General features: G+C 35.5%; 16 protein-coding genes and 1 pseudogene across 36 annotated transcripts in view; 5 read left to right on the forward strand and 12 right to left on the reverse strand.

Annotated features, from left to right (window-relative positions):
* LOC132186592 (uncharacterized) overlaps positions 1-2,041 on the reverse strand; it is a 3,129-nt gene extending 1,088 nt beyond the window's left edge. The window contains exons 1-3 of the mRNA XM_059600572.2: positions 2,037-2,041; positions 1,118-1,949; positions 1-412 (exon numbers count right to left, since the gene is read on the reverse strand). The exon at positions 1-412 is cut by the window's left edge and continues 131 nt beyond it. Coding sequence (XP_059456555.2) covers positions 1-412; positions 1,118-1,949; positions 2,037-2,041 — 1,249 coding nt within the window. The remainder of the gene's footprint in view (positions 413-1,117; positions 1,950-2,036) is intronic.
* Positions 2,042-4,373: 2,332 nt separating this feature from the next.
* Positions 4,374-10,347, forward strand: LOC132186850 (Mechanosensitive ion channel protein). 3 transcript variants are annotated; one of them, XM_059600946.2, is made up of 7 exons: positions 4,374-4,459; positions 5,114-6,043; positions 6,152-6,429; positions 7,264-7,364; positions 8,029-8,136; positions 9,490-9,711; positions 9,930-10,347. In XM_059600946.2, exons 2-7 carry the CDS (start codon positions 5,205-5,207, stop codon positions 10,044-10,046), a joined length of 1,665 nt encoding a protein of 554 aa, XP_059456929.2. In that variant the 5' UTR covers positions 4,374-4,459; positions 5,114-5,204; the 3' UTR covers positions 10,047-10,347. The 3 variants fall into 3 exon arrangements, with proteins under 3 accessions (XP_059456929.2, XP_059456932.2, XP_059456930.2); XM_059600949.2 differs by having other exon boundaries at positions 9,490-9,636; XM_059600947.2 differs by having other exon boundaries at positions 5,182-6,043.
* Positions 10,348-15,288: 4,941 nt separating this feature from the next.
* On the forward strand, positions 15,289-18,260 carry LOC132188599 (putative polygalacturonase). The gene is made up of 6 exons (XM_059603107.2): positions 15,289-15,391; positions 15,546-15,884; positions 16,367-16,487; positions 16,584-16,758; positions 17,258-17,328; positions 17,452-18,260. The coding sequence occupies exons 1-6, from the start codon at positions 15,356-15,358 to the stop codon at positions 18,177-18,179; spliced, it is 1,470 nt and encodes a 489-aa protein (XP_059459090.2). The 5' UTR covers positions 15,289-15,355; the 3' UTR covers positions 18,180-18,260.
* Positions 18,261-18,437: 177 nt separating this feature from the next.
* LOC132188600 (mitogen-activated protein kinase homolog MMK2) lies at positions 18,438-25,034 on the reverse strand. Its single transcript, XM_059603108.2, has 6 exons — positions 24,645-25,034; positions 23,126-23,255; positions 21,899-22,036; positions 20,534-20,866; positions 19,787-19,970; positions 18,438-19,199 (listed from the first exon to the last, which is right to left on the reverse strand). The coding sequence occupies exons 1-6, from the start codon at positions 24,803-24,805 to the stop codon at positions 19,027-19,029; spliced, it is 1,119 nt and encodes a 372-aa protein (XP_059459091.1). The 5' UTR covers positions 24,806-25,034; the 3' UTR covers positions 18,438-19,026.
* A 2,831-nt stretch (positions 25,035-27,865) lies between these two features.
* LOC132186137 (protein BPS1, chloroplastic) lies at positions 27,866-30,151 on the reverse strand. Its single transcript, XM_059599962.2, has 2 exons — positions 30,042-30,151; positions 27,866-29,140 (listed from the first exon to the last, which is right to left on the reverse strand). The coding sequence occupies exon 2, from the start codon at positions 29,125-29,127 to the stop codon at positions 28,081-28,083; it is 1,047 nt and encodes a 348-aa protein (XP_059455945.2). The 5' UTR covers positions 29,128-29,140; positions 30,042-30,151; the 3' UTR covers positions 27,866-28,080.
* A 4,160-nt stretch (positions 30,152-34,311) lies between these two features.
* LOC132186136 (putative serine/threonine-protein kinase At1g01540) lies at positions 34,312-37,469 on the reverse strand. Its single transcript, XM_059599961.2, has 7 exons — positions 36,701-37,469; positions 35,887-35,991; positions 35,674-35,796; positions 35,412-35,582; positions 35,153-35,282; positions 34,844-35,053; positions 34,312-34,756 (listed from the first exon to the last, which is right to left on the reverse strand). The coding sequence occupies exons 1-7, from the start codon at positions 37,240-37,242 to the stop codon at positions 34,616-34,618; spliced, it is 1,422 nt and encodes a 473-aa protein (XP_059455944.2). The 5' UTR covers positions 37,243-37,469; the 3' UTR covers positions 34,312-34,615.
* Positions 37,470-40,190: 2,721 nt separating this feature from the next.
* On the reverse strand, positions 40,191-49,093 carry ATSTE24 (Peptidase family M48 family protein). Its single transcript, XM_059600810.2, has 14 exons — positions 48,986-49,093; positions 47,468-47,615; positions 47,204-47,288; positions 47,032-47,127; positions 46,226-46,291; positions 45,934-46,032; positions 45,666-45,779; positions 45,454-45,564; positions 44,197-44,259; positions 43,217-43,309; positions 42,227-42,340; positions 41,342-41,413; positions 41,095-41,160; positions 40,191-40,590 (listed from the first exon to the last, which is right to left on the reverse strand). Exons 1-14 carry the CDS (start codon positions 49,014-49,016, stop codon positions 40,474-40,476), a joined length of 1,275 nt encoding a protein of 424 aa, XP_059456793.2. The 5' UTR covers positions 49,017-49,093; the 3' UTR covers positions 40,191-40,473.
* A 2,621-nt stretch (positions 49,094-51,714) lies between these two features.
* On the reverse strand, positions 51,715-53,833 carry LOC132187608 (Nuclear transport factor 2 (NTF2) family protein). 4 transcript variants are annotated; one of them, XM_059601972.2, is made up of 6 exons: positions 53,326-53,833; positions 52,864-53,018; positions 52,413-52,479; positions 52,206-52,249; positions 52,025-52,119; positions 51,715-51,939 (listed from the first exon to the last, which is right to left on the reverse strand). In XM_059601972.2, the coding sequence occupies exons 1-5, from the start codon at positions 53,678-53,680 to the stop codon at positions 52,060-52,062; spliced, it is 681 nt and encodes a 226-aa protein (XP_059457955.2). In that variant the 5' UTR covers positions 53,681-53,833; the 3' UTR covers positions 51,715-51,939; positions 52,025-52,059. The 4 variants fall into 4 exon arrangements, with proteins under 4 accessions (XP_059457955.2, XP_059457953.2, XP_059457954.2 ...); XM_059601970.2 differs by having other exon boundaries at positions 52,198-52,249; positions 53,326-53,831; XM_059601971.2 differs by having other exon boundaries at positions 51,715-52,119; positions 53,326-53,832.
* A 593-nt stretch (positions 53,834-54,426) lies between these two features.
* Positions 54,427-59,200, reverse strand: LCBK2 (Diacylglycerol kinase family protein). The gene is made up of 12 exons (XM_059600308.2): positions 58,573-59,200; positions 58,341-58,417; positions 57,384-57,437; positions 57,222-57,281; positions 56,829-56,906; positions 56,620-56,666; positions 56,462-56,502; positions 56,239-56,323; positions 56,043-56,157; positions 55,806-55,928; positions 55,593-55,693; positions 54,427-54,942 (listed from the first exon to the last, which is right to left on the reverse strand). The coding sequence occupies exons 1-12, from the start codon at positions 58,751-58,753 to the stop codon at positions 54,813-54,815; spliced, it is 1,092 nt and encodes a 363-aa protein (XP_059456291.2). The 5' UTR covers positions 58,754-59,200; the 3' UTR covers positions 54,427-54,812.
* A 1,427-nt stretch (positions 59,201-60,627) lies between these two features.
* Positions 60,628-63,093, reverse strand: LOC132186374 (Ribosomal L5P family protein). Its single transcript, XM_059600309.2, has 3 exons — positions 62,798-63,093; positions 62,034-62,234; positions 60,628-61,238 (listed from the first exon to the last, which is right to left on the reverse strand). Exons 1-3 carry the CDS (start codon positions 63,047-63,049, stop codon positions 60,897-60,899), a joined length of 795 nt encoding a protein of 264 aa, XP_059456292.1. The 5' UTR covers positions 63,050-63,093; the 3' UTR covers positions 60,628-60,896.
* Positions 63,094-66,608: 3,515 nt separating this feature from the next.
* LOC132186220 (chorismate synthase) lies at positions 66,609-78,814 on the forward strand. Of its 2 annotated transcripts, XM_059600081.2 has the most exons (11): positions 66,609-67,540; positions 67,669-67,767; positions 67,959-68,158; positions 70,587-70,780; positions 71,009-71,117; positions 71,225-71,538; positions 72,693-72,798; positions 72,934-73,103; positions 73,838-73,919; positions 74,038-75,657; positions 78,419-78,814. In XM_059600081.2, exons 1-11 carry the CDS (start codon positions 67,473-67,475, stop codon positions 78,577-78,579), a joined length of 3,123 nt encoding a protein of 1,040 aa, XP_059456064.2. In that variant the 5' UTR covers positions 66,609-67,472; the 3' UTR covers positions 78,580-78,814. The 2 variants fall into 2 exon arrangements, with proteins under 2 accessions (XP_059456064.2, XP_059456063.2); XM_059600080.2 differs by having other exon boundaries at positions 72,693-73,103.
* A 920-nt stretch (positions 78,815-79,734) lies between these two features.
* LOC132188830 (uncharacterized) lies at positions 79,735-87,072 on the reverse strand. Of its 7 annotated transcripts, XM_059603390.2 has the most exons (8): positions 86,670-87,070; positions 86,419-86,565; positions 86,101-86,305; positions 85,934-85,993; positions 84,729-84,826; positions 83,999-84,058; positions 80,149-80,550; positions 79,735-80,058 (listed from the first exon to the last, which is right to left on the reverse strand). In XM_059603390.2, exons 1-5 carry the CDS (start codon positions 86,997-86,999, stop codon positions 84,786-84,788), a joined length of 783 nt encoding a protein of 260 aa, XP_059459373.1. In that variant the 5' UTR covers positions 87,000-87,070; the 3' UTR covers positions 79,735-80,058; positions 80,149-80,550; positions 83,999-84,058; positions 84,729-84,785. The 7 variants fall into 7 exon arrangements, with proteins under 7 accessions (XP_059459373.1, XP_059459372.1, XP_088373268.1 ...); XM_059603389.2 differs by having other exon boundaries at positions 79,735-80,550; XM_088517142.1 differs by having other exon boundaries at positions 79,735-80,550; positions 84,699-84,826.
* Positions 87,073-92,272: 5,200 nt separating this feature from the next.
* On the reverse strand, positions 92,273-97,848 carry LOC132188829 (Homeodomain-like superfamily protein). The gene is made up of 9 exons (XM_059603388.2): positions 97,456-97,848; positions 97,041-97,098; positions 96,567-96,690; positions 96,303-96,473; positions 96,069-96,197; positions 94,748-94,857; positions 94,449-94,508; positions 92,691-92,809; positions 92,273-92,600 (listed from the first exon to the last, which is right to left on the reverse strand). Exons 1-8 carry the CDS (start codon positions 97,716-97,718, stop codon positions 92,702-92,704), a joined length of 1,023 nt encoding a protein of 340 aa, XP_059459371.2. The 5' UTR covers positions 97,719-97,848; the 3' UTR covers positions 92,273-92,600; positions 92,691-92,701.
* Positions 97,849-100,339: 2,491 nt separating this feature from the next.
* Positions 100,340-109,053, reverse strand: LOC132186312 (C-terminal binding protein AN). The gene is made up of 9 exons (XM_059600218.2): positions 108,120-109,053; positions 106,653-106,873; positions 104,416-105,004; positions 103,519-103,687; positions 103,270-103,400; positions 101,547-102,347; positions 101,371-101,418; positions 101,016-101,129; positions 100,340-100,627 (listed from the first exon to the last, which is right to left on the reverse strand). The coding sequence occupies exons 1-9, from the start codon at positions 108,807-108,809 to the stop codon at positions 100,553-100,555; spliced, it is 2,838 nt and encodes a 945-aa protein (XP_059456201.2). The 5' UTR covers positions 108,810-109,053; the 3' UTR covers positions 100,340-100,552.
* Positions 109,054-116,813: 7,760 nt separating this feature from the next.
* LOC132186968 (Heavy metal transport/detoxification superfamily protein) lies at positions 116,814-118,847 on the forward strand. Its single transcript, XM_059601097.2, has 3 exons — positions 116,814-117,103; positions 117,425-117,500; positions 118,237-118,847. The coding sequence occupies exons 1-3, from the start codon at positions 117,098-117,100 to the stop codon at positions 118,659-118,661; spliced, it is 507 nt and encodes a 168-aa protein (XP_059457080.2). The 5' UTR covers positions 116,814-117,097; the 3' UTR covers positions 118,662-118,847.
* Positions 118,848-124,535: 5,688 nt separating this feature from the next.
* LOC132186593 (uncharacterized) lies at positions 124,536-126,047 on the forward strand (annotated as a pseudogene).
* Positions 126,048-126,080: 33 nt separating this feature from the next.
* Positions 126,081-131,028, reverse strand: LOC132187000 (KIN17-like protein). Of its 9 annotated transcripts, none has more exons than XM_088517801.1 (3): positions 130,747-131,027; positions 128,767-129,985; positions 126,081-126,128 (listed from the first exon to the last, which is right to left on the reverse strand). In XM_088517801.1, the coding sequence occupies exon 2, from the start codon at positions 129,932-129,934 to the stop codon at positions 128,768-128,770; it is 1,167 nt and encodes a 388-aa protein (XP_088373927.1). In that variant the 5' UTR covers positions 129,935-129,985; positions 130,747-131,027; the 3' UTR covers positions 126,081-126,128; position 128,767. The 9 variants fall into 9 exon arrangements, with proteins under 9 accessions (XP_088373927.1, XP_059457124.2, XP_059457125.2 ...); XM_059601141.2 differs by having other exon boundaries at positions 126,101-126,116; XM_059601142.2 differs by lacking the exon at positions 126,081-126,128 and adding an exon at positions 126,235-126,309.
* Between the last annotated feature and the right edge of the window lie 9,481 nt (positions 131,029-140,509).

Here is a 140,509-nt window from a genome sequence, read left to right on the forward strand (position 1 = left end):
TTTGTGAATTATATGTAGCATTGGAAATGAAATACACAAAAGGTTTTTGACAGCGTTTCTGGTTGACGGAACGAGTGTTGAACGGATAGCCAGTATAGCCAGCCTTAGGGTACCAGTTGTAAAAGGTCCTCGACGGCTTTTCCATCTCTCGAGCGTAGATAGTGCCTCGAAATATTTGAACTGTGTAGCCCCATGAAACCGATATAGTCCATCTTCGATCCTGGTCGTAGCATATGGATTGTTGCATAAGCCCAGCCGAGTCATGCTCCGATGGGAGCTTGAGCTGCTCTAGAGCCTGGACTCGGTTCATATTTGGGAAAATGGGCTCAACCAAGTCTAGGTGGTGGAGAGACACCAAGGGGGCGATTGGGTGTGCCGCAAGGAGGCCGAATACGTTGCCATACACATCATACTAATCATTCAAATACACCGGTGATAGTTGAAGTCAATGGGGTGAAAAAGAAAAAGAAATAGAAGTCAATGAGGAGAGTCTTACCTACAATTTGACAATAGCAATAGAAGAGTCTTACCTACAATTGACAAAAAATTTGCAAGTAACATGTAATCTCTACATAATGATTGAAGTAACATGCATTATTGTTATATTAAGCAACTAACAAAGTTGTCCTCTTTTGAAGGATTTCTGTCTGTTCCAATAGTGTCAAAAATAGTCATTTTGAATACATGTGGCTTTAACATGAAAGAGAATTTTTTATTCAATTTATTTCATAAACTTCATCTTCCATCAAAAGCTTTGACCCATTATGCATATTTTGTTCACGTCGAAACATGAGTATAATTACATAGGTCAATCCTAATTTGACAAGTTTAATTGAACAGGTCACACCTTCAACCCAAACATGATAATTTCGTATTAAATTATTGTCACATTTGACAGCCCTAAATGTCGTGTGTATTGAATTTGGATAGTGTTGAACCATATATGTTATTATATAGGTTAATGAAAACTAATACAAATAATACAATTTGAGTATCTGACATCGAAACAACCTTAGTCGAATGAAAACTAATACAATTTGAGTAAACCTAGATTACAATAATACCAGACACCCAAAAAAAAAAAAAAAAAACAACAACAACAACAACAAATACTAACCTGGTGAAATCCTTTTTCTATGGTGAGAGGAACACCAAGCTCGGCCATGCAAGCCTGAATCCGATCATCCGACCCGTACAAATGCGGGTACCTCTGTATACACATATCCTGCATTTTCTCAAGCGCCTTTGCCAATGGATAGCTTATAGCAATCCCACCACCACCATACGCCATATTATATGAAAAATGTATGTTCTGCAAATGGCTCTCAGACAAGCTCCCTATATAATAGTAATAATTATGGTCGTATTTCTGCAAAACCCTGACTAAATTATCAGGAAAAAAAACTGTGTCATCGTCCCCCATCACAAACCACCTCACATCCTCCATGCCCAGCCTCAATGTCTCCGATATTATGCGCGATATTCGTATTGCGGACCTATCGCCTTCTGAATTGTTGTACTTGAACTGGGAAGTGTCGCCGGAGATCTTCAAAGGCGGCAGATTTTTTTCATCGGCTCCGGCTTCGACTTTCTCGTCTAACCAAACGACTCCTCGCGTTTCATTGGGTCTCCACCATTGCTGGATGTAGCTTTTCCGTGTGCTCCATTGCTTGCCTGAGGCCGCGACGCCAAAAACTATGTGGGAGAGGTTTGTTTTGTCTGGGGATTTAGGCTTTGGCCGACTGGGTATTTCGAATTGGACAAACTCAGATTGGTGAGGATTAGCGGTATAGGAATACGGATGATACACAAAAGCTACCGCGTAAAAGATGCAGACAAGAAAAACCAAGAAAACAAAGTAGGGCATTGGCTTTGAAAGAGACCCTGCGGTGGATAACTTTTCTGAATCTTTTGCATTGCTTTTCATGGTGTTGCAGGTTAAAGGGTTTCTGGGATGGGAGGGAGAAAACAAAGAAGAAGCCTAATTTTATTGAGTTCTGTGAAGCCAAAGAAACAGAGTCCCTCTAAAACAGAACTCCATTGAGTCTTTTGAGTTACTCTTTCTAGTTTGTCCAGTATAGAAGTACTGGAGTTTTTAGAATTAAGAGTATGTGAATTACAATTTAATCCCTAATTAATTAATCTCAAAAGTCAGATTTTATCTTAATTATCATACTATTAATCAAAAGTCAGATTTTATCTTAATTATCATACTATTAATGAACTGCTAGTGTCTTATAAATGATTTTATACAAAAGATGGAGCATCAATAGTAGCACTGAGCACTCACTCCACAATTGACATGGGACAAGTGTACCTACAACCTTAAAAGACACTTGTTGCGAGTTTATAAATGAAGAGAATGAAAAAAAATAAAAATAAAAAGGAAAAAAAATTATTTAGCTGTTAATTCATTCTATTTAGACAAGTGTCACGGTTCTTCTGAGTGTTTTTTTGTGGTCTCCTAATTCTACTTGCATATTGTTTTCTAAAAGAAAATACAGAGACCAGTGGGGTAAGTTTTGGGAAATACTAGATGTTCTTATGGTTTTAGGTAGATATTATTTATTTATTTTTTAAATCAAAAAAGATACTATCCCTTATTTATCTTACCTAATTTTAAAAAAATAATATCCATTTAAGATCAGGTGAACATCCGGAAAACATTAAGAAAACAACTAACATTTTCAATAAGTTTGTTTTGTTTTGTTTTGTTTTTAAATATCTACTTAGGATCAGGAGAATAACACGAGAAACCGTATTATTCCTCTTTTTATGTATGTATCTTTTGTTGTTAGTTTTGTCTTTTGTGGGACAAGAAAAAAAAAAAATTACTCTATTAATTAAGGAAATTATTGATTTTTTTTCAATTGAGAAAGTCCGTAAAATAATAGATGGAGCATGTCAACTCAGTACTATGTGTACGAAATGAATGTCATAAGGTAAAAAAGCGTTTATCTATAATCAATTGATAATTTTTCCAATCTTGGATCCTACTAATTTACCCACGGCATCCGACGGTCATTAAAGAATGTGATACTAAGAAAAACGGATTGAAATCTCATTGAATTCTCTTTAAATTTGAAATTCTCAAATTCAGAAAATTTCAGTCGTTCATCTCATCTAATCATATAAAATAAATAATGTTTTAGCATTTAATGAGAAAACATGACTTATTAAATTCATTGAAGATAGCTTGTTCATTAAAAACATGGCTTATTTTAAATGCTTAGATGAGATAAACGACTGAAATTTATGAATTTGAGAATCTCAAATTTAAAGAGAATTTTAGGGGATCTCAATCCAAAGAGAACGTGTTCCTCACTTAGACTTTGTCTCAAACTTTATTACAGACAAAGTTTTTGGGTTACATTTATATAATTATATTTTAACGTATGAATAGATCAACATATCTATTTTTAATTTTTTGATAAGATTAACAGAATTTAAATTATATGACACGTTTTTAAAAAATAGATATTATTTAATAGAGTTGTTAGACTTTTATTTTTTTTATGCATTCCTTATTAAATTTTATTGGTTTAATAGAATTGTTTGATACAATTTTATCGCTTTATTTCTTTATTATTTATGATTAGGATCTCTTATAATTTTTTAAAAAATTATAGATTCTCAAATTATACAATTTAGGAAGTTTATAGGCACTAAAACACTTGAAAAGTGCCAAGTATTAAAAATGTAACATATCATAATTGATAATTAAATATATTTTCATTAAGTTTTTGCTCTTTATATTATATATATATATATATAAAAAAAATTAAAGAGCAAAAAATATATCTTTAAATTTGAAGAAGAAGCATATACAAGTAACAAAAGTAAAGACAAAACTTTTTAGAGAATAAAATTCTTTCAAACTATCTCCATACTATGCCACCTTTTAAATAGGTTCGATACTTAGAAACAGCTTAAATTGTGTAATTTAAAAATTTATGATTTAAAAAAATTATAAAAAAATCTGATACATGTTAAATACTCGACTCTCATTATACTCTTATTTAATTGGGCTGTTGTTTTTTTTACTATTTAATTAAGCTTAATTTAATAGTTTATGGACACAGGCACATCAGAATTGAGTAAGGCCTTGTTTGGTAAAAGGATTGAAGTTGGCCTAGATACTATTTATCACCATTTCTCAAAAAAATGAACATCAAAACATTCTAATTTTTTCACTTTTTATATCAAATTATTCACTTTTTATTATTATTCAAATAAAAAAATCACTACAAAATAAAATTTTTTCACTTTTTATACCACTTTTTCATTTTTTTATACCAAACATTCTTTTTTTTTTTCAATTCAATTTAAGTACGGTGTCTAATCCAATCCATTTACCAAATACCACCTAAATATCTTCCTAATATGATCCTCGCGCTATTCTCCATGGGGCTCTAAGAAATCTCATTCGCGTAGTAATCCCAAAAGTAAAGCGTAGCAGGTCAGTAACTCTAAATTCCATCTTGCTCAGGAACAAAAAAGAAGTCTAAATTCCGTTTTGTTTAAGCTCTGTTTGGATGCCGAGAAAACGCGTGAATTCCAAAATAATCGAAAGTACATTGAACTAGAAATCTCGGTATATATATATATATATATATATATATATATATATATATAATTTTCTTTTTTGGTGTGTTCTTTCTTTTTTAGCTGATCTAGAACTAGCGACTGTATTAGTTTGATTGAGCTGTTCACGTTCTGGAATCAAATGCGAAGGCAAACATTGGCTCCAAAGTTCTGTTTTCTTTTCCCTTTCTTCATTTTCTCAGCATCCGAACAGGGTTTTAACCGTTTAGGGTTTATGTCTATAGGTGTTTAGTCTTCGTTGTTATGGTTTGAATGTCTGAATTATAGTCTGAATCTTGTTGTATATAGAGTTAAGTTTTTTGGTATATTCTTTCCTTCATTTCCTTCATGTTTCTTCATCATTGTTGGGGCTTGGATACTGGTATTTATAACACCTAAATCTGGCTATAGATAGCGGAAAATAGTTTGCTGAATTAACTTTTGCTGATACTGGTATTTCTTCTTCATTGGATTTCTGATAGCGGAAAATAGTTTGCTGGATTAATTTTTGCACATTGTAAATGTGCAGATTCAGATTCCATTATAAGTTCTTGATTTCAGTTTGGTCCTTGACAGTTCGTGTATATATAATTTCAGAACTGTCTCTGTAAACTTCTCCGATGTACCAAGTGGCTATGATGGCTGGAGTAAGGTTTTCCACTTTAAGATCGCTGCATAACCCAGTCAATCCTTTTTCGAAAAGGCACTCATTTCAGTCATACAACTCTGATATGAAACTGGTGAACTATGATAATCAGATTTATATCAGACCATTGCATGCTTTTGTGAATCGCAATTACCACTCAAAAGAATCAGAGTCTCCTGAAACTTTTACAGTTATCCGTTCTAGAGCACTAGGTTCCCAGTCTCTTCCTTATACTCGATGTTACAACAACAAACCCATAGCTGCATTTTCACCTACCCTGTCGAATTTGCACTACCGAAGTAATAGTCCTCTTATTTTGATCAGCCCCTTCTCAAATCAACGGTCATATTCATCATCTTTTGGTGGCAAAGCTGATAAAGCTGGGGATCCAGGAGTTCCAGCTGCTACTGGTGCAAGCGGAGTAGACACTAGTGACAGTGGTGTTCCTGGAAGTGAATATGTTAATACAGTTAAGGATGTTTGGCAGAGTATAGTGGATATGACAACTTATACTGGGCAAAAGGCTAAAGAAGTTTCTGATGAACTGACCCCCTATGTTCATCAGTTGCTTGATTCTCATCCCCAAGTGAAAAATGTTGTTATTCCAGTTGGTAGTACTTTGGCTGGTACTATATTGGCTTGGGTGGTTATGCCTAGGCTTTTGAGGAGATTTCACAAGTATGCCACACAAGGTCCTGCTGCTTTACTATCTGGAAGGCTGCCTGGGGAGCAAATTTCATATGAGAAAAGTATTTGGGGTGCTTTGGAAGATCCAGTGCGATATCTAATTACCTTCATGGCTTTTTCACAGATGTTAGTGGTTCCAAGTTCAACATATGCCTCTTTATAATATATTTTTTATTTTCATTTTGTATCATGTTTTCTGTTGTCTTGCACAATCATGATGACTTTGATTTGCAGTGCTGTGATGGTTGCACCAACCACTATAGCATCGCAGTACCTTGCACAGGCATGGAGGGGTGCAGTTATTCTTTCGTTTGTATGGTTTTTACAACGGTGGAAAACGAATATGTTTGCTCGTGCACTGATGGGTCATTGGTTAGTGGGGCTTGATAGGGATGTGCTACTCACTTTAGACAAACTTTCATCTGTTGGTCTATTCACGATTGGTTTAATGGCTTTAGCTGAGGCATGTGGGGTTGCTGTGCAATCTGTTCTGACTGTTGGTGGAATCGGAGGTGAGTGTTAGCTGCCAATCTCTTTTTGGATTACCTTACATTCCAAGAGAACAAGCTGTATAAGAGCACATGTTAGCTGCCAATCTGGTATGCTCTTTGCCTCCATTTCATAAATGATGATCTGGAGGATCTTATTGCGGAAAAAGAAAAGTTCAGAATAAAGTAAACTTCAATTTTTTAATGCTGTTTCTTTTATGTCTCTTATACTTGATTGTTCAGTTCTTTGGAAATGCTAGAGCTAGCTCCCAATGTGTATATTGTAATCTTCTGGTTTTGTGGCACCCCTTTTTTTGGTTCTGATTAGTAAGTTACACAGGTACTTAGTAGGTTGTGAACCCATGACCTTAACCCTTCACCCAATTATTAAGGCGAGAGGACGTGCCATTTAAGCTAGTACTCATTGGTCTTTTGTGATACTATTTCTTTCTCCACCTCTGATGTATTGCAGCCATTACTGCAATCTAATTGGCTAGTTTTTGATGCTTGACTTCGCATGGAAAACTTAACCTTGTGATTGCTGTCTGTGATAGGCCTCGGTGTTCCAGCTTACTATAAAATAGAATAGAGGAGAAAAAGAAGGATTTTTTCACGTGTGATGCATTAATATTTCTTCGCTCTCTAATCAGTTAGTTAAATCACATATAGTATTTAGTCCTTACAAATTGTTGGATGTGCCTCTTCTCTTACCTGCCTCTTTGTATTGAAAAAAAAAAAAATCTTGGTATGGTAATAGTTGTGCCATCTTGTTTAGGGGTTGCATATTATAAAAGTACTTTCAGGCCTTTTCCAGTATTTCTTAAAATCTAACTTCTATGTCCTTGTATCTTTATGCAGGTGTTGCTACTGCTTTTGCTGCCAAAGACATCCTTGGGAATGTACTCAGCGGGTTATCTCTGCAGTTTTCAAGGCCATTTTCACTAGGAGATACAATAAAAGTATGTTGAACATCTTCTGTTCTTAGGATTGATCTCATTTAATTTATTTTAGATGGGCAAAATGTTTGCTGTGATTTTAGTAAGAAACATGCCTTGGCTCTAATCAATCTTTCTTAATTAGCATAACCATAATGCAACGAGGAAATTATTCTAGTTGTCCACTTAAATACTGTGTCTGCTTAAAACAAAAGTTCCCAGGTTGTCAGGATCTTATATTTTTGAACAAGTGATAGCTAAAATGATTTATTTAGACAATTTTTTTTTGGTGACTGCCTTCCAACTGTCTGTTTTTGATGCATCGGAGTAATAGCATGGTTCAGCTCTTGGTTGGCTACATATTGACCATGGAATTTGTGTTATAGAGAATAGTTCTGAAATTATCGCTTAATGGCTAATCCATCATATGAGAAATAAGGATCTACTATTGGCCTGGTTTTTATTGTTCATTTGGTCATCACATTCTTTGCAGATGGAAAATATGTAAAGGCAATCCATAGAAGTAATGTTTTTCTCTCATTTAGTCTGAAAAGTGGAAGAGAATCAATACTTTTGACACATTTATTATGAACTCAACAAGCTTGGGAAAGTCTGGAAACTTGAATGATATATCCATTATTATCTTTTCTCTATTTTGAAATATACATTTTCCTTCAATTTATTACAGGCTGGTAATGTAGAAGGTCAAGTGGTGGATATGGGACTTACTAGCACATCGCTATTGAATGCTGAGAAGTTTCCAGTCATTGTTCCAAATTCACTGTTTTCCAGTCAGGTAGGTGCTCTTTCTCTCTCTCTCTCTCTCCCCCTCTTCTTTCTTTTTTCTCTGCAACTTATCAATTGCATCAGCAGCAGACCGTACATGCACGGGCAGATATCATACTGAAATCCATTAATCGCACTAATCTTTAGCTTTGCTGAATCATCTAAGTGGACCATTTCACAATACGCTGTTCAATGCCATATAGTGCTAGTGCATCCATGATTTGGATCCAACACTGAAATTGAGGTGCTTCCTCAAGTTATTCCATACTAATTTTGGTTAATCTATTTTAGTTGTAATTTCCGTGCAGAGTCTGCTAATCTTTTGAGCATTTTTACTTGCCACATTGGGGGTATTTTTCTGGAGGAAGAATGACTTTGAATGCCTACTAGTATTTAACACGTAATCTGGCTTGAGATCAAATAAGTGGTTTACAAATTACTTGGCCATTACTGTTGGAAGTGATTCGGTGACTGCTTTTAGTTTAAAAGTAACTATCAAAAATTTTATTTATTGTTTTCTGGAAATCACATTTGTAGTTGCTAAATCTTTATAATGACTGATGTTCTTAATGAAGATTCCTTATATACGGGGAAAATATCCCCTATTGTTCTATTTCTATGTATAGCAATTCTTTTGATTTCCTGAACAATGCATTTGGTCAAGATTATTAAAGCAAACCCTGCAAAGTTCATACATTTGTGATTGCAAGAGTTGGAAAAAAAGGAGAAGATCAAGTGATATAGTAGTATTTTGTACAGTATCATGTGGAAATGTTACGTACTTGTTCGAATTTTTGCCGTTATAGGTACTATCAGAGATATGCTAATATGTTGTATTAAAATGTTTATTAATTATATTGATTGTGCTCATATGTATACATTCACATCACAATACTTCACTGAGGCAAAAATCTCTGACAGTCATTATGATATGCATACAATTATTTGGGTAACTTGCCTGTAAATATTTGATGGGTCCATTGTCTACCTAAGTTGCATTTAGTGCTTGATCAATCACTTGCATGCATTCATTTTTAGATGTCTTGCACATAATAGTGGTTATCTTCAGGCCTGAAAAGAATTAGTGATGTACTCTCTCTCCCTGTCTCCCTGTCTCCCTCTCTCACACAAACACTCACACAGGTCCTTGTGTGTACTGTGATACATGCAAAGTAAGACCGCAAAGTAGTAGTTCCTAGGAAGTAGCATTCATTGTTATCATTTAGAAAGTGCTTCTTATTTGTCTGCACTATTCATTATTTTCATTTAGAAAGTGGTTCTTATTGATCTTCTCTAGTGAATAACCTTGTACACAGTTTATTGGCTGGGAGAAATCTTAGCATCCGTCTTGTAAAATTTGTAGGTGATTGTGAACAAGTCACGTGCCCAATGGCGTGCCATGGTGACCAAAATCCCCGTGCAAGTTGATGATTTGAACAAGATTCCCCTTATCTCAAACGATATAAAGAGTATGCTAAGATCAAACCCAAGAGTCTTCCTGGGAAAGGAGGTCCCTTACTGTTTCCTCTCTCGAATAGAAAGTTCTTATGCTGAATTAACTCTTGGATGTAATCTCACACATATGGTAAATTTTGTTCCCCTCTCCCTCTTTTTGGGACGAATTCTTTTTTCAGTAATATGTTCTTTCATCTTCTTTTCCTTGAAGCTTTGATTACAATGCCTAATACTTGGATACATCTCCCTTCCTAATAATTTTACCATGTTTCAATATTCATTTATTGTTTTATGTATGTATGTATGTTTGACTAATAATACCTGGTTAAAACTTTTGTTTGTATACAGAGCAAAGATGAGTTATACTCCACAGAAGAAGATATTCTGCTGCGATCAGCCCAGATAATTAAGAAGCATGGTGCTACATTGGGCAGCTCCTCGCAAGATATGATGACCCGTGGGTGATATGGCAAATGAAAATAATTATGTGGTGGTTGGACGGTTAACTTGTCTGCATCTGCTACATTTACCTGACAAACATGAATTCAAAAGATCTGAAAATATGAGTCGTGAATCGTGATGTATAGTTTTTTTTTTCTTCGCTTTTTTTGGATCAAGATATAATGTTGAGTGTCATGATTATATGCCTTTTGTGTTAAGTATAGCGCTGTTCGTTTAAAATGAATTTTGAAAAGTGGATGACATTCTATAGATGTGATGCATTGCTCGCTCAAAGCCCACAAAATTGGATACTTGGACTTTGTCACATGATTTTTTTGACTGGAGGAATTTTTGTTTAAATTTCCATTTTTTTATTAATATTTGAGTCTTATGCATCCCCTCCCTCCCTAAAGCAAAATTCGATTTTTAAGTTACAAATTGGATCAAAAGCAGCGATCACCATATTGCATGGTTACCATTAGGTTCATTGCACTGGAAAGCTTGAGCAGTGAAAATGGTCGCAGTTGGTGATGTCAAGTTACCCGCAACAGAGACCCCCAAGAAGATGGCTAACAGAAATATATTTGTAAGGATTCTTACAATTGCTTTCACAGTATGGTATCTTCATCGTTGATTTTAAAAATCAAGTTTAGATTTAACATCTATGATTGTGAATGCATTATTTAACAGGCTCTTTAGCATTATTATATGCCACAGGTCCTATATTCTTGAATAATCTTGAGCACAGTGTGAAATGAATTGCCAATTATCCATTTGGCATTCAGCGTTAGCTTGGATAGGAGCAAGTTGCAGCTGGATCAAGAGCACTTCCTTCTTCCTAGACAGTAGAGTTAGAATCGGGAATTGAAGGCCCACCCTAATGGAATATCCTCGAAAAGCAAGCCTCATCTGCACCATTATCTAGTATCTACAAAAGCCCCTTCGTCTTTCATGGATCGGAGCCCTCAGTGCGTTAGTCTTCGAGTTGTTAAATTCGTGACAGCGCTCTGCCAAAAGCTCGTCTCCCATTCGTGCGCGCCATGCGCCGCCCTCCCAACCGTGGTGGCCATGCCGTGGACCACTCTGCCCCCTTAAGCACCAATTTTGGCCATGCGAACCAAGGCAACGAAAATGATCAGGATCCCCTCGAATTAGAGGGGATCTTCAATTATCTCTGATCACCAATTTGGACCGTTCATTTTCATCCAACTGTTCAGATTGGTCCACTAAAATAAAATAATAAACTATTATTTTAATTAAAAAAATAAATCAAAATTAAAATTATTTTTTAAAAAAAAGGAGAAAAATGGGGTGGATCGGCCATCTCAAAGGCCAAACTCATTTTATTAAAAAAAATTAAATTTTTTTTAGCCCTAGGGCTGGACCAGCCCAAGGGCAAAGGCCACCCCTCTCAACAATAGGGGTGGCCCATTTCTTTTTATTATTATTATTATTTTAATTTTGATTTATTTTTTTTTAAATTTAAATAATAATTTGTTTTTTTATTTTAGTTGACAAATCTAGACTGTTAGATAAAAATGAACAGTCCAAATTAATGATTAGAGATAATTGGAGATCCCCTCTAATTCGAAGGGATCTTGATCCAGCAACGAAATAGAAGAAAGGTGAAAAAGCGAGATACAATTAACGAACTCTATAATCACTAGGTGGGAACCACGCAGGCTTCAACGTTTGGCTATTTGTTTTTTTGGGACATCTATTCATGCCGCCCAAATAAACGAGACTCATATATCATTTCACATCAATTGCTTATGTTATATGCATATATAATATAATATATACCAAGAAAACTCTAACAGCTGGGTTGCCTCCACATGCAAGCAATTGTCTGTGGCTGTCAGTATCCTAAGCGTGCCATGATGATATATGGATACGGATTAATATTCCGTCTCCACCAACAAGTATGTTCATCCACCAAGAAATTACCGACCAAAGAGGAAAAACACCAAGAAATTGTTCATTGAATGAGACAATCTGATCAATATTTAAAAACGAGTGGACTCATCACTCATGCATGTGAGTTGCACTTTCACACACACAGAGAGAAGGCCCTACCAGATGGAATTTTGTTTGGACGTTTTTGGTTCAAAAAATGGTCTCGTGAGTGAATAAATTACTCGTGAAGGGTCTCGAGCCTGCAGCACAGCACAGCACAGAAGTTTTCTAGAGTGGAGCCCATGGAAACCGCAACTCAGTGGGTTGTTTTGCCGAATCCCGTTGGTGCATAAAGTGGGTGGGTCGACAATGGGATTTGAAACCAACATATTCTAATTCTATTTGATATAAAAGAGTGATATATCTGCTGCACTCATTTCTCTTTTTTCCGTGATATTCTCTTGCTTGAAAATAAATATTTGACTTCTCATTCCATTACCGAAAGATAACATAACATCGTTATCTTTCATTATCTCGCATTATCGGTTATACTACAAAAACCACCATTCATGGTTTCCCATTTCTTAGTTGAGGAGAGCCAATAACAATCTTGTCCACAAGTAATGTAAGTGAAATTATTTTTCAACACTCCCTTCACGTGTAGGCCAGTATTTTTTCTAATTCTTGTCACGGGATAAATAGTGTGAGTCTCATTCATCCTGTGGTAAGCTTTGATACAATGAAAAAATTTGTGGACATAACTTATCTCACAAAACTAGTTTAATAAGAGAGAGTTGTTCACTCTTTATAAATATGCCTAAAATCTTGTCCACAAACAATGAATGATTATTCCTCAACACTCTTATCGTTGTGGCTCTAGAATTTCTCTCATTTTTTTTACAAGAATTACCTTTATGAACAAACCTTGTCTGCTACGAGCCTACAACCTATAACTTTGGTGGTTGAAGATTTTTTTTGTGGTTTGAATGATGATAAATAAGGAAAGGAATAAAATATATTTAGGTTCATAGTTTATAGAAAACTCTCAAAAAACAATGAAATGCCACCTCAGCTTTTTTTGATAGCCGTAGGCCATTAGGGTTTATTTAGGCAAGGAGGAATTAATAGAGGTTGTTAAGTCAAGTCGGTTTAGAATTAAAAAACTCAGCTGTTTCCTCGTTCACAAGCTTTAGGGTTCCAAGGGATCGTATCGCATCATACGATCTTATCCGAATGAGCTTTTTATGAAACTACGAATGAGGCTCTCGAGTTTTAGTACTAGAACCTGATGCATCATCTCGTTCAAACAAATTTCGAACAAAATTCTCAGATTTTTGTATGGAAACTTGATGTACAACTTCGTTCGAAATGGCTTCAAACGAGATTGCAAACGAAGTCGAACTTCAAATCTTGCATTTCAACCTTGCTTAAACACATGACCCAACCCAAGTTATGTGTTTTCGCAAACACTAAAAACTTCACGGACTCTTATTTTATTTTTCTTTTGTCTTGTAATGGTTGGGTAGGACTGCATGTGTTAGGCCAGGCCCCCTCGATCTTGTTTTTGTTGTTGTGCTTATGCACATAATCCTTTGTTATTATTAGATCTTGATTAAAACAAAGATAATTAGAAAATCATAAGGTTTGTATAGCTGGGCCCCAAACAATCAAGGGGAGTTAATGATTGTTTGGAGTATATTATAATCATAGGAAAAATTAAAAATGAGATGGGGACAATTTCACAGCATGACAGCCTTGGGGGCCCACCAATTTTTCACCCGTGAAGTGGGTCGGCTAAAGTGGACCTGGTGGTGCTAAGATTGCTCACGAGAGATGCGAACCCCAATAAAGTGGAGGGGGCCCTACTAACTACTTTTCAACCGAATGGTCCAACGGGCAGCAACAGCAACATCAACGACCCTCTCCTTCCTACAACATCATCATCCAAAAAATAAAATAAATTTAAAAGAAAAACCTGTTTGATTATCTTATCTTCTTCTTTTTCTTTTTCTTTTTTTTTAACCAAAAAGTAAAATAAATGCATCTTGGTAATTAATTAAAGTAAAATGAATTTAAATTGTTAGCCATTTGTATGATATTAATATTAATGAGACATGGGATATTCGTACATATCCAATAAGTTATGGTAATCATGATTGTAGAGGTAATAGTTTGGTCATAACTCATAGGAGAAGGGACGGCAATAATGGTGGAATATGGTGACCCTGGTGAGTTCAATTAAAAGTTTTGTTGTAAACTTGTAGCTTAGTAAAGCAATTTATTTAGACAGATGAGTCTCGTATACATCTGCTCTATCATAATGTGATGTCCAATCTAAACAAATTGTTGAAAATCTTAATTAGTGTAGGGGTGTTACTATCGAACTAAAACCAAGATGAGATCTTTCTTTGGGAGCTAATGGGTAATGAAATTGGGTTGAATTTCAATGGTGTGTATATATATGTTGCCACATAATATGTTGAATATGTTACTGTGCCATTTAAAATATTTAAATGAAAATAAAATTTAGATTATGAAAATGGATCCTCTTTATTTAAATGGAAAATTATAAGTCTTATTCCTCAAAGGTGGAAGATTTTTATTAGTCTTACTCTTATTCCTAAAGAAAGGTATCAAATCTTCAGAAGTCTTAAGGGTTTTTTTTTTTTTTTGATATGTCCGCACAATGAGAGGAAAAGGCGGAATGAGGATTCGAACTAGTGACCTCCGCTTTATGAGGCATAGCTCCCAATTGATTGAGCTACTCCTTATAGACAAGATTCATTTGAACACATCATTAATAAAACCTTCCAATTATTATAAAAAATAAAAAATAAAAACTAACAACTAATATATCTTATTCCAAACCTTAATATATAGAAAGACTCATAACCCCAACTCTTAAATCCTAAAACTTAAGAAACTTTCTTTCTTTGTTCTTTCAAATGACAAAAGTTAATTAAGGATACTTTTGGTTGTATGATAATTGATTATTGTAATCTCTAATGTTAAATAGAAAATCACCTTCAAAATTAATTAGAAATAAAAAGAGGGAGAAAATTAAGGAGCATCATCCATCCTTGAAACGTGTTTTCAAGAAGAGCAGTCAAAAAAGAATTAATGAGAGTAATTAATAAGAGTTATTGAAGAATGGATAATGTCATGCAAGAGCAAGAGACTCACTTAACATTAACTACATTTTTCACCAACTTTAATTGTGGGTAATTGTAAACACTCTTTCTAACCGTCACTCTTTATGCAGTTTGCTCATGTGAGTCTTTGCTTTAATTTATATATGAAAAAATAGAAATAATGACTAAAACCATAATTATAATTTCTTATTTCTTATTTTCAAAATAACACCTGAACTTTCCATTATAAATACTTCATTTGCCTTGGCATACCACCAAACATATTCCCATTTTCCTTCTCCCTCAATGGAGTTCTACAGGAGAGGTCCCATAAGAGCTCAAGTAAACCTCCAAACCCCTTAACTTTCTGCTCTTCATTTACAAAGATTTTAAGGAAACTGATTTTCTGGGTTTGGCTGTCTGAAAGTTGTTTTAAAGGGTTTCACTTCATAACCAAAATCGAGCGCTAAATATCAATCCCATTATGTTTTTACAGGTGAGCAAGGAAGTTGCAGTGCTTGTTGTGGTGGCGTTGCTGAGTATAGGAGGAGGTGAGAGCAGAAAAGGCAGGATTCTGGTGGATGAGTCCATTGAGTACACAGCTATAAGCTGCAGAGGCCACAGTGCATCCCTGACGGATTTTGGTGGTGTTGGTGATGGGAAGACGTCAAACACAAAGGCGATTCAGGCTGCAATCGATCATCTAAGCCAGTATGCATCAGACGGCGGAGCTCAGCTATATGTTCCTGCCGGAAAATGGTTGACTGGGAGCTTCAGCCTCACCAGCCACTTCACTCTCTATCTCCACAAGGATGCTGTTCTCTTAGCTTCCCAGGTCTTTTTTTTTTTTTTCTTTTTCTTTTTAAAGGGGGGAAATTTCACTTATAGCGTCTCCGTATAAGCGGTTTTGCCATCAGTATCTTTTAATTTTACCAATTTTTCTGTTAAAATGCTCAAAATGCTTCTTTTTTAATATATATATATATATATAAGAAGTGAAAATTCCAAAAAAAAAAAGAAGCAAAAATGCCTTTGACTCACCCACCACTTGGTTGTGGGTCACCAAAATTTTCACTTAAAAAAAAAAAAAAAAAGCCTTGATAGTAAGGTAAAGTGCTAGATCTTGGATTAAATTGGTTCTTGGGTTCGGCCTGTGACAAATAAACTCCTTTGATTTCAACAAATTCTTGTGGTAAATAAAAAGAGGATCGTTTGGTAAAACTTTTTAAATGGTATTTTTTACTTTTTTGCATTTTAGTTATGTAAACTTTTTAAATTGCTTTTTTTTTTCTTAATTGCATCAATCAAATGATTTAGGACATGACCGAATGGCCTGTGCTCAAACCTCTGCCATCATACGGCCGAGGAAGGGACGCGGCAGGCGGAAGGTACACCAGCCTCGTATTTGGAACAAACCTGACCGATGTTGTTATCACAGGTAATTTACTCTTTAGATAAAGAAAATTAAAATTATTCACATAACGGTTGTGTTAATCAATTGGACAATTGATATTACATGATGGGACAACACCAGGTGATAACGGGACAATTGACGGTCAGGGAGCGTTCTGGTGGCAAAAATTCCACGGGGGGAAGCTAAAATACACCCGCCCTTACCTGATCGAAGTCATGTTCTCAGACATTGTCCAGATTTCAAATCTAACGCTCCTAAACTCCCCATCATGGAACGTTCATCCTGTTTACAGCAGGTAAATTCCACTAATCCCATGCTTTTTAATTTGTATTCAGTTTTATAAATAAATAGAGCCACTGATCTTTTATTGCCTGCAGTCAATCAAATCACAAATGCACTGGCTTTTTTTTATTTATTTATGGGTAAAATCCACTTTACTCCTTGGAGTTTCAAGAATTTTTTAATTTGAACCCTAAAGTTTAAAAATTGGCAATGTACCCTCATAATGTTTCAAAATTTTTCAATTTAAACCTTCCATTACTAATTTCCGTTAAATTGGACGAATATTTTTTTTTTTTTTTTGGTTAAAAAAAAATGTCTGAGGATAATTACGTAATTTCATAGATTTTCGTCCAATTTGACTGGTTTAAATTGAAAATTTATGAAATATTAGGAGAATACATTGTCAATTTTTAAACTTTAGAGTTCAAATTGAAAAACCCTGAAACTTAGGAGTAAAGTGAATTTTTTCTTTTATTTATTTATTTACTTAACGGTGTTGTCAAAATATGCAGCAATATTCTTGTTCAAGGCATTACGATCATCGCGCCGGTTAAATCTCCGAACACTGACGGCATCAACCCAGGTGCGTTTGTTGAGACATCACAATATATAACTCTTAAATTAACAAGTTTAAACTTTCACGAATCAAACTATATGTTAACTTCTTACTCTTTTTTTCTTTTCTTTTTTTTGGTGGCGAACTCAGATTCTTGCACAAACATAAGAATAGAAGACTGTTACATAGTTTCTGGGGATGACTGTGTGGCCGTTAAGAGCGGTTGGGATGAGTATGGCATCGCATTTGGATGGCCCACAAAACAACTAATCATCAGACGGCTCACATGTATTTCCCCATACAGCGCCGTGATCGCTTTGGGAAGCGAGATGTCAGGTGGGATCCAAGATGTCAGGGCTGAAGACATCGTGGCCATCAACACAGAATCAGGGGTGCGGATCAAGACGGCCGTAGGAAGAGGAGGGTACGTGAAAGACATTTACGTACAAAGAATGACCATGCACACCATGAAATGGGTCTTTCTGATGAATGGCAATTATAAGGCACATGCCGATAATAACTACGACCCCAATGCCCTACCAGTGATCCAAGGCATCAACTATAGGGATATGGTGGCGGAGAATGTGTCAATGGCAGCTAGATTGGAAGGGATTTCCGGTGACCCGTTTACAAATATTTGTGTTTCAAATGTGACCATTGGGATGGCAGCAAAGTCGAAGAAAGTGAAATGGATGTGCACTGATGTTGCAGGGATTACAAGTGGTGTAACTCCTCAGCCGTGTGACTCGTTACCCGATCAAGGGTCGGAGAAGATTACAACATGTGAATTTCCGACAGACAGTTTACCGGTTGATAATGTAGAGTTTAAGAAGTGTACTTATAGAATGACTTATGCCCGAACTTTGCTTCATGTGTAACAGAAATCACTTCAAGATTAAACAAAATTATATCAAGAACCCTGGCATAAGACTATAAGAGTATGCCTTTCCTTACTTGGACATGAAACAAGTCATGAAAAAGTGCTGTTATTAGCAAAAAAAAATTGAAACAATGTGTCAAGCCAGGGGCTTGGAATTCTCCCCCGCTACCAAAATGTCCAAGACAGAAATGTCAATGCGTTTAACAATGGATTCGTGCGTAAAATAGCATCTAAAAAGGGTTCACAAAATGGTACATTGAGATAACTAGGCAACAAAGGTTTCCCATAGAAATTCCCACAGCAAGAAACAAGCTTAAGAGAGGTAATACATACAGATTCATTGGGGGTATTATCACAAACATATGAGAAAAGATGATAAGGTCACCCAGCAAATTAAAGCAAGTCTTTATATCCATGCTAACTATTTCATACACTCAGAAAATCATGAGTGAGAGATTTTGCAACCATCATAATCTCGGGTTCATGAATGTAGAGATTTCACTTTACCGCTGCATGCTCGAAATGTAATGAAACAATTTCCCAGCAGCATCAGTTTCATGTACCAGCTTCATCTCCCAAGTCCTACAGCAGAAGGACGAACCAGCACCAAAGAGGGATTTGAACTTCAGAGAACTTCCACTTCTGATTCATTTACACAGTCGAATTACAAACATCCAAAAGATGGGAGAGTTAGAATGAATATCATCTAATGACTATTTTTCAGTAAATCCAATATGTCCAGGCAAGCTTTTTATCCTTTTCATGGGATGACCCAATTGGTTCAGATTGTTGTACAAATCATCAGGTTTCTAAGCGAGTGTATACAACAGATTATCCCATAATCCTCAATAAGTTGGATCTGGGTTGAACTTTACAGACTCTCTCCAGATGAGCTCCTTAATATTTTCTTCAGTAAATGATGGTTGCTCAAAATCAAAACTGAAAGGCCTCAGGCAAACAGGCTCCTCATTGATATCATGAAGCGGTGCCAAGTATGGGTGACACAATGCCTCTCCAACTGCAAACAACCGGGTATAAAGGTGATTTTCAGTGCAAATAATAAGAAAAGATCCATAAAAAAGAAAAAAATGCATTGCTATTTTGATATGGTCAATGGTCCTTAGATCAAATGGCATTTCGTCTCTCCTTAAGTGTGAAATGTGAGATCACAGGTTCAAAACCCGTGTAGGTGCATGAATTATGCATATACCAACCAACTAAATCGATTAAAAGCACAATCCTACATGCTAGAATAATACACTTTTTTTTTTTTTTTTAATTATTATGAGCACATTCATAAATTCATTTTTTAGAGTATAATCTGAGTCCTGAAAACTACTCAGCTACATCTAACATACTCCAACTTTATTGCAAGAAATCTAAGACAATTCCAAAAAGATTTGGCGCAACGCATGCAAAAACTCAATTTCAAATAATATTTTGATTTGTTCCCCAAAGACTTAGCCAAATCTTCTTGAAAAGATGTGTAACAACTTCAATCATTTTTCTCTTATGGTTCCCCAAATTCCCACGCAATTCCAGAACTATGACTCCAGAACTATGTTAAGAACCAACTGATAATTGTATTATGGTAATTCATCATACCAGTAATGCGCCTGTTTGGATCAAATACAAGCATCTTTTCCAGCAAATCAACAGCACCAGCGGACATATTTGGAAATCTAGATGAGAATTGTTGCCTTGGGAACTGAGGTAGCTGTCTAACATATCTTCGAGCATTATCACTTCGTAAAAACCCAAGGCTGGAGTCATCCGGTGAACCTATGAGCTTCTCACAACAACAGGAAAAAAATACCGTTGTCAAATGTCAATCTTACTTCCAAAAAGACAAAGAGCAGCATCTTATTTCAACAGAGCCTATATATGCAGAAGAAAACTATAAAGATTGAATAGAGCCCAAACAAAAACAAAAATTTCGAGAAATGAAACAGACTTAATAGAAGAGGATTTGACTCCTCAACTGATTCTCTCCTACTACTTAGTATCTATAGCTCAAGATGGTGCCTGTTCATCTTTGAAAAGAAGCATTCTTTCTATGTGTCTTACAAGTACAAAGACTAATGTATTGAATATCTCCTACTCAAACGTTCACATTCCCGAATTCAGTTATCTGTATGCAATTTCAGCCCTTTGGTGATAACAAGCATATCCATTGATAAAGGAAAAAAAGACATCAACAACTCTCGAAATTGGAAACTTGGAGAGAAGTGACTTAGCACAAGATCAAGTGTAATGATGAAAAGGTTGCATCCCTATTGGGCATCTATGTAACGTAGGAAGCAACAACAAGTGCAACCCTATATATTGGCTAGCATGTTCTAAAATACATACTTCAGTAATAAGTCTCAGCTGATGAACATAATCTTTGCCAGGGAACAGAGGTTGTCTTGTCATGATTTCACCAAGTATGCAACCCACCGACCAAATATCAATTGCTGCAGTGTATTCTGAACAATTAAGGAGCAGTTCTGGTGCTCGGTACCAACGAGTAACAACATACTCGGTCATGAAATCAGTTTCAGATGTTGTCCTCGCAAGCCCAAAGTCTCCAATCTTGAGGTCACAATTTGCATTCAGAAGCAGATTGCTGGGCTTTAAATCACGATGCAAAACATTTGCCGAATGTACATATTTGAGCCCTCGTAACAGTTGATACAGAAAATACTGCAAAGGTAGCATTTAAGTATCTTGACAGCTCAAGCTTGAAAGATGGCAACAAGAACCATAACAATATGTGATACAGAAATTAAATATACAAAAAAAAAAAACAAAAAAAAAACAAAAAAGAAGAGGAATTTATCTTTATTTTATTTCTCTTCCTTGTCCATTTGTTGGCACAAGCTATAAATTAATAAGTTTTATCTTCCTTCTATTCACATTTTTAATGCAAATAAAGTGGAAAAAGAAAAATTCACAATATTTAGTATAAATCTACTCTAGCCATTCAAATGGGATGGATCCAGAAAACTTGAAACTAAACATATAGTAACAACTCACCTATCTATGTTCAATTAAGTGTAAGTTTAGAACCTCATTCTTAACAGAACATGAGAGTTGAAGCAAGGCGATTCCTAAAATAGTTAACTGCAATGACATGGTTTCACAAAAAACTTGATCCTAGATAATAAAGCTGAGCGGAGAAAAGGAACATCCAGCATCCCCAAGTGCATAATGACATGTTTACATTCAATTGAAGGCAACACTATTAGACCTACTCATGTCATGTTTTGTCAGTACTCTAAAGTTATTGTTCCATTTATACTCATGCAATTTATGTGAAGACCATGAACACTGCTGATACCTGTACCCTTTCCACAACACATATCAATAGGAACACGAGGATTTACAACAACCCACTGGTGCAAGGATGGATAACAACAGTATCTTAGAACATACTAGAGAATCTTTAATTATATGAATCATAATCCAGGAATTTAAATGTCACTAGGATTTTGCTCAGTAGCAATCTGTATACCATAGAGCTTGCAGCAGTACCCATAAAAATGTAAATTATACAATATACTGTCCCTATCAAGGGGCTGAAATATTCCAAACTTCCACTTCAAGTAAACTAAGCAATGCAGGAAAAAAAAATGGAATGATTCTAAGGAAAAAAAAAAAAAAAAAAAATCGGACTATTTTAAATTGCATGTTAAACATAATAGTTTATATCTGAGAAATAGATGTAATGCTAACCCGACAATGATCATCTGTCAATTGTTGATTGGAACGTATGATCTGATGAAGATCAGTGTCCATTAATTCATAAACAATGTAGACATCATTGAAGTTCTCCTTTTGTGGAGGTCGTATGATGTCTTTGATCACAATGACCTGCATAGGAGGAAAGAGTGAGCAGCAAACCTATAACTCAGCCAAAACAGAAAGCATACTCAGTAGAATCTTGTTTATCAAAATGAATAATAGTAATAAAGCGAGCAGTAAGCCTTTAATTCCCGAAATAGAAAGCAATACTCAGTAGAATCTCACTAGTCAAAACTATTAATAGATTATGAGAATAACCCCAAGGGGTTGGACCAAGTGATGAAGGCCTTGGTCTCGAGGGTTTGCTCCCTTTAAGGTCCAAGGTTTAACACCTCATGGGTGCAAATAATTCCTTAAGGCCACACCCCCTGGTCAAAAGCCTGAGATTTAACCAGTTCCGTGTAGGGAAACTTCCGAGGATGCGGTGCACGGAACCAGGGTTTACTCTGCAGGGGTGGGTCCGAAGGGCCCTGCCTTGGAGAGGTTCCCCGACATCAAAAAAAAAAAAAAAAGATTATGTGAAAAAAGAAAATCTAAGCAAATGAGCAGAATTAAATTCCATCTTACCCAAAATATGATATTAAACCATAAGATATTTTTCATCATAGAATTGCAGCATATGCTTGAAATTGTGTATTCAAGAATAATGTACGCATAAATAACAGTGCCCCTGTGTCTAGGTTTTTCATGCTAGCTGTGTTCGACACTCCACTATGTCTATTTCTATGAAACCTAGTTTTCCAAACAACGGGTATTATTGACAGAATATTCATAATACATAGGATTCAAACACCATTGTAATAAACAGGACTTAATCCATCTTTATATAACATATAAATGAAAACTTCGATTAGTGTACTAGTAGTTGTGGCACATTTTAGCTATTGATATGTATGGGCAGTATGGCATAAGCAAGTTATCCTAAATTAGTGACCCACCTGTTCAAAATTTTCTACCTACACATTAGCGACATCCTTCAGAATAATTGGCTCATGAATTCAAAGATATAAAAATAAAGAAAAAATCATATTGCACATGTAAGCACTTTAAACTTTCCAAACAACTAAAATTCTGACGAAAGGGGAAAAAAAGCACAAAGATATATACGACTGATTCAAGTAAAAGAACATGAAAAATGAAGAAGGTAACTAGAATTACATTTTCATGATCCATGTGCTGAAGAAGTTTAATTTCTCGTAAAGTCCTCTTGGCATCTATTCTGTTGTCAAAAGCATTGCCAATCTTCTTAATGGCAACCTCCTCATGTGTCTCCGCATTCTTAGCAGCACTGAAGGAAACGTAAAAATTATATCTTCCCTCACATTATTGTTAACAAAGAAAAACCTAATCAAAAAGAGCCCATCATTCGAATTGTAAATACAAACTTCGAGTGCAATTGTCTAATGAGTCACGAGAACCCAATGAATTTTATAATATAAGAATCTTCCATTAAGAATGAAAAGGTTTTCCAACATGTTTGACACAAAAACGCTGTCATAGTCAACACTGACAAATTCATCCTCACATGAAATTGGGAGCGCATAGCAAGGACACACAAAAACTTCTTACTCATAATTCCATATGCAACCATTTTGGAGGAGTCACGTTCCATACAGATATATGTCCATGAGCAAAACTCAGATAACTGCTGAAAAATTGTAAGTGCATTGCCAAATTTAGGGTTTAAGATGGAATTGGTTAAATCTGGAAACCAAGTAAATGAAAATTTGCTTCACCCATTAAATTTTCACGCTGTTTCAGTGAAAATTATAAACAGACCAAGAACTTATAATAAAGATTAGATAAATACAAAAAATAAAAAATAAAATAAAATAAAGCACAGGACAGAGTTGCCCACATATTAGAACTAGGCCCAGGTGTCACTCTCAAACAAATAAACTCAAGATTTATCAACAATTAGTCAAGACAGAAAAACTAATAATGCACAAAAATATGCCCCAATTATCTTTATGTCTGCAGGACTAAAACAAAGAGCAAAATTTCAATTCTACTACTTATTATTTATCCTCCAACAAACTGAAAGTTCGTTGCTCGACAACAGGTTTATTAACCCAATTGGTTTACATTGACCTTAGAGTTCCACTGAAATAGATGATAACTACAATTATCATTACTTTCAGCTTAAAAGCGCTCATCGATAGCTTCAGATTCTCATCAAGACAAGATATTTAAAAAAACATACACAATTTTTTATTTTTTTTTAACAAGAACGAAGTTACCAAGATCTTCATTTCAGCTACCCTGATGAACTATAGAGTCAATGAAACCCCCAACTTAATTTTGACCATGATTAACTATAGTATATTAAATACACACCCCAGTGACAGTAAACACAGAATCACGATTTCAGCTACTCCCCGTAGCAAAATCTACAACCACAAAAAATCAATCGTGAAGTATAACTATTGTGACCCACAACACAAATGCTTCTTACCAAACAAATTCTAGTATAACTAACAAAACCCAGCTATAAACTTCAAATTAAATCCCAGAAATAATTAGCCACTTTGAAAATATTTCTTTGAAAATTACTTTTCTTTTCTTTTTCCTCGAGAAATGAACAAAAACAAGAAAGATTTTGCTTCAAGAAGCAACTGAAGTCGAACCCAAACAATACCAAGAAAGAAAAACAAGTCGAACCCAGAGAAGCTCTTACCAAACAATCCCATAAGCGCCTCTCCCAACGGGCCGTATAGGAGGGACGTACTTGCGGGAAACCTCGAAGAGGTTGCCGTACACATTATACTGAAGGTAGCTTCCACCATGGGTAGGTACCCCTCTGATGTTAGGCTCGCCAGAACCAGAGCCCGAATCCATTGACAAGGCAAAGAGCTTGAGCACCGAGCAGACACAAAGATTTGTGAGCAGAATTATTCGGAGGAAAAGAGTGGTGGGTGCCGGGAACGCCGATATTGGAGAAGGGTCTTAACTTTGGGGAGGGCGTGTCGCGGTGTCGGTAGGTGTAAAGGCCTTTGACATTTCCAACTTCTTTCTTGCGTCTTCGTAGAGAGAGAGTGTGCGCGTGTCTGGGAGCGAGAAGTTTCACAGAGGGGGGAGGCTTTTGAACTGGAAAAACCTTGGGTCACCCGTGAATTAAATGTGACTTTTCCATTTTTTTTTTTTTTTTACTTTCTCTTTTTTCCGTGGATTCCTGTGATTTTTGGCCTTCATGAGTTTTTTTAATTGGAATTATTACTTCATCAAAATTTAAAAGTCATTATAAATTAATACTAATTTTAAAAGATTAGTCACAAAAGCATATGAGCAGTGTGTAGCATTACTTTTGCTTAATGATGGATATTACACTCTGATTGCACCCTTATTTTAATATATTGATAAAACTGTCTATTAACGTGACAGTTTACTAGGTACTTATCATATTAGTTACTAAAGATATATAGTAAGCATAGGTTAGAAACCAGGTCGAACCTTTCACCCCTCAAATTGTAGTAAACAATAAATTATAGTAAAACTTTTAGCACCCTAATCATTTTCCTTCCATTAGATACATATTAGGAAATAAAAAATAAATTAATAATATTATTTAATAAATTGTTATAAGACTCATATATATATATATAACTTGGTAAGGGTTAATTTTCACTCTCATGTCATCTTAATTGCATAAAAATCATACAAAATCCTATTAATAAATAGCATCACACCGCCGGGGTCTCAATCAAAGCGTGACAGTAGTAGAAAATGTGCAAAGAAAGTTAGAATTTTTTGTTTTGGGAAAAATCTTTACCAACTAAATTGAATCTTGGACTTGTTGGTTTATACTTTATATTTGAAGGGAAGCTTCTCTCTTCTTTGAGAATTGAAATGGACCGACTGATGTCACTGCATTTCGTCATTTCGTGGGTAAGGTTAGATGGGTTTGCATAAATGAGTAGGGTCAACCCATTTACTCCGATTGCCCAATGGGTAGGCTGGTAGGTAAGGCTTAATAATTCTAACAAAGTGACGTCGTCGTTTTGATAAATGTGAATCCAACTTGAACCACGTTTCAACATTCAACTGTGGTCCTTTTCTTCCAAGAATATGCAATAAAATTCCAACTATGAAAATCTGCTTTTTCCGACTTTGGAGATTCAATTCCAACGCGATTTCGACCATTCACATGAGAAAAAGTCACCAATTCCCTCTCTTTCTCTTTTTCTTTTTCTTCTTCTTCTTCTTCTTTTGCTTTGACAAAAGAAACCATTACATCTCTATCTTGCTTCCCTCCTGGCTCCATCTTGACTCTTTCCCACTCACCATTTTCCCTTTATTCTTTTTCTTTTTTTAATTTCAGAATGATCCTAGAAAGAGAGAGAGAGAGAGAAGAGGGGGTTTTCTAGCTGGGCACCATTTGAGACTAGTTTCAAGTTTCAACCACTGGGATTTATGAAAATTTTAATAATGCTATTTAAAATAATGTTATAAGGACCACGTTATTAAATTGTATGTCAGTTGCTTGGTAGTTCTGTTGTGACTTAAAAAGGCAGTGGAAGTTGGACTTGATTGAGGGGCTGGGATTATTAATGCTTGAAGATTATTAGGGTAAGGCAGTTGGATATGGTGGATTTGGGTTTGTTACAATATTATGGCTAAAATCTTTATGACAATTAACTACTCAATTTAATTTCATTTATGCCTCCATATAGGGGCATGGGCATAAGCCATCAGATACAAGTGATGATGATGGTTGATGGGTGACCACGTTTGTTTTTTTTGGTACTTGATGCAGAAAATTCAACAAAATTAGGTTGAAAGTTTATGGAAGTAAATTCAGCTCAAAATTGCGTTTTCATCAAGTTTTTTTTTCTCATCAATCATCAATGAATTGAATTCGAGATTGACTTCAAATAAAATAACAATTAAGGTCAAAATTAAGACCAATTTTACACGCAAAATACTTTGGCCTAACTACATCATTATTTTCTTTCCTTTTTTTAGTTATTTTACAAAAGCGATTACAACCAAGCATCTCTAAAAGAATAGTCAAATCCCTAATAATAGTCAAATTATGAGAATTTTTTTCGTCTCCAGCAAAATATACAACTTCACTTTTTTCTTTTATTTATTATTATTATTTTTTAATTTAGTGTGAACAGTAAATATGCTGATTATTTCAATATCCACATTGTAAACTTTGTTTATTATTTTTTCACTTCTTTCTTTTACTCGGGCTCTCATCCTCTCTTTTACGCGATTTTCCAAACAAAATAATATTTAAAAAAAATAAAGAGTATGATAAAGAATATGTTAAGAGTATGTATGAAAAAATGAATAACTAAAGTAAAAATTTGTATTTTTTTAGTAGCTATTTTGTCTACTTTCTGCTAGAGATGCTCTAACATACTTGCTGCTTGCTAATTCTCTCCAGCATTCACATGTTCATGGCATCGTCCCCCATCCTCACATAGACCCCAGAATTCCCCCCAAATTAGGATCTCCAGCAATTACGAGAGTTCATATAGGACTCACATACTTAAATAATAAATTGTGTACCACTACTTAAATAATGAATTGAGTCCCATGAACATGCCCAGATCAATTTCAAAGGTTCTGCTCAATATGGTTGAAGCCACCATCTTCTTTGGTCTTTCTTTCACAATTCGATCACTTGTACAAGTATCAAAATGCAGCTGGTTTAGGTAGGAAGATTACAAGAGAGAGCAACAATGGATAAATGCTCATACACATCAGTATGCGAGGAAGGAACTCCTCATCTATGATCCTCCATGTAACAAGTTCGGGATCAATAAACATTATAAGTCTCAGCAAATGCAAAGAATCTGCAACTGTCAAAAACACAAATCAAACGATGGTCAATTGAGAGTGAAACACTTGGAAAAATTTAAACCTACGCTGCATTATCAAGTTCGAATATAACAAACTTTTCAACCTTTTATTTGATATTGACATTACATGGTACAACACCCATATACAAACCGGTAGAACAATAACACAACATACCTTACAACTCACACCATACTTAGTACAATAAGCAAAACAAGATGGTATACTTTCACCTAAAACCCAATACCTACGCCCATCTATATATAGGAGAAAGTTTAGCCAGAACATTATCAATTTGCTACTCATCATGCTACAATACCCTCAAGCATTGTGTCGGAGAGAGCACCATTCGATCTTAGATTACCAAGGAGAGTATCACGCCCAGTTAAAACTATTTGGAAAAAGCCATCCACTTCCTTTGAGAGAAGATCTAGTCCTTGCATAAGTTTCTGTGTTCCCCTTCCCAAATCAGAAACAGAGTTCTGGAATGCTTCTTCCACTTCAACCAGGTCCACACCCTCTTGGATCATGGGATACAATTTCTTGACACTTGTATCAACTACCTCAAGCTCTTTCAAAACTTTAACTCCTCCACTGGAAAATATATTTCTAATTTCCCCATTAATGTTACCCTGCAGATCAGTAAAATCTTGTGCCCACTTATATTTCTCAGAAACATGCAAATGAAACAACTTTCTTTCAGAACCAGAGAAGGCTGCAGCAAAAACGCTACAGATAAATACTGTCTGCACCTTAACCCCATACATAGCACGCATCAAAACCTTACCTTTGGCTGAGTTCTTAACCTTGGGAAGATCCAGTGATGCCTCAAGCTTGTCCAAAATGGTGAAACAGTTCTCGAGTCTAGGGTTCTTTGCATTAATATGCTGTCTCCAGCTATCGAGTGAAGAACTGGCCCGGATAAACACATTTGAAGAGGCAGACTCCAAATTGTGGAGTACACACTGAAGCAAGAGATTTCCCTGGTTTAATCTTGAGAGCTCAGAGCTAAAAGCAATGCATATATCAAGCAAATTTACACTGATGTCCAAGTACACATCAATCCATTTCTCATCCCAATCACTCACAGGGAGCTCAAGCTCAAATATGAGATCTTTTATGTCGTTATGAGTGTTGCAAAGTGACTCCATTGCTGACTTCATCCACGACAAGCTAAGGATGTCATTTTTGTCTTTTGGGTTAAGATTTCTCAGCCTTTCTGCCAAGTTTTCCTCAAAAGTGTTCAGTTGTAAAAGAAGCTTTTTAGACAAATGAGAACCCTTGGGTGATAACATACGGAAAGGATTTCCAAAAGGAAAGAAAGGCTGGTGTGGTTCCTGTGGACGACTCATTTCGACAAATTTACTGCACCAAACAGATAACACAAGCAGATGTGAGGTTAAAAAAACGAAAGAACGATCATTTCAGCAAAATTGATTTTATGCAAACCCCCTACCCGGTTACAAAAAATAGAAAACCGTAATCAAAAAACATACTTAACACTAATAGAAACAGCATGCTTAGGTTAGTCGAGGTTTTCATCTCCTAAAATCCCAATATCAAAGATCAAAATTTTGTCCTTGCTCTTTTTCTTTCATGCCCTTCGCAACAAAAATCGGGCCAGACAAAACCAAAAGAAACAATCCCTTCTTTTTCTTGCAAACCATATGCGCACAATGAATTAGATAGGGTATTCTCAACAACCCTGCCTTTGGGCGCAAAACCAATATAAACACAAAATCTAGAAAGAGTAAGGATTTCCCTTCTCTTTTAATCCTATTTTTCTTAAAATTTTATAGCAAATAAATAGGTAGTCAAAGAAAGAAAATAACAAGCAAAACCCAGATCCCCTTTGCAAAACAAAATTATCCACAGCCAAAAATTCCATGTACCCTTTTTCATTATCAACACAGACCACCTTAACAAACATATCCTGCAATAATTAAAAAAATATATATACAAAATATCCAAAATAAAAGGCAGAAAATCAATCATACACGCAAAAAAGTACATACATGCATAGACATAAATATATACTCTAAATAACTCACCTAACCGTTAGATCTGTTAGATCTTTGAATCAGAATACTAACTAAACCCGTCAGAACCCAAAATTCTCGACTCGTCTTGCGAATCTGAACAAAATATAGATCAAAACCCTAATCCTAGCCCTAACCCTAAGGTGTTTTCAACAAACAAAATTCTTCATTTTTTTTTTCTTTTTGGGGATCAGAAATAGAGAAAAGAAAGTATATGTAGTTCGTACCTGATATGCCAAACGAAGAGATCGAATATGCGAGGAAATTTTCAGAGTCGGCGACAACGTTTATTTTGTTTCGTTGAAAGTTCTGGATTTGTGAGGGTTAGGTTGGATTAGAAGGTGGGGAGAGCGGGGTACTGATAGGCTGACCGGGTAAATTAGTGAAGGCGAGTGAGGTAGTGACACGTGTGTGGAGATGGTGCAGAGATATTACTGGATTGATTTTTTAAAATTAACGTACAGTATGTTATTCAGTTTACGATAAAGTCTCCGTGTGCGTTTTTTGACCCTTGCTCTATATATTTTCCTTTTTCTTTTTCTTTTTTTTTTTTTTTTTTTTAAAAGCAATGGGGAGAAAAGTCTTTGCTTAAATCAGGGGCATGATTTGTGCGTGTGACCTGAAAATATCAGCGCGAATCCCGATGTGACAAATCCAGCTGCGTTTCGTGGAAAAAACGCTCTTTGTATGTAGATGAAAAATGTAGAGTCTTCTTGAACTCACTATTTACCAAACCTACCCCTCTGTTTTAATGTCCCTGCTTGCCAAAAAGAAAAAGCATTAAAGTGTGGCAAAATGTAAAATGTTTTTAATTTTCTAGTATTTCACTGTTATCCCGAAAATATTTTTAATTGTTCTGTACGCATGCATTGAAAACATTTTCCGGAATGATTGAGATTTCTTAAAAAAAAATTTTAAGTTTTAAAATTTTAAATTCATAAATATAATTCGTTCATCTCATTTAAACGTCTAAAATAAGTTATGTTTTAACATGAGGAAGTTATTAAGTCTATGCTTCATTGATGGTAGATTCCTTATTAAATGCTGAAATATGACATATTTTAAACACTTGCATAAGATAGACGACTGAGATTTATAAATTTGAGAATCTCAAATTTAAAGAGAATTCTTGAAGGATTAGGATCCCCTCAAATTTCTTTCAAATTTGAGATTCTATTATTATTAAATCATAACAATGTTTTATGTCTAACAATTCACAACGTGCGAATTATCACACAAAATAAATGTTAAAGTTAATGAAACTTTAATGCCTTACTGAACTGAATTAAGATCCTCTCCAGTTTTTCTAAATTAGGAACTGAATTAGGATCCTCTCCACTTTCTCTAAACTTTAATACCTCAATGTTAAAATCATGTGTAGGGACTTGGTTCCCTACACATTATTTTAATATAAACATTTATCTTTATTCTCTCATCTTTTATCATTTTGTCTTTCATTGAGGATTGCATAGAAATTTTGTAAAAAATGTGAAAGTAAATAGAAAACTTATATTTTGTAAATAAATACTATTTTAATAGCATAAGAAAATGTACGGAAAGCTATTGTGAAATTGTTACATAAATTTAGGAAAAATCAAAGGGAAGCTGCTGTTATTGCTCGTAAGATATAAAGCATGGCTATGATGTAATAATAAGAGACTCTCAAATTTGGATGAAATTTGAAGGGATTCTGGTCCGAAAAGGAAATGGAGACAATTGTTTTTAAAAAGAGCAAAATTATTATTTTAATTTTTTGAACAATTTTGTCCCTCTTGAAAACGGAACAGGAGTTCAAATGAACTGAAAAATATATAATTAGCTATATTTGAAGAATATTTTTCACTTTTCAATTTTTGATTAGACAAAAATACCTATTTAATACAACTATTTATTTTTTTATTTATTTTGTAAGTATCTAATTGAATATATTTAAACGGGAGACAATCCTAATTAATTGACAACACTAACTGCCAATGGAAATGGATCCTCTAAGGACTGGAGAATGGGTTGACGTTGGGGTGGCCCACCCCAAGCCGGCCGATCTAGGGGTGGTCGAGCCACCCCAGACCAAAAAGAAAAGAAAAGGAAAAAAAAAAAAAACCTTCCGTTAGACTAACGAAAAAGTTAACCCTAAAATAAAAAATATTTTTTTATTTATTAGTGGAGGCTGACGTAGAGAAATCTCAACCGTAAACTGGATATTTTCCAGTCGGATCTGTTTCCACTAAGTAATTTCATAAGTCTCTTTTATGTCCCTCTTGAGTCCCTCCAAAAATAATATGGCTATTAAAGTTATAATTTGATCAAAATCTAATAATGATCAATTACAACTTTAATGATAATTTTAATAGCCACATCATTTTAAAAAAAATTAAAAAATAAGACAATAAAAACTTATAGCATTACTCATTTCCACTGCTAATAGAAATAAAATGTAGATAATCATTATGCGATGGCGGTGGCTTTACTTGGAGATTGGTGTGCTAACATGATAGAATGGTGTGTAATGTCTAGTCTAGGCAACGATGGCACCAAGGGGATGCCCTCCTTTCCTCTACTTCTATACTTTTTTTCTTATTATTATTATTATTATTTTGCCAAAAATATATATATATATATAATTAAGTGGATTTTACATATCTAATGATGAATTTTAAATAAATAAATAAATATATATTAAAAATTCTGGTTTACTCCTATGTTTAGGGTTAACCATGGTGTGGTGGGGAGTTTGAAAAGACGAGTTGTGGGCCGAAAATGTTAAAAACTGTGAGAAATTTTAATTGGAGAGTTTTCGCATTATTATGGAAATTAAATGACGTGTGACGTGTATATTATGCAATCTAATCTTGTATACCTGCCTTTGCCCTCCTCTAGACGGAACGTTAAAGGTGAAAAGACATCCATTCCTTTCATTCCCTTTCACATTTTTTTTTTTTCTTTCTCCCAAACAAAGCAAGCCGTGTATTCTTATCCTTCGTATTCCCACAATCCCACTCCCTCCCAACACAGAAAAAAAGTAGCCGTTGTCAATTCTTGGCTTGGTTAGCCAAACACGTTAACGCTGGCTTTTTCCAGAAGCCGACAGTGACCGTTGTGATAAACGGTCACCATCGTCATCTGTGATCCACGGAATCCGACCGTTCTGATTTCCAGCTCCACACGAATTCTGTGGTTCAATACCACGGTGAAGAGTTTATAGATGAAAACGTACGCTATATATATATATATGCAGGGGTGCAAAATTAAAATGTCATTTCAAAATGGTTTGATGGCCCTTGCAGTACCAAATGGTTTGATGGCCCATATCATCCAATACCAAATGGTTTGATGGCCCTTGCAAAAGGCCATAATTCCCTCACTCCGGAACAAGAAGGGGATCCCTATAATTATAATTCTCTTATCTCTGGATAGCAAGGAATTCCTTGCAATTATGAAATCGATGGTTATTTGCTTAAATAAGTGTTCAAACTGCCCGAACACCTGTTTTAACAGGTAAACCAAGGCAAGAACCTCTTATAATTGCCTCCCAATTGCAAGGGCCCATCCTGCCAAACCCTTTTTATTTTTATTTTTTTGGGTTAGTGAAAATCTGTTAGTTGTGGTAATATGAGGCTTAAAGGCAAAGCCAAGGGACCAAAGAGAAGCATATATATATATATATATATATATAAAGAAGACATTGCTGGTACGGCTAGAACACAAAAGATTCTTCCAACCCAGCATTTCCGGTAAGTAGGCATGCAAATATTAAAAGCATCACATGGATATTAAGTACTTCTCTTCAGCTAGGGAACATCTGCAAGCTGGCTCAAATAAAGAACACTGTAATTACACAAGCATGACAAATAATCAACTGTCCGCCCGGAATTAATTAATACAATATCATATAGAATATTTGATTGGAAAGTCCAAAATTAAAAGAAATTCTTCCCGAAATTCAACTTGCAGAAATTGCTCCGACCCTAAAAGGGTCATGTTTCACATCTCACACGTTCTTTCAACAACAACAACAATAATAATAATAAATTTATGAACCATGCTCAAAAAACGTCACTGTTCTACAGCTTGACAAAACTTGTTGGCACATAAAACAATGGGGACAGAGAATTTGAGTTTAAGTGGTCAGGAATAATGAAGAACTCATCCTCAGATTAATGGAGAGTAGCAAGAGACCAAAAAGGTTCATTTCGTTTAAATGTCCTTATTCTCAGCTGCTAAGGCCAGAACGTGTTCTGTCATGAATGGCTGCCCACCTTGGTGGCCGAACCAGGACAAAGTGCACACTATAGCTGCTTCAGCTGAATTAGCTGGTCGATGGGTCCAATCCACAGAACCATCTGGTTATGGAGTTGGCAGCGATGTGATGTTATGTAAATGTATCAATCCAAGTAGCTGGTAAGTGGCTCCACCAACCGTAACTGTCTGATTCTCGCGCTGGCAGCAAGCATGTTATGTAATTGACACTTTTACAGAGAAAATGTAATATGTGAACACTGAGGGAGAATACACATTTGATGTATTGCGAACTGGATCTTGTATTACAGAGAAAAAATAACAATGAATTTTGGTTCCTATAATAATGGCGAAAGAATGCTCTGAATTATACAAATGCATTCCGATTTGAGGCAGGCCAGAAAAACATGTAAACTAAGCATAAACTATATATGCATATTATTGTTTTTTTGGAATTAAGGTACAGCCGAAAAATTGGAGAACAAATGAGCAGGAAAAAGAAAAAAAAAGGAGGCTTCAAAAGGTATGGAGAAACTTAATTGTTAGCCACCACCATCAAATGGTGTTATCTCCATCTAGTTGGCTGATGATGGTTCCTACCACTATTACCTTCGCTTGTCTCAGAAGTCTCTCCACCCAATTGTCTATCGGCTAATTTTGAAACAGAGTGATTCTCAGGTTCATTATCTTTTCCAATCCGGCGTTCCTGCAAATTAATGATAGAAATGAATGGACTTGGAAATTTGATCAACTGTGGGGAAAACAGAAAAAGAGAAGATACAATAATGCATACATCACGAAATAGCAAGTCATCTGCCTCAAGCATGTGTATCACATGTCCCATTTTTGGCCTCTTTGTCGCATCGGGATCAACACATCGAAGAGCAACCAACAGAACACGTTTAAGTGCCTTTGAAGCTGGCATCTCAGGCAGCTTGGGGTCAACTACTTCTTCAGATTTTCGGTTCCCAACCATGTTTTTTAACCAATCCACCAAATTCACCTGCAATTACTTAGTCATTTCCAACTTAATATAGTTAGCAAAAGAAGGAAAGTTGAAGTGGGGTATACAGAAATAAGAAAATTAGAATTCAAGTTTAACCTCTCCTTGTGGTCGACTATAATCAACAGGGCTTCTCCCAGAAATTATCTCCATGATAAGTATCCCAAAGCTGTACACATCACTCTTCTCATTCAGCATTCCAGTGCAGGCATACTCGGGTGCAACATAACTGGAGAAACAAGCATATGAGAGTAAGCTTTTCAACTTTGAGAAGAATATAAATGACTGTCTCAAAGCATAACTTTAGTTTAAGGTAGAATCATCGCCATCTTTGATTGAAACAAGGAAATGAACTAACCCAAATGTTCCCATCACACGAGTTGTCACATAACTCATCTCAGAACACAGGAGCTTAGCAAGCCCAAAATCAGATACCTTAGCATTCCATTGACGATCAAGTAGTATGTTGCTAGATTTTACATCTCGATGAACGACCTTTGGTTCGAGACCCTCGTGAAGATAGGCCAATCTGCAAGAGCAAAAAATCACCACTTGAGTTCAATTGCATGCATCAGATGAAACCGAAGTAATGTGAAACAAATTTTAAAACATCACCGTACCCTTTTGCTGTTCCCAATATAATGTTCATACGAATATCCCATGTTAAAGGGCTGACATTACCAACATCACCCTGAAGCCATTGGTCCAGATTGCCATTGTCAACATACTCATACACAAGCATCCTAAGGAACAAACCAGATGACACATTACATCTCTAGACACCCAACAGAAACCACAATCACAAGCTCAAGTAGGAAGATAATCAGTGGTACCTGTATGCACCCTCAACACAATATCCAAGCAACCTGACGAGATTCTTGTGCCGCACACGCCCAATTGTTTCGACCTCCACTTTAAATTCCTTCTCAGCTTGACCCCTGGTCATCAATCAGTTTAATGATCGAATGTATGGTACATGTAAAAGGAAAAGGGAAGAGGGGGGGGGGGGGGGGGGGGGGTGTTGTGGGGGGAATCGGTAAAGATAATTGAGTTAGTTCATTCCTAAGAGAAAAGTTCCAACTTTACTAAATTACTCACTAAAGAGAGAGGATTCTCATGCCAAATCATCTATCAGGCTTGAACAGGAGCAAAAGGAAGGCAGCACTTTTTCTAGAAAGCATGTCACTTTACAACAGAATTTCTGATTTCTCACTCACTCAAGACAAGAATATTGAACAAAGAAAAAAAAATAGACGAGAAAAAACAATGGACTAGCACATAACCCCAACCAACGGAAAAGAATTGTTGCGTTGGTTGCTGAGAGAAACCAAGAACGAAAATTAAATTAAACTAAATACACAAAATCTCACTACTTCATCAGGCATGGCTCAGTGAATTCATCTCTCTTTCCTTAACAATTAAACGTTTTCAAAGTAAAACTATGAGACCCAGATCAACATGTTAATCACCCACTGAACTGCACCTAACACAACTATCTCCCACACCGTAAAGTTTCCTCATTTCAAATCAACAATCCCCAAAACAAAGTGTAAGGATATGATTTTCACAAATTTTTCACTGCAACGACTTCCCACACTTGCTCAGCAACTAAACACAGATTACAAAAACACAAAATCGATGAAGTACCTGTTGTTCAAGAGGTTTTTGACGGCGACTCTGGTGCCATCAGGCAAGAGCCCACTATACACAATCCCATACCCACCTTCGCCGATCACATTCTCTTCGCACAGCCCATTGGTGGCGGCCTCCAGCTCCCTGAGAGTGTACCACCGGCCCCAACCCAGGTGCGACACCTCCGGCCCCACCGCCACGTTCCCGCTCCCCACCGGGCCCGTCTCGAGCGCCGCCGTCCCCTTGCTCTCCCCGCTCGAGTACCGATCCGACACCGTCACCACGCGGTGCTCCAGCTTCCCGATCTCGATTTGGATCTCCGCATGCGGCGCAGGCACGATTTCCTGGATTTCTTTGGAGATGGGTGGGGTGGCGGTGCGTTTGGCGTGCTTGGGGTGGCGGTTGCGGCGAGAGGTGAAGCAGAGTGAGAGGAGGAACAGTGCCAGCACGATAAGCGAGCCCACGAATATACCAATCACCACCCAGAGTCGGAGCCCGAAGATTGACGTTGGCTTCGACAGCTCTGTGTTCACAAACGCCGCGTCGTACACCGACATTTTATATATATATATATATATATAGAGAGAGAGAGAGAGAGAGAGAGAGAGATTAAAGGTATGGTGGCATTGGTTTAGCCGGAGAAACCAGTGGAGAGAGAGAGAGAGGGGGGGGGTTGTGAGTGTGCGTGTTAAAGAGGGAAAATGAATGGAAGATTTTGTTTGGAATTGATATTAAAAGTGTGGTGGTGGTAGGGGGGCTGGGGAGAGTGTATGAAATTATGAATCATATGTCTGTATTCTGCTGCTGCAGTAGCTGTAAAGACTCATTACATCACTTATTATTTGTTTATTTACTCTTTTGTTTTTATATAATTTATTTAATATGAAAATATCGCTTCAAACTTCAGTCAACTGGATTATACACTTCTTATTAGAATTGATGCAATACCATCCGCTTGTTGAATTGGGATTCTCTCCGTTTAAATTAATTAGAGAATATTCAGTTAATTATATTAAAAGGGTTCTTAAATATAACTGATTGGATACTCTCTCGTTCAAATAATCGGGAGAGAATCTTGTTTCATATCCTATTTGCTTTATTAACAAAGATAAATAATTATTCCAAAAAAAAAAACAAAGATAAATAATTGATTTACTTAATGAAAAATGCTACACATTTTAAATTTGTTTTTCAAAATTTGGTTTCAAAATGATGTGTCATCATCTCAGGAGTTGGTAATACACTTCCCAAAATAATAAATCTCATGAGATGGTGATACATTATTTAGGAACCAACTTTTGAGAAACAAATTTAAAATGTGTAATACTCCTCCTATTGAATTGGTAGGAGAATATAAAAGCAAAATACTGATACCAATCATTTCTCATTAAGAGTAATGCTACTTTTCACTGTACACTCATTTCTCGTACTCATGTAATACACGGCTAATATAACTTATTTTAACTTATTTCTCATGTCAATCACTTAACAAATAAAAATGTAAAACACTTAAAATATTCATGTCAATCGGTGTGATATGAGTGTGAATATTCACATAATAACACCCATTTACACGGACTAACGTTTTTAAATAAGTTATTTAAAAATATTCAAAATGTGGGTCTTACATATCCAATGGTTGATTTTTTTTTTAAAAAAAAAAAAAAAAAAACAAGAGGATAAGAGTACAATGAGAAAATACTAATTTTTTTTTTTTTTTTTTTTTTAAGTAATTGATATGATATGCCACTTAAAACACTACGTCAACCGATGCAAAATTGGTGTGACAAATGGGTTTGAAGTATTTTATTATTCTGAATCATTTCTCTAAAAAAAAAAATATGACACTCACTTTATTTAATAACACTTTTTCTTTCTTTATTTTTTCAAAAACAAAAGCATTTACAAACATCTCAAAACATAATACACTCACAAAATAGTTAACAATTACCTTCTCTCTTTTTTTTTTTTTTCAAAAACAAACAACAAAAAAAAACCTTCTAAATCACATTAACAAACAGAGTTAATCTATCTCACAGTCTTGCATTGCCACTCTTATGACTTTCATGCTAATTGAAATTTCTAATAGAATTGAGTTTATCACTTTATCTTATAGTGGTGCTATTATGAGGACATTCCATTTCTATGGGTCAACTTTCTCCCACTTGTATTAATTTAGTTTTTCGGAAATACAAAAGTATGCTTGCACCATGTTACTTTTCTTTTTTCATAATAAAATATAAATGATTTACATACATCAATAACTCACATGCTTTCATTGGTTACCATTTTTATAGATTTTCTTGTCAAAAAAAAAAAAAAAAGAAAGTAAATTTGAAAAGTTTATGAAATGTGAAAAGATTTTGATGAGTCGTGTCCACGTGGCTCGTAAGTTTCTTTCTTTCTTGTCAATTATAGTGGTAATGATATCTCTTTTCGATGGTATTTGTTGGATTATTAATGGTATTGGGAGTTTAAGCACTCAATTCACCGTCAATCACATCGCGAGCAGCTTAACGATTAAGATTATTAGGTCGAATCAGCAAATAAATAACTCTTTACAACTTTCTCTTTGGACTCTTGCAATAATTCATTTCGTTTGGTGGTAAAAGGTTAGCTTTAAGTACCCTAGGCCTTAAATTTAAGCTCTACTGTACAACACGAGAGAAATCAGAAAAGGAATAATTTCCATTAATTATAGTGCAAGTAGAACAATGACGCTGAAACATCATAACAACCCTACTTTACCCCCAACCCACCCAAGGGAAAAATCATATCAGAGGAATCAAAGATATTACAGTTGAAAATTAAAGGATTTTATTTTAGGAGTAATTACATTTTGCCCCCACAAACTACGGCGCCTAGACACTTTCCTCCATAAATTACCAACTATGACATTTGACCCCATCAAGTTATTATCTTATGACAAAAAGCCCAATTCCGTCAGTCAAAGAGGTTAAAATTGACGATCAACAATCATGTACAAGTCATGTGCCATTTTAATTTTTTTTCCTTCCACTTTTGCTCTCATTTTAAATTATTTTCATGTGTTAAATTAGGGTTTATGCAGGTATATGCGTCATTTTTTCAGTCTAAAGTGAAGGCAAAAGTGAAAAAATAAAATTTAAAATGGCACATGATTGTTGATTGTCAATTTTAACCAATTTGACTGACAGAATAAGACTTTTTGTCATAAAATAATAATTTGATGAGGTCAGGTATCATAATTAGTAATTCATAGGAGAAAAGTGACAAGGTGCTATAGTTCATGAGGGCAAATAGTAATTACCCCTTTATTTTATTTTATGAATAATAATTTTATTGGCACCAGCTCAAGACATCAAAAGATCACTCCATTAGACAATTACCAATTCGACATGCAATAATATAGTAAGAGCTGGTTGTGATTAGTTTTTTTGTAAAAGAATTAAAGAGCCCATTGGTGAGAAACTTAAAATAGAACCATTAAAGCTAGCATTTTGCCCAAAAAAAAAAAAAAAAAACGAAAAAGAAAACAATTTCTATATATAAATACTCCCTACTCCAAAAAGTTGTTGCTTCTCAAGATTTTGGCGTCGCATCAAAAAAGAAATACTAGCATTAGTCGACGTGACATATGGCATCCTGCTTTTTTGTTGTTCTCCTGAACCTATAGGTTTTATCTAGCGTAGGGTGCAACCGGTGAAACTTGACTCATAAAACACCGGTGTCCCGAAGTGCAAGTATGCAAGACTGAAGGAATTCATACATGTAAAAGTAGTTTTGGTTCTGATTCACAGGTTGCCAACTCAGTCCTCTTTCTTATCTGGTTCATCAAGTGCAGCCAATCTTTCCACAAGGGGGGGATGTGAATAGTGATAAGCCGAATACCAAGGATCAGTGTTCATAGCTGACAAATTTTCTTCCTGAAACACCATAATATTTCTCGATCAGTAATCAGTAATTCAAATGGGTGTTCTAACAAGGTATTTTAGTATAAAACAAAGTTACATTGATTTACAGACAATTCTTGGCAAAAATTCTATACATTTGTTCATTGGGCTGTGCAATTCACACAATCCAACCACAAATCATCCAGGCAAACCAAATCAATTATTGGGCTATCAATCTGTCTAAATTATCTGACCCACCCATTAATGAATAGGAGCTCAAGAAATGTAAAATAAATGACGTGACGAGAAGTAAAATAGAAGCAATCAACAATAATAGAAGAATTTGACAACAAAAAGATTATGATTTAGAAACTGTAGTTCAAATTAACTTTTCAAAGTGTAAACTCAGGGAATTTTTTTGCAAATTAACTTTTCAAAGAGTACAATTATGGCATTGTCAAATCCCCACTGTTTCAGAGCAACAGGATAATATAGGACAGACAAGGCAATGAGAGAAGGAAACAACTGGCAAATCACCTGCAGTTTCACAAGACCAGCTCGAAGTGGAGCGGCATAACCAAGCTTCTTACCAAAGGCATCAGCCTAGACATAACAAAATACGATAAATAGGATGAGGTTAAAGTACTCAATCATACAATATTTTTTAGTTTTATAGGAAACGTGGAAATTCATGAATAAAGAAATTGATGAATCAAACTTGTTTTAAAAAATAGTGATTTGAGAGAGAGGGAGAGCCAAGCTTTCTAGAGGAAAGAAAGATTACCTGAAACTCAAAAGATCGGCTCACAAGATTTAGAGCAAAGCTTACTAGGTGCTGGAGAGGTATTACCGTGTGCTGCAAACGACAAAGCAAGGTAAGAATATGCTAATATTGCCACTTTTCTTCCACTAAAACAGAAAAGATTAGAATCCCAATCTCATTAACAAGAGAAATTATTAATGACTTAAAGGCTACCCAAACAGCATGGGCTTCCTGTGCAACAAGAACTCATTAGTCCAAACCTAGGGGTTGAAAAATGGTACGACAAGGGCAACACTTGGCATATATGTGACAAAATTCTATATTCAGAAGCTAGAAACTTCTAATACATAAGTTCATTGGATCGGTAATTGCTTCAAGCTTGCATATAGTTAATCTATGACAGACAATCCAAATGCTACTTCCAGTGGTAATGGAATGAGAGACTGGAAGACCAAAATTATGACAACATACATGGTAAACCTTTTTTTTATTTCATTAAAATGCTAAATAGTAGAGCACGCTCAGTACGAACTTGAGTCGAATTAACAACATCCTGCAATTAAATAAATACAAGAATGCAACTCTAAAGGTAAAAGAGTCCACTGCCAAAGTTCTAGCCTTCCTCAGAGTGACAGAAAATGATATTAACAAGAAATAGCATTAGAGTGCAAGCATAAAGCAGCATTTATGCCTGTTAAAACATCAATTTATTTAGTAATTACTTTTCATAACAATTCTGAAAGTAGAATGTAAGTAAGGTATACATAAAGGTGCAGCAACAACAAACATGTATCCAACATTTCATATATAAATATTATAGTAGTAGATCTGAAGCTAGAAATTAACATGCTAGCAGAAGACAAGTGGCAAGACAACATGATAGGTATTAGTTTCATATATCAATACCTGAAATATGATGAGACCAATGAGTACGGGTTGTGTATCAAAGCCAAAACTTTGAAACAAGTCATTTGAGTTTCTCACAAGAGTATACCCTCCAAATTGCAAAAATGTAAGAATCTGTATTAGAGTAGAAAAACAACAAAGAAAGCAGATGACATGAGATAAAGGACCACAAAAGTTAAAAATCAGAATGTAATTAATTATCTAGAAAGCTAAGTGTTCATCTTCTGGATGCATAACAATGCAAGCAATGTCAAGTGCTTCTACCTTTGTGTAAAAAACTAAAATAAAAAGGGAAAAGAAATGAAAAAAGGACACCTATTTTAATATCACATACAAGATTGAAAACACAATATCCACTGTAATATTGTAAAATGAAGACTTCAAGGGGTCAAATTCAGAACTGAGTATGGGACTCCTAGAAATTAGCTCAAAAAAAGAGGTCTAAATATCATATATAAGGGCAATACTTAATGTTAAGGAAAAAAAACGCTTCAAAGCGGAAATTGGAAATTGATTGCTTTTAACTACATCTACTATTCATATGCAAATGATAACATTATAATACATTGAAAATAAAATAAACAAATTATCAAAGAGAGAGCATAAGAATTATTCAAGCCCCATTAACTCTCATAAAAACAACACATTATTTGCTTTAAATACAGTTAATTACAACAATCACAGAAAAGGGAAAAATAGAAAGTCAACAACTATAACAATACCAGCCAAAAAAAGAGGATTGAGGGCAAGAACTAAGCCACAAATATCTTGGAGCATCTCAAGAAAACTTTGTGGCGAAGCATAGCATGTATGCTTAATGATTGATAACAGCAGTTTCTTTTCCCTTTTTCTTATCAAGTGATGTTTAGCTTACCGATTCACCACCCTATGCCACAGTTAAATATGTGTATTGCAATTACAAAGTCCAATGAACTAGCAATAAAACAGAATTCTGAGAATTTATTTTGCAGAACTAAAACAAGAAAATACCTGCACAGCAATGAATGAGTACATTGTATGATTAAGTTTCCAATGCCCCAATTCATGAGCAATAACAGCTACAATTTCTTCATCATTTTTGCACTGAAAAAGATACCCAAAAAAAAGCACTGTAACCTTTCCACAAAAAAAAAGAAAAAAGAAAAAGAAAAAGAAAAGAAAAAAGAAGCACAACTACATAAACATCAACAATAGTCACTAGAACGGAAACACACTACAAGAAGCACGAAACACGGCTATGAATTTTGTAGCTGAGTGACGGCTGAGGTGTAATTTCCCATTTTCCCCTATTATAAGAAGTTTCAAACAAACGAGGTTTTGTTGACGATAGTTTAGTGTGTTAGATCAATATAGGTGCTTGCTAAATATGTTAAAGTGTGCATGTGTGTGAATCAAGTAGACATAGGTATTTATTTGGTGCTTTTGTGAAAAGCACAATCTAGCAACATGACAATGTAAATTAAATATTTTATTAATTTAAAAGAGCTGAAGAATTTCCTGATGGCTAACCACCCCCTGCAAAAGTGGGTTCAGACATTTGTGTGCACAAGTGAATAGCACTTCATTTGAACACGACCAAAGGATACGGTTATCAAAGGGATCATAACATTTTTTAAAAAAAAAAAAAACAGCCAAACAAAATTCAAAAAGTAAATTTATCACAAAAGCATAATAACAGAGCATACAAATACAAATCTATGGGTAAATAAGTTTAAAATCTAAATAGTAGATACAGAAGCAAGGTTCCGTCCACTAGAAATGAAGAAACTTACGAAAGACAAAATAAGAAAGAATGAAGAGAGAGAGAGAAGTAACTCAATGACAATATTCAAGCAGTTCTGTTGCCATCTTTATAAATTCAAAGAGCAGATTTTCCGTGAATTTTTCCTCATTTCTAATGAGAAGAACTCCAGCAATTCAAGACACAAAAAGGATTATAAAATTTATTGAACATGGAATAGTTTAAACACCTGCTGAATCAATGTGTCATAAAGGACAATCCGCTTGTTCTTGAAGAATCCATACATATAAGCCTGTATCATATTTGATGCGATGAATCAGCCCAAGGAAAATATCAAACCTCAACAGGGAAAAGAAATGAAAAAAATCACAATTTAAAGCATGAGAAGTAATTGGAAAAGTAAGCAAAAAAATTATATTCCCCATCCCTATAAAAGTGGTAATGACTAACAAACCATGCAATTTGTTAGGGTAAAAGCCCCTATGACTTTCACTTTGCCAATCAAATTAATGACCCTCCCTACAGGTGTACATTTTATTCATAAAAAAGAAGGCCATTGCTAGTGTTCATCCAGAAAAACTAAGATCTTTTTTTTTATATAAATAAATAGAAAAACTAAGATCTTAGATGCAATCCTAACTTTCAACATTTTTGCACAAAGTGGCAGCTCTCAAAGAGCTGAACAGCATACTTGCTATTGGCAACTCAAGACATCCAATATTTGTGGCCCCTACATAACATTCCAGATGATAAAAGTATCCTTTAAACAAACCTAGAACCGCTAAGCCAACATGGATAATTTCCTAGAGAAAACAGGAAGAACAAATCCAGGCACATGCATATTCTTTTCTGTTGCCCTGTCTCCATATCTTAATTGTGGTCAGCACAAATGCCTCTAGATATTCTAAATCCTCAATTCCTTCCGCCCTCAGTGCATAGAAGTTTTAAAAAGATACGAACTAGGATCAGACCTTCATTCCTGTGGAAGTCACTATGTTAATTCAAGTATTGGAACTATATGAATGCTTACAAGAAAGCACCCAAACAAAATAAGAGCTCCCTTCAGCCATTTACACAACTATTTTCACTGCATCGGCCAACACACATGAAGAGGAAGTACATTGGATTTTATGTACGATGGCCTTGAAAAGCAATTCTGGTGCATATTACTATAAAAGTGCGTTTGTAAGCAAAACTATCTTGTCTGATAGGACAACATACAGACAGGAAAACAGAACAAACAAAATCATAATAAAAGAGGGCTTCATCTGTTTGATTGTCTCCTTCCATAGCTTAACAACAATCTTGTTTTATTACATTAAATAATCACTTCAATGTCACCATTAGCAATTAAATAGGAGCCATGCAATCAATTATTAAAAAAATAAAAATACCATACAAAAATAGCAGTGCTATTTCAGATCAAATAAAATGAAACAAAGCTTGAAGAAACAGGCCGAAAAGAGATAAAAGAATTAAATCTCACATTGCTATGGCTCGACCTTGTGGATCCATCAACAACGAACAACTTCTTCAAAGGAAAATTGAGAAAGGAAGCAAGTTTTTCAATTTTCACCCTGAGCTCACCGTCTGGGAGCTATTTGTTGCAGCATAACCAAGGAAAAGATCATCAAACCAAAGATAATATGGGAACAATTGGAGTTTACTCACTTAAGGACAAAAATCTCAAGTACTCACAGGGGTGAACTTGTTAAATAGTGGGGCTATTAGAATAGGGTAAAGTGTCATCATCACAAGAGAAAGAGCAAACATAAACCCCCAGAGATAGATTGCCAGATAAGGACCTCCTTTCTGCATCCATCATATGAAATTAGCACTGTGAGGCAGGAGAAACGAAAGCAGATAAATAAGGTTTGTAAAGATCTCCTAAATTCTAGACTACTGGTACTCAAATCATGTTAACCAACAGAAAATAAAAGCATTAGGCACAGAGCCATGATCTTACCTGTACTATTACAATAATTGCAGAAACAATAAGTGGGCCAAGTATAACAGCAAGGCAAATTCCTTTAAATAAGTCCCTAAAGAATAACCATACTGTTTGCTGTAGAAAAGATGATAATAATGTTAAGAAGTATCAAGAAACAGGATAGAAGGCAAAAGGAAAAACAGACAAAGATAATTTTTATACCAGTACCAGCAATATGAGAAATGAAATCAGAAATGTTCCAAAATAGCAAATCAGGAAACCAGGAAATAACAAGAGATGAATTATAAGACATGGAAAGAATACAAACTTTGTTGAAACCGTGGCGGGACTCAATCACAAAAGTCGAGTACAGAGAAAATGGCAAGTCAGTGACCTGCATAAACATTCCAAAACAAACTTTCAGTACCAAGAGATTGAAATATAATTTTTTTATGAATAATAATTTATCAAAAAGAAAGCCAAAGCCCTCATACACGAAAATTATACAAGAGAAAACAACCGCCCTAATGATGTTCGAAATCTATAAAGTGAACAAGATCTACAAGATTAGAGAAGGAAAAATAAGGAACGTAAGCTTGCCTAATCTAAGAGAGAATTCAAGGAGGAGGATTTTAAACAAACACATTAGACTCACAGTCTTCAAATAGACGCCGATTTCTTTCTCTCAAAATGCAAAAAACAAAAAGAAAAGAAAAAAGAAACAAGATATTGAAATATAGTAAAAGCACACAATTTTATAGCCCCCACAAGTCATAAACCATTCTAGACATAATAAAAAAGCATGACATCTAGAGGAAATATCTGGAAATCTTCACAACCAGCAGGACCCCATATACGCCCCTTCTCACATCTGACTTTGCATAGAAAACAAAAAGTCATGGACCCTCCCAAATCAAGGTACTTGAACAAAAGGTCAAGATTTTCAGCAACATAATTACAAGTAAGAATATAAACGGTATATTTATCAATTCAGCATCAGATGGTGCTTGATAGACCAAAACATATTATTACATATGAAGAAGCACAACATACACTCAAGTGGAATTTTGTCATCCACAATGCTATCTATACTAATTTATTTTCTAGAGTAAGGAGGAGACATCACATGCTCACCTGTGACCAAACCATAACACCAGCCAAAAACGCAAGGGTATGTATTATTTCATTCTCTGCATTGAGGCCAGCAAGAACCACAAATTCTCCCGATTTCTGCATTAATAAAGAAAATTCAAACAAGGATAAACTGCAAGGGAGGTGTGAAATAATACAACATCCAATAACTCACCTTCCAAAACCAAGGCAATACTCCGAAGAACAAAATTGCAGAGTCCATCAATATAGTCACTAACTCATGAACAAAATGGAAGTGGCTGAAAGCAAAAATGTCGCATCAGGGAACAGCAGTAGAAGAAAGTACTAGTAATAGTAGTAGCGGCAGTATCACTAAAAAAACATATAATGTACTGCTAAAAACATGTCAAGTGGAAACTTGATTGAAGAATTCCACTGTACACCTATATAAGAATGAATTGAAACCAACAACACAAACCTTTTATCAAGACTATAGGCTCGAGACTTTTCAAATTTCTCTTGGCTGATCACTCCTTCCAAAGTTTTTGGAAGAGTCGGCAGTTTGAGGGCCGCATGTTGCCGCATATCCAAATAAGTTTCAAAGATATACATTAATATCATGAAACCTGAAAAAGTATTATGAGAGTAAGGGCAGGAGTTATAAATTCTGCAGAACAGAAAAATTAACCACTTAATGCAGTGGGACGGTGACGTCAATTCCAAAGAAAAAATCCAAAAAATAAAAATAAAAATCAAATTACAATGCAGGTGGGAAAAAAGGGTAACAATAATAATAAACAAATGAAAGGGAAAAACTATAATTGATCTCACAAAGTCACAATCCAGTCCAGATCTCAACAGCCTCTAACTATTACAACTTGCATCTTGACAAACCTTACACCATTGCAAGTGTCTTTAACCAACTCTCTTTATCCTATTTCATCAAGTTACAATTATAAAGTCCAATCATCGTGTTTAAATCCTTTACTCTTCAGAAAGTCCACGATTGCCATTGTCTATGTAAAAAGCCATCAATAACACTACAACCTACAAAAATCTTTAGCACGTTTTAAATTCTTTAAAACTTCCTTTTCTTACACTCTTCACTAATTGCCATAAATCTGAGGGACTAAAGGGGAATTAAACTTAGAATCACACTTGTTCAAGTTTACAGATCAACAAATAATGAAAAGCTCACTCCTAGTACGCCCAGTGGATGTGTTGGGTACAATAAGCTAAAATTATCCATTTGCCAAGTCTAAAATAATAACAACTCTACTGGTTTTTTTTTTTTTAGATGAATGAGCAACTTTATTAACGAAAACAACTCCAACAAACTGGAACCCAGCTACCCACAGTAGCTAACAAACAAACACCTATATAACAATAATACTAACAAAGGACTCCATCAGGGAGACCCCAATTCCTACACAAATGAATATTCTCACTACTTCTCACATATTTACACTTAGAAGTAATCCGAGTTCTAATCTCCCAACGAATTTTTAAAAGGATCTTCTCTTCCGTAAGTAATTGCGCTCCATGACGAACGCTATTTCTTTCCTTCCAAATGGCATAGACCGTTCGATGAACTCAAGCAAATATGTTTCCAACCTTAATTTCTTATCTTTCCTCGCACCCAAAGCTCAAGCAGATATTCTGTCCGTAACTCAATATTTAAAACGAAATGAGAATGAAGGTCATTAAGTGATGCCAAAATTTAACTCCACAATTTTATCTTAAAAATGAAAAATAAATAAACAAATTAACACTTTGTCCTCATAAAATGATGACTGTGGAACATTTAAACGACATAAACACCCTAAACTATTAACCAACGGCCAGAAGGGAGAGACACAAAAATCAACAAAATATGATGGAAACCTAACATCAATCCCTAATTGAACAAATTAATTTAAAAACGTAAAAATACAATAAGATTATATAATATAGTACAAGACTAAGCGACAAAACGCATTAGAGAGAGAGGTAGTACCGACGACAGCTTCCATGTACGGAAACGCCATTTTCGACTTAGCAGGTGCAGCCTTTGCGAGAGACAGATGGAGAAAGAGATACAGAGAGATTTTCCTTTTAAGGTCCCTGTTTGGTAACCTATAAATAGGGAGGAAAAAAAAAAAGAAAAAGACCCGACTAATTGATCCGCGTGTGACGTGTCATAGCAAGAGGGATTTAGCAGATGTGGGCTCAGCGCGTTGGGCCTCCATTTAGCAAAGATTTCTTCCTATTTTTTCTATAAAAAAATCAATTTCATTTCTTCATGTTAACCCATATTCACTTTTCTCTCAAAAAAAAATTTAAAAATTTATTTTTACTTTATATTACATTAATCACTTCGTATTAATATTTAAACAAAAAATTCACAACAAAACTCATTACCACTTTTCTTTCACAAAAAATTCAAAATCTCTTTCTATTTTATATCACATCTATCAATTTATTCATCATTTATCTTCTCAAAACTCTTTACTAAACATACCCTAAGCGCATTTACAAAAGAGTAACCAAATTGCTTTTGTAACCAAATTGTTCAAAATAATTAGATTTGACTATTTAGAGTCAATTTTAGTCTCCAAGAGAATCGCTAAGTTGTAGATTTTTTATCTAGTGTAAACAGTTTTTAATGTTTACTGTTCACACACTAGAGAATGAATAATGGACGAAAAATCAATGGTTCCTTTGCTTATTTGGCCAACGTGCCACAAAAGAGCAACCCACAACAACCCAGGCGGCGATTTCTTCTCATGCCCATTTTTGTAAAAGTATTTTGGTGCTATCCCGTTAGACCTAACAAGTTGAGGATTAGTATCACGAGAAGTGCTAGGAGCCAAACAAATGAACTCAGAAAAATTTTCAAACTGATGTGGCAAGAGTTTTTAAATTAAAAAAATGAAATTCTCTCTTCCTTGTCTTCCACTCACAGTCTGCCACGTTAATTTGAAAAAAAAATTTGGTTCATTTATTTTGCTCCCTAGCACTTCTCTAATATCACTCACATAGAGTTGTTGCAGGCTTGCAGCTCTGTCTTTCTTCTTGTGGTTGGGGATTCAATTTGTAGTTGTGATATTTTGTGGGTTTCAATTTGTTGTTGAGTTTGTGGGTTGGATTTATATTTGGTGATGTATATTATTTATAGAAAAACTTAAAAGAGAATAATCTATAAAGATAAATAAAATTTCAATTTTGAATGAATCTAGTCTATCTACATTTGAAAATCACAATTGATTCAACATTTAAATACAATGATATAATGTCAATTTAATGATTTTAATTAAGTGTTGGCAATGATATAATAAAAAAAACAATAAAAAATAATATTTAAATACAAGTAGTAAAATAAATAAATAATCTGTTGGAGATAATAGAGAAAAAGTAATAGCTAAAATAAATAGTTGTACTTTTTCGATAGAAATACATATTCATATTCCTTAGTTTAGTCACAAGAGATATGTCCTAATTGGAACCAAACCAATTAGAGATGAAAGCCACGTGTAAAAAATAGATCTAAAGGTCAAATGTTTGCCATGTCACTTTTCATGATATGAACCACAAATACCGTTAACAAGGGCTTCATATTTGTTTTGTTTTGTTTTTTTTTTTTTTTCATTTTCTATCTTTTTGCAACTTTCATGAATATTCTTTTGAGTTTGTGCTGTCGATAGACTACTATCTATTAATCAATAGAAGCTGTGGAGGATTTGAAATGGTTCTTGAATAAAGGTTTGGAACCCTCTTCCAACTCGTGGGTTAAACATGCAATGAACAAATAAAAAAATATTCGGCCAAAATCTTGGGGGAACAATGAAAAAATATTCAGCCCAAGGCTTGGGGGAAGGTTCCAAACCTTCATTCAAGAACAATTAAATCCTCTAAAACTTCCATTGGTTATAGATAGTAATCCCTAGAAGGCACAAGCTTAAAAGAACATTCAAGAAGAAAGGAAGTGATTCAAAATTTCAAATGGAGAAGAAGCAACATGGACCTGAATGGAAGAACTTCAATGCAAAATGAAGAGTTTGTCTTGTCAATGGTATTACCTTTAGGATTAACTGACTAAGGTCTCCTGCGATTCTTAAGATTTAGACAGTTCATTCAAAATGAATTATTTCAATCTTGCCACATAAGCCATTGAAGAAAAAAAAAGTGAAGGGGTGGTCTGCTTGAGGTGGTCGGTCACTCCTCAAGATGGTGATTGGCCATTCCCCCAGGGGGTGTTTGACCACTATTTTACTCTTTGAGCGAATGGTCGATCACCTCAAAAGAGTGGGGGAGGGATAGGTTAGTGCGACCACCTTCGAGGGTTTGGGGCAATCAACTACCCCTCATCCCCAATGAGATGGTCGATATCTTTCTTGGAAGTGGTCAAACCATTCTATCCACCTTTTGGAGTAGTCGAACCAGTCATTTGGGGCGGCTAACCACCCTTCAAAAGGCGAGGAGATAGTTGGCCATTCCATTGAAGGTAAAATGGTAAGCCACCTCTTTACTTGCTTTACTTTTTTTATACTCGTCTTTAAAGACTTATGTGGCAAGATCCATACCATTTATTTATTTTCTGCACCGAATGCTTTTTTTTTTTGAATCAATGGCAATAATATTCATTCTTGGTAGGTATTTAAACTTTGGCAACTTCTGAAATTTTGGATAAATCAAGCGTTTGGGTTATCAATTTATTTTTGACTATCTAAATCATATTCACCAGTGACAAGTGACAAACCAGTAGCAAGATCAAATGTTTGGGAAAAATGCCAAAAGCAGAAATTTCTTTCTAAACACGATATTAATTCACAAATAAGTAAAATCTCTTTCTTTCCTATAAACTCTAGTTGAACTAATGCTTCCAAGAGAAAATCTCCAATGCTGATCATAAGCAGATCACAGCAACTGAATCATCAGTCTTGAGAGAAGTGTCACCATCTCGACCTTTTTCTATCAACATATAATTATTTGAGTATTATTTGGGAGTGTATATCTTTTCAAAACCTACTCAGCTACAAGCTTCATCAATGTATACCTTAAGCACCTACTCTCTTGCTCCATAACCCCCTGCTAGGCCTCAGAATTTGCTTCAGTAAAGCCATTTTGGGAACATTCCAGTGCTCCACATGTCTGAAGATTTTCATGGAGAGCTCAAGAATGATAATGTTGGAAAGATAGAAAGAATGTATAAGATTGTGAAACTTTTACCTGCTTACTTTTCCTGATTGTGTGTCAAAATAATACTCTGTATACCCAGTTGCTGCAGCATAGAAGAGGTAGGTAGATACACAGGTTTAGTCAATATAACAGGTTTGTTTTTTGTGAATATGTTATGATGCCTTTAATAGAAGAAACTGTTTACAAAAGAGCGCCAATGAGTTCATTGGCTAGAACAATTTGATGCATAAGAACATAATACATACCAGAAAGAATGGGCTTCCAAGGAAATGACATGATACAGCTAAATCGCCAATGCCCAACTCCCTTATCCTGCAATCACAGGAGGATTTGATGTCTGAGATGGCAAACCAGGAAACTTCAAATGATAAAAGAGACGTGGAATGAGGGCCGATTGGGTGTGTGTTTGAGGTGCCTATAAGTATTTTTAAAATTTAAAAAGCTCGTTTAAAATAAAAAAATATATGTTTGATAAAAAAAATTGAAAGCGTTTTTAAAGGTCTAAAAAGTTTAAAAATTATCAAAAATAAAAAATTGAAAGCGTTTTTAAAGGTCTAAAAAGTTTAAAAATTATCAAAAATGCCCGTAACGTATTTTTGACGTAAGCTTAAAAATAAAATTTTTGTCAAAAAACATTTTTTATTTAAAAACTTTATTTCTCAACCGCAACCCTAAACATGAGATTCCAAAGCTCACCTCAAAGTCTTCCCACTTCATCAGCTGCATACTTGACTTTTCTATAAGGTACCCAAAATTTGTACAATTCCTTTTGAAACGGCGAAGCCCTTTAAAGGAACCAGCTGGATCGGCAAATTCACAATCCTCTTCATAAGCATCAAGTGTAAGGTTCCCTAGTCATTGGAAAAGGGAGAATGTTCAGTTAGGCCAAATCGTCTCATAATAGATAAGAGGGAAAAGGGAAGAAATTTCTAAGGCACGACAGAAAAAAAGTCAAATTGGACTAAGAAAACCTGCAATTGAATTTCAAAACAAGCATATGAAGCAACAAAGAACATAGCCCGACAGCCCTCTTCTGAAACAACAGAAAGGGTTTATCTGTGTATTATGCTTGTGGCCACAGGCTAGAGAAAATGAAAATCAGAATCTCATATAAAAGCTAAAGTTTCAGTAAAATTTGTTTACGGGGGTTTGTCTAACCTGTGACGAAATATGATCTTTCAAAGTCATCTTTGATGGTCTCCACAACTATGGCACGCTCAATCACTGCTGACCCATCTCCAGCAAGCTCAAGAACTCTTTCAGGAGCTTCAACATTTGACGGGGAACGGAAGAACGAAGCAGCAATTCCCAGGAGCTCAGAGCCATACCAAGCTATCTTGAGCAGCGCATTCTCGGGTTCGGATTCTCGACTACTCGAAGAATTGCTTCCTGGGTTCTCTCCATTGCATCGCAATCTGTACTTTTTGGGACAGTAATTTGGTTTGAAAATGAGTGTGTGGTGGTGGGAATTGAGATGGGGAGTGATGGAAGCAAAGGAGAGAATAGCTGCCATGTTTCTACACAGAGAGAGAGAGAGAGAGAGAGAGAGAGAGAGAGTGTTTGGTGGTTGGAAGTTGGAGCCGTCTCCCGCGGGTTCTTTCAAGTATCTTAGGCCTAAATAACGGCAGCCATAGAAAACCGAAGCAGATTTTCTATGGCCAGGAGCACACAAGTGCTTCATCAAGTCGGGTCGAACGAATGGGCTCACTGACACGGACCCGAAAGCTAATTGGTTTATTTAGGGGATTCGGATTTTTTTTTTTTTTTTTTTTCCGAATTGCCATTAATTTGATCAAAAAATGTGAAAAAAATATCCTATAGAGAGCCTACATGTCTCATCATGTGAGCACCCGGCTGTCCGAAGCCTGGTCGGACACGTAAACCCTATAAGAATTCTCTCATATTTGATATTCGAACTCCATACAACAAAATTGTTAAGAATTTTTATTCCTAACCGGAATAGGATTTCCTGTTATTAGACCGTTCAAATTTTTAGAGAAAGGTTGCAGAATAAGACGACAAGTAGGTCCTGCAGCCCTTCTTTTAAGTTGCAGAAACTTCTTTTGTCATCTGCCCCACCCAGCCCAACCCCATGTTTATAGGAAGAATTCACGTCGTTGTCTACCATACAAATTACTAGAAAATACAAAAAAAAGTTCCTCAAACAAAAAAATACAATGAAAGCTTCGTCATTTGTTGTCCCTTTATTTCTCTCAAGCCACATTCGGAGTGCTAGTGAAAGGTCAACATTACACTACATTTGTCAACGAATACCAAACCTTTTGAAAACTAAAATGGGCCACTACTTGGAACTGCCAAGTCCAAACACAAAAAAAAAAAAAAAAAAAAAAAAATTGGTTCGTATCATTGGTTACAGACAAAATCTAAGACATACTTTTCTAAAGGGGTTCTTGGATTCTTCAAATCAATGCCATACATGTCACTTATGTTTCCTCTCTTCAGAAAGACTCGCACATTAATTCCCTTGGTTGGGTTGTTCCTTTCTCTCATTTCTTTTTTTGATAAATAAAAAATAATGAGAAAAAAAGAAAAAAAGGAAAAAAAGAGAGATCAGTAGAGACATGAATCACTTCAAGCAAATGAGCAACCTTGTACATTACTTGAAACATTCTCCAGGGCTTGCATCAGCATATCATCTCAATTGCAGCAGGTAAATTGCAAATCTTCCTAGGAAGGAACCCTAAATGTTCTCCATCAGATTGAATGTATATGCTGCCACCGCCTGAGAGGTGCTCCACTTCAATTGACTGCACACTGCAACACAGAGACAAAAAAACGTTTAAATGGTACCAGTGGCGAAGCCAAGAGTCCACTTTAGTGTTAATTCAAAAAAGACATAATAGATTAGTAACTGATCAAATTTAATCGCCAGTAAAATATTAAAGAAATGAGAATTACATTCATTTTTGTACGCTAATAGATAGTTTATTAAAGTTAAATTGAGTTTTCATACAAAATACACCAATTTTTGTTTTTTCTCCAAAAAATTAAAACTAAAAGTACAATGCTTCATGAACTTTGATTTTGATATGTAGCACCATACTCAAAAGTAATTTTTAACAACACAAGTTCATGAATATAAATTTAATATAGAAATATCTTAATAGCTGAAATGCATCTAAGGTAAATCAAAATACTAGCACATGCAACACACCTCAAATAAACCAGTCCACAGCAAAAGGAGAGTGAAAAACTTGATTACAGAGTACATCCTCAAGATGAAAATCAAGTCTAAAGAAATTCAAATTACAAGTTGTTACCTACCACAATAAGCTGCTCCTAAGTCAAAAAGTGTATGAAAATTTGCGGGTCACAGAAGGTGTTTACATATTAAGCATATGAAAATTTACACTCATTTTTCAGAAATAACAATGTAACACATCACTCATAAAGAGAGAGAAAACCTTTTTGAAGATACATTTTCCACCGATAAATGGGTTCCCTTGTATAGCTTATGTAATTTTAGGATAAAGTCATACCACTTGAAGTCCTGAAGAATCACAACCTGCATAGAAAGTTTTTGGCAAATTCAAATTTAAAGGCAAAGCACCTAATTTGAATTATTTAAAACAACTGGCAATCAGTTAGGAAGGAGATTCACAGGAAAACTTTTTTACCTCCAAATTTCCGTTGCTAGGGTGAGCGTTTGGTGTAATCTTCATGCCACCACCAAAATATTTAGCATTTCCTATGCAAATGGCTGTCACTTGAGAATATACTTCCCACTCACCCTCATTGACCTATAACCACAAACAGCATATAAACAAAACTTTTGGTGCAAATAAAAGAAGACTAGAATTCTGTAATGTTAAGGAAAAGTATAAACTATTTTTTTGAACTTTGACTGCACTGACCCTGATTCTAAGGTCTTCATTACGGTGCCCCACAAAGGCTTGCAAAGCACCAAGAACGTAGCACAAATTTCCGAATCTCTTGTATCTAGAAGCATAATAACCTGCCTTTGCACTCCTGCAAAATTTTATAGATATAGTAGTGACATATTTAATATCAGCTTTAACGTTCAATCTAAAATCATCAAGTTAACCTTACAAATGAATATCAGCAACATTAATGAAGTAGTGTAATTCTCCGTGTTCTCTACTAATAACCCCAACATCTATCCTTGATCTCAGCCCTGAAAAACAACTTTCTTAGCACAGTATAAATGACAAAGTCATGTACATGAAGAATTAGTTAGTGGAAGCTCCTCAAGTCTTGGACCAACACAAGCATGGCACAAGGACAGAAGGATTAAACGAAAACTGAAAGGTACCTTTAGCTATGCGTTCAATGGCTTCATGAGGATCATTTTTCCTGATGAATGTATGAAAATAGATTCTACAATTAATGATCTAGAACATGTAATATATAATTAAAATTAGACAGGAAAATGGAATCAAGAGAAATGAGATCGAAGCGACATGAACTAACCAGCCAAATGTTCTTGCAAAGTCAGACCCAGTCCCCAGGGGTATGAGCTGTAGGAAGGCACAATAAAATTTTATATCTCCTCTAGAAAAATCCATGCAAACCAGATCACAAATCAGACTAACAAGTTACAGTTGACTGAATTTTGCAGTTAAGATGAGCAGAAAGCAGGATCTAAATCAAAACTACCATAGACTGATGGTATCACTCACACCAAGTGCAGTTGGATGAGCAACCTCTCTTTCATGATTAGCAACAGGTTTTCCATCCCAGAAGAAGCCATTAACAACCTGCTTATTGCAAGTCCATGTGGATCAGTAGCATTCTCTTTATTAAATACATTTTTTGTATGAAATAATGTGAATATCATGAATTACCAAGCTTAAAAAATTGCCAAATATCAACTCCTCATATTGTTACAATCCAATAGAAAATTTTCACACCAAAATCTAGAACAAACTTATATTTGCCCGCAATTGGGCAGAAGCCATTGTTTATACAACAGAATACTCGATGAGTAAATTCTTGTCTCTTTATTAAATCCATTCATCCTAGCAAATTGCTTATGTAAATATATGTTTTGAGTTAAATGTAACGTTGAACACCTCATGAAGAGTTCCATCACCTCCAACTGCAATCACAGCATCTGCACCCTCCCGTATAGCCTGCATACAAGAAGATTAAGTGTAGAAGAACTAATAATGACCACCCCTTTAACAGAACCTAAAATAGGTTCAAGCCCAACCTACAAAGGCTCCAATCCCTACCTCCCTCGTTATGTCAATTGCATGAGAAGGACCTGAAGTCAAGGATTCACATATCTGGCCACAATACACAAAATCATCACAAACTGAAACAAATCTCAAGAAAACAAATGACTTTGCACAAATATGTAACAGATGTGGAACATCCCTCAATAGACTGGATAAATGTTGATGTGATCAATATCATCACAAATGACTTGTGAAGGTAAAGAAAAATGAGTTCACTACAAACATTATACATTTAAAATACATTGGAACTCTAAAAAAACTAAAGCACTCCACATCCTCCATCATGCCTAAATAATTACCACAACGTAGTGAAATTCTTTACAATATAATCTAAATAATTTGGATTAGTCTGTATGTGAGATCAAAAAGAATTATAAGAACAAAGAAAATTAAAATGAATCGACTAATTATATAATTGGTTTCATCTAAAATACAAAAACATGAAGATCCTGACATAGAGAAAAGTGTATGTTGACGTATTAAATAAATTATTAAATACTATATTTTTTTATTAACTTAAGCTTTTGGGATAAATAGTAATTTAACATAGTACCAGATCTAAAGTCCTGATTCAAAACTGGCTCCACAGGTTACCCATATTTATATTTTCAATTAAATATTTTACCTATTGGGTTTACTTATTAAAGAAGAATTTGAGGCCCTCCACGTGAAGGAAAATCTGCATTAAAGAATAAATTAAACAATTAACTATTTCCTATCAATTTAAGTGTTTAGGACTGAAGTAATGATTTAACAATGGCCACTATCATCATGTCCAGAATAAAATTTTATACATGAAAAATCATCATCACAAGATTTCATAGTGACTTAAACGGGGCGGAATATCTCTCAGGTTCATGCATATTCAGTGTAATCCGAGATAATTAACATCGTTCACTTGACAACGAAAAGAACAAAAAAAAAAAAAATTCAATGAAAGAGAGAACTCACATTGCATTCTCTACCGAGGCGGGACCTTAAATACGGAAGTAATTTCTTCCACTCCTTACCCGTTCTACCATTTGCACCTGCTCCAATTTCAAGCCAAAAAAAAAATTAATAAGTCATTGAAGCTGAAGCTTTTCGTTGAGGACCTATAATGCTCTTCAATTTGATAGCTCAAAACGAAATAAAGAAAAAGGAAATTGAATAGGCCTATTCTTCGGAGAAAACAAGGAGAGACCTCGAGGATTGACGACGAAAACGATGTCGCGGCGGGGTGAGATGGAGGAGGGCCCGCCTCGGTGAATCGAACGGTCGGCGGAGAGATCAGGTGCCAGGGGTTGCTCGGCTCTGAAACCCGAGGGTTTTGCCATTGCTACTCCCACTCTTCCCAATGCTATCTGATAGTAAATGCTCGACATCTTTTTGTTTTCCAGTGCTTTTTCGGTTAAGTACCTGCCTTTTTAGATTCCTGTCCTTAAACGATGTTACTGCTTTGTTAGCGCCACTTTATCAGAGATTTTGTAAACATAATCCGTTGACCTGGGATTGGATCCGGTTTCTGGCGATCGTTCTCAAGTACAATATGGTTTTTTTAATTTTTATACTGAGAAGTGAGAACAGCAACGGTTTCATAGAAAATAAATAAAAGAGAGAAAAAAAAAAAAAAAAACGGTTTTTTGAAAAATATTAAAAACTCATTTGAGTGACGACAATTGAAAATATTGATTAAAACTATGAATTTAGCGAGTTTTCTTGTAAATTGTGTTAGGCAAATGGGCATTTGGAATTGTGATTTCGCAAGAATAATCTGTGTTTTTAAAATATATCACAAAACATAATGCGTTTAGTATTGCGATTTAAAAAGCATTTCATTTAAAATATAAAAAAAAATTGCGATTTCTATAAGCAGACTATGTGATGCTTATTTGAAAAAGTGCGAATTAAAATTGCACTTATTGAAATCATAATTTCAAACAAACCTTTAGTCTATAAAATTGTTACGTATCTCTTGAACACATGAGAAGTGTGAATCGAAATTTCATTCAATATCTCCTTTTTTAATTTTTTATTTTTTGCCATAAATTATTTAATAATGTTGATGTAGCACTCTAAATTAATTATTATTATTATTTTATTACTTAACAAAGATAAATCCAATGATTAGTTGAAAGTGACACATCAGATTTGTTAGATAAAATTATATCTAAATATATATTCAAATGTTGAACTTCACATCCACCCCTCAATGTTCGATCAAGAGAATCAAGATGCAATGTGCCGCATCTCATAGTGCCACAATTATGGAAAATGACAAAAGCTAACAATCCCAAGCAGAATTTGTACCAACAGTTGCCGATAGTGGCATCTTTGGAGTTTGGCCTTATCTTTCATGCGAAATGCACTTTAGAAGTTGGCAATTGAGAGAGAGGAACTCTAATCAACTTACAAAATCTTAACCGTTTCTGCTCAAGGTCCATGTGTGGCTTAGATTAGTTAAGCAAGAAATTGCCGACTAATTTTCTACAATTTAGTTTATTAAATTGACATAATTAAAATACACATATTTTTAATTCTCACATATATTTTAAAATTTACTCCAATCTAGTTTGAAATAAAATTTTATTTTAACTCCCCTAGCCTGAAATTAGGGATTAGTCACCAATGTTTAAGCATTTCAAAAGTTACAAAAAGAATTTCAATCGCTGATTTCCAATGTCATATCATCTCAATACATTTGAGTGAACTTCAATTGCTAGATTGTGGTTGGAACAATATTCTCGATTACTTAGTTTTAGGATATAGCAAGATTTCATCTGCTAATCCATATCTACAAATCATAATCCACAATCATCAATATCAAACCAACCAAATTCCATCTGCTAATCCCAAATCCATATAAAAGGAGGAGACCATTGAGCTTCAATTTCGATAATGAGAATGGCTTGGCAGTTCTTGTGACTTCCCTGAATACGATTAACAATTACCCCCAAATAATTTTCCAAAGCCGATTTTCAGTTATTGATCTTTGCTTCTTGTTTCTCAAACAATAGAGAGAGAGAGAGAGCTTGCTATGGCATGAAGGCGTAGATATGAAGGGCAACACAAGCAATTTTTGTTTCCCAAACAATAGACAAGTCAAAATTACTCCGGGTATTAAGGCAACATATTGACACTTTTTTAACAAAGCCATATACCACCCACTTCCCAGTTTCCTTGTTAAGTTCAGCAAATAGTAATGGGAAGTAGGCTAGTAGACTTGCTTAAATGACAGTAAGAAATCAAACTTCCTTAATCAGTCAAAAGCACCAAAGAATTTGATAAAAACAGAGAAGATAACTCTTATAAAGAAGTATTTTCCTCTTCAGAAAGGAAAGACAATAAATATGCCCAAATGATATAAATGTGAAAGACAACTACACAATTACAACAGCATGATTTACACATCCAAATCATTTCCATTTAACATCATCACTAAGGGCATAACGAGCAAACATACAACAGAATAGCAAAAAGATGCAATTCAATCTTTGGTCTTGGGAAAAAAAAGAAGAAAAGGAACACTTATCTCCGCGATCTGCCCCTTGATTTTGAATCAAAATGGTGAGCCTTCAGCTTCTTTTTGCGCATCAAAGTTGTAGTGCCACTACCCTCTCGGAATGGCATCCCCATGAGAGCCAAAAGTCTTTGGGCTTCTTGATCAGTTTTAGCTGTTGTTGTAATACAAACATCCATTCCCCTTCCTTTACCAAGTGCATCATATGGGATCTCCGGAAATACACTCTGTTCACGAATCCCGACGCTGTAATTCCCATTTCCATCAAAGCTGTTTGGGTTTACACCTTGAAAATCCCTTGTCCTAGGAAATCCCAAGTTAATGAGCCGATCTAAGAAGGAATACATTATCTGTCAAAAACAAACAACATGCATAAAGCAAAAAAAATTAATATGTATGGTAAAAGCAATGAATGCCAGTTTATAATCCTGTGGGCAAAGATGCATTACTGAATTCTTGATAATACAGAGACGCACAAGGATGTATATTGCAAGAAATAGGTTATGATTCGTTCAATGTGAGAATGGCAGAGTTTGCGGCAAGTAATCCATTATATTTAAGAAAAAACATGCCATAGGCACATGCAGACAAACACAGAGACAATCTTAAAGAAAACCAATTATAAGGAACAGCAATTTCTTGCAATTAAGTCATTGTGATTTGATGAGCACAGTCATCATCTCTACTATTTCTCTTCTGTCTATTCTCTCTACAATAGTCATGTCAAAATCAAGTGAATAATCATTGCAATGATGTCTACAAGATCGTCTAGAGCATTCACAATGTTATCTGACACATTCAAAAGAGACGATGAAAAAAACTAATAACCATAATAACAATGAAAATTCCATCACATGAGATAAAATGTTTGTGTTGATAGTATAAGATAATTCAGGTCAGGTCAATTTCAAGCACTACCAGTTACAAAATAAGATAAAATTCAATTCAATCGAGAATCAAAATCAAATGATTATATATATATATTATAAAATCAAAAGATGATATGAACCTTTAGGTCTACATACTACCATTACAGACAACAAAAAGCATATATCCCTAAAATCTAAATTGAAGAAATCAATGGAACAAACTTAAGAGCAGCTCAGATAATAAGAACCACACTTGAAGGAACAAAACATGCTTACGCTTCCTCTTAGTGTGACAGCAATCCCCAGTGGTTGACCTTCCCTGATCTTGAAGGTGGCAATGGCAACTCTTGCTCGTGTCTTTATAGGCCTCTGCCCGGTAATGAGTGCCAGGTCATTCAATGCCGCTTCCAAACCCTTTGAGTTCTGCTGAGCATCCCCAATACCACAATTCACCACAACCTTCTCAACCTTTGGAACCTATATATTGCCAAATTGAAGATAGAAAAATAATTCATGATCTATTCCATTTGAAATACTAAAGCACAAAATCTGCTGACAACAAAATGAACAATAACTCAAACAAAAAATCCCAAAAGGCCCCCCATTTTTTTTCCAATCGATAATGTTGTTGTTTGGCTACCAAGAAAATAAATAAAGGAAAACAAACGAAAAGAAAATTTATTTCTATGTTCTGTTTTTCTCAGACTCCAGAAAAATGGAACGACCAGCTCATGAGCTCATCTACGTAGTACTAAACTCTAATTAGTTGATTTTTTATTAATGGTGATTAGTTTTCTCAGTAACCAAACAAAACCCACCTCAAACCATTTCCCTTAAAACAAATATACCTCATTCAATAAGCCAATACACAACTAAAAGCAGTAATAAAAAATCGATATATCATAATCTCCAAAACGCTCTTCTTCAGCTCCAAAATCAAACCCCCATAAACCCCTAATGAGCCAAATCCAGATAATCCAATTATTCATATAATTCATTGATGTGTTACTCTAATGAGTACAAACGAAAAAGATAGTTACCTCGTGGATATTCTTGTACGAGAACTCTTCCTTGAGCTTGGGGATGATTTTCTCGAGGTAGGTGGCTTTGAGCCGATTGACCTTCTCGGCCTCCGACTTCTCCACCAGCACTGCCCCAGTCATCGCCTTCACTGAGACGACCCGAACTCCGTGACTTCCGTGAGGGACTCGGGCGGACACTGGGACCGAAACGAGCGGGAACTGGCCGTGAAACGACGACGTCGCGGAGCGTAAGATAGAGGGACTCGCCATGACTGGTTGTCACACTGTCAAGTGCGTACAGAGCCTTTGGCAGGAGGAGGGTGGGGTTTTAGAGTAAATGATGGCGAAATAGGCTTTAATTGGAAATTATTTACCAGAATGCCGAGGGCTTTGGTTGGTCTTGTGGGTTTTTTGTAAAAATTATAAACAGCAAGGGTAGATTTTAGTGTCCAGCTATCTCTGAATATAAGAGAAGAGGATAAGGGGTAGTCCTAGGGCTTTGAGACGTTTTGTGGTTGTGCTACAGGTCGTTCATGATATGTCGTCTAGCGAAAAGATTATGCTATCTAGCGAAAAGATTATGCTACGCGTAGTGGTTGAGTACCACGTGACATCCCGTCGTCTAATCTTTTCGCTATGGACCTCGTTTACACTAATCTTTTCAAGTAAAAACATTTCTCTCAAGTAATAAATTTTTTTTATTACCATTTACCATCACCAGCGGTGGTTGTCTTAAGGCAATTTTTAAGTGGTTAGGTAAATTTATATTTTTATGGGACTGAGTCGAACAATAATTTAATTGAAATTAGTAAGCGTTTGTAATTTCTGTTGTTTAAGTCCCTTCTATCCCACCCAAATAGAGTAACCAATTTAATTGTCTCCTTCTATCTTTTATTTGCGTCTTAAATTGAATTTAATATTTAAATGAAAGGTGTTTGTGAGAAGGCTTAAATGCCCTTTTTTAGACATGATAAACACTTTTGAGTTATACTTGGAATTAATTTCACTCACTTTCTTTCTCGTCAAAAATTTAAAATTAACTCTAAACTATTACTATGACACGTAGCTGTAGTTTTTTTTTTACAACCCCTAAACCAAATCCAACACTTTTTAACATCATAATTAAATGAGTCATGATTTATTGTAAAAAAAAAAATTAAAAAAAAAGTTATGATTTATATTAATAAAGGATCAATAATGTGCTACATCAAGGAACAAATTATGTTTGGAAAAATATTTACATAGCTGGCCACATGGCCCCATATATAATTCTGGTTCAAGCTTATAATGAAACCCTTCGTTGTGTTGTTATAGATTATTGATATTTGATAATGAATATATTTAGTTTTTATTTATATATTACTATATTAGTTCATTTGTTTCCCTCTTACAGTTTCAGTATATTATGTAGACGTTTTATTTTATATAGTATATATATTGTGTCACTCTAAGAATAAGGTATTTTTTTAAAATTATCATTTAATTAAAATTCAATTATGATTGATCATAAGATTAATAGTAATTTTAGAAGCCACACCATTCTTTAAGTGATACAATAATAACTTGTAGTATTACTCGACATGAAATATACTTGGATTTTGTTGAAATATGTATTAATAAGTTATAATTGACAATAAACCATACCAATTTTATTTATTTATTTTATTTTTCTCAAAGTAATAAGGTTTAGACCCGCATTTCATTGCCACTTTTTTCCCACCTACCCCTTAAACGTGGGATTATTCTAACCAATGCATAAGCCACCTGCCCCATGTTACTGCGCAAGGACAAATGGGGACAAGACAGACATTACCCTTTTTTTAAAAAAAATAAAATAAAATAATTAGCATTACTCAATTCAAATGCAATATATATAATAATACCAATGAAATCCATAATAATCAACTACTACCATATCCATAAGAATTTGTAGTCAACCTTGCAAAATGATTGATTTTTTTTTTTTCATTACCTATATTTTGTTCACATGCTTGAAAGAATAATACCAAGTACGTGCCAAATGATATAGATTGGGATTCAAATTGCTTACTAATAATTCCAACAATTTTATAAAATAAAATAAAATAATAGATTGTTACTATTTTTTTTTCTTTGACAATTCTGCACAATGGGAGGAAAAGAGGGAGGTGGGATTTTAGTGACCTCCACTTTGTTAGACATAGTTTAAAACTAGAGTTACTCCTTGAAGATTTATTTATTTATATATTTTTTAAATCAAAAAAGAGTGTTACTCAATTGCACTTCATATGAATAATATGGAGAGAAAGCCCCAGAGCTAATATTTATAGCCCGGCTTAGATTGAGACATGAATATTTTTGCAAATGCCGTAAAATTCGGACTAACGCTTTAATATTTGTAATTTTTTTTTTTCTAAAACAAATTGGAGTATTTTGCAAAATGTTAATAGATAGGTGAGATTGTGAACAATTGAAATATGGATATATTGAGAAAAATTGAGCTTTAAGGGCAAAAGTAATGACAATTTCGGGTTCAGTGAAGTTGTCCCTAATAAATAAGTTAAAACTCAATTATTCATAAATAAACTCATAAATATTAAGTTTCATTTGTTTATATAATATAAATATAAAGTTAAGATTCATTAGATAATATCACATACTATATAAAAATTTAAGGTTATTAATATAAACAATATAACTCGTGATTAAAATTTATACGTAGTAATTGTGAATAAATAGTGAAATGATTTTTTATTCATAGATAAATCCAAAATTTAATATATCATGTAATTTACATTTACTCAATAACAATTAATTGTAATTTTTTTTTTTTGTTTAAAAAAAAAAACGCGAGTATAGATTTTTTTTTTTTTTTTGACATATCCGCATAATAGGGGATATGGGGATTCGAACTAGTGACCTCCGCTAGCTTCATGAGGCGTGGTTTCCATTCGATTAAACTACCCCTTGAGAACGAGTATAAATTTTCATAAGGTAGTGAAATGCCAATCATGATATTTATTTTATGTAATTCCTTAACTCAATAAGTAAAGAGGCTAATAAAGCAGCTCATATATTAGTGGATTTGTGAGAACAACTCTCCATCAGTCCCTAAATCAGGTGTGGTTGGAAGAAAGTCTTGATTTTATTAAGAATATTGTAGTTGCTAAGCAAATAATTATCAATAATTATCGATGAAAATATTGTGATTTTATTTTATTTTATTTTAAGTAGTAGTATTTATAGGACACTTCTATTCTATACAAAAAATGAAAGAAAAACAAAAGGTAAAAACTATCATTAAAATGACCAAAACGAGGATTACAAATAAAATAATTAATGAATAAAGAAAATGCATTTAAAAATGTTGGTGTATTACAATAAAAATTAATTATTTCATAAATTTAATTGTCACAAAATTTATTATGAAAAATATAGCACGTAGATATTGTTTTAGGGGAAAATATACTTATTATGAATATCTGTTGCAATATTATTATGAATAATGAAATTATCTGATTATTTTATAAACTGCAGAAAAAATCAAACTTTACTATTTAGTATAATGATTAGTTTAATTTTAACTGATATTAACAATATAATTAATAATCTTTAAACTCTTCAATACTTTTTTTTTTTTTTTTTTTTTTTGTAACAACTCTTCAATACTTTTGATTCCGGTCTAATTGGTTATCGAAATCTGTGAGGACCATATATGTACAAACGAACGAAAGCGTGCTGTTCACGAACCAAACAAGCGCGTGCGATTCATTTTTTCTCGCATAATTTTTTTTATTTTTTTATTTTTTTATTTGTTTACTAAGTGATGTGAAAATGTGATGGTATTTTCTGCAACAGCGAACGGGAAGACATACCATCGGCCATCCTCTCTCTCTCGCTCTGTCACACTTAAAACTCTCTCTCTCATCGATTGCTTCCAACAAAGAGATGCAAAAACCCACAGATCAAAACCCTAATTTTCACGGTCCGTTACTGTAATGGTCTCTCTCTTCTTTCCGATCCAGCTATATCAAAACCCTAAATTTTTGGAGCTTCTTCTAGATTAAACTGAAACCCTAGAATTTGTGCCTCGCTATGCTTATACAGAGCTAGTTTCATCGAAATTCGGGAACTTATGGTGATAATTTCTTGATTCATTTCCTATATCGTGCGAGATTCGGCTTTTGATTTGTGAGATACATATGAATGTTTTGGGATTGAATTTCTGAGAATAGGTTTGTGGAAGATCGTTGGAATTGCGGAGAGGGAGTTTGGGTGGTGTCTGAATTTTTGGTTTCGTTGGGGTTTTATTCAAGGTTGAGGTAGATCGTAGAAAGGAGAAGCAAGCTCTTAGAGTTAGCAGTTTGGATTTTGATCTGATTTAGATAAGTTGGGGTTGAAATATTGCTTGGAAATGCTATAAAAATCGATGGATGAGCCGGAATTAGTACTTTGGTTGCACTAAAATATAGGGTTTACCAGCGTAGTCTATTGAATTAGGAGTTGGATTATCAATATATGGATATACTTGTTGAAAATTCAAGGAGGTGGGGGTGTTTTTAGTGGTTCAAAGGGTGATATGATATCTGGGCATTCTTTAATGGGCAAGGGATTTTGTTAGAGTTGTTGAAGCTTTCCGAGTATTTGTTTCCTTGGCTGAGGCCGCACGCCGATTTCTTGCTACCAGGATATTGTTTTTACTAAACTTTGCAGAATGAGCTCAGAGAACGAAGACCAAAACTCATTGGACCAGCCGGCGGAAACGAATCATGAATCACACAAGTAACGAACTTCTTTTTGCTTTTTTTCCAGTTTTTCATGGTTGAATTTTCTCTTTTTGAATATTTCTTTTGTTTTTGCTTCTTCCCTTTTTGTGTCTTTGATTAAAAAAAATTGTTTTAATGATGTAGGAAGTTGAGATTTTCATATACAAGGGAGTTCTTATTGTCATTATGCGAATTGGATGTTTGCAAACAGTTGCCTGGTGGGTTTGACCCATCTATTCTAAGGTAAGATTTTACTTCTTATATGTGGACTTGTAAAATCTATCTGTATGGTCCAAATTTGTGAATTATGAAGAAAGAATGCGGTGTTTAGTCTGCGTAGCATTGCCTTGCATTGCTTTCGTTTCTGCTTCTGGTTTACCCATGCATTAACTATGCCTTGTTCTTAATCCTTTTTTTTTATTAAACAAAATTAGTGAGTTGGAGGATTCTTTCCAAGATCGGCAAAGAATTTCTGGTGGTTTGTCATCACAAAGTTTCAGGCGTAATGAATATGGTTCATCCCCACCTACCAGAGGGGATTTGAGTAGCTATTCTCGGGGTGTCCAGGGAAGATGGGAAAGTCGTTCTGTACGGAGTGAAAGAGACAGTGACTCACAATCTGATTGGGAGTCAGGTAAGACATTGGATTAGTCCATGCTTATGTTGATATTTTGATTACTATTAAATTGTTTAATATGTGTGTGTGTATAGTCGTGTATGCATTTTTTTTTCTATGCTTATGTGTGCATATTTAGATTTTTTATTCTTGGTGTAGTGTAACAGTCATCTTGGATAAAGTTGTTTCCAATATGGATCTTGCAATAGTTAGTAGGCTTTTGACATGCAAAATTACGTGTTGAAACGTGGCTGATGAGTCTGTTGTGTTTGCATAGCACACCTGGTCTAAGGCGTGTTCTCTGATCTCTGAAGGAGGGTTTGGGGTCCACAATTTACTTTCATTCAACCAAGCTTTGTTGGGAAAGTGGCTTTGACGTTATGTTCATGAGAGACAGGTCTTATGGAGGGTAGTTATGGACTCTAAATATGGTAGTGTGTGGGGTTGATGGTGTTCTCATGAGGTTCGTGGGGGCGTATGGGGTGGGGCTATGGAAGAATTTCAAGAAGGGTTGGGGAGAGTTTTCTAGTCATACTAAATTTGAGGTTGGAGATGGCTTCAAAATTAAATTCTGGTATGACGTGTGGTGTGGGGATCAGGCCCTCAAGGAAACTTTTCTAGTCTTGTTCTATTTGGCCCGTTGTAAGGATGCTTCTATGGTAGATCATTTGGAGTTTTCTAGTGTTTCTCATCAATGAAATGTTAATGTTCTCAGAGTGGCTCACAACTGAGAGGTGGATCTCTTTATCTTATTCTTCAATTTGTTGTACTCCTTCAGATTTGGACAAGATGGCAAAGATAAGCTTTGTTGGGTTCATTCCAAGAGAAGTTTGTTTGATGTTAAGTCATACTACAATGTCCTTGTTCCCCGCAAATAGTATTCCTTTCCCTTAGAGGAGTATTTGGAGGAATAAGGCTTCCTTGAGAGTGGTTTTCTTTGCTTGGTCGGCTGCCTTAGAGAAGATTCTAATAGTGGATAATCTTAGAAAGTGGCATGTCATTGTGGTTGATTGGTGCTGCATTTTGTTAGGCTTTCATCCATTGCGGAAAATTCCCTACTATATGTTAGTTGAGTTGGGAGTCAGTGGACCACTTTTTACTACATTGTCAGATGGCTAGAGCCCTATGGAATTCCTTCTTTAGCCTTGTTGGGTTGGCGTTGGTTATGCCTAGTCGAGTGGTAGATCTCTTTGCTTGTTGGAAAGGGTATTTTGGTAGAATTTGGAATGCTGCTATATGGAAGATGGTTATGTCTTTAGAGAGAAAGAAATGATCGAAGTTTTGAAGACCATAAATAAATAGTGGTAGAACTAAATGATTTTTTCTTCAAGACCCTGTTCACTGGCAACTGCTTTTTACTTGAACATTTCTAACTTTCATGTTTTTCTTGATCTTCTTTCTTTTGCTAGCTTGGTGCTTTCTCTTGTATACTTCTTATGTACTTCGATTGCGCTTCTTGTGTTTTTTTCTTCAACCCTATAGTGATCAGCTTCCAAGATTTTCTTTTTAGATTTTCTTCTTCTTTCTCTTCTTCTTAGTCGCTCTCTTGTATACTCCTGGTGTACTAGGGTTGTGCCCCTCTGCGCCTTTGATAAATATATCTTTACTTATCAAAAAAAAAAAAATTGTGTTACTTATTAAAAAAAAATATTGGTGCCTTTGAAATTATTTTATCCATTTGGCTCTAGCATAAGTCATACCTCCTCCATAAAATGGGAGGAAGGTATGTGGGTTAAGGAGCCACTAGGTCTGTGTGTAAATCATCAATTAAAAGAAGAAAAAAGGTTTTTATTTTTTATTTTTCTTATTATCACCATGGTTTGTTCTATGCTATATGTGTCATCTGGGTGAGCTGGTGTAATCACCTATAATAGTTCATTGAAAAGGCCAGGCTTACAACATATATTTAGCACCTTCCTTTTGTACTAGACTGCTAATTAACAAGTCAAATACTTTGGGACAAAGGCTCACTAAATTTGTTGTAACAATCAATTATTTATTAAAATCTTGTCTTGCAATATCCAATTGACTAAAAAATTTATCATCTTTTCAAAACTCAGTCTCTAAGATGTCTTAAAAGAATTTACTTAACATTTTTTAACCTTAGCGTCTTCTTGTATCCAGACATGTCGATTTATGTCTGTCACCTAATCAACGTGGGTTTACCCCCTTCTTAATGCCTGTGTGTTGTTCATATGTGTCCTGAAAGCAAATGAAATAGATTGCGTTGGTAAATGTGCTATTGTCATTCTATAATTTAATTGAGCATTCTATCTATGCCTATCTCGGTACTGCATAAAGCATTGTCATGCAATGCCTAATTTTCCAGTAATATCACAAAATATTTTGTTTTTCAAGTGGTGTGCTGGTTGTGGGTTTGTCTAGAACAAGCAACTGATCTGTAACCTGTCTTTTGTATCATTTGACTACTCGCATCGATATGCAGATTCTGGTAGACGTTATGGCAACCAACCTCGGCGATCTTGGCAAGTTCCTGAGCATGATGGACTTCTTGGTAGTGGTTCTTTTCCAAGACCATCTGGATATGCAGCCGGAGTGTCGGCTCCAAAGATTCGAGCTAATGAACCCGTCCAGCTTAGTAAGAGCAATGAGCCATACCATCCTCCTCGTCCTTATAAGGTTAGGATTGTTATTGTTTTTGTTTCTCAATGCTAGTTTAGAAAAATATCGTACCGTAATGCCTATAGTTGTGGACTTGGAGTTATGCATCAAGTTTTTAATGTTCTTGTATGATCTTATCTAGCTTAAAGAATAAATGTATTGCAAACAGAATGAAAAAAGGTTGCAATTCATGCTGGATGAGCCTCCTAAAAACTGATGTGATTTTTCCTACCATGTATTCTTCAGGCAGTACCTCACTCACGCAGGGAAGGCAATGATTCACTCAACGATGAAACATTTGGTTCTTCTGAGTATACAAGTGAGGATAGAGCAGAAGAGGAAAGAAAGAGAAGAGGTAATTTGCATGTTTCTGCCAGATTGACTTGTATGTGTATATATGAATCTTAACTGCTAAACTGCTTCTCTAATGTGCAAGTTTAAAATTGGTGACTTGCCTTTCAGCTTCCTTTGAGTTAATGAGAAAGGAACAACATAAAGCATTCCAAGAAAAGCAGAAGTTAAATCCAGATAAGCGTAAAGATGAGTTTGACCTAACCACTCTGCTGGAGGATTCAAAAGATGAGAAGAGACTTTTGAATAGAAGCAATGAATCTGATTACCCCGTGATAATAAAAACATCGAATAAAGATTCTGAAAAACCTTCTCTCCCCCCACAAATTTCTCAATCCAGACCACTTGTACCACCAGGTTTTGCAAGCACGATTTCGGAAAGGAACTCTGGACCCAAGCCTGCAATTCATCCCCGTACAACGGAGGTAACCATCTTTTATTTTCATCAGATTTATATGCGTGGGGAAGTTGGTTATCTTGAGAAAGAAATAAGAGAAATGCATTAAGAAGTTGGCTGGTCATGCATTTTCTTTTTGCTTCAAGTATTTTGTTCTTTAATTGTTTGGTTTTTTGATACAGTGGCTCAAATAAGCAGTTTGCTATTTTGTTTTGATTTGGAAGTATAGCTCCATTTTCTTTGAAGTTTCAAATCACAATTTTGCCTTGCTTGCATTTTCCTAGTTTATTGGAAGATATTCTAATGTATGAGAAGTCATCAGGAAGTAGCTGAAAAGTCAGTAGCAATATCGAGTAACTCTACCTGAACTTGGTACTTTCTCTGAAGTGTAAACCCTCATCATAATGAATAAAATGCAAATATAAGATCCCTTGACAGTTATAACTTAACAAGCCTAAAAATTATTGGGAGGAAGGGGGATTTTGCTTTCTCTTTTTTTTTTTTTTTTCCTCCTCTTCTTTTTTTTTAACCTGCAGTTCCATGGGCTTCAAGAGTTGTAAGTATTTGTACTGCTACTTAATACATTCATATATGTTTCTAGGAATGCTGTTTATACGTGTTCTCTAACATATTAATGAAGGATGGTTTCTTAGGCGTCCTCTTGTATACTTCCTATGTACTAGAGTTGCGCCCTTTTGCGCTTTTTGATAAATACAACATTACTTATATATAAAAAAAAAAACTTATTAATGAAGGATGGTTTTTGTAGGAAACTTATTAATTAGATATTTGACCTATTAGGAGGGTCATATTATCTACTGATTCTTTGTAGTCTTGTTAAGAATGCCAAGAAATGTTGTATCTTGCAAGGCTGATTTCTTTTTTTTTTTTTTTGATAAGTAATAGATTTCTTGTTAACGAAGAATGGGATCGTCACTTGTATGTGGTGTTTATATGATAATTCAAATATATGCTGGCTTAGGTTTGTTAAATATATGGTGGACTGTCACTTGTATGTGGTTTCCACTTGCTGACCATTCTGCTGTTTAGGTTCAGTATATGCTGGCTTAGGTTTTTTTTTTTTTTAATAGCAATTATATGTTGACTCAAGATTGAGTTGTGTTATGTGTCATCTTTTGCTTTTCCTCTCGGTAATAGGACATGTGTCTGCTGCTTCTGTAGGTTGTGAATCCTGAACTTGGGAACAGCCTTTCAAATGCCAAAGGTAACCAAATGTTAGATGGGACTTCCGATAATCAAGTGGAGAAACAATCGGCAGAGCAGAAAGGTTTGATTGAGCAGCAACTGGGAAGCACTATTATTAATATTTCAATTAGTAACAAGAGTGACAAGAATCTGAATGTACCATCTAGTAAGACAATTTATGTGGATAGTCAATTGCACAATACTTCTCATCTTTCAGAAGCCTTGGAAACTTCAGAAAATATAGAAGCCATTGAGCTTAATGCTGGGAAGGTGACAGGGAATAAAATAGTTGATGAATCCAATCAAGTTCATTCAACTTCAATCCTAGATAAGCTTTTTGGCTCCACTTTAATATCAAGCGATGGTGGGTCCTCTAGTTTCACTGAGGTAATCACGATTTCTAATAGGATTTCTTGATACCACTTTCATACTCCCTTTTTCTTGGTTCACTGTAATGTCAATTCAATGTTTAAAATCTTTTACAACTAATTATTGATATATTTTTGATTTATCATTACCAAAAAAAAAAAATGATATATATTTTTTTATGTGCTGTTGCCATGATATTCTTTCTGTTGTTTCCATGATATTTGGCATATGAGTGTAATTAACTTGTCTAACTGATGTCTTTATTGATATCTGTTTACCTCATAAATGGGAGTCGAAAAGTTAGGTTGTTGAAGGTTTATTAATGATGAGTTCTGCTCTAGTTTTTATTCACTGAATCTGTACCATGTTGACATGAAAAGAATGCATATAGAATACAAGCATGCTTTCTTATCAGGAAATTTGGTCAAGCAACTGATAAATAATGGTGTATTCTGTATGTACTCTTTTGGTTCTAATTTAAGTTCCACGTGAGGTCAAATCAATTTTATTGGTTGAATTTTAGTTTTAAATGTATGATCTGCCTTTAAATCTTCCGTCAGATCTTTTTCAACTGCGCATTGCAGTGGTTCTTCACTTCTTCGTCCTATGAATGGATGCATTGCTAATTTTTGGTTGACATACATATTATTGTAGAAGTGGATGTGTGTTTGGAAAAAATGTTTCGTTTTCGTGTTTTAGTTACAATGTCCTCAACATGTTGTATCCCTCACAAATCTTTTTGTTGCCTGTAGCATCATGATAGTAAAGCAGATGAGGCTTGGAGCCCTCGTGCTGCCCATTCTTCCAAGTTTGCTCGTTGGTTTCTTGAAGAAGGTATGCTTGTATCGATATTGAATATTTAATTTTTTGGAGTATTTCAACTTAAATTGGTTATACATTGATATCAAATAATATGCTTTAAGCTCTGATTCTTCGTTTCATCTTATTGCAGAAAAGAAACCGGTGGATGATCTCTCCTCCAGCGGGCCAAATGACTTGCTCTCTTTGATTGTTGGTGGTGAGAAAGTTGGATCCCAGGTTTCTGATTTGAAGAATACTGAGAACATTTTACCTAATTTTCCTTCTGAAAGCTCCAAACCTGCAGAGGGGCATACGACTTCAAATATAACATCTGCAGTAGTTGAAAATTCTGAGCAGTTGTACAAGAATAATAAACCTCAGGCGGTTCCAGCTGTCCTTACTTGTGAATACCTTGAACAGTCAATTTTGTCAGAAATTAGTGAAAATGGCTCGACTTTGCGGCCACCTGTTCAAGTCTTGAGCATTCCTGAGGCAAAGGCTGAGCAGCCAAAAGCTAATATTGATGATCATGCATCTCAGCACCTCCTTTCACTGTTACAGAAGGGAACAGGCCTGAAAGATATTGCACCATCCCCCAATCTAGACATCGGATCTTCAGATAAACCACATAACAGTGACGGGGCAAGTTTTGACACTGCACCTCAGACAAAAGAGGTAAATGCTGATAAATCTTCCAATTCACAGAATCTGACTCTTGAAACACTCTTTGGAACTGCTTTTATGAAGGAGCTGCAGTCAGTTGGAGCACCAGTTTCCGTCCAGAGAGGCTCAGTTGGGTCTGCGAGAGTTGATGTTTCACAGCCTCATGAGTTTCCTTTTCCTGTTATGGATGATGGCCTTGTTCTTAAAAATGAAATTGGGTCCAATACAACTAGTTATGAAAGCAATGTTTTGACCTCCAAGCAAAGACTGCAAACCAAACCTGTAAAGATTGAAGAGCAATGGTTAGGTTTTGATGATCTTCAAAGAGGACTGGATTCAGCACAGCCTCATACTCGATTAAAGTCTAAGCTTGATGGCTTTGACGGCCCTGTTGATATGCGACTTCCTGAAGAGGATAGCTTGATTACAGCTAATGCTCCTTTGAACCTTCAAAACTATGCGACTGCTGGGAATACAGCTAGAACTGAGTTGTTACCCTTCCCAAACACTGAAGTTGACATTGCTGAAAAACTAGCAGCTTTCAACATCTTCAAAGATGAAAGATCTTTCATGGGAGGTCAAGAAGGTCCACCTTTTCTTCGTGGTCCTTATGATGTGAGGGAGCCTGATGTTCCCTATCAGAATCTTAGCATCCAGTCATCTTCCCCACAGCTTCACCCCCCTCATTCTAATCATGCAGGACCGTTATTCCATCCATTAGATTCTCATCCTGGTAATATTACTTCTCAGATGAAGTTTATGCCACCAGAGGGAATCATCCGTCATGATCCTCCAAATCATCAATTTCCTGCAAATATTCTTCGTCCTCCGTTCCATCACCCTAGCACTGGATTGACTGGGTTTGATTCTCCCAGTCATCACCCTATGTTGCAACAGATGCATATGTCAGGCAACTTCGCTCCACCTCACATGCTTCAAGGATTTCCCAGGAGTGCACCAATGCCGGCTCAGCCAAATAGGGGTGCACCTCTGCCTCCTCATGTTAACAATCAGATGACTGGTTTTGCGCCTGAACTCAACCCACTGCAAGCTTTTCCTTTTGGTCACCGGCAGCCCAACTTTGCTGGTCTTGGAATGCGACCGCCAGGTAAAGCACTTACTGCTTTATTAGTCTGTGTATGCTTTTTTTCTCATTATTACATGCTTTTTTGATCAACTATGTGACTAATTGCTTCCCTTGTGTATTTTGATTGGCTTGTGGTAGTTTTCACTGAAATGGTTGCATTTGTGACCAAATTGTGTTACACATGGTTCACCTGCCCAAGTTTGTCTTGCCTTAGGATTATAGGATTCTACTTGATCAAGTCAAAGCTTGCCCTTTAGAAGTCAGCTTTATGAAACTTAGTTTCAATGAAATTTATGAATTTCTATTTTTGGAAGTGACTGAAAAATTCTTCAAATAGAACGAGACTTTGCTTCACACTGGTAACCTGAATGTGAAGTTATTGAAATCCTCTCCACTTCATTTACCTTGATGTTACAATTTAGATGGCTGACTAGAGCAGCCTTTTATGAGTTCTTTTCCATGAGGTGGCCATCAAGTGAGAGTACCATTGTCACCGGGATTCACACAATTCCTCTCGTGTCCCTCCAAGAATAATGTAGCTCTTAAAATCACCATTGGGCTTGTGATTGATCATTATTGGATTTTGGTCAAATGGTAATTTTAAGAGCCACATTATTCTTGAAAGAACACAAGAGTGACACAAAAGAGACTTCTAGAATTACTTCGCAATGTATGTGGAAAGTAATGCTGGATGCATAATCACACTCTGTTTTGTGTGTGTGTATTTTTAATAATGTATTAGCAAAACTTTTATAACCTAATAATCAAAACAACAATCACTCAAGTCAAAACTGGAACACCGTTGCTAATCAGCAATAAACTACCTCCAAACCCAACTTCTGCAGACAGACACGGAGACCAAAACAGCTGCTAAACTGAAATGGAATCACAGAAGAAAAACTTACAATCAACACCTTACAACTATACAGAGCCAAAGCAAAGCAATACACACAAGGAAATAGCACCATAGAGCCATCACATCAGAAGCGTTACTAGAAAGTTCCAGTTATTGCAGAGTGCCACATTTTCTCTACTCATCCCAAAATGACTTACTCATTATTTGAGTCCCGACTTCCCAAACGATTTGCTTAACAATTCGTTCCTCGGTCTTAATCTGATTACTATGCTTGATATCATTTCGGTGCCTCCATACATTATGAACCACAGCACCAAGACTGAGTTTACAAAGAGAAGCTTTTAAGGAACGACGCTTCAAATCAGCCTCCCCATAAGAGAATATCATCCCAATTCAGAACAGGATCAGAAATCAAGCAAATATTTACAATTTGCCTCCACACCCTACGGCTGAAACTGCAAAGAAAGAGGTGGTACCTTCCCTCAATGCAACTTCTACAAAAAACACGAAGATTGTCACCCATAAGTCCCCATTTCAGATTCTCTCCCGTAGACAACCTATTCTTTGCAGCAAGCCAAAGATTGAAAGCATGCCTAGGGATAGAGAAAGAGTGCCAAATAACCCTCCACCAACTAACCTTCAAACATTTAAATCTTATAAACTCCAACATATCAGCACAAGAATGAACCTCCTTCTTGGAATTGATCCAAACAGCCTGATCTTACTCAACTATATCCACAACATGAAGTTGACTCTGAATGTGAACAAGATCCTCTTACTGAGCAGCTCTCCAACACCATTGACCATTCTGCAAGGACACCTTATCTTCGAGCCTACCTCCAACATCATGCATAACTCGGGTGGCCAAACCTCTCATAAATGTGCCTTCTGGATGCCACCAATCATGCCATAAAAATATAGTATCACCAGAACCCACCTTGAACCGAAGGAAAACCTTGGATAAATTTCTCAACTGTAACAGTTTCCTCCAACACCATGACTGGATTGCGGGACTCTTACAATCCAAAAACTTCTCCCTTTTAGAAGGTACTCCTTAACCCATGCTACCCATAAGGAACCAGTCTTTGTAAATGAGCTCCAAATATGACGAAGCACTTTTAAAAAATATTATTATTTAGTCTTTTTCAATGTACCATAGACCAACTGAATGTTAAATCTTCCGAGGTGCTGCTGGACTTTGATTTTTATTATCTATGCTTTTATCATGGGAAAAATTTATAAATATAACCCTTGAACTTTGAATATGAGTATCAATTTAGTCCATACACTTTCAATTTGAACTAGTTAATCCCTGCACGTTGCATTTATGACAAATCAACCCTATGTTTTTATTAGATTTAATAGATCTAGTCATGTGAGTTGCATATGATTTTCTGCCATATCATTAGTAATAGTGAAATGACATTATTTATCCTTTATCTCAAATTTATATTACAAAATAATAACTCATTTCTCTTTGTTCTCCTTCTCACTCACTCAGCTGGTCATAGGTTTGCTACTTCCAGTGGTAGATTTAGGCCATCCCCATCATAGTTCCATTCTTTTCTAGGATTTTCATTCTTCTTTGTCTACAGCTTGTCTTGTTTTTGCTTCCAGTTTTATCTATTCCTTCTAAAGCCACACTGTCGCACCCATAAGGAGAAGGATCCGTGGATTTTGGTTGCACTACCTATTATGGACGTTTAACCAATTAACCTATTTGACAAAACATTGATTAGATTTAGCGGAAAATTTTAATAGAAGGTTAGAATTGTCATAAATGCATGGACTAAATTGGTAAAACTGATAGTGTAGGGACCAAATTGACACAAAATCAAAATCCAAGGGTGATATTTGTATTTTCCTTTTATCATGTGAGAAATTGCATTTTTTTTTTTTTCTCATTCATTCTTTATCTATTTTCAGCTCCTGAAGTTGGTGGTGGAAGTAATCACCCAGAGGCCATCCAAAGGCTTATTGAGCTGGAACTCAGGTCAAATTCAAAGCAGATTCAGTCTTTTCCCGGTGGTGGCCATGGTCAGGGGATTTATGGTCATGAACTGGACATGGGTTTTGGGTATAGATAGTTGATTGGTGGTTGTGCTTGTGAATATTGCTATGTATCAACGTCTCTTGATCAGATGTGTAACTCCTTGCATCAATGATGGGATTATTATCCTTCTTTCCGGAGAAATTAGGTGGCTTAGTGTAATTAATGGATTTTTCTTGCAATTCGCCTTTAGTCAAATTGTGGGTTAATTACACTTCATCCACCTGTAGATTGGGTGAAGTTAGTAAATATGTTTAAAAAGTTTCACTCTACTCCCTCAAATCACATTTTTACTTTAATAATAATAATAATAATAACATGTGGAAATGACGTGCCTCCAAAAAAAAAAAAAAAATCAAACTATCTAATTCACTACAATCAATTTAATTTTGTCTTAGGCGGGCAAATTGTAATTAGAACAGTAGGACAATTTAAAAATGAGAATAGGATAATAAAGAATAACTTTAATTAGGTCGTAATGAAAACTGAAACCTTCCTATATGAATCTAACATTTCAATTTGAAATACTAAAAAATAATATAATTTTTCATTACAAATTATTTTTCTCAATACTTTATAAGAAAAATACTTGTTTATAAAATTATTGAGCCACTACTTTGGGTGATTTTAAAGACTTCAATTTAAGAGTTTAGAGCATTCGGTGAAAATAATTCATACGATTGATTGATTAGAATTAAAGGTATAATGTTTTCACCTCTATTGTATTTAGTATTTTTATTTAATATGTCAAACTTTTATCGTCGACTGTAAAATAAAATTTTTATATCACATCCAAATAAGAGGAACTCTTTTTAAAAATTATTGCATTTAGTATTTTTATTTAATATATCAAATTTTTATCGTCGACTGTAAAATAAAAATTTTACATCACATCCAGATAAGATGAGCTCTTTTTAAAAATTATTCTATAAATTCGAACGCATTTAAAAATTACTCTAGCCAATACAAAGACCCACCAAAATCACCAGAGAATGGAAAACAGGAAAAAGAAAAAAAATTGGACATTTTGGCAACTTCTCTAGCAAAATTTGTCAGTACTCTCATTCCTTTTTCAGGAGAAGACATTGCAAGTTTTGGACTTCCAACCAACCATGCTCTTATCTTTTTCAGCAAATATTCCGTGTCAATTATTCTACAAGCCTTTCATGGGCGAGAGAGTTTACACACGAGATAGATATAGTCAGTCATTTCATCTGGTCAGAAAAAGTTACACATTACAACCATGTACAATCAAAACTGAACGACACAAAACACTCAGAACTCTACACAAGATGGTTCCCGAAACAAAGCTTAAAGTGGCTGAAATCTGTTTTATCCTACACCTATGGATAACAAAAGGCCTTCCTATACAGTACACATCAGACAGAAAAACAACATTGATCTACTCACAAGCTTCGCTACGAATTGGTAGTCCTCTGAAGACTTCATATACATATATACATATGCATATTACGATTCTTGTTAGCAACAGAATATTACACATGTTTTGATTGCCCTGCAGTTACTACTTATAGTCAGAAAGTGGCTGGGATAACTTGGGAGGGGAGAAATAATGAAGTCTGACATGGTTGAAAAGTCATATTACCTTTTCACTTCCTCAGCAGATAGAATGGTGCTATGGCTCCGTTTGATAAACGATTTTGCCATGATTTTGGCTCTACACTATTCATCTCACTTTTTCTTTTTTTCAATATTCTTACTTTTTACATCACATCAATCATTTTTTATTATTATTCAAATAAAAAAATCACTACAAAATAAATTTTTTTTTATTTTTTCATACCAAACATTCTTACCTTTTCACTTGAAAAAAAAAAATTATTACTTTTTTTCACATCAATCACTTTTTCCTACAGTATCAAACCAAAACCAAAACAAAATCGTTTATCAAACGAACCCTATGTGATTGATCGGTGCAGGGATCGCTGTGAGAGCTACCGGATTTAGGTTTCTCAGGAACAGCATCATACAATGAAAGTAGCCTTCTCTGCAACAAATTAATAAGTTCATAAATAAGCAGATTGCTTGATGCAATTTAACGAATTACAAAATGAAAATATTTTGCTACCACGCTGCTCATAGCAAGAGACTCAATGGGCAACCGCATACAGAGTTTGACTTTGGTAGTTCAATGACATTTGACAAGATGCACATAACAATCATAATTTTGTCTAGAGAATTACATCCAAACATCGGGTATATATAGCATGCATAGCCAGATAAGTACCAATAGAAGAACACCCGAGATCTTCTAATTTAAAATCAATCCAGTATCAATTTTCAAATGTAAATAATGGCAGTAGTTTTAGAACCATTCCATTGAGTAACAATTGTAATCCAGGTAAGAGAACATTCTCAACTAAAAGTAAAAGCACCATATTTACTCAACATGAACTTAACTAATTGATCTAGAAGCAAATTCAAGTCGAGATAAAACAAATGATGATCGTATGGCATGAAAAGAAGTATCATATATCTTGATACCAAAATCAAAGTTCAGTTTAGCAGCTAACTGACACTATAAAACCGTGAAGTTTGAAGTAGAAACCTCAAACTCAACAACCAATATGTTTAATTTATAAAAGAAAAGATGATACAATTGATAGCGCTGATTATAATACCACAAACAAGCAATGAAGTTCGGTAAGAAAAGGTCTTGTACTTCAATTCACAATAAAATAGATATGAGGCCTGAAATTTTTAAGTTGTGATAAAATATGAAAGTTGGATACATCAAAAGCCTTGAAACCAATATAACTTCACCACCTAAATTTCATATTCCCTACAGCCAAACTTCATAGCTCTGCTAACCACAATTTCCTGAAATTTTCAGTTATGGACCCTCAATTTTCCACTACACAAAAAAGAAAAAAAAAAACCACAAGCTAAAATGATGGAGCCGGAGGGGTGGGCAAAAACCCGCCCCGACCGGATTTTAGTGTTTTTTTGCGGATTCGGGTTGGATTCCTTCCAACCCGTGCGGGTCGGGGTGGGTTGCAGGTTTGGACATATTTGGGCAGCAGGTACCTGCCCCGCCCATAAGCACTTAAAATGAAAAAAAAAAAACCCTAGAATCTAGATCCTTCTAACCCAGCAGCTGCTCCTCCAATCCTCTCTGGACTCTCACTCTCGCCACTCAGACTCACTCTTGTCGTCAGGGCAGGATCTGTTGACTTTGTAAGACATGAAGCGGCGGAGTTTGTCAGGGAAAAAGGTGCAAGCTTGGCCAGCCAGAGGGTATATGGTGTCGGAATCAAAGTTGGCATTGAATCCAAGTGGGAGCAAATGTCTGGATGTTAAGGCATTGTATTCGGGTGGGAGGTCCAATGTGGTTTCAGACACATCATGTGAAGGCATGGAGAAGTCATTTGTTGTAGTGTCGTCTGTGGCGACAGTGGTGGTGGTGATGGGGTTGTAAAAGCAGGAGGAGGAGTAGAAGGTAGTGGAAAGGAAAAGGGTGAGAAGATCTGTTGACAAAAGGAGGAAGATATTGGTGCAGAGGGACTTGCATTTACGAGGAGATTCCATGGGTTTTGTTTCAGCTTCTTGTTAAGGTTTTTGTTGAAGTACCGATCTTGGTAACACCCGACCCGTACAACCCAAACCCGGGCACAGGGACGGATCCAGGAACTTTTATGGGATGGGGCCAAAGCAATTGTTTTTTTTGTTGGTTATTATGATTTTTTTTTTTTTTGCATCTTGTAATGAACTGATACCTTTTTCTTCTTTTTTTAATCACGGTACTCAAAAAGTGCGACCTAGCATCAATTTCCATTGAACTCATGAAAGTCTAGAGTTAATTAACACTTTAAATGTAATTTTTTTTTTTTTGACATATCCGCACAAGAGGGGGAGGAGATTCGAACTATTGACCTCTGCTTCATTAGGCGTGATCCTAACCGATTGAGCTACCTCTTGGGGACAACACTTTAAATGTAATTAACTCATCCAATTAGCAATCTTAGTATTCACATACCAAAAGCCCTAATTTAATTCATATTATACAAATTAGGGTTTATGTCCATACTATGAACAATATTGAAATTGAAGCTTTCAACCCATTAATCTAACAACCCGGAGCTTAAATTATGCATAGAAATTCACTACACACAAAAGGCCCAAGTTAATTTTAGGATTTTAGCTTCTTACTAAAATTCCCCAAATCAATATGATTTCAAACTTGAAATTCAATGGGTAGAACACAAACTCAGAGAAACTAGAGATTTCAACAAAATAGCAAAATCCCCAAAATCCCATGCAGGAACCCTAATTTTCGGACCCAACCCAAAGTCTCACAAATCCTCACAATTTCTAGCTTCTAGTCCCACAAGTATAACGAAATTTACAAGAAAATGGTAAGAATTTTACCTATATCCGAAAATGCCCCTCTAGATTTAATGACAATGAGAGCAAATGGGTAATTTTCTTTTCTTATTACCTAAAATTTTTTTTAGGAGGAATTGGGAGGGGCCCTGCCCCACTCAAATTTTTTGGGGCAGGGCCAATGGCCTTTAAATTATTATTTTTGGATGGATTGGGGGGAGGCCAGGGCCACATCCCGTCCCCCCTTAAATCCGTCACTGCCCGGGCGGATAAGGCTCACTTTTCCCGGGTAGTGGGTTGGATATTCCAAACCCGCAGGGTGCGGGTTGGGTAGGGTAAAAGGCGGTTATCCAACCCGCCCCGACCGCACCCACCCCTAAGCAGGATAGTAATACCAACTTTGCTTGGAGTAATGGGGGAAAAACATTTAAATGAAAGATGAGTAATGACCTTCACAAGCCTTGCTTATGAAAATTATAAGAAATGTTGCAATAACCAAGATTAGAGAGATACTCACAAAAAAAAAAAAAAAAAAAACCGAGATTAGAGAGGTTGCATCTGAATGCCTGTCAGATCAATGCTGCTCTTGTGGTTTGTATTAATGGTGTCATCCTACAACTACAACTACATTTATTCCTCTCTTTCTCTCTCTCCATATATATATATATATATATAGCTCATAATGTCAACATATATGGTTGCTAGCAAATGACAAAATTGAATCACCAAAACTCAGTGTTACAAAGATTCAATGCCACAGAAACTGTTAAGACACAAATTTCCAAGTAATAACATATGAACCTCACTCTCATGGAAGATTAGAAGTTCTAAAGCTCATAAAATATATTTTTTTAATAAGTAGTCGAAATATCATTAAAAGTGTAATGTGTAACCCAAAGCAAACTACCACATTGAGTCCATACAAGAAAGCACACCATAGCTCATAGAGAATGCGAAGCCAGCTTGACTGATTACAGGTTCAAAATTACATCTCCATAATTACTATAAGTGGTAACTGTTTTAGGGTTGACAGATGCATCATGAAACATAGTATAAATGAAGCAGAACACCATAGAGAGAAAGAAATACAGGGCATAGAAAAGACGACTTACATGATCCTCAAACTCAGGACTTGTCAAATTGACGGAGAGGTTTCTCATCAACAGCAAAACCTGGGATAATGGAATAGTTCTATAATTCCACCTAAAATAAGCACTTAACGTGTATAGCTTAGAAGGGAAAAAAAAAAACAAAAAACAAAAAACAAAAAAAAAAAACAAAAACTACTTAACATAAGGGACAAATTAGGAAATGCTTCTCGCATTCAAAAGAATTGAAATTCAAATATCATAATAGTCCAACATAAACATCGAGATCAAGAATAACAAACCATAAATTCTAAGAAATTTACCCAATAAAATTTCGTTCTATCGAGAACAAAACAAATATGTTAAACCCTAGTGTGCAAGCATAAGAGACTGCGGGAGAGAAGGAACAAGTTAAAAGCAATTTTAAATTTTAAGAATGAAAAAGAACTAAACTACAATCACTAAAAACCACAAAAATCCCATTGTGTTACCATTCAGTTTTTTCAATCAGTTCCCCTTCCCCCAAAAGAGAGAAAAAAAAACACACACACACACACACAAGTCACATTTCACACAGGGAAAAAGTCATTGCATATTTTATAAGAGAAAGGTACCGTATATAGATCAGCAACTGATTTAAAAGGACTTACTAATAAGTTCACTAAATAAGCATCAATAATGACCAAGTAAAGATTAGTACAAATTTTCTTCTGTTTAGGCTCACATTTCCCCTTTTCTGATGAGAGTAGCTTACATATTTCCAACAACCTCCTTAAACTCTCCATATGCATGTCACTGCTGAAAAATCTTCTCATACGACTCGGTCTCGGTCACCTGCATATAAACAGCCATCTACCAATGGATCAATGTTAAAATGCCGACAGATGCTTTGCCTCATAACCTATTCACTTGTTTCATCATACATTTTTGGGAGAATAATGTTACTTATCAAAGACACAAAAACAAACAAAGAAAGGCATGAACTATTGTGTGCGTGGGCGTGTGTGCGCAGTTGTGAGCAAAGAAAGAGGTAAGCTACCAGTTTGAACTCCAAATTATTCATACTCCTTAGCCAACCACAACTTTCCACAATAAAATTACTACTAGGTGTTGTATTTCTGCGGGAAATTTACATATTTACACACACAACTACCCAATTGGAAGCCCAGGTTCTCATATGCATAGACATTTACAATATGTCAAACAAACATTGAAAAGAATGCCCATCAGCATGCTCTTCGAAAGGAGTAGGATTTTATTTTTCTTATTGTTACTCTTTAAAAGCACAGTCTACAATCACTTGCACTCATAATAAAAATAGGTTTGGTTCCAAAGGAGCAGAGAGAACCTACAAATTTGATATGGATGGTCAAAGTTCTTATCCACAATCTTGCCCCTACAATTTCAAAATTTTCAACATCTTCTGCAATAAATTGAACTCTATTGCTTCGTGTGCGCTTTGCCAACCAATGATTTATAAGCATCACTCTATATTCACTTAAACTGTTTGGTTATATCAATCCATCAAAGTTGGGAGAATTCCATAGGGGTCACAAGCATAGGGCTTGGAATCTATATTGACCTCCCATATTTCCCTAATCCCTCATGTTTTTCATCATCCTTCCCCCAACTCCAATCTCAACAAAAAATCTAAGATTTATTCAACAAGTACCTCATCCATGCAGCCATTGAGAGGCAAAAAGAAGAAGAGATTACTTGTTTGAGCAACGAAGAATGAGTCCACCATAGCAATCCAGTATTATTCTTAAAAGGTATTTTAACATGTAGCACCCAAAATGGCTTTAGAGTGCCGTGCATCATTAATTACAGCAATAAGATAACAAGCAATTAATAATCAAAGAAATATATGATAATTACTTCCCCTCACAATAACCAAATATTATCATCAGTTCAGAAAAATCAAACCAAGCTTTCATGTCATGATATAAGGATACTAACCCTCCCAGAGGCCAGTGTGACCTTCCCAAATCCATTCTTTCCCACGAATGATGCCTGAACCTACTTAAAACAAAAAATGAAAGCTGAACATCATAAATCAATAAAACTTCACTTGTGAAGAAGAATTAAACAAATTAGTCTCCTTTAAATGTAATTCCTTAATTTACCTTCCACTTGCTCACACTCCCTGAAAGACAGCACGGTGATATTAACATCTACCGGTATCCTGCAACGCACCACAGCTTGATAGGTCTTAGTCTGGCCTCCAGCAGCAACCTCCTTGGCCACAAATGTAATATAATACCTCACCACATCGCAAGCCTGAGACATAGCTTTCACAACCTTCCGAAACTTCACCTGAGGACTTTCAGGCTACGCAACAAATAATATCAGTCACAGAATTAATGGAATATAAAACTTCCCTCTTAACAAATATTCATAAATTGTTTATTTTATTTTATTTTTTAAGAAAAAGAAAGACCAACCTTGTGGGTGCGGATCCAGGTGTTGTATTCCTCAATTGCCAAATTCGAATATAGTATGAACTTGCGGGCTTCAACCAGAGTGTTGACATTGCGTGGTTGAATTAAACCACAAGCGATGACGCCAAGCATGAGGGGAACATCAAAGCCCTATAACAACAAACAACGAACGAGTGAAAGGCGTGTATATATATATATATATATATATATATATATAGGAGTACGTAGTGACGAAGCCAATTAATTTTACTTACATCACTCTTCGAAACGTGTTCGACGTAGCGGGCAAATTCTTCGTCGGTTATGTCATGCCAATTACCCATATCAGCATAGAAATCATAGCTGCGCACTTGTTTCTCTTCTTTTTTTGGATGAATTCTCGCTCGCTTCTCGGGCTTGCCGCGGCGGATCTTGTCGGCGTCGAGATTAGGGTTCAGGCGCCTGGATCGCCTAAGAGGAGCAAGAACCGAGGCACGGCGCGTTCGCTTTCGTTGTTGTTTTTCCTCGAGAGGGGGATCTCCCAAATCAGAAAGAGGCGGGTGTCCTCTCTTCTCTTTCTTCTTCCTCACCACGACCTTAACCATCTCTCTCTCTTGACAGAAACCCTAGCAATGATGAATTGTCAGCCGCGCCACAATGCCTCCGGCCCGCGCCTCTTTGATGTTCTTTTTCTTCTTCTTACCAAAAAAAAAAAAAAAAAAAGGTACAAATGAAATGCCGTCTTTGCCCCTTGTTTAGGGAAAAAAATATATTTTAGCCCACTTAACTATTATTTATTTTGTAATTATACCTCTAAATTTTAGGAAGTGACATTAAAGCCTTATATACTATCATTGCCTGCCAAATTATACATTTTTGCATTTTTCTTTCAGGATAAATGGTAGTTGAACATGGTACCAGAGCTAAAGGTTTTGGAATTGAATATTGACTCTGTCAATTCACCACCTATTTAAATTAAATATTTCACGTATTAGGCATCACTTATTAAAAGGGAGTTTGAGCCCACAAGTGAGGAAGAGTGTTAAGGTGTTGATTAAAATATTAATAGTGTGTTTGAGATTGTGATTTTGCAAGAGTAATCTGCATTTTTAAAAGATCCCGCAAAACGTAAGGTATTTGGCATTGTGATTTAAAAAGCACTTAATATTAAAAAGGAAAAAATCTATGATTTCTATAAATACTCTAGGGGGTGCTTATTTGAAAAAGACACAAATTTAAACCAAAATCACAATTTTACATAACAAATATTTGATAAAAAAATACATTTTAACATGTTTTATCAATCACCTTTACGATTTCAAAAACATAATTTTTAAATACGCAATTATTAAAATTGCACTTATTGAAATTGCAATTCCAAACGAAATCTTACCTCTTCTTATTAATTTAAATTTTTAAGATAAATGATAATTTAACAGTGTCGTAAAACACTTAAGAGAGAAAGAGAGTTTTATTTTGTTATTATCCTCCTTTGTGTAGAAATGAGATTTGGGTGTAATTAGAGCTTTGGAAGTTGGGTCTTATTCGAATAGATAATGACTTCACATGTTCGGTTCACCGTTACTAGTATATAAATTGCTTGGATGTTGTTTCCTAGGATCAACAAAACTTTCTTCGCCGGCCATTTTCGGGAAATCGCTCTGCACAATTTATAGTGGTCAAAATGATTTCAGTTCCAACTTAACATTAATTGGGTTGGGCCTCTCTCTCCTCTTTTAATTTTTTATTTTTTATTTTTTATTTTTTTATTTTTTTTTATTGATAAACGAGCATAAAGCTCAAACAACACAGAGCAAAGCTCTGAAGCAACCATAGCCGAAACTACGAGGTTACAATCGTTAAAGATTATGTATTACATTCCAAACTTATATAAAATATGCTAACATATGACTATTTTCAAATTAAACAGCAAATCTGCATTGAACAAACTCAAACCAATGCATAGGTAGCTCTTATTACTCTGCTCTTATTCATCGGCATTGAGGGCAAAAAATCTCAAGCCCTCATCCTCCTCAACCCGAAAGTCAGGATAACGTTCACATCCACAACCCAAAAGTCTGGACAAAAGCAACTACCCTGAAAGGCATCAGGAGGGCAGATCGAGAGAGAGGACCGAGCATTATTACAAACAAAAACAAAATCGATACAGGGAAACAAAACAAGATAAAAAGAACAAAAAAATGAAAGCCAGACAAAATTACAGGAAAATAACCAATAGAAAAAAGCACACTAAGAGGATGACAGCAGCTGGAAAGAAGGGCCGATCGAGCGCTCGCCAAAAATTGAAAGCGAAAGTGGGCGTTGGAAGCTCATCGCAATGGGGGCCGCAAGAAAAAGGCCCAGCAAAGGACGGTGGGCAGTGAAGGAGGCGCATAAGAGATCGGCGGCGCACTCAAATAGAAGGTAAAGTTTGAGTGAAACCCCATAAGCATCATTCACAAAGAGTACCTAAACAAGCAGAAACAACAAAAACAAAAACATAAAAAAACAAAAATCCCCCCCCCCCCGCGCCCCAAAAAAAAAAAAAAAAAAACAAAACATGGGTACGACAAGGATAGTAGATCGGGCACAAAACGGCCGATTCAAAAGCCTAAAGCAAAAAAAGGGGACCAAAGGAGGGGGAAGAGGCGGAGAGCAAAGGAAAGTAAAAAATCGCCCAAAAAGTTAGAGGCATGAGGTAAATAGGTTAGCTCGCTAAGAGAAAGAGGGCAATGGGAGGCAAGGGGGGAGGCAGAAAAGGGAGAGGGGAGGAGGGCTGGAAGGTTCTCCCCCTCCGACAACGCTCTCTGCTAGAGTTGAAACCCTAGCAAAGAGGGAAGGAGGAAAAAAACTAATTTATTCTCTCTCTCTCCTATTGTAGCATTGTATTATACACAAATGCATCACTTTACAAATTAACAATTAGATTTGTAGACCTCACACAAGTCAATGGTGGACTCCACAAAGTTAATGGTTAATCTATTGAATTTGTAAGAGAACATAAGAAAAATATAGACTAATTATTGACACCAAACATTTCTTTGATATAAAAGTTAGCATTAACTTATCAGCAAAAATATGTGTTGGGGGGCGGGGTTTCCAAGCACCGATAAATATTAATTTTGTTGGCGTCTTGAAAAGGCTAAAAACATAACATCAGAATAATTTAAGGAAAATGCTTATTTTCCATTTATGGTACTCCCATCCTTTTATTTTTAAAATTATCATTAGTTTTATCCACACATAGATTCCACAAATCCAATGATAATTTTAAAAAATAAGACGATGATGGACGGATATTTAGCACTCAAAATTAAAAAGTTTAAGCACCGAGTTGGATGGCCAAACCTCTCATATATTAATGTGCCTTCTGGATGCCACCAATTATGCCATAAAAATATAGTATCACCAGAACCCACCTTGAACCGAAGGAAAAGCTTGGATAAACTTCTCAACTGTAACAGTTTCCTCCAACACCATGACTGGATTGCAGGATTCTTACAATCCAAAACTTCTCCCTTTTAGAAGGTACTCCTTAACCCATGCTACCCATAATTAGGAACCCGCCTTTATAAATAAGCTCCAAATATGACGAAACACTTTTAAAAAAATATTATTATTTAGTCTTTTTCAATGTACCATAGACCAACTGAATGTTAAATCTTCCGAGGTGCTGCTGGACTTTGATTTTTATTATCTATGCTTTTATCATGGGAAAAATTTATAAATATAACCCTTGAACTTTGAATATGAGTATCAATTTAGTCCATACACTTTCAATTTGAACTAGTTAATCCCTGCACGTTGCATTTATGACAAATCAATCCTTAATTATGTTTTTATTAGATTTAATAGACGGTTAAAATTGTCATAAATGCAGTATGCATGGACTAAATTGGTAAAACTCAAAGTGTAGGGACCAAATTGACACAAAAATCAAAATCCAAGGGTGATATTTGTATTTTCCCCTTTATCATGTGAGAAATTGCATGTTTTTTTTTTTTTTTTTTTCCCTCTCATTCATTCTTTATCGATTTTCAGCTCCTGAAGTTGGTGGTGGCAGTAATCACCCAGAGGCCATTCAAAGGCTTGTTGAGCTGGAACTCAGGTCAAATTCAAAGCAGATTCAGCCGTTTCCCGGTGGTGGCCATGGTCAGGGGATTTATGGTCATGAACTGGACATGGGTTTTGGGTATAGATAGTTGATTGGTGGTTGTGCTTGTGAATATTGCTTGTATCAACGTCTTTTGATCAGATGTGTAACTCCTTGCATCAATGATGGGATTAATATCCTTCTTTCCGGAAAAATTAGGTGGCTTAGTGTAATTATTGGATTTTTCTTGCAATTCGCTTTTACTCAAATTGTGGGTTAATTACACACTTCATCCACCTGTAGATTGGGTGAGGTCAGTAAATATGTTGTTTAAAAAGTTTCACTCTACTCACTTACAATCACAGTTTTACTTTAAAAATAATAATAATAATAATAACATGCACAAATGATGTGTCTCGAAAAAACAAAATTAATCAAACTATCTAATTCACTACAATCAATTTAATTTTGTCTTAGGCGAGCATATAGTAATTAGAACAATAGGACAATAAGGAATAACTTTAATTAGGTGGTAGTGTATACTGAAACCTTCCAATAGGAAGTAAACATTTCAATTGGAAATACTAAAAAATAATATAACTTTTCATACCAAATGATTTTTCTCAGTACTTAATAGAAAAAATACTCATTGATAAAATTATTAGGCCACCGTTTTGGATGATTTTAAAGACTTCGGTGTTAAGAATTTAGAGGGTTCAATGATGAGCATTGAGTTGGAATGAATAGAATAATTTATACAATTGATTGGAATTAAAGGTACATTGTTTTCATCTCTATTGTATTTGGTATTTTTATTTAATGTGTCAAATTTTTATCGTACACTGTAAAATGAAATTTTAGACGACATCCAGATAGGAGGAGCACTTTTTAAAAAGGGAAAAAAAAAAAATTTAGCCCTCCCAAACTACCAGTTATATTCATCTTAGCTCTCTAATGTTCAAAAAATGATAAAGTAGCCCCTCAAACTATCAAAAAGTTACAATTTGGCCACTCTGATAGTCAACACCGTCAAATAGGATGAAAAATGCAAAACGACGCTTTTTTTGAGGTTAAGTTATTGAAATGTCATTTTGAAAAAAAAAAAAAAATCATTTTAAAAAATAACCCCTAAAAACGACGTCGTTTTTTTTTTTAAAAAAAACAACGGTGGTTTATGGTGAGCCACCAGGCCATGGGGTGGCCGTCGAGCCACCCCAAAACCACCTTTTTTTTTTTTCCTTAAAACGACGTCGTTTTAGGGAGCGTTTTTTAAAATTGATATATATATATATATATATATTTTTAAAAAAAGAGTATTTTAGTAACTTAACCTTGTAAAAACGACGTAGTATTGAATTTTTCCTCCTATTTGACGGTAATGACTAACGGAGTGGCCAAATAACAACTGGTTAGTAGTTTAAAGGGCTACTTTATCACTTTTTTCAACATTAGGAGACTAAAATGAAAATAATTTGTTGTTTGGAGGGCTAAATAATATTTTTCCCTCTATAAATTATTCTATAAATTTGAACGCATTTACAGATTACTCTTGCCAATACAAAGACTGACCGAAATCATCGTGTCACCAGAGAAAGGAAAACAGGAAAAAGAAAAAAATTGGACATTTTGGCAACAACTTCTCTAGCAAAATTTATCAGCACTCTCATTCCTTTTTCAGAAGACATTGCAAGTTTTGGACTTCCAACCAACCATGCTCTTATCTTTTTCAGCAAAATATTCCGTGTCAACTATTCTACAAGTCTTTCAGGGGCGAGAGACACGAGATAGATATACAGTCATTTCATCTGGTCAGAAACAGTTACACAGAAGATAACTTACCATATACAATCAAAACTGAACGACACAAAACACTCAGAACTCTATACAAGATGGTTCCCGAAACAAAGCTGAAAGTGGCTGAAATCTGTTTTATCCTACACCTATGGATAACAGAAGGCCTTCCTATATAGTACACATCAGACAGAAAAACAACATTGATCTACTCACAAGCTTCGCTACGAATTGGTAGTCCTCTGAAGACTTCATATACATATATACATATGCATATTACGATTCTTGTTAGCAACAGAATATTACACATGTTTTGATTGCCCTGCAGTTACTACTTATAGTCAGAAAGTGGCTGGGATAACTTGGGAGGGGAGAAATAATGAAGTCTGACATGGTTGAAAAGTCATATTACCTTTTCACTTCCTAAGCAGATAGAATGGTGCTATGTGATTGATCGGTGCAGGGATTGTTGTGAGAGCTACCGGATTTAGCTTTCTCAGGGCCAGCATCATACAATGAAAGTAGCCTTCTCTGCAACAATTTAATAAGAAGTGCATAAATAAGCAGATGGCTTGATGCCATTTAACGAATTACAAAATGAAAATATTTTGCTACCACGCTGCTCATAGCAAGAGACTCAATGAGCAACCGCATACAGAGTTTGACTTTGGTAGTTCAATGACATTTGACAAGATGCACATAACAATCATAATTTTTGTCTAGAGAATTACATCCAAACATCGGGTAAATATAACATGCATAGCCAAATAAGTACCAATAGAAGAACACCTGAGATCTTCTAATTTAAAATCAATCCAGTATCAATTTTCAAATGTAAATAATGGCAGTAGTTTAGAACCATTCCATTGAGTAACAATTGTAATCCAGGTAAGAGAACATTCTCAACTAAATGTAAAAGCACCATACTTACTCAACATGAACTTAACTAATTGATCTAGAAGCAAATTCAAGTCGAGATAAAACAAATGATGATCATATGGCATGAAAAGAAGTATCATATATCTTGATACCGAAGTCAAAGTTCAGTTTAGCAGCTAACCGACACTATAAAAACCGTGAAGTTTGAAGCAAAAACCTCAAACTCAACAACCAAAATGTTTAATTTATAAAAGAAAAGATGATACAAATGATAGTGCTGATTATAATACCACAAACAAGCAATTAAGTTCGGTAAGAAAAAGTCTAGTACTTCAATTCACAATAAAATAGATATGAGGCCTGAAAATTTTTAGTTGTGATAAAATATGAAAGTTGGATACATATTAAGCCTTGAAACCAATACAACTTCACCACCTAAATTTCATATTCCCTACAGACAAATTTCATAGCTCTGCTAACCACAATTTCCCAAAATCTTCAGTTATGGACCCTCAATTTTCCACTACACAAAAAAGAAAAAAAATAAAAAAATTACAGGCTAAAATGATGGAGCAGGATGCAATACCAACTTTAAATGGTTGGAGAAATGGTGAAGAAAACATTTAAATGAAAGATGAGTAATGACCTTCACAAGCCTTGCTTATGAAAATTATAAGAGATGTTGCAATAACCAAGATTAGAGAGATTGCATCTGAATGCCTGCCAGATCAATGCTGCTCTCGTGGTTTGTATTAATGGTGTCATCCTACAACTACAACTACATTTATTCCTCCCTCTTTCTCTCCACACACACACACACACACACACACACATATATATATATATAGCTCATAATGTCAACATATATGGTTGCTAGCAAATGACAAAATTGAATTACCAAAACTGAGTGTTACAAAGATTCAATGCCACAGAAACTGTTAAGACGCAAATTTCCAAGTAATAACATATGAACCTCACTCTCTTGGAAGATTAGAAGTTCTGACGCTCATAAATTTTTTTTTTTAATGAGTAGTTGAAATATCATTAAAAGTGCAATGCGCAACCCAAAGCAAACTACCACATTGAGTCCATACAAGAAAGCAAGAAAGCACACCATAGCTCATAGAGAATGCGAAGCCAGCTTGCCTGATTACAGGTTCAAAATTACATCTCCATAATTACTATAAGCAGCAACTGTTTTAGGGATGACAGATGCATCATGATTCGTAGTATAAATGAAGCAGAACACCATAGAGAGAAAGAAATACAGGGCATAGAAAAGACGACTTACATGATCCTCAAACTCAGGATTTGTCAAATTGACGGAGAGGTTTCTCATCAACAGCAAAACCTGGGATAATGCCCATAAACCCCCGAAGTAAATCAGCAGCTTCACCAGAGATTAAAGCAAGATAGAAAAATCTAAAGCATAAAATCTCCACTGAAGAAAGTAGGGTGAACCATGACTCTTTTTGCTGCTTAACATGAAAACTTTTTTCCTTAATTACTTTTTCTTTTTATGAGTATGCTAAACATGAAACCATGCCAATAATGGTTAAATAAATATATTAGACATTGAATAGGACGTACAGTTTCCAAATTTACTCGATCCATCTGCTTCATTCTCTGTAAGTGACCAGTGGCGTTGGGATCAAAGACGCTGCCAATGAAACTGTAAACTTGAGAGAAATCTGGCATTACTGCATAAAACAGAAAGCAAACACATCAGTAACGTCAGGTCAAGAAAAATCATGAACAGATGAAAATAAATGCAAGCATAATTTTTAACGGAACCAGCAAGTATACATGAAACCGTTGCGCAGACAAAATTTTGGATCCATAAACAGGAAAGCGGTGTAACTGCCAGAAAAATAGGTGTTTCTTACATGTGATCTAAATTATTGCATGGTTGAATCAAGCTCTATGGTACCAAAGGATAGGCGGTCAAGAAATTGCACATTCTTTTTGAAGTGTGGAGCTGATATCGAGTTTTCGAAAGCTGACCAGACAAGAAAGGCTAAACTTTGTAGCCCATGCATTCATGAGCGTTAAAAAGTAGAGGTTATTCTTACATTCACTCAAAAGTATCCAGTGGATGATTCAAGCTTTATGGTAGAAAAGGATACGCTGTCAAGAAATTTAGAGCTAATATGGAATTTGGGAAGATTGACATGACAAAAATGGCAAAATTTCATATGCTCATGCAAACATAAGTGCTAAAAGGTTGAAACAACAAGAAGTTAAGAAAGAGTTACATGTGATGACATTCTAAGTATCAAACACTAGCCTAATCCATGTGATAAAGCCTCCTCTGCCCTACTGAAGCCGCTAAAACTATTTCTTCACACTTCCTCATTTTAATACCTTTTATGGGCTGACAGCTAGAATCGGCCATGTGTGATGTATCATTGAGAAATTGCTTCACAAACATTACAAGGGAATGGTGAAAGCTACAGAAAGCCTTGGGTTTATTAGTGAGAATGATAGATGATTGTTTATTAGACTTGAGAAAAGGAAATGTCATGTATCATTTAGAAAATTCCCAAGGAGAATAAGTAACATATTAACTCAATCCAAACGTACATGACAAAATTTTGTTTTTGGAAGAATCTTTTTTATGGTCAACAGTAAGAACTAAAGCCCAAACTGCATTGCACCCTTAGAGATGCCATTATAACAGTGCTATTACACGATTGGGTATCTTCAAACCATTAAGTGAGAGAATGTGGATTTGTTATTCTCATTGTTATGTAGTTTGGAGACCCTGGCATTTTCAAGACATTAGGTCAACGAGATTTATTCTCGTAGCTAAGTAGTTAAGAGACTTAACATTCATCTTCTGATTATTTTTCTGTCTCAATCATGAATTAGGAATTCAAAAAAAAACAAAACAAAACAAAACAAAACTAACCTCTCTCAGGCTTGCTATGACCCCCCCGATCAATTTTTTCCCCTCTTGGCCCTGTCTTTTGCGTGCTTTCATTACTAATACTATAGCAACAATTATGTGCAATGGTTGGTCCAACCAACCCTGCATCATCTAGAAACCCAGACAAATAAATATACTATGTTAGAAAAATGGGGCAAATAATATTTCTAGAAGAAAAGAAACAACTGGAAAAAGACAGTAGGAACAGTCCAAAACCTTTAGTCACTTGTGAGGTAGCAACTGGTGGCGTGGAGTTAAAATTCCAGGAAGTCAAAGTTAAACTAGTAACTGGATTCCCAGGAACTGATGACGAATCTGGCTGGTAAATATATGCAGGTTCAAGCAGAGCAGATGAAGACTGATATGGCCCAGTAGCTTGGGATACAACTGGAGCAGCCAGAACAAGAAATGAACAAAGGGTTTCTTCGATCTGGAACAGAAATTATAATGTTAAAAGAAAAAATTTGAAACCATGCTAACCATTTTTAGGGGCTTTCTGTGGATATGGATGAGATGCCTTTCTCTTTGGTCGAGGCGGTGGTACATGCTCGCTTGCTCCATTCTTCTGAACCTTCAGAAAGTATTTCTGTGCATGGCTGCGTATCTGCCAAAAGAATAATATTAAAGAAGCCAAAGAAGACCAGCAACCCCCAGATTTCACGTGCGGATATTGATGAAAATGTGTAATCACAAGCTGTTAGGATAAAATGAACGAAACATAACATGAAACAACAGATCCAACACCGACCAAGCCAACATTATAGAATGCTCCAGTTGGTTGTAATTGAGTTCACGATATTGAGAAGCAAATCTATGTTATAAAATGCAAATATTCATCACTAATTCTCCATCACATAGGCTTAGTTAAAAGATTTTCGTCCTAACCTCATACGACAGGGCATTTACTTCACTAATATGCCATTTAGAACAAAGTGCTTGAACCAGTGTAATTACCTGGATAACTGTCTTAGACCCAACAAATGCTTCGATTTTCTTCCAGTCCCGATCAAATCTGAAAGGATTCAAAGCAAACAAAACAAAATAAAATCAGAAAAACAGTCTTAGGAACAGAAGGTTAGCTCTCATATACGGAGGTGACTAGGATGACAATAAAATAAATAAATGAATACATATTTAATACACAATTCTTAAACTTGAAGCTAAAAGCACCTGGAGACTATTCTCCTCGCAGAATTAATTTGATCTAGAATCTTCCATCGATCAAAAAGCACTAGTATTAATTTTTTATCCTTTTCCCTTCATTTCCTCAGTCTTCTCAGCAACCAAACAGAAATAAACTAATTCCCACCGCAGAATTAACCAAAAAAAAAAGAATAAACAATTTCGAAGAACAAGTAACACTACTCACAGTTGAAGAGCTTCGAGAAACTTGTCGTGCTCCTGCTCTGTCCAGCTCTCCCTGGACTTGGTAATCGTATACGGCTTCCGGATCTTCTTACTCTGATCGTCCAGGAACGACGCCGTACAAGGATTAGCAGCACCGGTCGTAGTCGTCGTGGTCGATGCGGTGGATGTCGGCGGTGGCAGAGAATTGTGGCCCGGAAGCCCCATATTCATTGGATTATCGAAGAAGTAAAACCCCTGCCCGGGGTTTGGGTTCACAGACACCATGAAGCTTTCGAAAGAACCAGAATCAACGAAATCGAGTGTTTTTCCTTTTTTTGTTTTGGCTTTGCTTTAAGCGTGTGTTTCAGAGTTCTCTTTGGCTTTGGTTAGTCGGAGAAGCACGAGATGTGGTTTACAAAAATGGCAACCGACCGACCCTTAACTCCTTTAAATAATGGGAGGGGAGTGGGAGGTATGATTAGGTGTAAACCGTACACGTGGCAGATTTGGTGGTTTTGGAACTTGCGGATGGAGAACCACGGCGACTGTGGATGAGCCAAGTGGCATCCTCGGATAGCGACGTTTTCCATTCTACTTTAGAGGCCTTGTTTAAATGAATTTTTGTTTTTACTTTTCTTCTTTTACTTGTCAGCTCAAATGGCGGCAATTCTTTTTGAGTATTTCTTTGAGAACAATCGCTATTCTAAACTTTCTAGAATTTTTTTTTTTTTTTTTTTTTTTTTTTTTAATTTAACATTTGTTGATATTAGATAGCATTATGGAGTAATGTTATAAATTCTCCTAGAGTCCTCGTAGGGTCTTCCAAAATGTGATTATGATTTTTAAAATTATGTTGAATTTAAGATGATTATTATTAAATTTTAATCTATTAGTGATTTTAAAAACCACATCATATTTAAAAAAACTTTAGAAAAACTTATGGCATTACTCGGCATTATGATGCCCTTAATTTTCTAGTCAGACACAGTTTGTCTCTAAACATGTATCATATTATAATGTCATCCATGAATTATTAATTGTTTTAATTTTTTTTTTAAAAAAAAAATGGCTCAATGTTATCTTAACTATCTTATGATCAGTACATAACCGAGAATATGTTTTTATATACATGTTTATGTAATATTGATATTGTATGTTAGTTATAAAATCAGAATACATGAAAATACATGATATAGACTAAAATAGTACCTAATATATATATATATATATATAGACATTATTTCTATTCTACTTGATTGTTAACATGGGAATGATAATTTATTATATGTGATTTGTTTTTAGTACACGGTTCCGATAATGATGAGATACAACTTGTTAGGTACTAATATCAGTTTCACAAATAATAATATATATATTATATTCTTAAGCTAAATCTATGTTTGTGAAACTGATATTAGTACCTAACAAGTTGTAACTCATCATTATCGGAACCGTGTACTAAAAACAAATCACATATAATAAATTATCATTCCCATGTTAACAATCAAGTAGAATAGAAATAATGTCGAGACCCTTAAAAACTATTAAAATAATAGTTCACAATTCAATGACGACATGGGAAAACGACATGTAAACTTTAGAGATCAAAATCAAAATCCTATTTCTTTTATAGTATTTTTCTTTCTGTTTGGAAATCGTGGCGGCTATACGAACCTTTTACAGGTAAAAAGAATCAAATTTGTCTTATCCTTTCAAAGAAAAAAAAAGAAAGAAAGGCTATAAGATGTTGCCTCGTGTAAACCCTTTGCACTGTTCTTAGGAGGCACGGAAGAAAGGTACAGTGAAAGTTCTAGGGCTTCTAGCACGGTCAAGAACTGCTTTCGTTGACTTTTTGCCAGCTAAGATCTTGCCCGATTAGTTAGGTAACTGAAGATCAAAAGCTACTAATCATGTTGGTTAAAGCTTTTGTCATGTAAGGCAACCATAGGTGATTACAGGAAATTTAACTACAACATGGCCAATAAAAAAATGCACTAATCAAGGACATAGAGAGGTGGTGGTCTACCTAATTAACCCGTGCTTTGATGGACATCACCATATTTACTTTTTTTTATTATGCTGAGCTGGCCTAGAGTTAGTCATTAAATTAACCAAGTCTAATAGGTAAACCTATTACGTGTGTAATGGAAAGTGGAAACTATAGACAGACCTTGGAACCATCGAGATTCACCATCTTTATCCCCAACAATCCAATCGGGGTTTCACTCCCGATTGGCCACTGCTTGTAAATTGCTAGGTTCACCCAATTAGAGTTTCTACCATTGTTGCACTTCGATTTTTAATGTGTTATTTACTTCCAAAAAACAAGAGGGTCCCTATACCTGCCCTAACAAGGGCCAGATTGCCTAAAACAGATTCCATAAAATTCTTCTCGCATTTATTGCTAGCCATCTGATGATGAAATTACTGAAGATAGATCTCTATTCCTACTGCCTACTGAATCAGCATGGGGCAGGTTTAAGAAGTTGAAAGGCTAGCTAGCACTTTCGAAGTAGTGTGACTTTCAACGGTAGGTAAGGGTAGGGTAGGATTCACATAGTTTTGGACATTTGCAGAGTCGGAAGACAACCCAAAGCAATTATTACCTGAAAAAGATAAAAAAAAAAAAAGAAGGCATATGTGACACATTGCTTGGTCCTAAAGGATCGATGGGCAGTGGGGGGCTGGGGACCAACAAACAGGTGAACTCTAGGGACCCCACAGCTCATGCTCAGATACCTACGCCAGCAAGGTCTCCTTTCAAATATAGGGCATTTCATTTAATCATTTGATCCGCCACTGGTAAAATGGCCGGGATTTCAGACTCCAGTGTGTGCTTTTTGTGCCTTACACAAGAATAACAGACAACAAATATGTTGGAATGGAATATCTTTTGATACACTACAAATTACATTCATTTCATATGGAGGCCGAGAAAACCAGAACACAGAAGGCGTACAAAGCTCATAAACATCTCAAAAATTCCAAAAAAAAAAAAAAAAAAAAGAAGAAGAAAAAAGAGGAAAAAAAAACAGAAGAATGCTTTACAACTTTCGATATGTTTTCAAATTAATACAAACCTCATGGGCAGGAAAACCTTAGCTTTCTTAACTCAGAGTTCAATCAAGCCAGCGAGTAACCCCATCATCTTCCCCTACAGCTGCTAAAACCTCAATGCGTACATCCATAACCGCCTACAGTTTGCAGCAATAAGAACATTTCAATAGAAAGAAAAGAACAAAGGAAAAATTAAAAGATGTTAACAGTTAAAAGATGTAGCGGTTCCATACACATTGTAGAATGTAGAGCATTCGCATGCAAGGATATTAACATAGAATTAATGGAGGCGTAAATCCTCCAACCCTTAAATCATCGTGTTGAGAGTGCAGATCCAAGTTGGACCAACTAAATTCCTTGGAGTCTTATTAAATTGAACTTGGGTCAGAATTTCTTTTTTTTTAAAAAAAAAATAAAAAATTAATCACCAATGGCTGTTAATTATCTTATTTTGCATGTGTCAAGAAATACCAGCACAGCTAGTTGATAGCATATGCAATCATATGAAGCAATAAATGAACTTACTGATGGATTTCTACAATTAACCAGCCGACATTCATCCAAAGGACCTTCCAACATCCAACTCTCCCAAACATCAAAGCTGTGACTAGCAAATACGAATTCCATTCTTCTATTAATCTGCCACGTCAAAATAGAAACTGCTTAAATTACCAAATAGCAAGAACTTTGAAAGTATGAGTGATTCTAAATCATCAGGCAGTCAGCAATAGCATAAATTGTCAGATCCAACTGACAGCTAAGGGCTTCTCCTCGGCATTCAAATTGATAACGCACAAAAATCCAACATTAACAAGCAACACTTTTAAGCACTCCAATGATAATTCCAGGACAACATACTCCATGTATAATTTCGTATTACCTGCAATAACTTTCCACCAGCAGAAAATGATCGCAAACCAATTGTGTCCTGAAGAAAAGCCATCCATATAATGATATCAGCTAAACAGGATTGCAATTAACATGTACAATTTAAGCTAGCTATCATTAACTGAAACCTTTTTCCAGCATAAACAAGATAAGTTCCAGTCAGCTAACCTTGCTTCTGAAAGCAACGAGGAACTGTGCTGCAGGATCTCTTTTGGTTACATTTGACATAGTATCTAGGAACCAACCACCACCTCTAACTCTTTGCCTTGAGACATGGAGTGCAGGACGATCTCTTGCATACAAAGCTACAACATACCCATCCTTTAACAGTTCATCAGACTTTCCACTGAGCTTCTTGCTTGATTTTGAAAGCTGGCCAGAAGTCGATTCTTGCATTGATTCTACTGATGTTTTCCTATTTCTTGATTCTTCAGGGGAAGCAAACCGGGAACTGGAGCTTAACGCTTGATCTGTACCACTCATTGCAGTATCATCTTCTCGAATCAAGGTATTTTCCTTTTCTAGTATTGAGGGGTCATCTGATTTTGGCTGGGATTTTTGACGTGTATGCCTCTTCTTAGCCTTCTTACCTGATCTGCTGCGCCTTCCTTCAGATCGGGTAACAGTATTTTGAGACAAACCTGAAACCTGCTGCGGGATAGGAGACTCTTTGGATTTATTAGTACCTTTCTTCTGGGAGCTTTCTGGACTTACGAGCACATCATCTGTCAACTGCTCGCTAACTGAACCCTGCAGAGCACTTTCTTTGTCTTGCTTATCAGATTGTTCATTTTCATCACCTATTTCACTTTCCTCTTCTTCCTCATCAGAAAAGGCACTCTTTGGAACAACCCCATCAAAGAAGAATGTCTGCAACATAGAAATAGTTTTCTCCCTTATCTCCATCCATACTTCTTCACTATAGTCCGCACTTCGTGGAAGAATCAATACATTGGGCATCTCCTTTACCTGAAGCACAGCATGATAAGATACATTAGTGTCACCTCATATACTATTTTCCTCGTGGCTCTGCCTGCATATCTGTCAGCATATCTGTCATAGGGTTATATGAAATAACTTTACTTGGAACAACTTGTTGCAACTTTAGCAAATTTCCTACCATTTCTTCTTTGTTTGTTTGTGTACTATTATAATGATCTACACCCAACCTGAAGCAGGTAACCTATTGGCATTGCCAATTCTAATTTCTATTGTTTCAAGAAAATCTCGTTCATTTTAGATGAAGCTAAATGCTTGTAAAACACAATCCCAACAGCATCCCTAAGCACCATGCAGTTTCTTAGTTAGAACAACAGGGTCAATTATTAGCTCAAAGACAGTTTTATGATGAGTTAACAAAGTAAATGGCCAATAGATTATTTTACTTCAACCAAGAAGCAATGAATGAAAAGTAGATGATTCAAGTTTAGGAGTAGGCAAGGTAGAAGCTTCAGCAAGTAATAAAATACAAACACAAAATCATGTGTGCACATAGAGTGACATATTTACATAAACCCACACAGACTTAGCAAAGGGCAAGATACAAAATTGATTGAGAGATGATGCAAGGACCATAGCAAAAACAATATACACTCGTCTTTTACTTATTTCCTCAGATTCTCACTATTTTATAGAGAAGAGATGCAGCAGCACACCTCTCCCTCTCTATGTCTCTCACACACAAACATGCAGGCGTGCGGGCATATCTGACATTGTATGTGGGACTGGACACCATAAGCATTTTAATTACTCTCAGAATAACAATAAACCACAACAGAATTTTGCTGTATTTGGTGCAAAGTGGGAGAGATTCTCAAGCAAGCATGCACACAAGTGCATCTGCACACGCATAATTTTGAATAAGTTCATAAATATACACTAGTTACAATACCCAGGCTTCCATCCATTGTGGCCCTTCAGCACCATCCAGAGCACAGCCAGCTAACGTGCCATCAATCAAAAGCTGCTTCACAACACAATCATCCAGCAATTGACTGCTACCCGTATTCACAATAAATGCCCCTGTGGATTGAAAAAAAAAAATCGTTTCACACTAAAAAAAATGAGAAAATGAAAAAGGAAAAGGTAACACACTAAACTTGTGGTAAAGAAGGATCCCAAATGATGAAAATACATATACCAGGCTTTATATGCTGCAAGCATTCTGCATTAATGATCTGAACTGTTTCATTTGTCAGAGCACAGTGAAGTGAAACAAGGTCACTTGCAGCAAGTAAATCATTAAGAGTATCCATTCTTCGGGCAGCAGGAGGAAAAGTTATCGAAGACCTGCTTACTTTTCCTTTTCCCTGAGCAGATGTCGTTTCGGACAAAGTTTCAGTACAAATATAATTTCATATGACGAAGTGGACAAGGATTAATTTCAACAATGGATCACATACAAAGTGATAGAAACACATTGCTTTATTTAAGTAAACACTTCCATAGAGCTCGACAGTAATCCATTACTCTATTTTTTTTTATCCTATTTATTTCAGTTCGACCAATTATAGCATATCATTGTTCTATCCAATATGTACCTCCTTAACATCTGCATAAGCGCGTTTTTAGCTACTAAAACTTTGATTTGAACTCGGAAGAAACAAAGCCGCACATTTTTTGCCAAAGTACAACAGGGCATAACAATAATTATATAAACCCTATCTGATTCCCACTTCATAATCATAAAAGATAAAGCACATATTGAGCTGCAAAAGCATCTATTCAAACAAGATGTACCCATTTCCATCTGATTCATAGCCCATTGACATCAAAATGAAGCACATCTTGCTCTGAGCCATCTCAAATAGAAGCACACCTAGCAAAATTTGCTCAAATCCAACTATTTTCAAACACCAAAACTCTAACTCTTATCAAATCCAACCCTCACAAACATCAAAAGAAAGCACATTCTAAGCTACACGAAATCATCCAAAACCAAGATTTACAAAAAAAATAAATGAGAAAGATATACAAATATTATTAGAACAGAACTGAATGACAATAGTAAAAATTACTGAATGTAAGAAATTCGAACCTCGTGAACATCAAAATAGAGCACGCTCATCTTGAAGGCTAAGCTCCTCGTAGCCAAAGACCTAGCCGACGCAGATCTACCTACGATCCCCAGAACCAAGCCTCGGCACCGTCGCATTCCTCGGCAAAGGGGCTGCACGGAACCTAGCCATCCCGAAGCCGAGAGCGTCTGGCGCGAGAGCAAATGCGTCCGGCGCAGCAAGCCGAGGAAGAGCGCCATGACCGTGTCCGCGATCTCCTCGGCTCGCGAGGCGTCGACGTGGACCAGGCGTAGCCCGAGGTCCGCGGCGAGCGCGGAGTCGACGCCACGGTCAGCGGAGCCAAGGCAGAGGATGAGCTGGTAGGGTCGGAGGCGGCGCTGAGCGGCGCGTGGTAGGTATGCGAGGGAGTGGAGAAGAACGGCCGCCGCCGACTCGATCTTGCCCTCGGCCAAGCGGCCGAGGGGCACGTGCTCCACGGCTGCCACGCCGGCTAACGAGTCTTGTTCCAAAGCGCAGTCTTCGATGCAGTTTAAGGTGACCACCAAGGGGAGTGGTGGCGCAGGATTGTTACGGTGTGACATTGCCGCAGAGGATCTAAGATTAGTGGTGCTCATCATCGTCGTCTTCTACTACTACTCCCTACTATGTCGAATTGCCTACGTTGTTCTCTGGAGAACGCGGTGGTTAGGGTTTATGGTTGTAATTTTTGGGCATTTCTGAGGGTAGTAGGGGTGTAAGGGTGAGGGGTCGTTTTTTGGTTACTCCTGCGCTCTTGGAGAGGTTGAAGTGTCTCTCTGGTCCCCTGGCTGAGATCCCACCCTAGTCGTCTATCACAGTTTCACTCAACTCTTTCTCCAGGAGGTGCCCTTGGGATTTTTTAAATCACGTTCACGTCCCAATTTTGTTCGCAACGCACCAACATATTTGCCTTTTGAGCTGTAGAAAGAAGCATATTCAAATTTCAATTGTTTTCGAGCTGTAGAATATCCTGGCCGCCAAATAAATAATAAATAAAAAATAAAAACCACACGCACGAAAGCACACATTTGGATTTTGGACCTGTCTGACAAAAAATGAGTTTTAACAAAAATCAAGGAAAAAGGAAAGTCATGAATTGTAAAGAAGTTGCTTTAGGCATCTGTGAAATTCCCGTTTGGCAACGCTTTTTAAAAAGCGTTTTCTGCGTTTAAATACAAATAAACATTTGGCAAGTGTTTTAGAAAAACATTTCAATGGAAACACTTCTAAACACAAAATTGATTTGAAAAGCATCCAATCAAGGTTTAGATACACTGGAAAATGTTTTACATTTTACAAATATCTATTATATCTTAAGGTCTATAAGTTCTATTAATTGAAGAGAATCTACATTCTAAACCCCTTCGGTTTTATTTTTGATTGAAGAGACTTGTAAATTCGTAATGATAAAGAAACCTAAATATTTGTCATCAAAATCACCCAAAAAAACAAGGTGGTTTACACACAATTTACAATAACCAATGTTTCCATGGTATGAATGGCCTACCCACAAGACATACGGAAATTAGATCACCAATTCTCCCAAGCAGGTAAACACAAATTTTATCACCATAGAAAGTGAATCACTAAGAACCATATAAACAGTGTACTCGAACCATATGAACAGTTGTACTCGGTCCAAATACAAAAAGCTGATTACACTAAAGAACTGAAAGAATAATGAGAACCATCAAAAGTTAAAGAAAGAACACAATCTAACATTACCTACCAAAAAACCCATAATAATAGACATCACTGAAAACCGTCAAAACACCTAAAATTTTTACAAGACGCGGATATATATAGATATATCTTCACTTCACAGAGGCAAAGTTAAAACTTCACAGGCCTATGCTGGCCACTGAACAAGTCTCTTTTAATTCCCGTTGGCTCAACTGTTGTATGTTCATGACTCTGAAGGCTGTACTTGTCCAAGGATTGAAGCAAAATCATATTACATCCAACTCCATTCTTCATTTGAAACAACAAATTCATGGCGAATAGGGTTGAAGGATGAGAGACTTAAGAAGTGTCTCCAAGAGGTTTATGGAAACAGAGAAACTACTCACAAAAAGCCTATACAGCGACCACCTCACCAACAATAAGCTCATCCCTAACAGGATACTTCAACTAATTAGTGTCCTCCTGCTTCTTCGTCAGAATCTCGAAATCCACACCTCTCCCCCCCCCAAAACCAGAATAACAAATTTCCTCTTGAAATGATCCGGTTCAGAAAAACCTCCTCCTAAAACCCCTAGTAGTGGCTTGATATGAACGCATGAGAAGTCCAACACCAATTCCAATCCCGAGACACATCCCAAGACCAATTCCAACACCAACTCTAACACCAGCATTAAACCATGAGAGTTGGCCATCCTCACCCGGGTACATGTCTTCAGGGTAAAAGCCATGTCCAAGCTTCCCATCAGACTCATGATCATCAGCTTCTGATTCTGTGATCTGCAAAAGCCCCAGCAAGGATTATAAATTAGTCAATATAGAAGGAATTGTGTTTTATTTTCAAATTTCAAATTTGAACTCAAACCCACAGTCCTTAGCCTAACATGGAGAGTATCAGAAAACAAGAATGAAACAAATCCATACATCAATGCAATATATATGTCACATTTTTTCCATCCATAACAAAAGAGAAATGCCATATACTTTACAACTATTTTACTGGGTTGATGTAGCACAGTGCCTTTTAGCCCTTAGATTTTTTTTTTTTTAAGTACTGATCACTGCCACATTATACTGAACAAAAAAAATAGACTAAGGTTGTGACTGAGCTTAGAATACCCTATATTACATTGAATTTCCATAGTTTTTTTACGCCTGGTTAAGCTGTTAAAGGTTAGCTTATAGCAGCTCCATTTGTTGAGAAAGGTGAAAAATTCTGGAGACATAAAGTAAACTAACATATTCAAGAAGGGCAAAATCATTGGCTTCCAAAGCCGAATAGACCACAGGGGAAAATAGAAAAAACCATTCATCCATAGAAAAAACCCTTCATCATTTGTTTCCATATAGAAATCCTAATTTTATTTAAGCTTCATAAAGATGGTTTGACCGCTAGTTTATGTTGTTTATCTCAGTTTTTCAATTAGAAACACTCTACGAGTGATTTTTCTTTTGTTTTCCAGCAAATCCTTGAATTTCTTGGTTTTGTGGAAGAATTGTGAGTTGCATGTTTGTCAATTTTGCAACCCACTACACCACGATGCATCACATTTCTAAGATTACAGGACACGTTGATACTGTAATGTTATATTTAACATACTAAAAGCAAAGTTCAGAGTAGGTAACAACACCAGCTTTCACACATGAAAATACATTACAAGTTTGCAATAACATTCCTTAATGTTTTCATATTTAAATACTAAAAGCAAAGTTCAGAGTAGTTAACAAGACCAGCTTTCACACACGAACATACATTACAAGTTTGCAACAACATTCCTATCTAAAATCACCAATGCCCAATGTAAACCCAAGTTTAGTTTCTTGTCAACTATTTAATCGTGCACTTGATATAAAGCTTCCAACGAATTACTGGAAGTCTGGAACATTTCTACAATGAATATCAGCTTGACCCAGAATATATTTCTACTTCCGACACGAATAGAGCAAATCATCAAGTTATTTTACAATGTAATTCAATTAAGTTCTCATTGCCATCCTAAATCAAACAAAACTATAATATGAATACCTGCACTTTTCGGTGCCGAACCAACCCATTACCATTCCGCTGCACTTCCTCGTCCTCTGGAATCGCATCGAGGACAGCGTGCCTCACCGGCTTCCGCCTTGGACTCATCTGAATTGTCTTCGTCAATATCACAGGCACACCCGAGCAACACCCGGCGATATAAACCTCAAATGAGGGCGCCGAAACCCCGAGCTTCGGCTGAAAAAACGCTGACGAACCCGACCCAATTGACGCAGCCATATAACAGTCCATACTCCACCCGGTCCTCGCGTCGTTGTCCAAGCCCGAACACCCGTTGCCCCAATTCGTCTCCATTCGCTCCATGGAGCCGCACAGAATCAAGTCCTGGTTCTCGTGGACCTCGAACTCGACCCCGCCGGTGACCCGGACGCTATCGGTGCTCACGTAGGTCACCTCGGACGAGTCCTTGTCGACTCGGTCGCGCCGGAGGGTCAGCGACGCGGACTCCGACGCAGGAATCCGGGAATTGTTAATCTCGAGCAAGATACCGATCTCGGGGCGTAGGTGGCGGAGCGTGAGTTGACTCGGAACGCTGTCGATCACGCACGGAGCGATCCGCACGTAGAAGAGCCGGATTTCGAACCACGCCGAGTGGTTCAGATACGGTCCGTTTGAGAAACCATACGAATTCGAGATCGACATTAACGGTTCCTTGTCCAATTGTTCCATAAATCCCCGTAACTTGAAATTTCCAGAAAATTAGGGCTCTGACAGCAATCACCGGAAGTTACATGTTTGCAAATACTGGAAGATTCTCTCTCCCTCTCTCTTCTTTTCCAACTCTAGATTTCCGGAAAACAAGATTGAACGAAACAGAAAGAGATTATTACTGAGAAGCGATCCCTAGTCAAGGGTTTTGGTTCCTCTGATTTTCTCGGGTTTGCGGAGAGATACAAGTTAGAGAAGGAGTCAAAACACTAGAAAAGTGGAAATGCGAGACACGCGTCGTTTTGGCGGTTTTGAGCTGGAGTTAACGACGGCTAAACGGCGTCTAGTGGTTTTGGGCTTAAGTTTGGATGGGCGTTTAATGTCTTGTCACCATCGGTCCATAGCATTCATCCGTGGTGCACCCGCAGGGTTTAGGCCTTGTTAGGTTTCATTAAACCAAAGCCCAGCCCGCTCAAATCGCCTACAAACATCCAAAGTACTAGTTTTGTTTATTCTCCCAAGAAATAAATTCTCTATGTAGGGGTCTCTCTCAGGAGTAAGATCACATTGTCTTCTAGGTTTGCCCTACTACTTCTTTGTTTTTGCTGTTAATAAATTCTTTCTTTAAATAAAAAATTTAAAAAAAGAAAAAAGGTTTCAGCTGGGGCAGTAGGAAGCACATAGTCACAACTACTAATCATGAATTATAAGAAGAAATGAAAGCCAAATGATGTATATCATTATTGCTCTTGAAAGTTTTGAAACCCCAAATTATTCTCACAGTTTTCTTTTGTTTTCTGATTTATTTAATTAGAGGTATGCATAATTAGTTAAGAGGGATGCGCCATTGATTAAAAAAAAAGGGTGATGAGCCATTGGGAATTCTGAAAAATTTTGAGCCTTAGAAAGCCTAACGTATCCTAGTGGGCCTCATGCTGTCAGTATTGAAAACTAGGCCGGCTACTTTAGTCCCACTTGCCGGACAGGAAATGATTCGAACATCAATGTCAACCCTATCAAAACACAAATGTTAAAAGGAGAAAAGCTCCTTATTTGTTCTTTCTATTTCAAATTTCATGGCCATAAAAAAAAAAATAAAAAAATAAAAATAAAAAAAAGTAAGTCATTCATTTTTTCAATTTTTTTTTTTTTTATATGTTTGCACGAGAGGCGGGAGAGAAATTTGAACTAGTAATTTTTATTTTATTAGGCATTGTCCCAGTTATTTAAATTACCTCTTGAATAGAAATAGAGGAAGGAGGGACTAGCAGGGACAGGGCCACCCCCAAATGACAAAAAAAAAAATTTCTAAGTTAAAAAAAAAAAAATTTATAGTTAATTTTTTTTTTTTTTTTAATTGGCTTTTATGAGCTAAATTTTTTAGCCATGAGCCCCTGGCCATTGGCAAGGCTGGCTCCGGCTCTGCTCTTGGGGACTTGAAAAAGTATGCTAATATAATGTAAAAGTGAAAATTATTTTTGTATTTTGAATTATTTGTTAATATTTTTATTTTAACAATAAAAATATATAAAAAAATAAAAATATATTTAGAACAAATCATTCTTAAACGTGTTTTACTTTATCTGACCAACTGCTTAATAAAAGCCTTCCCGTCAATTGAATAGGAGTGTGGGCCATGGCGGTGCCTGTTACTTACAAACTGCATGTGATCCGACTGATTCGTGCATGCGTTTGCGTTAGACCCACGTGTATGGGAACATTTTCAACTGTTTATACGATCATCAGATCATGTTTTGTGTTGAAGAGAAAAAGGTTAGTTATCTCATTAGACAAGAAAAGGGCGAGTTATAGGACAGGAAAATAAAAGGTTGAAAGAAATTAACTCGTGAAAAACGAGAGAGTAAAAGTGGGAGAAGTTAGTGAGACAGTTAAAAAAAAAAAAAAAAAAAAAAGGAAAATTATATTTTACGGGACGATTTACAATTCGACCTCTAAAATTTTAATTTTGTCAATTTATTCTTCTAAAGTTCTAAATTTTTGCAATTTTGACCAATTTTTATCCAAAACTTTCTATATTGCCCCTAATTTTTTTTTTAAAAAAAAATTTTAAAAAAAATCGAGGTGGCTGTAACCACCCTTTTGGCCAGCTAGTCATTTATGCATCCTCAAATTTTTTTTTTTATAAAAAATAAAAATTATGGGCAATATATAAATTTTGAGATAATATTAGTCGAATTGCAAAAATTTGAAATTTTAGGGGAGTGGATTGCCAAAATTAAAACTTTAGAAATTGAATTGCAAATCGCTCCAAACTTTTAGAGGGTAAAATGTAAAAAAAATAAAAATTATGTTACTCGAATTAACGAATTGTTACAATAACCTGAAAATTGAAAAAGTTCGGTATCTTTCATATATAAAATTAGTAGTTCACTAAGGCTTTTTCAATAAAATTTGGTGACAAAAATTAATGATTGAAAACGACACAAATTTTCCCTTAATTAATTTATAGTAGAGAGCTGAATGTGCTAATTGCCGAAGGAAAATTCAATTTATGATTAATGGAGATATGAAAATCAAGTCTTCATGTACAATTATTCTAATAATATTATTAGGTTTTCATGTTAAAATAATAATTAAATAATATAATTCATTCATTTGGATCTACCTTTTTCTTTTTTCTTTTTTTATTCAACTTCAGAAAAGGAAAGGTGGACAAACAATGGAACAAAAAACACAAAAAAAATTACAAAGGAGGGTTTTTGCCACTCCTAATTCTTAAGGTTAAAAGAAAATGAGAGTTATCGAAAATGCTTCTAAATACAAAGTGAAAAGCGACTCATTTTGCAACCGGCCCATTTTGGATCTACTTATTTGAAGCAGTTATTTATGGGGATATTAGTTTATTAGTGATGTGCTTTGGGCAAAAGAAATGTTGTTATTTGTTTGCTGTTGTCAAATCATTTCTTTTAACTCCATATTGAATTTGATTGCATGTAGTTAAAGATATGTTCCCAGGGGGTCCAAACAGAGCCTAGCCTACAACCTACCTTCTCCTCTAACTTTTAACTTAATCTTATCATAAAAAGTGACGAAAAGTCATGAAGAAAGGATACTGTTACACCACCTTTCTCATAAACTATTCTTATTTATTATTTATTTTTCATTTGGAGCATTATTGAATAGAATGGAAAGAGATAGCATTTCGATTATGCAATAGTCTTTCAAAATGAATAATCAAATTGTAATTTCTCAATGTGAAAATGGAATATTACATTGAAGCAAGATCACTTTTCTGGGCATGCTTTTTGCAAATGAAGTGGTGAGTCTGCTTTTCATGATGATTTTGGTTTAGTGGATTTGAAATTCATTAAGATATATATAATTATCATTAGAATAACTAGTTGAACCGGACATCATCGATCGAGTACTTTAAATATTATATCTTGTAGTTGTTGTGATTTTACCTTGAAACCTCACATCTTCATGTTAGATACTCGATGTGATTTTAAAAATAAAAAATAAAAAATTGACCTTTTATAAAAGATAATAACTTCAATCGGGCCGTTGTATAAACTTGGTATTTTGCACCCTACAATAGGAAGTAGACACCTCAATTTGAAACACCAAAAAATAATATAATCATTTATATATATATATATATATATATATATATATTTTCTCTTAACAAAACACTTTATATACAAAATACTCATTGATAAAATCACTAGAGTTACCGTCTTGATTAGTTTTGAAAACTCCCGTGTTGAGGGTTCGAATATGAATGGGGGGTTCTATGGTGGGTGGTGGTGTTAAGTTAAAACAAATGGAAAAGTCGATAAGATTGATTTGAATTAAAAATACAGTGTTTTTATCTTTATTGTATTTAGTATTTTTACTTTATGTATTAAATTTTTATTAAAGACTATAAAAAAGGGTTTTACATTAAAATGGACTCTTATATAAAAATGACATTTATCCAATTTTTTTTAACCATTTTTAAAAATAAATAAATTACGAATCTCTTTTTTTAATATATTAAATATTTTTTAAGTTAATACATAATTTTAAATAGTAGAGTCCAATTTTAAATAAATTAAATATTGTTTAAGTTAATTCATAATTATAAATGTAAGAACATAAAATAAAGTTAATAAATTACCATGAATAAAACCTATAACCTAGAGTTAAAGCCTATAGCTAAAGCCTAAAAATAGAGACACAAGTCTCTACGCCTCTCCGTACTCCGTAGGCACCAATTCAGCAGCCTCAAGTTTGCCGCTCGTTTTACAAGGAAAAAAACATAATAATTGCCAGTCTTAAGAACCAGTCTTAAGAAATTCATAATAGGTAGCTGCCACGTGCAAAGATCTGTTGCGTATTAGCTTAAACTGGCGACATTCTGGATTAACGGTTGGGATATTTGCCGCCACCTCCCGTAGAAACCCGCATATGAGTGTTGACTTTGACCATCTCAGATTCACTGGCTGCGGCCCGCGGGGCTTCACGCGCCGGCGCCACCAATGGGACCTACACCTCTGAATCACTTGACATGCCATATTTTTTTTCACCTGGACATGCATCACTTGATTGACATCCGGGGCATTATGTGGAATACATTAGGGTGGTTTTTGACCAAAAATTTGAAAAGTATAAGTACTAAAAAATAACTCAAAACATAAAATATTTATTGAATAGTTAAGGAACAACTATCATTTCTTTCTAGAGTTTTCTCTAGAACCTTCCGTCTCTTGTGAGTCCTTTTTTATTTTTATTTTTTTTCTAATTAAATAATAATAAAGTGGTAGAGAGAATATAGGGTCTTTTCTGGTTTATCATTTTAGTTCTCTTTTTTCTACTATTAACCCTAGGATAAATAGTAGCCTCTTTGATTTGATTGAAAAGGTGGTTACGGATGAGAAAAATGTTATTCTTTGTGGTATTCATGATGATTGATGAGGCCGAGTTTTTTTTAGCTATCTCGGGTCTAGGCCTTAATAGCTATGTTTGCCCCCAGCCAAGGCCGGCACTGTAGCTGGAACGGCCAGCTACAATGCCAACGGACAGGTGGATGAAAAATTGACTTTTTTATTTTTTTATTTTTTAAAGCAAAATATTAATATATATATATATATATATATATATATATATATATATATATATGAGGGGAAAGATGGGGTGGTTCCAACCACCCCTTGGCCGATCTGGGGGTGGTTGAACCACCCTAGTGGCCAAGGGGGTGGCCCGGCCACCCCCTTGGCCAAAAAAAAAAAAAAAGGATTGGGTGCATTTGAGGGTGGCCGGACCACCCCCAAGGGGCTGGGGGTGGTTTCGGCCACCCCATACGACAATCACCCGATCGGCCAGGGGGTGGCTGGAGCCACCCCCTTGGCCAAAAATGGGGTGGTCCAGCCACCCCATCTTTCCCCTCATATATATATATTGCTTTAAAAAAAAAAAAAAAAAAAAATTAGATGAAAAAGTCAATTTTTCATCCACGTGTCAGTTGGCACTGTAGTTGGAACAGTGCCGTTCCAGCTACAGTGCCGACCTTGGCTGGAGGCAAACATAGCTAATAAGGCTCTTGATCTGATGGTATGATTGGCTTGTTCTATAAATCTTATTGGCCTATTGTTAAATCTAGTGTGATTTCCTCTCTGCAATCTTTCTTCAGGGATGGTTTTATGCTTAAAAAATTCAATCATACGAATATCACCCTTTTTAACAAATTTTACTAAATGTTATTTTGAAATCCTTATTATTTTTTTTTAAATCGCACTTTTTAAAATTGCAATCTCAAACGAACTCAACAAGGCGTAGAGTTTGAATTTATTTATAGTTTTCACTTACCTTTTTGTCAAAATAATCTTTTAAGTTACCACTCTTCTTTTGAAATGCGGAACATTACAAATATGTAATTATATATCTTTTGGATGGGGAAATAATAGCAAGGCATGATAAGAAGAGTAATTTTATAAATCCTCTTATGCTACTCTAAAAATAATGTGACTTTTAAAATTACTATTTAATTAAAATTCAATAGTGATCTATTATAAGCTCAATGGTAATTTTAAAAGCCACGTAATTTTTTTAGTAACACAAAATAGACTTATAGCATTACTCATAAGAAATCGAGTAATGCTAAATGACATCCTTATGTCCTTCTTGTGCCGTCCAAAAATTGATGTAGTTTTTAAAAATCACAATTAAATTTGTGACAGATCATTATTATAGTTTGATATAATTGTGGTTTTAAAATTAATGTCAATTTTGGGAGGACATGGGTATTCCTTTTAGTATTAATCTAAGAAATCATGTCCTCGTTTTATATCAATCTTTTGAATGAATTAGTGATAACTTCACTTATCCCGTGATGTTTCGGCACTTTGTAATCATATCCTTAAAGTTCAAAAAATTGCAATGTCAAGTTCGTTATGTTTAAAAAGTTTGCAATGTCACTCCTACCGTTAAGATTTAGGGTTAAACAAAACAGTTAATATGTAAAATGTCCCTTATACCCCTATGAAAATTACAAAATCACCCTAATAAAATTATTAGTTTAAAAGAAAAAGTAGATTTACCAAACCCACGGCCAATCGTGGACTGTGGAGAAAACAAAAATATGTGTATTTTTTAAGTCCAATTTTGTTGAAATTTAATTCATGAGTTGTATTCCACTAAGGGCTCAGTCATTGTATATATTTGATAAAATGTAAATATAAAATCAACAACAATAAATAATTGCATTATCAAGTCGTTTTTATATCCATACGTATGATTTTTTTTTAAAAAAAATAAATAAATAAATAAAAGAAATAACCATTTTGAAATTGGTATATATTCCGATCCTGAGAACACAAGGACGCAAACTATAGAACAAACCTTCCATTCAAACCTTCCTTTCAATTGCTCCATAAAGCCATATTTCTTCGATTTCATAATTTCCAACTTTTTCTCTCTTTAATCTCCCCAGAAAAAGTGGGCAGAAATTATTCTCCAATTTATTTTTCTCTGAAAATAGGGAACTATTCAAGAATTTATTTGCAATAATTATAGGGCGTGCTTTGACTATACGCAATAAAGAATGACATACACAAACTTAATTAGTATGAATAGAGTTTTCCTTCAAATTAAGTTATAAGAATTTTTTTTAACATACTCTATAAAAATGACATGTGCCTATTTTTTTAATAACATGTAAGATGCGCATGAGTTTTTAATATTATTTATTTCAACTTTGTCCCTGCTATTTAAAAAATATGTGCATTTCACATGTTCAAATGACACATGTCATTTTTATAGGCTGAGTTAAAGGAAGTTCTTCCAATTAGTTTGGAGAAAAACTCTGTCTAAGTAGTATTAGCCACCTTGGAAACTCATGATATCTTAGTAGGGTTGGGTCAGATTATGGCTCGATTAATCTTGAAGGAGTGTCCGCAGTTCCTGCCATCTATGCTCATTCTAAATAGTTTTCAACGCCCAAATACTACCATGATTATATCCAGGTTGAGTAGCCACATCCGATCATCTCCTCCCACCCATTTTGCTTAGAATATATATATATATATAGAAAGATGTTAGGGGTCAATAAGTTCTACTTATTTGACTCATATTTTATTACAAATGCATTAGATGAACCATTAGATTTGTGGGATTCACAATTGACTATGTGCGATTCACATAAGTCCACAAATTTAATGATTGATTTATAAGATGAGATGAGTTAAATATGAAAAAAAATATTGACTCATAGCATTTCTCATATATATATATATATATATATATATATAATAAACGTATGGCCACATGAGAGCACATAAGCCTATAAATTTGATGATTAATTTGTAAAATAAGACGAGTTAAATATGAAAAAAATATTAACTCATATTATTTCCCATACATATATATATATATATATATATATATATGTATATATAATAAACGTATGGCCACGTACTCTCACACTCTCTTACAACTCGCGTGGCCATCACTCTGAAAGCGATGGTTCACTGCTTCTTGTTCAAAATAAAACTGATGGGCTACAGCCTACATACACCCACTGGTTACCCTTCTTCAGCATATCATACGTGCTCTCTCTCTCTCTCTCTCTAACTTTCTCTTTCTCTCTAGCTTTGATTCTCTCTCCTATTCTGCATTTCTTGTATCGATTCGGATTTTTCTGGTACCCAGTCTGTCCAAACCTCGCTTATCTTTTTCAACAAAGTATTATTCGATTCCGTCTTTGGCTTCGTACTTTTTCCGCAACCGCTTTCTCTCATCCCTCTCCATCTGTTTCAACATTTCTCCATTTCCGGTTTTGATCTGCATATTCCTGAAAAGGGAATATAAACATGAAGGTCTGATTCCCGCTTTTTCATTTTGATTTTTTTTTTTTTTTGGTTGAGTGTCTGGAGCAATGATCCAATTCTGATTCTTCATGAACTTTACTAATGGGTTTATTCTTCTTCTTTCCTTTTCGGGCTACAGAATTTAAGCCATGTCTGTCAATTTACTTCAGATTCTCGTTTTATTGATTCCATGGAATACTGTTTTTCCTTATTTTCTTCGGATTTCTGAAGTTTTTTTGTTTGTTCAGATTTGTTTGATTATCTAAAGAGTTTGGTTAAGATTCTAAACCAGATCTGTTGGTGTGTATATTGATTGATTTGTGGTTGCAGAAGGTTGTATTGAAACTGGATTTACAAGACGACAAAGCCAAGCAAAAGGCCTTGAAGACTGTCTCTGGTCTTTCTGGTACTAAATCCTTGTTCCGTTTATTTTACGCTGCCCTTTTGCTTTTCCGAAAGGAAAGAATCAACTGAAAATTTGCTAGAAAAAGTTGTTTTCCATTTATTATTTTATTGTTAGTGTCATTTTTAATATATTACTCATATTTAATATTCCTCTAAGTCACGTATTGATCGGTCTACTTCGAACACAAGATTTCACCTCTATAATTAAGTTTGGTAATTAGCCTATTAATTTGTATGCTAATTTGGGTTAGTAAGCCGGCCTGCTGGTATTTGGTAGAATCCAAGGATTGTTAGAAATATAGAAAGCAGAAGAGACTGTTTACTGTTTAGAATTGCTTGGAATTAAAAAAATGTTTTTTAATAGGTAAAAAGTAGCTTTACCAACCCAAAAATGGGTTGGTTCGATAAAAAAAAAAAAAAAATTAAAAAACTCGAAAATATTGTATTATGGGAAAGCTTAAAAATGGGACTTTTTTATTTTTTATTTTTATAAAATCCTTTCAGATTAAAATAATAATAATAATAATAAAAAATCCAATACATTTCCATATGTATAGCCTAGAATGGAGATCAGGAGATGTACATTTGTTGAGATGAACTGCTTTTAAAATGGAAAGTAAAAATATAGATGACTTTTTTAGGTATTACTAGTTTATTTTTCGGTGTGATTTTAATTAGTGCTAGCTAATTTTGTTTTCAGCGAGAAACTTTACCTTAAACTTAATGAATTCTTGTAGGGATTGATTCCATCTCAATGGACATGAAGGAGATGAAACTAACGGTGATAGGAACCGTGGATCCCGTAGGTGTAGTGAGCAAATTGCGGAAATACTGGCCATCGGCGGCTATAATCTCAGTAGGGCCAGCAAAAGAGCCAGAGAAGAAAGAGGAGGCAAAGAAAGAGGAGCCAAAGAAGGAGGAACCAAAGAAAGAGGAAGAGAAAAAAGAAGAACCCAAGAAGGAGGAGGAGAAAAAAGAAGAGCCCAAGAAGGAGGAGGAGAAGAAGGAAGAAGAGAAAAAGAAAGAGCCCGACCCTGTTGTTTTAGAGCTTGTCAAGGCTTTCAAAGCATACAATTACTACAATCCTGTCAATCACCATCTCAACACGCCTTACTACGCCCCAAGCATGGAAGAGAACCCAAATGCCTGTGTTATTTGTTGACATGGGCAGCCAACAATGTTGGGAATTGAAGACAAAAATGTTTTCTCAGTGTATAGGAGGCAACTCCCAAGACGACAGGATCGAGCTCTTGTATATAAGAGGGTGCATGATGCTTCGTTGGTCTGGTCTAGTAATATCATGTGTACGTAGAGAGAATAAATAAATCTGGGAATTTGTTTTAATTTATATTTCTCATGTACTGCTTTTTTTGAGAAGTTGTCAGCAGGCTTCAACTTTTTCTTTTTCTGTTTCCTGCATGAAAAAAAAAAACCTGTTCAATTTCAATTCTCCAGGCTTTAAGCCACATGTATTATCTGAGCTGAAAGCAGAAGATCATCCCTCTCCATCTTTTTTTTTTTTTTTTTTTCTTTCTTGTGTGGTTAATTTTGCTCGACAAGGCTTCTGACAGACACCCTACAGTACAACAGCTGTTGAGTTTTTCCTTTTCCAAATTTCCCCTTATCTTTCCCTGCTCCTTCAGTCCAATAGAACCGGCCTTTGATGGTACCCATGCATTGATTGGTCGGTGGCGGGCGGTGATACATTTTTGGAAGTATACGCAATTCTCAAGTGCTATCACTTTATTATTAATTATTTTTAAAATTTTTTGTTTTTATTTTTTATTTTTAGTTTTTTGTTATAATTTTATGAAGGGTATTTAATATAATTTATAGTTTAAAAATACATTAATAGTAAAATGGTAATTAATTTAAGGGTACCTATTCTTTTTCCTAAAATTTTCATTTCCTCCTTGGATGGTGCGCGTACGTGGCACAAAAGTTGGATAGAGATTAGGTGATGTCATTTTCTGCCTCAAGAATCATAGCTTGATTGATTTGTCTTCAATTTCCGTATTTTTTAAGCCTTTCGGGCAGCCTCTTGTTTTCCAATTTGATGGCTCCTTTATTTAACATTTTTAATTCTCATACACATTCAATTAAAGTCAAATATGTATATCTCCATATGGCTATAATTATATTTGAGGTACTATAATTTTTATTACAATTTTTTCTTTTATATGGCTATGTGAGTGAGTGGTTCGACCACCTTTAAGTGGTATATTGGAGATGGTAGAACAATTTCTTCTAGCTGGTTATGGTTGTTTGACCACCATCAGTAGTCAATTCTAGGATGGCTGAACCACTTTAATAATCGACCACCCCCAACTGTCCATTCTAAGGGCGGCCAAACTACCTCTAAAGTTATTGGAGGTAGTTGCCCCCTATTCCCCGCCCCCCCTCTAGCCAATTAGAGGGTTGTTGAAGTAGCACTCTTGATTGTCAAAAGCAAGAGGGTGAGTAGCATTCATGTCTAGGAAAATGAAGGTTTTTTTTTAAAAGTATTTTATTTAACATGAAAAAATTAAGTAATAAAATTTAACAGGTAAATTTAATAAATAATTAGTAATATCACATCAATTTATAAAGATAATAAAACTTATAATAACCCTATCACTACTCATGATCATCATATTAATATACCGCTTGTTTTTTCCATCAAATTTATAGGAAATATTATTCTCAAAAAAAAAAAAAAAAAAAAAAAATTTATAGGAAATATTAGAATAGTTTTGTTTTACTTTTTGCAAATATATATGCTTAGTCTTAGGTCATTTAACCTCACTTGCATGTTGCATGACTGCGGGTATTTAAATATTGCTCCAATTTGGTGCAGGTATAGACAAGCTTCCAAGAGTGAAATACAAACCTTTTGCATCTGCGTTCCACATGAAGATCCTGGCTGTTATTTGTATACTTATATATATATATATTAAACTACAAATGCATGTGATTACCCGTAGCCGTACCACATAAACTATACTTGGTGTCTGGTTTGCTGGAGTGTTTCATGTGCATGCTGTAAAATTATAATGTAATCATTCTCTTGGCCTATAAATTATTCCATCATTATTAATTATGTCACCGCTGTTATTATTATTTCATATATGTACGTTAAGCATTTCACGTGAAATTTCAGCAGGGATTGGAGGTACATTTATTTGGTCTTTTTAGCTTTTCTTCCCACCAGAGAAAGGGTCCACCACGTAGCCAAATGAGTGCTTACAAAGGCTGAGTCCTCTCCGCTGTAGCTTTATCTGTTGGATTCCAGAGGAAAAGTTAATTTATACTTTAACCCAAATAAAGCCATACAGATGCCTCTGGATCAAAGGGGTAAAAAAGGTAGTTTTATGACCTTTAACCGTTTGTTATGGAGATCATTTTCTCCTGGCTTTATCCGATCTAGGATATGGAAGGCGAAGTTAATTGGGAGAAGAGTCAGAGATAACAGAGATGAATTGATGTCGTATGTCCTGTCATTAATTAGATATAATACTGTTAGAATATGTGGAGTCTAATCCAGTTTGCATTCCACCCAGTTCGACGTTGAAGCCCTATGGGATTTTTGACCCGTTTTAGTGTTTTGACCTAATTGAAAGTAGTATTTATATATAGTCCCTTTTAACTAGGGTTTTTAATATTATATCTCTAAAAAATAGTAAAATTTTGCATAAACTTTATAGATGTAACCTTACTGATGAACTACGTAACTCTTTGTGTTTTTGTAATTACTTTTTTTTTTTTTTTTCCCGCCTCTCACTTTTTCCGAGAATAATGATAAATTTCCTTATATATATATATTGGAGCCTGACATTTCAACTAGCTAGAAGACGGTATATGCTGATAAGTTCATCAACAATCGCGCTTTCGGCAAAGTTGTGCTGATAAGTTCATCAACAATCGCGCTTTCGGCAAAGTTGTTAATGCTGATTGACAACGTTATCCGTCCGCTTCATGTCATAGTGAATAGCCCAAACAAACAAGATGACATGGCAATAGCCAATGGTGGCCGGCGGTTAAATTCTGCTTACTCTTCATCAAACCTTTAGGATCCGCTACTTTCCTCCGTTGAATTCATTTCTACTATTTCTCTTCTTTCATAAAAAAATTAAAAATTTTATATATATATATATATATATATATTTGAACTGATATCAGCTCCTAACCCAAATCTAAACTTTTATTTTATGAGTCTTTTCTTTGTCAACAAACTTTTAAATTATTTTGACATTGTTAAACTTGAAAAAGCACTTTCCCTTCAAGCATGCACAGTCCCAAGACTTGGCTAACTTTTTGCATGCAATCAATCCACAAAGATTGTCGGCAAATCCGTGGCCCCATTTGGGTGGTGGCCTAAAGGCATGCAGATCTCTCCATCATACCATAAAACAAATTCCAAGACGGCAAGAGAAGCTAAACAAAAGTCAATTTCAGCTGATCAGTGAAGAAACAAGAAGATTTTGATTCTCAATATTATACACCAACTGTGGGTGATCTTAAACACCAAAGCTCCGATTGCTTGCTCACACAAAATAGACTAATTTGGCCAAGGCAACCATTTGAACACACAGAAAAAAAAAATGTCAATGGTGGGTCGGGTATCTGTCTCCTCCCCCTTCCCCCTACCAGACAAAATGACTTCAGGTTTACCCACACACAACCAAATGAAGCCGGCCACCTGTATCATGAGTTTGGCGAAAAATGGTGACCTCTTTTACAATCTCATGCCAGAATTCTTGCGTGGCAAGCCACATAGATAAAGACAAATTACTTTGTATTTAAAAATTTGTTTAAATTATTAGGGTGAGTAGATTCTTACGAGGACGAAGTACTTACACGTGTCTGTCAACATCATTGCCATCGAAAATTGGGGTTTGGATGAGTTGGAATTTTCTGAAATCGAGTCATATATAGTGACGAGATAAGCATGCGGCGTGACTAAAGCTGCGTGTTAATTAATTTCCAAGCCCGTGTGAAAGTGATGGCCCCGTCGCTAGGCATGGATGTCATGCTCAATGTGTTATGTATATAATATATGCGACTGATTTATATATATTCCGCTGATGTCATATTAATTAACATCACTAATGGATTAATTAATCTTTTATTTATTTTCTCAATAGATAATTTGAAGTGGGGATCCTTGCTATTCCTGTTCCTGCACCATACTAGGCTCTGGATAGACTGGATATAATAAACATTCAAAAACTTTATGAGCCAGAAAACAGACGAATTCACACAATGATCTTGCTAGCTACCAAAATAAATAATAATTTAATCATCAGGATCAGGAATATATTTTTCTATATACCAAAATAAATAATATTGAAGCAGTTTACAATTGAATAATAAGAAATTATTACGCTTTTTCTTTTTCTTTTTTTTAATATCTTTCTAGGGTTAGTTGCCCATTAGTCAACTTGCAAATATCGAATGAAACTCTTACCTTCGCTCTGCCTGCTAGCTAGACTTCGACCCAGCTTCTAATCTAGCGATTCTAGCCCACAGATCGTGTCTATTGAATGAAGTTGTTTTTTTGTTTTTTTTGTTTTCTTGCTTTATAAAGGTTTGCAGTAACGAATTGACGTTCTTTTTTTTTTTCTTCTTATTTTAGCAGCCCACGTGAACATTGAATCAGTTGTCTCTTAAGTCTTATCCATTGTGAAAGTGGGTCAAAATATGGCTATTAATAGCTTGGTTTTCTCATCGGGCGGTGGCTTTTTCACCGCCCCGGCCCACAAGAATCTCTACCCTGGATCAAAATTCTAATGGTCATTACACATTTTTGAAGATTAAAGGGAATAAAAGTCTTAGCATTATTTTTTCTTTATTTGGCATAAGACAAAAGGGATTTGGCTTTAAATTTTAGATCATTAATTGACGCTGTAAATTTTTTACAGCGCCTAATTGGCCGAAGTCGAAGAGGTAACTCTATGAATGTCTATCATTATTACTGTTAATAGTAGTAAGAGCCACTTATTTAAACCTCCTAATTCATACCCATCCATGAATTTTTGGAGCTCTCCCCCACCACTCACTAGCCACCCATCTCCCCTAATCAATATTGAAATTTAAAAGCCTAGGCATGAATGATGATTAGGATGGAAAATAATTGGGTTACTATAATCTTTATTACAACTTTCTTATAGTTTGACGTGATATTTTATAATTAATTGAAGTATATAGTTGACTGTCCGCCACTATCTAAATTAACAAGGCAAAATTTTTAATTATTTATTTTTATCAATTATAAAATATCACCTGCCAAAGTATAATGCTACAAGTCTTCCTAAAATCCTCATAAAGTCATTCCAAATGTGATTTGACTGTTAAAATCACCATTGAATTTGAGATGTGATTTGTTGACTTTTGATTTATTAGTGATTTTAAAAGCCACATCACATTTTAAATGACTCTAAGAGAACTCTAAGAAGATTTATAGCATTACTCCACCTGCCAAAACTCAATAAAGATAACACCTTGTAGTTGAGGATCGAGTTAGGTACTGAATTTACTCAATAACCTAAAAATCGAGTGTTAAGTCGGATAGAAAGGAAATTTCATTTTTTAAAATGACAATAGTGGTTATGCTAACATGATGTCCTTTATCCTTTCAGCCAACCCAAACTCTTTATAGGTTTCCTTGGTCATTGGTCAACATTCCGTTATGATGTACCTGTTGATCCATCTTTTTGCCCATTCTTTCATAATTCTGCCTCCTGCAATAAAGCAAGTGCACCACAAATTGACATCAACTTCCTCTACACAATAGCATTTTCAATTTATATAATTGGATATTACACCCTTTATGATGTACATTAATCTTGAAATTACATTTGATCTTCATTTATCAAAGCCGCATATGATTATGTACTGATCATGATTGTGTGATTGCTAGAGTGCTTTTTAATGCTTCCAGATGCAACTTACATAGCTCTAGCAATGCAACACTACTTTTCCCTAATGATACAGTTGTGCAAACTAAGACCCAAGACGAAATTATGAGCAATTTTTCAACATCAAATCTTTTTCTTACATGCAGGTATGGATTTACTCACAATGCCTCAAGAAGTCATCTGCCATTAAACACCACACCCAGAGCAAGAGCATGGGCTTGAGCTAAAAAACTATAAAAAGCTATACATGTGTGCTGGATGCAGGGTGTATGGTTATGGATCAAGATATAGATGTGAGCTTTGCGACTTTGATCTCCATGAGGAATGCATGTTCACCTCCCTCAAAACTTACCATGAGTTCTTTGAGGAATCCACCTTCAAATTCTACAAGTAACTACCAAAGAAATTCCTTATGTATGATAAACTGCCCAAGGAATTGTGATGCATGTGGAAAGGCTATAAATGGCTTTGTTTACCACTGTAAAGCAAAGGACTTGAATTTACATCCATGTTGTCGCAACCTCAAGAAAAAAATTAACATTGGTTGTGTGAAATTCTGGCTTCGCCAAAAGGAGTCAAAGAGCATATGGTGCAAAGAGAATAAGCTTAAAGATAGTGTTGAGGGCATCCCAAGCTGGTCTTACGAGTCAAAGAGAAAAAATTACCATTGTCAACTGTATTGCGTAATGGATATGGTCCTTGAGAGCTGGAAAAATAGGCCTAAAGATAATAATAACTGTTTGGCATTGGAGAACTTGGAGCTACCACTTCAACCTAATTCAAGAAGTAGTGGAAAAGGTAGCAAGTATTTGCAGATAGTGAAGATGTTCCTTAGCACCATTTTAACCATTCTTTTAGGGGATCCCACCATAGCTTTTGCTTCCCTCCTCGCGGAACTGGTGACTAAGTGATCCTCAGGGTATTGCAGCTAGTGCCCGAGATATTTGAAAGGATTTGTTTCTTCTGTTTTCAATGGGGTGGTTTGTTGTTGCTTGGGGCTTTAGGAAATTTCATCGATTGTGATGATTGCCTAGGGACAATAAAATTGGTTAGTTTCAGTCTCCTACAGGCTAGGGAAGCCTACACTGTGTTTTCATGACTGATGAGATATTTACTCTTCCCTCTCACCCTTGAGTCAATCTTTCTTCTTAGACGAGGTCCTTGGCGAAGCATGTTAGTCCTTGGATAAAAGCCGCCGCCTTTGTTTTCCTTCTTATCGTAGCATTTGTTTTCATATGTTCTTGGTGTCATGCAATCTTTTTTTCTGCTGTTTTATTACTGTTACTGTTGGACAGATTAGTTTTGCGGTTTAATAATCTAGTTTTTGAAGTTGGTTTTTGGCTTTCTCAATGACTTAAAAGTTTATCAACTTGGTTGCATTAGATTGTTATTCATCATGAATATAGATGGCTGCATGTTTAGCTGAATTATGATTCAAAGTTATTTCTCTTAAGATTCTCACATTACATTTTAGGCAAAGCTGTGAACCTCAGGCTGCAATATGTAACTTTTTTCTTTTCTGGACAGCATTAACAGAAAATATATCAACCCTTAGCTGCTCCAGTTCCAAAACTCAATGAAAACATAAAGTATACAAACAAGATATCTTATTTCAAGCTCTACAAAAAAAGAAAGAAAGTAATAACAGTGAAGGAGAAAATATGTTGGGTGCCATACCTCAGACCAGTATAATTAGAGCTTGAGAGTATAGGGCTCTGCTCCTGAAATGAGAACTTACAAAGCAAAATGTTCAGCCTTATTATGGGTATCCCTTAAAAAAAAAAAAAAAAAAAAAAAGAGATGGAAATAAAAGCTGCTCTACATGTTTAGATAAAAGAGAGCTGTCTCAATGTGAATTTGTTAAAGTACTTAACCAAGCCGGTGATGGAACTCACATGCAGGCAATAGAGCAACCTGTAGCATTTGGTACAGCACAATTCTAACCATTAATTCATGCTGATGGCTGTGGGTATATTAAGAAGACCTCACAGAGAAAAGGGAAAAATAAAGGAGAAATTTTATATAAGCACTAATGATCAAGTGGGGCCATTAAATTAAAGAAATCGGGAGGTATTATTACAAATAATAAACCAAAAATTAAACCGGCAATGGCAACATTCACGAAATTTAAACCGGTGTTGTATACGATCAGATTGCAGAGAGTAGTACAGGCCCTATAGGAAATGTTGGTATAACAGTGCCAGGAGAATCACATTGGAGCACAGGTTTGTGATCTCGAGCAAAATAATGATAGATTCTGCAGTTTTGTGGTGTAAGTTCTATTGTTCTTTTTTGAGAGAGAACTCTAAGAAAAGAAGGGAAATTGGGATTTCTTAATACAAGCTAATTTGGGTTGGATACACAGATCCTTTTATGTAACCCGACAATTTGGAGCTATGTCTCCAATTATCTTTCTAAAATGGCATCCCCACTCCAAAAGGTAAAAAAACATACTAATCTATGAGTAGGGAAATAGAGCCGCTCATAAACAGGTCCAAGCTTGACTAGAAATCATTTCATTTATTAAACAAACAAAGCTTGAACAAATTTTCAGGCGCGTTTATTAAACGAATTGAACATGTCAAAGCTTGCTTCAACTCAAAATAGGCTCTCGAACAAAGCTCGTATAAGCTCGCTCATACCAATACATATACATATACATATACATATGTATGTAATTAAAATTTTTTATACATATATAAATATATCTATTAATTATCGGTATAAGCATAAGTTGATATTATAATTTATATACTTAATAGTATAGTCAACATTATTTTTACTTGTTTCCAAGGGGTAGCTCAATCGACCGGAGGCCATGCTTCATAAAGCGAATGTCACTAGTTCGAATCTCCCTCCCCCTCCTCTTGTGCAGACTCGTAAAAAACAGGCATTATTTTTACTTTTTTTTTTGTTAAACATTAATTTTTACTTGCGATGTCATTTAGGACTTTCACTGCCAACTCCGTCTTGAGCCACTATTGCCATCAGAACACCATTTTTTTCAAAATGTTTACCTTCCCCATATGGCTTTTTTCCTTCCAAGAAAGGTCATTTCTGCCACTCGAAATCTGTCTCCTTGTCTTCTAAAAGCCCACTAGGAATTTCATCAAACACATCACCTTCTCTCTCAAACTTGCCATCACAATCTTGTTCATGAATTTCCATTATTTCAACTCTTCCAATAACGCCACGTGCAATACCATTCCCACAAAGCCCACCAGACCCACCAAAAGTTTCAATTTTCTCACCACTTTTCGTGGAATTTCAGATTCATAATCAACCTGGAACTTCCTGGCATTGCTTCCATGAACCCAAAGAACCGGAACAAACTGGTTTGGCATAACAAAACTCATTGTGTCACTCATTGATTCTTTAGCACCAACTTCTGAGTCAGATATACAAACCCTGAAAGATTGTTGGCTCTTCTCTTCCTTTTCTTCTTGCTTCTCTAGCTTTTGGTTAAGTAGCTATTATTAGGCATAAATATAAATTTTTAAGGTAAATGGGCAAATCACACTAAATGTTGAACTGTATCACATGCTAAAGGGAACATCTATAACACTAAGTCCTAAACAATAAGATCTCTAGCATCAGCTGTGACATTATAAGGCTATCACGGGTCATATGATATACACAACTACTTGGTTTCTCCCAAAGTTGAGGCTGCATAAAAAAAAGCAAAAAAAATAAAAAAAGGTTCAAATGTGGATGATCTCTAAGGGGCATACACGAGTAATGATATAAGTCCTTCTTGTGTCCCTCTTGAATCCCTCCAAGAATGATGTGACTATTAAAATCACCATTGGGCTTGTAATTGATCATTATTGGATTTTGATAAAATGGTGATTTTAATAGCCATATCATTCTTGGAGAGACTTAAAAGTGACACAAGAGAGACTTTTAGAATTACTCGGGCACACACCCTATTCTAGATTGCATACTGTGATACTGATGTAATTGAATTTATGAAGACTCCCAGCATAAAGAGAAATAAGGAAGCTTAGTCATATTGATGTTCTAGTTCTTATTGAGGGGTTAATATCAGCAGTGTGATCCACAAGCAATAAAGTTCACACTAGCCCATTTAATGTGGGGACGCATTAATAGAGAGATGAGGAAGAGATTTTAAAAAATTGCTCTTGATCTTCTTAGTCAGACGGACTTTTACATTTACTTGCATGGTAAAGCTAATATCTTCATTATGCTTGTTAAATAGAAGTATCTAAATCATCAATCAAAGAGAAACATACAATATGATTGAAGCACCACTCAAAGCAGAAGGAAAAATTTCGAGAAACAAGTGAACACAACCAATATAATTTGATCATAAGCATTTCCATTAAATAGAATTTAAGTTTTGTATCAAACCTCACTGGGCAACTTTACAAATATCCTCATACTCAACAGCTTTAAGCACTCTACCAACATAAGCACCCTTCTCAATCTGCACCTTCGCGCAGAACCTGTCCGTGTCCACACCCAACAACTTGGCAGTCGCTCCCCTATATGCCCCATTCACTATCCTCACAAGCCCCCCAATCTGCGGAATCACCGTCTCAAGCTCCGCCTGATCCACCCTCAGCACGTGCTTGCTCTCAAGCATTTCAATCTCCCCAATGTACTTATCGATCACTTTCCTCACCACTCCCTTTTGCTTATAGTAGCCCTTCTCGGCCAACGCTTTACTCATCACCTTCACAACAACCCCTTCGCTCAACCAATAGTCCTTTCGGTTAATCCTCTCCTTCTTCATCTCCTCCTCCCACATCAACTCCTCCAAAACCGATTTATTCTTCGCGGATTGATTTCTCTTCTCGTTCTTATCGTTCTCCGCCTCATCGAACACCAATTTCGAGCTCTCCCCCAACTCTTTCGGTTTCGGTTTCGCCGTCGAGCCAAGTGCGAAACCGACTTTAACGTCGGCCTCCGATTTCAATTCCTTTTCCGGCTCAGAGGCCGCCTGAGACTCGGTCGCGAGGGGCACAAACAGCTCGGCAGCCCGCTCGATCTGCTTCTGAATCTCGCGCTCTTGCTTCTCCTCCTCGACCAAATCGGCCTTGATTCGCTTGTTCTTCATCCTCTCCTTGAAGAGCGTCTCGGAGTCTCGGTCGATGTAGGTGATGAACCAACCCTTCGGGGTCTCCTCGACCTTGCACTTGCCATTGCGGCCGAGGTGTTTGATGAACTCGGTGAGCGTGGCCCACTCGGTGGAGTTCATGTGGACATGGTGGCGGTCATTGATGTACTCGTTATAGACGACGGTGGCAGCCACACGGCTGAAGCGGTGGCTGCGCTTCATGTGCTCGAGGAAGGTGCTCTCGAACTCCTCAGAGTAGCCCTCAACGACGCGCATAGGGTTCTGGCCAAAGATCTGCATCTGTCGCTGGTGGCTCTCGCTCATGCAGTGACACTTGAAGCCGTTCTCATCGCGGCACTGCTTTTGGCACATCTGGCAGTACCACCGCAGCTTCTGGAGCCCCTTTGCTTTGATCCGGTTCGCGATCGCCTTCGGCGTAAGGAAGTCATTCTTCCCCATCGCTCAAAATTCTTCACCAAAGGCGATGGATCTCTGCGACTCTAACAACAGCTAATCAAAATTGACAGTCAGAGAGAGAAATGAACACAACCAATTCAACAAGAGAATTCGAAAATCCAAGAAAAAGAGGCTCAGAACTATGGGTGTAAACGAGCCGAGCTTGGGCTGTCCAGGCTCGGCTCGTTTATTTTTTTGTCAGGCTCGAGCTCGAGTCGAGCCTGACTTCGCTGCTCAAGCTCCGCTCGATAGGGTCTGAACCCTGCTCGAGCTCCTCTATTTTTGATAATAACACTTCATTTCATTTCATCAGAAAACAATAACATCTAGAGCTATACAAAACTCTAAATAGAAAGAGCTGAAAGCTCTACATCAACAATTGCAAAAATACAATTTGGAACTTCATCTAACCAAACCATAGAAATCAAGCTCGAGCTCGTCTATTTCAAAGCATAGAAATCAACGAAACAAGAAAAAGATTGAAAAGGAAAATGAAAAGCTCACCTTAATCCATCTCTTATAACATCTTTTTTTGTTTAATCAATCTCTTATAACATCATCAGCATCCATTAATGTTGTTTGCTTGTTTGATAATTTGAACATTAAATATTACACCTTTCTTAATCCATCGTTTTCACTTCAACGGTTACGGCTATGGGCAAAGTTATTTAAAATTAAATATTTCTTGTTTTCAAAAATATTTACACATTTTTCTGGGCAACCAAACAAACACATCAAACGGCAAAACCCCAAACCACCCACCACCCAAGAAGAAACGGAGAAAAAAAAAACCCAAAAAGAAAAGAAAAACTCACAAATCTTATCACCTCCTTCGCCTTCGATCCGCGGCGTACTGCGAGAGTGAAACGACCTCCGAGAGCGGCGTGGACAGCGGGGTTGGCAGCGGCAAGTTCCTGGAAACCGGGCACGAGCCGTTCAACTTCAGCCAGGCGTCGAGGTGTGTGGTTGCTGCGGTGGTGGTGGTGGTTGCTGTTGGGGGCACTGGGGGAGTGGTAGGACCCGAGGAGAGTCGTGAGATTGAGGCGAGGAGGATGGTTGTGGAGACTGTGAGAGGTGAGTCGTGAGAATGGAGAGATCAGAGATTGATAGATTTAGGTCAAATTTGGGTTCTCTAATTTGCAACCGTTGGATTTGGAAAAATAATTAAATTTTAAATATTAATGGTTTGATTCGTTTTACCAAAAGCTTGTTCCATGTGGCTGTCTCTGCTTAGATCTGGTGTACTTGTTTAATATGATCCATTGATCATTTATACGTTTTCAAAATTTAATATTACTCGTCAGATTAGATCAAATAAGGCAAGCTTACGGTGTCTCTGTTACACCATGTACATATTTTTTAGTAAATGCTTGATTTTGGGGCGGGTACAGTCTGGAATTAATCTGGACCGTGAGAGAGAGAGAGAGAACGAGTCCATTAGCATTGGGCTGGGCCGGCTTTTTTCATGCAAGAGGTCCATATATTATAGCAAAGAAGAATAGTAAAGGAACAAAAGGCCCAAGCTTTTGGATTTATTGTAATATAATGATTCTCTAGTTTAAGGCATGTGTTAATTCATTTTGTGACTCCTATATTGTAAAGGAAAATGGTATAGCATGTATTTAGGTTATAGACTTTGTAACATTTATGTATTAATGTTATGGTTCATGACAATATAGTACCTTGGTATTTTTAAAATGGTGACTTTGTGGTGTCACGAGTTATTGTGTATTCTCCTACTCTATATTTGTGGTGGTCATTGAAGATTTTTTTTTTGTTTTTTTTAACAAAAAAAAATCCATATAAGGGATGGAGGTGAAGACTCACCACCTTCGTGCCTTTTATAGAGGCGTAGGGGTGAGTCTTGCAATTCCGCAAAGGGGAAAGGATGGAGACCCACCCCCTCTGTGTCTCTCACAGAAACAAGTAGCAAGTCATCCACCCTTGTAACTGGTAGAGATTACCCCTTATCTGCTCCAACAAAGGATGAGAGGGACATCTCTCCCTCCCTTATGATGAAGAAATAGCGGTTGCCACTTAGAGGTTAGTCTTTTTGAAATTTTTATTTTTTATTTTTTGATATATTAAAAAGAGTAATGTTATATGCAAGTGATGCCATATGTACTGTCATGAATTAGACATAATACCTTATTAATAGACAAATTATGACTTTTGGAACTATTTCTCATCTTCAAACATCAAATAAATATCTTCTTCTCTTTTTTTATTTTTTATTTTTTGAGTATATGAGAGTGGGGTGCTTGACATTTCAACTTGAAGAACCTCAAGCGCACTTTTGGCCAATGGTGGTTAATGCTTGCTTACTTTTCATCAAACTGTTACGAGTCTTTTCTACTTTCGTTAGACTTTTAAATCAGTTTCATATTATTAAATCGGGAATAAGTCTCCAGAAAATTGATTAAAATTAATTAGGATGTAGTTGTGAATAAACATAATGAACGTATAGAGTTTAGCATTATAGTCTGGAATTATGATGGTTTTGTTTTGGTCACACAAAGTACTACAAAAAAAATAGATCGTGGTGGAAGCCCTAGCAGCTACACATGCAGTGGAGTTTAGCATGGAGTTGGGCTTTTATGATAAAATGTTGGAAGATTGTGCCATGCAGATTGTCATTGCGGTTAGAGCAAAGGGTAAAAATTGGACATATTCATGTCGTCAAAATCAAAGAGGGTATGCATCTTGAAGAATTGATCATGTGAAAAGGAAGGCAAATTCAGCTACTCATGGAGAAACAGTAAATTAAAGCATGTAATAGATATAGTTTGGCTAGAAGAAATCCTAAACTATATCTGTAGTATTGTAATCAGGGAACAAGTTGCTCATGTTTGATAATTGATTTTATCAATAAAGTATGAAATTTGTTCCAAAAGAAAAAAAAAAATTAATTCTTAATACTCAACTCTTATTTTATTGGGCTAATGCGGGAGGCCTATAACCTATTAGCCATTGGATTTTTTTTTCCTTTTTAAATAAAGGAAAAATGTATAACAAATCTTTGAGTCAGCCATTCAAAATTTTAATATCCTTAAGTTTTTTTTTTTCGAAAATTTAGTCCCTGGGTCAATTGAAATGACAATAAAATCCCTGCCGTTAAAATTTTTTAACAGACGTTAGGGTAATTCAAAACGCACCGTTTAACCTGATTAAGATATTAATTTTTTATTAATTTAATTTAAAAAATTAAATCTATAAAAAATAAAAAATAAAAAAATAAAAAATTGAAAACCACCCCAGGGGTGGGTTTCAAAATTTTGTTTAGATTTAATTTTTTAAATTAAATTAAAAAATTAATATTTTAATTGGGTTAAACGGTGCGTTTTGAGTTACCATAACGTCTGTTAAAAAATTTTAACGACAGAGATTTTATTATCATTTCAATTGACCAAATGACTAAATTTTCGAAAAAAGAAACTTAGGGATATTAAAATTTTGGAGGGTTGACTCAAGGATTTATTATACATTTTCCCTTAAATAAAGGATGATCCAACTGCCATGTTAGTCCAGTAAAATATGAGCAGGGCCGGCTCAAGCCCTAGGTGAGTTAGGCTCTTGCCTAGGGCCCCCAATTTAATAAGGCCCAAAAAAGAAATTTGGACAAAAAAAAATGTTTTGTGGACCAAAAAAAATTTAAGGCCCAATTTTTTTTAATAAGGCCCATTTTTTTTTTTTTCATAAAAAACTTAAGGCATATAATTATGATAAGTAAGTAATATAAATAAGGTCTCAATTTAAAAAGGCCAAAAAAAAAAAAATCATCAAAATTTAAGGCTTCAATTTAATAAGGCCCCAAGTAATAACTAATAAGCCCATTATAAATTCTAGAAATAATTCAAGAAAAAAAGAAAGGAAGAAAAAAAACTGATTTATTATAAATGATGAGAATTTGGTGAGAAATTATCATCATTACAAATAAAATATTATTGATTTATTTCCTATTTTATTATCTAGGGATAGGCAACGGCCAAAAACATAGACTCCATAGAGTATAATGTTAGCTACCAGGGCCATTTCAAATACCACTCTCTGTCCATTTGCCTTTCCACTTTCTAATCATAGAAAGTGCTCAAAGTGACATATTAAATTATATAAAAAGACTTAATTATTTTCCTAATGCATATATTGCTTATAGAATTTTATTGATAATACCTACAGGGTTAGCTCAAGCCCTAGGCGAGTTAGGCCCTCCCATAAGGCCCCCAATTTAATAAGTCCCCAAAAAAAAAAAAAAATATTGGGACAAAAAAAAAAGTTTTTTGGACCAAAAAAAATTTAAGGCTCAATTTTTTTTAACAAGGCCCAAATTTTATTTTATTTTTTTCCACAAAAACTTAAGGCCTTTAATTATGATAAGTAAGTAATATAAATAAGGTCTCAATTTAAAAAGGCCAAAAAAACAAAATTCAAAAAAATTTACGGCCCAATTTTTATTTTATTTTAATAAGACTCAAAAAAAAAATTTCATCAAAATTTAAGGCTTCAATTTAATAAGCCCATTATAAATTCTAAAAATAATTCAAGAAAAAAAGAAAGAAAGAAAAAAAAACCATTTATTATAAATGATGAGAATTTGGTGAGAAATTCTCATCATTACAAATAAAATATTATTGATTTATTTCCTATTTTATTATCTAGGGATAGGCAACGGCCAAAAACATAGACTCCATAGAGTATAATGCTGGCTACCAGGGGCATTTCAAATATCACTCTCTGTCCATGTGCCTCTCCACTTTCTAATCATAGAAAATACTCCAAGTGACATATTAAATTATATAGAAAGACTTGATTCTTTTCCAAATGCATGTATCCCTTATATAATTTTATTGATAATACCTGTTACAGGTGCTTTTGCAGAAAAAAGTTTTTCAAAATTAAAATTGATAAAATCCTACCTAAGATCAACAATATCACAAGAGAGATTAAATGGATTAACCATGTTGTCAATTGAAAAAAAAAAATCTTGAATATAAAAACTTAATCCGTAATGTTACATCTCAAAAAGCAAGAAGAATGATTTTTAAATAAAAATATAATATTAATATTAATTTTTTTTTACTTAAAAAAAATAATAATAAGGCCCGATTTCAAAATTTTGCCCAAGGCCCCAAAATACATTGAGCCAGCCCTGAATATGAGTGAAATGAGAGTTGAGTATATAATAATACTCCATATTATTACATTCTTCGACTAATATAAAAATTTAAACAGACTGAAAACAAGACCAAAGAAGAACAAAAAAAATAAAAGTAATAATAAATTTCACGTTAAACAAAGTCTGCCCAAAAAAAGAGGAACCACATCTTAAAAAGAAAAATCCACTCAAACAAATAATTGTAAAAATATAACTCTTGGTTAATTCATTTGATAAAATCATAGCATTACATCACCTTATATAACTACCCCAAACTAATTAGAGTCAAGTAATTGGCGTAAGAACAGAGGAAATTATAAACAGTACAAAGACCAAAAGACAAAAAGGTTGGACAACGTAAGAATCCCATCATAGGATTTACAATAGGGTCTTTATATTTTGTTTTTTTTTTTTTATCTAAAAATCTAAAACTCATGAAAACACCAATTTAACAAGCTTCATTATCTACTTTATATTTAACTCTTGTCAAAGCATCTCTAACAGTGTTTCTAAACTAGCTTTTTAGTTAAATTTAGTTATTTTGTTAACTTTTCTTGCTCCAACAGATACTGTAAAATAGAAGGTTTTCCTACTACTGCTACAGTGAACTTTCATATTTACAAGTTACTATAGCAATTTGTAAGTAATATTTTATTATACTTTCTCTTTCTTTCTATTTTTTTAATCTTTTCTTTCTCCTTCTCTCTTTATCTCTTTTTATGGGGAAGATAAGGAAATGATAAAAAAAACTAATAAAATAACACTAAAAAATAATATTTAATTAGAGTAGATAGTTAAAATAGATGTTCTTGTTGGAGTGTGTAGTGAAAAAACTAGTAGTTAAAATAAAAAAAATTGTATTTTGAGTAGTAAAATGAAAACTCTTGCCGGAGATGTTCTTCATTAGATATTCTCTACATTTCAAGAGTCAAAAAGCTAAAGTTATATAATTTTTAGGGTTAATAACATTTTTGGTGCCTCAGTTTTCACTTTTTTATTTTTTCCTCCTAAGTTTTAAAATGGGACAAGAATAGTACCCAACCTATGGGAAAAGACGAAATCACTACCTCCGTTATCTTTCGTCAGTCCCAACTAACGGACATCCACATCATCGCCACTTATATCGCAACATGTGTCCACCATTAAATAAAAAAAAAAAGTAAATCCATGTCATTTAGATAATTAAACAAAAATGTAAAAAAAAATCGACATTTACCCCCTTTTTCCCATTCTTCCCGTTCGTCGTCAGCCTAGGCTTCATAAGAACCGTATTTTCCCCAAATTTTTGTTCTAGGGTTTTCATTTAGGTGGGTCGATTCTCAATTGTGATTGCGATTTGGCTTACGATTGGAAGTATTATCGACGAGAGTTTGAGTTTGAGTTTGGGTGTGGACTGGTAGTTTGGGTTGGAGTTTGGTGGAGTATTGTGGCTGGATTGGGTCGATTTCGGGAAGGAAATCGACCTTGCGGTGTGGTCAAACCTGATTTGAGCACGTTGACAGAGACCTTGTACACGAGAGGAGCAAAATTGGACGACCTTGGAGAAATCGGAGAGGTGAAGGTATGTACTTTTGCAAAAAAATTAGAGAATAAAATAGGGGATACTTTTGCTTTGCTGAACTAAATCCCCCACAAGTGGGGTGTTTTTTTAATACTATTTAGCATATGGGTTTGAGACGTTAAAATCACTTTATGGCTGCTTGTTTTTTTAGTTTCCCCTTAGTGTAGTATTTTTTGTCCGTTTTGAAGCCAAGTAGAAAGTTTTTACCTTTTTCACATTGAAAACTTTAATATAGGGTTGTTGTGTTGGTTGTCAATGGGCTATTAAAGAATTTAGGGGGAACTTCACTTACCCCCTATACTTTCGCGCTTTTTGCAGACACCCCCCCATTGTTCAAAACCTCTCACTTTGATGTATCCAACTTTCGTTTCCTTTCACTTTGCCCATTTCATTAGGATTTTCTGTTAAATCCTAACAGAAAGGGTGGAGAATTACAATCGTGCCATTATTTTTTATTAAAAATAATTTTTTTTAAAAAAAAAATTAGGGGTAGAAAGGTCAAAAGCTAATGGTAGGGGGTATTTGAAAGGAAACGAAAGTTTGATACACCAAAGTGAGAGGTTTTGAACAATGAGGGGTGTTTGCAAAAAGCGCGAAAGTATAGGGGGGGTAAGTGAAGTTTCCCTAAGAATTTAATATATGCTTTTGAAGACTTCTTTATTGTTGCTGCTGTAATGTGGGATTGTTGGGTGGGTGGAAGCCAATGTGTATGATAGATTGAGTTGGTACGTAGGTTTATATATGCCTCATATGTTCATTATTTTGGTGATGCAGGATCATCACTTACAAGATCTATTGTTCTCGTTATTTACCGTCATGGTTTATTTTGTATACCACGTATGGAATATGCAGGGGGAAGTGATGACTTTTTCTGATTTAGATATTTCTGTGTTAGGTTACTCAGATATTACAAACATAGTGAAAGTGTACCTTGGTTATCAGTATGGAAATGTGCCTATTCTCTATTACAAGGTTGATGATTATGAAGAAATTCATGAACTTACAAGGAGAAATCATGTCCGACAGATGTTTAGGGTGTTTGATTGTAAGTCCAAAAACTTCCATGTGTTTGTAGATCATGGAGATGCAGAAGTAGGTGAAAAAGAAGGTGGAGTTGTAGAAGAAGTTGGAGTTCTAGTTGGTGAAAAGGATGGAGTTGGAGAAGTTCAAGAAAAAACAGATATGGTCAATGTAGAAGTAGATGGAGTTCGAGTTGATAAACATAGTTGGGCTATTGTTAAAAGTCCAAATGGTATTATAAATAGTTATGGAGAAGGCGGGTATGGAGATGAGTTTGTGGATCATGAGGATAATCATGGATATGAAGAGGTACTTATGAAGGAGATCAAAAAGAGAAGGTTGAGCAAAATGTCAAAGAGATAGAAGAATAAATGAAGCAGCAAAAGAAGGTTGAGCAAACTTCTTCCAAGGAGAAGAAAAAGGGGAAGATGCAGTCCACGGCCAGGCAGTCCACACGTAGGCAGCCTCCATGTCATAGATATGACGAAGATTACCAGGATGAAGATGAAGAAGATGACCAGGATGAAGTAGATATTCAATCTCTTCCATTAACTGATTTTGAAGATACTGATGGAAGGGGGAGGATGACATTTATGTCCATCCCAAAAATGAAGAAGTTCTACGGGCAGCAAGGGAGGCTGCAATGAAGTGGTTCAAGCCATTGGGTGAAACATCATCATCAGCTCCTAGGGAGGTTAACATTGGAAAGGGCAAACTCAAACAGGTGAATGAAGAGGGTGTAGAAAGTCCTGAACTGCCCAGCCTAAAAAGTGAAGATGATGAGGATGAGGATGTTGAAGGTACAACAAAAAGAAAAAGAAAAAGGAGAAAGTATCTGTAATGACATGGACTGCATGATCTGAAAGAGAAGGTTAAAATATATGTGAGACAATTATTTGCAAACCCATCTGAGTTTAAAGAGGCACTACAACTGTATGCAGTATAGAATTACTTTGATTACACATACATGCATAACGAGAAAAAAATGTATTTTAGCCTATTGTAAGAAAAAATGTGGATTGGACGAAAAATGTGTATTTTAGCCTTCCGTTACTAATTTCCGTCAAATTGGACGAAAATATTTGAAATTACGTAATTACCCTCAGTTTTTTTTTTTAAAAAAAAAAAATTACGTCCAATTTAACGAAAATTAGTAACAGAATGTTTAAATTGAAAATTTTTGAAACATTAGGGGGGTACATTGCCCATTTTTAAACTTTTGGGTTCAAATTGAGAAACACCTGAAACTTCAGAGGGGTCAAGTGAATTTTCCCCTAGAAAAAAATCATAATTGTGGAAGTCATTACTTTAATAAAAGAGCATCAATCAAGTGGGCAGCACACCGATAAATCGATAGCTTCAAATATCAAGCAAATTAGAAGGCTAGTACTTTGAAAGAGGTGGTTCGAAAGGATTACAATGTGAATTGCCACCGTGCCAAACAAATGGCATTGAAGTTATTAGCCGGATCAGATGATGAGCAGTACAAACTTATGATAGCGTATTGTAATGCAATACGTAAGTGGAACCGCGGTAGCTCAACTTACATGCAAAGAAATTGGCTATTATTCAAAAGGATGTACGTTTCCTTAGATGCTTGTAAGCGGAGTTTCTTGGCTGGATGTAGGCTGATGATACATGTGAACGCCTGCTTTATGAAAGGTCATCATGGTGGGCAGCTACATACTGCCCTTGCACGGGATGAGAATGATTACATCTTCCCAATAGCATATCCTATATGTGAGACTAAAAGTAGAAGCACATGGACATTGTTTTTGAACACTTTGTTAGAGGATATTGGGAATCCAAGGGAGCATACATGATCATTTATGTTCGACAGACAAAAGGTAACAACCTAACATCCTAATTGAATGAATACTTGATTAAACTGTGCTAATAACATGTGTTAATTAAATTATGATCTTTTTACACAGGGACTGATGGAAGCCATGGAGTACATGAAGCCTGATGTGGAACACAGGTTATGTGTTCGACATTTGCATGCAAACTTCAAGAATAAGGGTTACAAAGGCAAAGCGTACAATGATGCATTGTGGGGTGCAGCTCGAGCAGCAAATGAAAATCAATTCAAGTATTACATGTCAGTGATAAAAGGAATGGATACTGTAGCACATGAATACATTGCTAAGGTGAACCCAAAGATGTGGTCAAGGCATGCATTCAGGGAGACCAGTTGCAGTGACATACTTTTGAATAATACAACTGAGAGATCAGCCAATTCTTATTGGCATGGAGATGATAAGGCGACAACTGATGAATCGGATTAACCAAAAAAGAAATGGTGCAGCAACGTCAACCAATATTATTTGCCCTAAGATTGTGAAAAAGTTAGATAGGAACAAGTCAGATGCTAGGAATTGCATCTCCTACTAGAGTAACGACTTGACATTTGAGGTTGACCACAATCATGAAGTTATGAGGGTTGTCAATTTAAAATCGAGAACCTGTGGATGCAGTAGATGGCAAAAGAATGGGATTCCATGCCCTCATATTTGCTATGCAATTTACTAAAATAGGGAAGCTCAAGAAAAGTATGTAAGTGACTGGTATTTAATGGATACGTATAAGAAGTTATATGCATATAACATTGAACCGATGTCTGGCCCTAAAGATTGGGTTATTGACAATGATGAGGAAGTCACATTGCCATCTTTACCCAAAAAACAACGAGGTAGGCCGAAGAAGGTGAGAAGAAGAGGAGCTGATGAAAACGAGCCTGATGAAAGTGTTAAGGTGAGTCGAAAGGGGTATGATGTACAGTGTGAAAACTGCAATCAGTTGGGCCACAACGCTAGGAGTTGCACCCGACCACAGAATCCAAATA

Source organism: Corylus avellana, chromosome 6 (genome assembly GCF_965113065.1).
Source record: "Corylus avellana chromosome 6, dhCorAvel1.hap1.2, whole genome shotgun sequence".
NCBI classification, from domain to species: domain Eukaryota; kingdom Viridiplantae; phylum Streptophyta; class Magnoliopsida; order Fagales; family Betulaceae; genus Corylus; species Corylus avellana.

Excerpts from the sequence above, each read along its gene's own strand:
- LOC132186850 (XM_059600946.2), top strand. The coding sequence starts at position 5,205 with ATGTACCAAGTGGCTATGATGGCTGGAGTAAGGTTTTCCACTTTAAGA. Across the intron at positions 6,044-6,151 it reads TTCATGGCTTTTTCACAGAT|TGCTGTGATGGTTGCACCAA; the intron begins GTTAGTGGTTCC and ends TTTGATTTGCAG. Across the intron at positions 6,430-7,263 it reads GACTGTTGGTGGAATCGGAG|GTGTTGCTACTGCTTTTGCT; the intron begins GTGAGTGTTAGC and ends ATCTTTATGCAG.
- LOC132188599 (XM_059603107.2), top strand. The coding sequence starts at position 15,356 with ATGGAGTTCTACAGGAGAGGTCCCATAAGAGCTCAA. Across the intron at positions 15,392-15,545 it reads GAGGTCCCATAAGAGCTCAA|GTGAGCAAGGAAGTTGCAGT; the intron begins GTAAACCTCCAA and ends ATGTTTTTACAG. Across the intron at positions 16,488-16,583 it reads GACCGATGTTGTTATCACAG|GTGATAACGGGACAATTGAC; the intron begins GTAATTTACTCT and ends GGACAACACCAG.
- LOC132188600 (XM_059603108.2), bottom strand. The coding sequence starts at position 24,805 with ATGGATTCGGGCTCTGGTTCTGGCGAGCCTAACATCAGAGGGGTACCT. Across the intron at positions 20,867-21,898 it reads TGACAGATGATCATTGTCGG|TATTTTCTGTATCAACTGTT; the intron begins GTTAGCATTACA and ends CTACCTTTGCAG. Across the intron at positions 19,971-20,533 it reads AGCTGAGACTTATTACTGAA|CTCATAGGTTCACCGGATGA; the intron begins GTATGTATTTTA and ends TGTTGTGAGAAG.
- LOC132186137 (XM_059599962.2), bottom strand. The coding sequence starts at position 29,127 with ATGAGTCGTCCACAGGAACCACACCAGCCTTTCTTTCCTTTTGGAAAT.
- LOC132186136 (XM_059599961.2), bottom strand. The coding sequence starts at position 37,242 with ATGTCGGTGTACGACGCGGCGTTTGTGAACACAGAGCTGTCGAAGCCA. Across the intron at positions 35,583-35,673 it reads ATATTGGGAACAGCAAAAGG|ATTGGCCTATCTTCACGAGG; the intron begins GTACGGTGATGT and ends TTGCTCTTGCAG. Across the intron at positions 34,757-34,843 it reads ATGACTTGCTATTTCGTGAT|GAACGCCGGATTGGAAAAGA; the intron begins GTATGCATTATT and ends ATTAATTTGCAG.
- ATSTE24 (XM_059600810.2), bottom strand. The coding sequence starts at position 49,016 with ATGGCGTTTCCGTACATGGAAGCTGTCGTCG. Across the intron at positions 45,780-45,933 it reads CAATTATTGTAATAGTACAG|AAAGGAGGTCCTTATCTGGC; the intron begins GTAAGATCATGG and ends TGATGGATGCAG. Across the intron at positions 44,260-45,453 it reads CAAGGTCGAGCCATAGCAAT|GCTTATATGTATGGATTCTT; the intron begins GTGAGATTTAAT and ends AATATGATACAG.
- LOC132187608 (XM_059601970.2), bottom strand. The coding sequence starts at position 53,680 with ATGGCAGCTATTCTCTCCTTTGCTTCCATCACTCCCCATCTCAATTCC. Across the intron at positions 53,019-53,325 it reads AAGATCATATTTCGTCACAG|GGAACCTTACACTTGATGCT; the intron begins GTTAGACAAACC and ends TCCAATGACTAG. Across the intron at positions 52,480-52,863 it reads TGAAGTGGGAAGACTTTGAG|GATAAGGGAGTTGGGCATTG; the intron begins GTGAGCTTTGGA and ends CTGTGATTGCAG.
- LCBK2 (XM_059600308.2), bottom strand. The coding sequence starts at position 58,753 with ATGTCGAGCATTTACTATCAGATAGCATTGGGAAGAGTGGGAGTAGCA. Across the intron at positions 58,418-58,572 it reads TTTCGTCGTCAATCCTCGAG|GTGCAAATGGTAGAACGGGT; the intron begins GTCTCTCCTTGT and ends AAATTGGAGCAG. Across the intron at positions 57,438-58,340 it reads GCCTCGGTAGAGAATGCAAT|ATATGTGAATCCTTGACTTC; the intron begins GTGAGTTCTCTC and ends TATTGTGGCCAG.
- LOC132186374 (XM_059600309.2), bottom strand. The coding sequence starts at position 63,049 with ATGGCGAGTCCCTCTATCTTACGCTCCGCGACGTCGTCGTTTCACGGC. Across the intron at positions 62,235-62,797 it reads CGTACAAGAATATCCACGAG|GTTCCAAAGGTTGAGAAGGT; the intron begins GTAACTATCTTT and ends GGCAATATATAG. Across the intron at positions 61,239-62,033 it reads CTGTCACACTAAGAGGAAGC|ATAATGTATTCCTTCTTAGA; the intron begins GTAAGCATGTTT and ends TGTTTTTGACAG.
- LOC132186220 (XM_059600080.2), top strand. The coding sequence starts at position 67,473 with ATGAGCTCAGAGAACGAAGACCAAAACTCATTGGACCAGCCGGCGGAA. Across the intron at positions 73,104-73,837 it reads GGTCCTCTAGTTTCACTGAG|CATCATGATAGTAAAGCAGA; the intron begins GTAATCACGATT and ends TGTTGCCTGTAG. Across the intron at positions 75,658-78,418 it reads TCTTGGAATGCGACCGCCAG|CTCCTGAAGTTGGTGGTGGA; the intron begins GTAAAGCACTTA and ends ATCTATTTTCAG.
- LOC132188830 (XM_059603390.2), bottom strand. The coding sequence starts at position 86,999 with ATGGTTAAGGTCGTGGTGAGGAAGAAGAAAGAGAAGAGAGGACACCCG. Across the intron at positions 86,566-86,669 it reads AACACGTTTCGAAGAGTGAT|GGCTTTGATGTTCCCCTCAT; the intron begins GTAAGTAAAATT and ends TTGTTGTTATAG. Across the intron at positions 86,306-86,418 it reads CCTGGATCCGCACCCACAAG|CCTGAAAGTCCTCAGGTGAA; the intron begins GTTGGTCTTTCT and ends TTTGTTGCGTAG.
- LOC132188829 (XM_059603388.2), bottom strand. The coding sequence starts at position 97,718 with ATGGTGTCTGTGAACCCAAACCCCGGGCAGGGGTTTTACTTCTTCGAT. Across the intron at positions 97,099-97,455 it reads TTTCTCGAAGCTCTTCAACT|ATTTGATCGGGACTGGAAGA; the intron begins GTGAGTAGTGTT and ends GAATCCTTTCAG. Across the intron at positions 96,474-96,566 it reads ACAGAAAGCCCCTAAAAATG|TTGTATCCCAAGCTACTGGG; the intron begins GTTAGCATGGTT and ends TGGCTGCTCCAG.
- LOC132186312 (XM_059600218.2), bottom strand. The coding sequence starts at position 108,809 with ATGGAACAATTGGACAAGGAACCGTTAATGTCGATCTCGAATTCGTAT. Across the intron at positions 106,874-108,119 it reads TTCGGCACCGAAAAGTGCAG|ATCACAGAATCAGAAGCTGA; the intron begins GTATTCATATTA and ends GGGCTTTTGCAG. Across the intron at positions 103,688-104,415 it reads TCTATTTTGATGTTCACGAG|GGAAAAGGAAAAGTAAGCAG; the intron begins GTTCGAATTTCT and ends ACATCTGCTCAG.
- LOC132186968 (XM_059601097.2), top strand. Across the intron at positions 117,501-118,236 it reads GACTGTCTCTGGTCTTTCTG|GGATTGATTCCATCTCAATG; the intron begins GTACTAAATCCT and ends GAATTCTTGTAG.
- LOC132187000 (XM_088517801.1), bottom strand. The coding sequence starts at position 129,934 with ATGGGGAAGAATGACTTCCTTACGCCGAAGGCGATCGCGAACCGGATC.